General features: G+C 51.0%; 4 protein-coding genes, 1 long non-coding RNA gene and 1 pseudogene across 9 annotated transcripts; 2 read left to right on the top strand and 4 right to left on the bottom strand.

Moving 5' to 3' along the window:
- Nucleotides 1-17,487: 17,487 nt before the first annotated feature.
- On the bottom strand, nt 17,488-32,527 carry HEYL (hes related family bHLH transcription factor with YRPW motif like). The gene is made up of 5 exons (XM_025856750.2): nt 32,398-32,527; nt 25,909-25,975; nt 24,806-24,889; nt 23,474-23,555; nt 17,488-20,438 (listed from the first exon to the last, which is right to left on the bottom strand). The coding sequence occupies exons 1-5, from the start codon at nt 32,475-32,477 to the stop codon at nt 19,765-19,767; spliced, it is 987 nt and encodes a 328-aa protein (XP_025712535.1). The 5' UTR covers nt 32,478-32,527; the 3' UTR covers nt 17,488-19,764.
- A 10,395-nt stretch (nt 32,528-42,922) lies between these two features.
- NT5C1A (5'-nucleotidase, cytosolic IA) lies at nt 42,923-63,414 on the bottom strand. 2 transcript variants are annotated; one of them, XM_025856749.2, is made up of 6 exons: nt 63,239-63,414; nt 56,744-56,911; nt 56,185-56,314; nt 54,630-54,752; nt 52,161-52,345; nt 42,923-50,628 (listed from the first exon to the last, which is right to left on the bottom strand). In XM_025856749.2, the coding sequence occupies exons 1-6, from the start codon at nt 63,362-63,364 to the stop codon at nt 50,263-50,265; spliced, it is 1,098 nt and encodes a 365-aa protein (XP_025712534.1). In that variant the 5' UTR covers nt 63,365-63,414; the 3' UTR covers nt 42,923-50,262. The 2 variants fall into 2 exon arrangements, with proteins under 2 accessions (XP_025712534.1, XP_073758947.1); XM_073902846.1 differs by lacking the exon at nt 54,630-54,752.
- On the top strand, nt 54,602-63,055 carry LOC141374415 (uncharacterized). Of its 2 annotated transcripts, XR_012381280.1 has the most exons (3): nt 54,602-54,678; nt 56,724-56,888; nt 62,762-63,055. It is a non-coding gene; the product is annotated as an uncharacterized lncRNA (long non-coding RNA). The 2 variants fall into 2 exon arrangements; XR_012381279.1 differs by lacking the exon at nt 56,724-56,888 and having other exon boundaries at nt 54,608-54,678.
- Nucleotides 63,415-67,440: 4,026 nt separating the features above from the next.
- On the bottom strand, nt 67,441-80,016 carry HPCAL4 (hippocalcin like 4). Of its 3 annotated transcripts, XM_073902844.1 has the most exons (5): nt 79,864-80,016; nt 74,012-74,181; nt 73,613-73,828; nt 72,129-72,332; nt 67,441-67,913 (listed from the first exon to the last, which is right to left on the bottom strand). In XM_073902844.1, exons 2-4 carry the CDS (start codon nt 74,171-74,173, stop codon nt 72,135-72,137), a joined length of 576 nt encoding a protein of 191 aa, XP_073758945.1. In that variant the 5' UTR covers nt 74,174-74,181; nt 79,864-80,016; the 3' UTR covers nt 67,441-67,913; nt 72,129-72,134. The 3 variants fall into 3 exon arrangements, with proteins under 3 accessions (XP_073758945.1, XP_025712537.1, XP_073758946.1); XM_025856752.2 differs by lacking the exon at nt 67,441-67,913 and having other exon boundaries at nt 68,263-72,332; XM_073902845.1 differs by lacking the exons at nt 67,441-67,913; nt 79,864-80,016 and adding an exon at nt 74,719-74,834 and having other exon boundaries at nt 68,263-72,332.
- A 23,890-nt stretch (nt 80,017-103,906) lies between these two features.
- PPIE (peptidylprolyl isomerase E) lies at nt 103,907-121,640 on the top strand. The gene is made up of 10 exons (XM_025856585.1): nt 103,907-103,964; nt 104,923-105,021; nt 107,412-107,455; nt 107,926-107,952; nt 109,115-109,196; nt 109,711-109,811; nt 111,920-112,043; nt 119,752-119,937; nt 120,920-121,062; nt 121,232-121,640. The coding sequence occupies exons 1-10, from the start codon at nt 103,934-103,936 to the stop codon at nt 121,298-121,300; spliced, it is 906 nt and encodes a 301-aa protein (XP_025712370.1). The 5' UTR covers nt 103,907-103,933; the 3' UTR covers nt 121,301-121,640.
- Nucleotides 119,418-119,626, bottom strand: LOC112812029 (reactive oxygen species modulator 1-like; annotated as a pseudogene).
- Nucleotides 121,641-127,510: the final 5,870 nt, after the last annotated feature.

Raw genomic sequence — 127,510 nt, 5'->3', positions numbered from 1 at the left:
GTGTGTGTGTGTGTGTGTGTGTGTGTGTGTGTGTGTGTGTGTGTGTGTTTGTGTGTGTGTGTTGGGGGGAGGGGGTCTTGTTCACCTGGTATCCCAGGTAGTTTAGCCCAGGGCGGCCCCTGGGGCAGCCCTCCTCCCCAGGTCCCTCATCTACAAGCTGATAGAACTGGAGGAGCGGAGGGCAGTTTTGCAGGAGTCTGAAAAGCAGAGAGGTTTTGTTGTTTTGCAGATGGAGGAGTAATGGTTTGGAAGCAGCTATGGAGAAGGCCACGTCTGGGGGGAGGGGTGTGTAGGGTGGGAGAAAGGGCAGACAGGTCCTCAGGGAAGCAATGCCCTGGGGAGTCAAGTTTTCCAGAAGGTACAAGGTTTGGGAGCGAGGCAGGCCTTGCAGGCTGGGTCCAGTGGTTAAGGGTGCACACCTTGGGTCCTATAGGTTTGCAAGCCATCAACATGCGGGTGGTAGAAACCATGTAACCCACTTAGATCCTGAACCGTGGGCAGAGTGGTGAGTCGTGGGAGCGTTGCTGTTGGATTGGAGACCGCAGGGCCTGATGGGATGTGACGCAGAAGTCCCAACTGTGGTCAGCCTGAACCGGCCCGTGAAGCTGGTCTCTCATGGGCGCTCTGGACGCACTGTCCAAATTCCCCGCAGTGCGGGCGCCGATATCGAGGTGGGAGGCTCACAGAAGAATCCACTTATCTAGGAAGGCCTTGAATCAGCACAGGGACACAAAAGAAAGGAGCTTTGGGTTCGGGTGGAGGGTGGGGCTTGTGTGGGCGCTGGTGGGAAGACCAAGCCGCCCCTCCGCACAGGTCCCCGGATGCCTGCAACACCTCCGCCTCCCTCCATCCCTCCTGTGCCCCGACATCTACTCCGCACGCAGCAGCCAGAATCATTTTTCAAAAATGTAAATGAGACCGTGCCACTGGCCTCACACAGCGGAAATCCTGTTCCAGGCTTCCCATGGCTCCTGAGACAGGAACTGGTGATAGAATTTTCCAAACTGCAGTGGTAAGGGACATGATTTTAGGTGGGACATGGAGGAATTTAAACATTTTTTAAACTTTCAGCAGTGTATGAGACAAAATGTAAGTGGTATGCCAGTCCTTTGATTTCATGAATATTCTTGCTCAGGGTAAGGATACAAAGGGAGCCAATTTAAAGACAATTTTAAAGGAAATAATAGTACAAATGGCATCCCATAAACAAGGTACTCGAATGAGAGAGGCCCCTCCTCTATCTGGGGTCTCATCTGGGCCTCCCTGGCTCTTGCTGTTTGGCCTGCAAGTCCTTGAAGATGTCACCCTCCAATCCGCCAGGAATGTTCTGGATGTTCTCCCCAAGCCCCCCAACCCCCACCCCATCACTGGTGCTTGGGATCTCCACTTGCAGCATCACTCTCTGGTGGGGGGCCTATCTCACAGGCCCTGCCATTTGCCCTTCCCAGCACTTCCTGCCGTTTGTGATGATCTATTTTGCATCTGGGATTAAATCCACAGCCCCCACTAGAATGCAAGCTTCCTGAGGCTGGGCTGTGTCTTGATCACCATTGTATGCCCAGCACCTAGCATAGTGCCAGCCACATAGGAAGCATTCATTTGAATGAATGAATGAGCAAATGAGTGAGCCCAGGAGCTTGATCTAGAGGCTCCTGATTGTTGACACCACCAAATTTGTGGCTGCCTTCATGGAATTAGGAATCGCACCAGTACCAGCCTTTGAACAAGGGGCCCCACGTTTTCATTTTGCACCAGGCCTCACAAATTACGTAGTTGGTCCTGAGCAGAGGGTTCAGGAAATTAGGAAGTGAGGGTGATGGGGGTGGCAGGGTGGGGAGGGTGGTTGACTTCTTCCAGAAGCATGGCTGAGAAAGGATAGATAGGGTGGTAGCCTCTCTCTCTTTCTTGACCTAGTGCTGGCTCGGTCACCAGGGATCGGGTAGACCAGACCTCTTCCTGAGCAGCCCCAGCAGTGACGTGCAGGCATGGTCGGGGGCTTCTGCCTCAAGTTTCCAAGTGCCTCCAGCCACTCCTCCCTGGCCTTGGACTTGGCCTTTTGCTCCTGGCCTCTCCCCACCCCTCATTGTTTGCTCTTCTCAGACACCTCAGATCTCTGAGGCCAGACCTTCGCTACAGGAAGGTTTAGCACCTGTGCGTGTGTGTGTATTTTTTTATTTTTAAATTCTCAAATATTTATATTTTATTTAATTTCATTTTTAAAAGATTTTATCTATTTATTTTGAGAGAGAGAGGGCAAGCGTGAGAGCACAAGCAGAGGGAGCGGGAGAGGGAGAAGCAGACTCCCCACTGAGCAGGGAGCCCGATGTGAGGCTCGATCCCAGGACCCTGAGATCATGACCTGAGCCGAAGGCAGCTGTTTAACTGACTGAGCCATCCAGGCGCCCCTTCAATATTTTTTTAAAGCCTGGAGAATAATGTAACAAACACTCAGTATTCATCACCCAGAATAATCAACTGTTAGCATTTTTGCTCCAGATATGTTTTTTACGTAAAATAAAGAGAACACCACAGATAAAGCTGAAGGCCCCTTTGTACCTCTCCCGGGTTCAATTCCTCCCCCTCCCTTGATTCCCAGGAACTGCTGTTATTATTAATCCAATGTGTATCCTTCTAATCTATTTCTATGAACAAAACAGAGTGTGTGTTCCTAGGAGCACTGTTTGTAATAGCCAAAATGTGGAAACAACCCAAAGGCCCATCAACTGATGAATAGATCAACAAAATGTGGTATATCCACATAATGGAATATTATTAAGCAATAAAAAGAAATGCACAGGGCCCCTACATGCTAACTTGGATCAGCCTTAAAAACATTATAAAGGAAGAAACCAGACACAAAAGACCACAGATTGTAGGATTCTGTATTACAGAGCAGGCAAACCCACAGAGACAGAACAGAGGTCTGTAGTTGCCAGAGTGGTTGCTAGGTGGGGAGAAAGGAGGAGTAACAGCCCAGTAGGCACGAGGCTCCTTTTTTGGGTGATAAGAATGTTCTGGAATTAGATGGTGGTGATGGTTGCACAACTCTGTAACTATTAAAAAAAAAAAAACCACTGAAATGGGGGTGCTTGGCTGGCTCAGTCAGAAGAGCATGCACCTCTTGATCTCAGGGTCATGAGTTCAAGCCCCACAGTAGGTGTAGAGATTACTTTAAAATAAATAAAACTTAAGAGAAACGTGAAATGTACATTTCAAAATGGTTAGATGGTGAATTTTGTCATGTGAATTTTATCTCAGTAATAAATAACCAGAACGTGATTTTTAAATGTTTTCCTAAGTTCTTCCATACTGTGGATTGTTTCTGCACCTTGTTGACTCACTCAACATTATACTGATACATGGAGGTCTGTCTGGTTCATTTATTTTGCTGCTCAGATGTTTTTTGTTGGAGCACATGTTATCCTTTTTTTTTTTTTTTTCCTACTGGTGGACATTATAGTTGCAGTTTTTCTCCACTAGCCGTGCTGCCGTGAACAGACTTGACAATGTCTCCCGGGGCACACTTGGGAGAATTTCTCTAGGGGTATATAATTGCTGGACTGCAGGGAATACAAATTTTCAAAATATTGTCACATTGCTCCCTAAATGGTGGTGTCTATTACACTTCCACTGGCAGCCTGAGAGTTTCCATGAGTCCTTACCTGAAGCCTGTTATTATCAGACTTTGATTTTACCTATCTGATGGATCTGCAGTCTTAATTTACAGCAGTATTCCCTTTATTTCTAGTTTTCTTCTTTTTTTGTTTCTTTTTCTTTTTTCCTTCCACCCTTTTCCCCCTTCCTTCCTTCATTCTTTTCCTTTCGTGTATTTTCCAGGCTCTTTGGACCTTTACACTTCCATATGGATTTGGAATGAGTTTGTCCAGACTATGAAAAACCCTGTTACGTTTTTATTTATTTATTTTTTGGAATAGTTTTGAAATCACTGATTTATTTGGAAGTTACCGTGCATTGTTACTATATTGAGTATTCCCATCCATGAACAAATGATATATTTCCATTTCTTTAGGTCTTCCTTTACTTCTTAAAATAGACTTTATTTTCTAGAGCAGTTTTAGGTTCACAGCAAAAGTGAGCAGAAAGTACAGAATTCCCATATGTTCCTTGCTTCCCACACCCAGAGCTCCTCCACCATCAACGTCCCCCACATCTGCACATCCCACACCAGAGTAGTACATCTGTTACAACTGATGAACCCAGCTTGACCCATCATTGTCATCCAGAGTCCATAATTTACATCAGGGTTCACTCTTGGTGTTGTAGCTATTACGTGTGTGACAAATGTACAAGGGCATATATCCACTATCATAGTATTGTCTGGAATAGTTTCACTGCCTTAAAAATCATCTGTGCTCTGCCTGTCCCCATCCCCTCCTCTTCCACAAGCCCTGAAGCCACTGATCTGTATTCATGGTTTTGCCTTTTCCAGAATGTCCGATAGTTGGGAATCATACAGCATGTAGCCTTTTCACATTGGCTTCTTTCACTTCCTGATACGCATTGAAGTTTCCTCCATGTCATTTCGTGGCTTGAGAGCTGACTTTTTTTTTTTTTTTTTTTAGAGCTGAATACTATATTCCATTGTCTGGATGTGCCACAATTTTCCGTTCATCTCCTGAAGGAGATCTTGGTTTGTTTCTGAGTTTTGGCAATTATATATAAAGCTACTACAAGTATCTGTGTGCAGGTTTTGGCATGGACAGAAAATTTCAGCTTGTTTGGGTAAATATCAAGAAGCATAATTGCTGATTTGTATGGTAAGAACTTGTTTAGGTTTGTATTCCTTTACATAAAAAAGTTGTATAATTTTCTGAGAAAACACCTAGCAATTTTTTGTTATATATATATTCCTAGGTCTCTTGTAATTTTTCTTGCTATTGGAAAGGGCATCCTTTTGATTATGCTTTCTTGTTTCCTGTTGCTAATCCAATAAGCTTTCAACAAGAATGCTACTGATTTATGTAGGATCATCTAGTATTCAGCAATCCTACTAAATATTCTTATTAGTTTAATACTTTGCATGTAGATTCACTTATTTTCTAGATATAAAGTAAATCATATGCATGTTAGGATGATGTTAACTCTTCCTTTCTATTTCTTAAACTTCAATTCTTTCTATTATTTTATTATGTTAGCTAGAAATGCCAGGAAAGTTGTGAATAGAGAGCATTCTAATCTTGCTGTTTTTTTTTAATTTTTTATGGGAATGCTAGCGTTTCACCCTTAAGTATGATGCCTGGATATTTGGTACATACCCTTATCAAGTTGATGTATTACCCTCCTCATCTTAATTTTCTAAGATTAAGAAAAAATGTGTTTAATTTCATCAAATGATTTTTGCACATTCATTAAACTGATCATACACTTTTATTCTCTTAATGTACTAAGGCTCAGAATATAGGAATTGTTTTCCTGGTGTTAAACACCCCTTGTATTTTTGGCTAAACTCTATTCTATTCTTCTATAAAATATGGATTCTATTTTATGTTTTATTTTTAGGATATTTGCATCTATAATCATAACTCAGCTTGTTCTATAATGTTCTCACCTTGGATTGCCTTTGCCTGGGCTTGATGTCAAGGTTATACTAGTATTGGAAAAATGAGTTAGATGGCTTTCTTTTTTTCCCACTCTCTAAAACAATGTGTATAAAATAAGGTGTATGATTCAGGGTTCTGCAGAGAAACAGAACCAATTGAATGTATGTGTATATTTAAACACACACACACACAGAAAGAGAGAGGGAGAAACTTATAAGGAATTGGCTCACACTTATGGAGGCTGAGAAGTCTTGAGATCTGTGTCCGCAAGCTCAAGACCCAGGAGAGCTGATGTGTAGTTCTACTCTGAGTCTGAAGGTCTGAATGCCTGGGAACGAGAACTGATGGTGTAAGTATCAGTCCCAAAGCCAGCAGGCTGGAGACCCAGAAAGATGTGATGCTTCCGTTTGAGTCAGAAAGCCAGAAGAGACCAATGTGCCAGCCCACAGAGCAGCAGGCCAAGTTCCCTCTTCCTCAGTCTTTTTTTTCTATTCAGGTCTTCAACTGATTGGATGAGGCCCACCCACAATATAAAGGACAATTTGCTTATTTGGTCAACCAATTCCAACGTTTATATCATCCAAAAATACTCTCAGAGATATACCCAGAATAATGCCTGAGCAAATATCTGGGCACCCCTTGGCCCAGTCAGGTTGACACATGAAATTAACAATCATAGAGGGAGAATGTGTTCTTTGAAGGTGTGGAAAACACAACTGTAAAACCTCCTGAGCCTGTTAACCTTTTTATGTGCGTTTGTTTGGGTAGGGAGGTTGGGTAACTTATTTTTCAGGAGGATCATTTCCTTGGAACCATTCTGCCCTATAGGGACAAACACGGGCTAGTCTTTCCTGTTTCCCTTTGAGGAATCCTGATCTTCACTTAGTCCCTGAAGACTAATAGAATCCAGGGGACAAAAGAAACCAAGAACCACAGGCTATTTTATTTTGTAGAAGCTACCGGCTTTGGGGCTACACCTATCAGGACAGTTTGTAGTTAGCATAGCAGTTAAAGGTATTATTTTTTTTTAAGATTTTATTTATTTATTTGAGAGAGAGAGAGAATGAGAGAGAGCGAGCACGAGAGGGAAGAGGGTTAGAGAGAGAAGCAGACTCCCTGCTGAGCAGGGAGCCCGACGTGGGACTCGATTCTGGGACTCCAGGATCATGACCTGAGCCGAAGAGCCGTCGCTTAACCAACTGAGCCACTCAGGCGCCCCAAAGGTTTTATTTTTAACTGACCACAAGAGGGCAGTGATGGATCAAGAACAGGTACAATATACTAAAACTGCGACCTTTTGGTAGATTAAAAAGATCCATTTTTCCTTTTCTGTTCATGAAGACCCTGAGACTTCGGGACACTCAGAAAGTTGTGTGAATCATATAATCCAATATAGAGAGAAAATCTGGAATTTTAACTTAGCTTTGACTCCAAAATTCATTGTTTCTGGTACGGGTACAGTAAATAATGACTCTTAAGTCATTCATATTTTGAGAGCAAGATAGCAGAGTGGCTAAGAATTCAGTCTTTGGAGTCAGCTGATCTGGGTTAAAATTCTGGCTCCATCACATACTCACTAGCACCGTGAGGGCCCTGAGCCTCAGCTTCCTCGTCCATCTGTGGGGATGTTAGGACTGACCTCATAAAACCTGCAAAAATGAAATGAGATGAGACATGAACAAGTGTTTGAAACAGCGCCTGGCACTTAGTAAATGCTTAATGATTTTGAGCTACTGGTATTATTAACTCAACCAATATTTATTAAATGACTACCGTGTTCTAACCCACTGCTGTAGGTCCTGGGGATGGAGCAACCTGCAGCTTACACTCTAGGGAGGGAAATCCATAATAAAGAAAATTTTAAAATTTTACATTTTTTTCAGTATGAGTATGGAAGGTGGCCAAAAACAGAGCATGGAAGGGGGGGCTAGTGCCAGGGCTAGAGGGGGACTTGAAATTGAAAATGGGCTGTCATGAAGTGACATCCAGCAAAACCCACAGGAAGCGAGCGCGGGGAACTTCGGATACCCAGGCGTCACGTGGAGCAGAGCATTCGGGCAGAGAGGAGTGAGGGTGAGGGCCTGAGACAGGACGACGTCTGCCTTCAAGGAACAGCGAAAGAGACCGCGGGATGTTCATTTTATGTGTCTACGTGGCCAGGCCTTGGCGCCCAGTGCTTTGGTCAAACTAGCTGTTGCTATGAAGGCACTTTTTGGATGGAATGGATGTTTCCATCAGGGGACTTTGAGCGAGGCGAGTTACCCTCTTGTCATGTGGGTGGGCCTCACGCACCCAGCTGAAGGCCTTAAGAGCAAAGACTGACATCCTCCCGAGGAAGAAGGGAATGCGGCCCCCACGCAGCAGCACGGAACTCCTGCTGGAGTTTTCAGCGTCAGACCCAAGACGCCGTCCACTCTTGCCTGAATTTCCAGCCTGCTGGCCTGCCCTGTGGAGCTCAGACTTGCCTGCCCCCACAGGATGCAAATACGTCTCTCTCGGCGGAGACGGTGTGCACCGTCTTGGTCCCGTTTCTCTGAAATAGTCTGCCCAACGCAGGCCAGGGTCGCAGAAGAGAGTGGGCGCCGTGGGCCGAGCGGAGGCGTGGGGCAGGGGCAGGGAGCCGATGGCACGGGGCCTTGCGGCCAGGGGACGGCTGTGGCCTTTCCGTGGGCTGGGGCGTCAGCAGAGGGTGCTGAGCGAAAGGGTGGCTTCCTCTGACTTGCGTGCTCAAGGCCGCTCTGGCCGCCGGCAGGAGACGGGACAGCAGCAGGGCGAGGGCGGAGCCGCCCCCCAGCCCCAGGCCGTCCCTGCAGGGGTGCGGGGGACCGACGGACACACGCTGCTGGCCCAGACCGGAGGACAGAGGCGCCGCGCTGAGAAGTGGGTGAAGGCAGGGCTGCGCTGACAGGATTTGCTCACGCACCGGGTGCGGGCTGTGAGGCAAAGAGGGGTCAAGGGCAACCTCAGGGCTTTGAGACGGAGCAGCTAGAAGGACAGAGCTGTCATTTCCTGAGACCAGGAGGAGCTAGGGAGGAGGGCGTCAGGGAGGGGCTGGGAATCAGGAGTTTGGTTTTAGACATGCTAGTTCGGGATGCCTCCTAGAGATTTGGCCGCGGGGTGTCCACATCTGGACTTCGGGGGGGCTTGGCTGGCGATGTGCATTTGGCAGCTTGGAGCCCCCTGGCCCGAGACCACACAGGGAGGTGGGCGGCTCTTCCCCTGGGAATCGGGCCTGTGTGCTCCCCTGGGCACCTCCCCATGGGCTGCGCGCTGGAGCCCCCTGCGGCCTCTGCGGGCCCCCTGTGCCGCCCCCCTGCGCCCCCCGCCCCCGCCCCGCGCCGCCCCTCCTGCGCCGCCCCCCGCCGGTCTCCCAACAGAATCCCCGAGCTCCCGGCCAAGGCCGGGGCGGGTGACACCCACACCTCCTCCCCGCTGTTCTCTGCACGGGGTCATCACACTGCGGGTCATGGTTCTCACAGAAAACAGGAACAAACCCCAAATCCGGTTACTCATTAACCCAGCCCTGAGTGAGGGCCACGTGGACAGGCCTCCTTTTCTCAGCAGAGCTGGTTACAGTTGGTCCAGGGAAGGCACATGGGTTCTAGGACACGTGCCAACCTCCGTTAATTAGGTGTTGCTCTGGGTGGTACTGTCTTAACAAGAGGGAGGGGATGCAGCAATTGATGAGCCATGTCTGCTATGGGGACAGGATCTGAAAGTGGCCGTTCTCGCGCCAGATATTTGTCATGCCTCCTCTACCTGCAGATACTCATGGGTCTTTACCTAAAAGGGCCCGTTGCAGCCCGCTGCAGTGTGGGTCCCTCAGCCCGCTTCCTGAGATTTTCAGGGATGAGCAAGGTGCTTTCAGTCCTGCCTGAATCAAACAGAAGAGACCCCAAAGCCAACACCTGTCACAGCTTCACACACCCCACCAGTTAGATAATGAGGGCCTCCCAGCAGCCCTTTGGATCAGAGATTCAACTACACAAACAGAATTTGAGGCCCTGGTGAGGATATGACTGGCAACCACAGTCCACTGCTGCCTTTCTTTGTGGGCAGGTGACCTCCATGAACTGGGAGGTCTGCGTTTTGTTTTGTTTTGTTTTGTTTTGTTTTGTTTTGTTTTAGCTGGAACACATCTTTCAACCAACCTCAGGAAGGCAAGGAATTAATGAACCTCTGCTATCTGAATGAAACTTTCTTCCTTAGAGGGCACCTGATGTGGGTATACAAGTTAACCCTATGCAGATTTAGAATTAAGTATATAGCATACCAACCCAAGAATTAAAACTTTAGCATTACTATTTCTGTTTTTTTTTTTTAAGATTTATTTATTTATTTGAAAGAGAAAGAGAGCACAAGCGGGAGGGGCAGAAAGGGAGGGAGAGAGAATCAGACCCCGCGCTGAGCGTGGAGCCCCTTATGGGGCTTGATCTCACAACCCTAAGATCACGACCTGAGCTGAAACCAAGAGTTAGATGCTTCACTGACTGTGCCACCCAGGCGCCCCAGTATTCCTGTTTAAAGAAATCTATGTACATTAGGTTTTTTATATAAATAGACTTTTAAAAGAACTTAAGTTTTACGATATTTATAGGTTGGATTTATTAGATTTATACAAATGATCTAAATCCTCAGGAAAGTTTTTTTTTGGATCAGGTAAGTGAGATACTGAAAAGGAAATAAAATCTACTCATCTACAGATGCACCTTACAATATTTGAAGATACAAGTTTGTTAAAGGCCCATTTGAAGCATTTGCTAAAATCTGCTAGATCTTCAAACAAGATGTCTAAGTGGAGTTTTAAAGGTTAAGAAAGAACTAGTATTTTGATTTAGTAATTTTAATGATAGAAACGAATTGTGGACTTCAAAAATAAACTTCTAAATAGTCTTTCTGTGTTCCAAAACCACCCTCAGGAGGGGCACCTGAGTGGCTCAGTCGGTTAAGCTTCTGACTCAATTTCAGCTCAAGTCATGATCTCAGGGTCTTAAGATCAAGCCCGGTATCAGACTCCGCTCTCAGCGGGGAGTCTGATTAAGATTCTCTCTCTCCCTCTCCCTCTGCCCCTCCAACTCTCTCTCTCTCTCATAAATAAATAAATCTTTTAAAAAACCACCCTCAGGAAACCACCCAAGTGACCACTAACTAACAGATGAATGGATCAACAAACTGTGGTTCGGCCCTGCAGTGGAATACTACTCAACAGTAAAAAAGGGAGGGAACTTATTCACAGAACTTGATGGATCTCTAAACCATTATGCAAAGTGAAAGAAGCCAGACTCCAACAGAAAGCAGATCAATGTTTGCCAGGGGCTCGGGTAGCGCAAGGGGACTTCCAAGGGAACTTATTAGGTAACAGAAATGTTCTATATCACAATTATGATGACCTGAATGTGTACTTTGTCAACACTCATCACATTGTACATTTTAAAATTGGTAAGCTTTACTGTATGTAAATTATGCCTCGATATTGTTGCTTTCTAGAAAATAATACTATTCTCAAGGTCACCCAAGCCTCCATATTCCACATGAGGAATAAAGCAGGATCACCTTCTGAGAATGGACTGGTAAGGGAATGGGTTGTGAGGAGAGAGGCCAAGTAATAATGGGCTTGTTGTAGAAAGGTGCAGAGCCAGCTGGTGGTGAGGTAGAGTGGGCTCCCATGTGAAATATTGTGAATAAATCGACCAATGACTTTTCTAGTCAGCTGAATGACTCTCGTCCAGCAGGTGTAGAACAGGCAGGAACTTGGTTGTAACCCAGATTCAGGTTTTGCCTGGTATATTATCCATTGCTGTGTAACAGTTATCACGAACTGAGTGTGTCAAACAACACACATTCATTACCTCACAGTTTCTGTGGTCAGGAGGCCTGGCACGGCTTACATGGGTCCCCTGCTCAGGGTCTTACGAGGCCGTGATCAAGGCGCTGGCCAGGCTCATCTGGAGGCTTGACTGTGGGAATATCCACTCTCAGACTCATTCAGGTGGTTGGCAGAATTCACTCCCTTATGCTATGTGATGGGACCCTGGCTTTATGCTGGCTGCCAGTTGAATCCTGCCCCTGAGGCCCCAGAGGCCACTCATAGCATCTTGCTCCATGGACTTCTCCAACATGGCCACTGACTTCATCAGACCTTCAGGGAGAGTCCCTTTCTCCAGATGGCTAAGACAGAGTCTTACGTAAGGTAAGAAAATCGTGGGGGAACATCCCATCACCTTTGCCATATGATGTAGCTTCACCATGAGGGTGACATCCCTCACCTTTGCCATATTCTAAATGATTCGAACCAAGTCACGGGTTCTACCTGCACATAGTGGATGGGATTGATTGTACAGGGTGTGGACATCAGGAGGCGGGGGGTCATGGGGTCATGGGGGCCATTATAAAGTCTGTCCCCACACCTGGTGATTGCAATGGAGGGAGGGCTGGGACAAAGACTAAGGTTATTTGAAGGGGTGCCCTCTTAGCAAGGTAAGGAAAGAAGTGAAACCAGGAGGAGACCAATGGCTGGGAGGGGGTGGTGGGGTCAACGATTTGAAGAACTCTGTGAGGTTGGAGAATCTCTGCCGTGGGAAGGCTGAGCAGAGGGAGCTTGAAGGAGAGCACACGGTGGCTGGAGGATGGGATGTTTGAAATCAGGATTCTCCAGAGGAGACGTTTTTGGTGATGGTGGGTTCTGTGCGAGTGGGCAGTTGAGGTAGTGTGAAGGTGGTCGCTGGAATTGGGGAGGTCTACAGGGCCTCCCTGCTCCCACCCTCGTCCCTCTCAGTCTCGGTCTGTTCTTCACACCATGACTCCTAATATGTACGCCAGAGCAAGAGTCTTCTGGACACTAGTTCTTCCACGCCTTCCTGCCTCACTCAGAGCAAAATCTAACATGACCTGTCCCCCACCCCTCTCCGACTTTAGCTCCTGCCACTCTCCCCCTGCTGTCTACACCCCAGCTACACTGGCCTCTGGGACTAGACCTTGACCCTCCCTGCCTAGAACATCCTCCCCTCTGCTGGTTGCATGGCTCCCTCCCCCTTCTTCCCCTCCCTCCCTCTCTCCCCCTCCCCCCTTCCTCCCTCTAGCGTCAGTTCAGACTGCCATGCTAGGTAAAATAGCACTTTCCCCCACCACTCTCTGTTCCCTTATCCACCCCACCCTTCTCCCCCATCCGGCATTTCATGTATTTATGTATTTGTCTAGGTGTTTATCATCTGCCTTCCTCCATGAATCTGGGGCTTTGTTTTCGTTACTGCTGTATCCCAGCCCCTAGATGAGCGCCTGGCACATAGCACTCCCTATGTGTTGCTAAGAAGGCAGACAGAGCTGGTTTCTATGTCCCGAGGGGTGGCTGTGTTGATACTGATGGGTGTGAGGCCAAAGCCTTGAGGTGTAAGCCAGGAGTCGTTGTGGAGGCCTGGGTACCTCTCCCACCCCAGTATGTGTAAGGGGTGAACACAGAAGATGGAGCACTTAGTAGGCACTTAAGAGCTTTGCCACCTATCAGCTGTGTTACATTGGATGCGTCACTTAATCTCTCTGAGCTTCTGTTTCTTCATCTGTAAAATGGAGATAATAATAGAAACAAAACCTAAACGGTGGAGCTGTGCAGATAAACTCAGACCCCACATGTAAAGCACTTGGTACCAGGCTTGCATATGACAAGTGCTCAGTAATGGTTGGACAATGTTACAGGACTTCTGTGTGCCTCCTTATGATCCATGACTCTCTGCTGCTGTCCAAACAAGCTCTGCCATTTGCTGTTTTTCTGATCTGGGGGCAAATTATTTTGCCTGAAATATGACTGGGTTTTTTGTCTGCGTTACAGAGATAACAATTCCTGCCCTGGCTCCCTTGGCCAAATTGTCAAGGGGCGTGAGTGAGGTAACCCCCTTGAAGGCACTTGAAATGTAACGTGCTGTGCCTTATGAAGCATTCCTACTATTCCTTCTCGTTGAGCGATTCCTTTTAGGGTTGCTGGAGTTGTTCATTATTTTACTGGGGCTCCAACAGAGCATCTGGGTGCCTGGGCTGGAGTGTTACACACTGGACTTCCTTGAGCAAAGCAGGGCAGTCCAGATCTTGCCCAAAGGCCCGAGCCAACGCTGACTTTAAAATGGCCCTTGGGCTCAGGGTTAGCCCCTGAGGTTGGCCAGCCAGCTTTCTGAGATTCATGGGCTGAACGACACTCTTGCTTCTTTCTACTCTGACATGGAGTTTAAAAAAAAAATAAGTCCTGGGAGCTGGGGTCTTTGGAGACCCAACGCCTGGCTCCTCTTCACCCACCACTGTCAAGTAGTTAATGAGGGCCCTCTCAGCAGCCCTATTCATGAGAGACTTAACTTTCACAAACAGCGCCCACAGATCTGTGAGGCCCCACATTTTATCAGAGCTCCAGGCAGGCTGTGTCAGTTGGAAGAGAAGCAAGCAGGACAGCCAGTCTGGGTCAGGGAAGGTATGAACATCAGTCACGTCCTCCTCCCCAGTGGGGAGCCGGGATGCTGGAAGGAGGCCCTCAGGGCCCCATGTGGCACACAGTCCCCCCAGGGGAGGCTGATCACTTGTGGGCGAGGCCCACTGGTAACAAGCCCTCCTACTCTTACACTGTGTTTTCTGGGGGAGTTCTCTAGAGCACTGGGCCCAGTACAGACACAATTCCATTTGAGGGAATTCAACCTACCCTTGTGGAATCAGAGAATGGTAGATGGAATATCTATACTTGGTTCCTTAAACTCAAAGTAAATTGACCTCCAGATCATGGGTTTGCATGCGCACGCGCGCGCGCGTGCGTGCACACACACACACACACACACACACACACACACACGGCAGTCATAGCTTCCAATGGCCCTCCCAGGCTGGGTGGTAAGGGCCAGGTGATAGAGACTATCTGTCAACATCCATTCACACCTATTGCAGAAAACAGGGCTAAAATGCATTTCCCAGCCTCCTTTGCAGTTTGATGTGGCCAACCATCAAAGTTCTCACCAAGAGAAAGTGGATGGACATAGACATGCCCCTCCTGGGTCTAAGTTTAAAAAGACTGGTCATGCTTATAACCAGGCTCTTGTTCCCTTCTTGCTGGTTTGAACCAATGGAGACCTTGCTTCAACCAGGTAGACCCAATGCCCTAAGGGATGGTGAGGAATCAAGATGGAAGGAATCTGGGTTCTAGAATGTCTGCATTGAGCAGAGCTTCTGGCTGACTTGGAATATTCACCAGGCAGTTACACAAGAAATAAATAAGCTTCTGTCTTCTTTCATCCACTGAGTTATTGCTGGGCCTCTTTGTTACAGCAGCCAAGCTTTCCTCTCCCTAGCACCGGGGAGAAAAGCACAGTGGGATGAAGGCTTCCCAGGCTAACATAATAGTCCTGCCCAAGTCCTTAAGGCCGACCACTGAATGTCGTTGGCTTTGTAACAGGAGGCAGCTTGGGAAGGAAGCAGTGTACTGTACTGGTTAAGACTGAATCAGATAGACCTTCGTTTTCATTTTGACTGGAACACTGATTAGTATTGTAAATTTTGGGTGCTTTCACTAACAAACTGAGTCTCATTTTCCTCTTCTGTAAAATGCGGGATAATAATGTTCTTGCTCTCCGGGCTATAGGGAAGATTATATGAGATAATGTAAGTCAAGGGCTCAAAATGTTTACTGTCACTAATGGAATCAGCTGATATCCAGGCCTGATTTTTCCTACTCTCTCTCCCCAGGAAAAAGGGAAGGAAGCTAATATCTTGAGTTTTTCACAAAGTCAAAAAAATACTCAATGACTCTTGATTGAATTACAAATCCCCAAAGCTTTCAGCACAAGATGTTTCTTAGGCATCTACCATGGGCCAGGGTCTAGGAGGGGCTTGGAGGACAGAGATGCCCTTGTGGAAACTAATTTCTGCTTTGCTTCTCAGAAAGTATGAGTTCTTTTTAGGCTTACAAACTGGAGTCCAATTCACCTACTGAATGGAAATTGATGTTGACTAGGAAAGAAATCCCAACTCTTCTTCACACCTCCTTATGGGATGTCTGGGCTCTGTTGCACACAGGTTAAATCATCATCTCTGGGGCCTGGGCACCGATGTTTTTTAAAAAGCATCTAAGTGTTTCCAATGAATAGGTAGACTTGAGTCTGGAAACTCCTTCTCCCAGTCACTACCCCAAGCAAGACTTTCTTAAACGGGTCCAATCTTGGCATTTACCTTGGCATTCACCTGGCAAAACCTTCCATGGCTTCCATTGCCTATAAGCTAAAGCCCAAATTCTGCATGGCACCCACGGTTTCCCCCAGTTTGGATCTGGTCTCTTTCCATTAATGACACTAATGGGCTAAGACTGACTGAGTGCTTCATATGACCCAAACTCTGGGGTGAAGGCTTTCTGTGTGCTACCCTATTCGATCTCCCCTAACTTTAGGAGATGGTGTCTTGGCTTAGTTTTCTCATCTGTAAAATGGGAACATTCCATGAAAAGCAGTAACAACAGTGCCCAGTACATAGTTACCACTCAGTTAATAGCCATTACTGCATTATCCCTATTTTATCGATGAGGAAGTTGAGGATTAGGGATGTTAAGTAACTTGTCCAAGACCACAACCCTGATAAGTGACAGAGGTGGAGGCTGAACCCAGGAAGGCTGGCTTCAGTGCCCAGGGTAGCCCGCCTTCCCTTTGTTGCTGAAGGCCCGTGCTCAACTTAGAACCAACTCGCAGGGCGTCCCACAACGTCTTCAGGTCTTTGCACCGGGGTTCCGTGTTCTGGTAGAATGGCTTTTCTGGTGCTCCTTTAGGAAGTCTTCCTCCCAGCTGTCCCCTCCCCTGTGGCCACCCCAGGCAGAGGCAGACATCTCCCCTGGGTCCCCTCAGCCTTCTCATCACCCCTGGCTCCACCACGCCCGGCCTGGCGCAGAGCAGACCTCTGCAAATGTGTGTAGGATTGATCGCAAGCTAGATCCATCAGGGCAAGAGTGGAGAACAATACCTGCTGGAGGGACGCCTCCCTGGTCTCAGCTGCCATTGTGCGCTCCAGCGTGAGCACACTTGCACTTTTCTCTGGCCAGAGCCTCCCCACCATCTGCCAGAACTTCCAGTCCCTTGGCCCTGCCTCTTGCTTTGCTCTCCAGCCTCCCCCCAAAGTAGGCCAGTAGCAGGGGGGTTCACCGCTCAAGGACCTGTATCATCCAGCAGCTTGAGTCTGGAAAGTTCCTCACCTCCCCAGTTCATTGACGAATTTGATGAATATTTATTGAACACCAACTTAGAGCCAGGTATGGTGCTTGGCACTGGATCCAGGGTGGAGAGCAAGCCACAAATGGTCTCTGGGCCCACGGAGCTTACGTGCTGGTGGGGCAGATGATCAACCAAGAAGTAAACACACATGGACGTGCAATGGCAAGTGCCTTAAGGAGGGAAAGAATACGGGGCTTGGAGATTGATGAACTAACTATTCAAGCACAGAAGTCAAGGAAGCCTTCTCTGAGGAGGTGAGGTTAAGCCAAGAGTATAAAGAGCTCGGCCATGCAGAAGGTAGGGGAAGGGCATTCTGGGCACAGGAAGAGCATATGCCAAGTCCTGGAGGTGGGAACAGGCTGGAATGTTGAGGAAATGAAGGAAAGCCAGGTGGCAGAAGCACAGTGAGCAAGATTGGAATTGGCTGGAAGTGAGGCTGGGACGAGAAGAGGAAGAGCTTGCATTTTATCTTGGGAATAATAGGGTAATAAAGTGAGGGTTTTATGCCAGAGTTGGTATGATATGATTTGCATGTTTAAAGCTCTCTGGTTGCCTTGAGAACTGAGTGACAAAGCAAGACGGAAGCAAAACGACCTTGTGGAGGGCAGTGATCTGGGGGCAGGTGAAATGGCCAGACCAGGGTGATAGCCGGGGACTTGGAGAGAAGTGAATGGACTTCAGAGATCTCAAGAAGTAGAATCCTCCAGAGGTTTTTAGAAGAGCTAAAACAACTTTATTGGATGCCTGCTACAGCCCCAGCAAGGGGGTAGGAGTCGGGGACACCAGAAAGGCTTGGGAATAGAAACAAAAGATACAAATCCTCAACCATGAAAACAAATACATAGTCACCTTTCTCATTCACCATCTCTTGGGGAGAATGAACTCAAGATCAACTCAGACGCTGAAAGTTCTGGGCCATTTCCACCTCATTCGATGGTGTCAACAGATTCTTCTGGAATTGGGTCCTGGAAACGTGGAAATGGGTTTTCCATATTCTCAGGCTATGAAGTTGCCAAACTGCGGGACTGCAGCACCGACCTGGTATACCCTGGGAGCAGGGGGCCGCCAGCAGGGATAGCCCGGGAGAGGAGCGGGGGAAGCGGGAGGAAGATTAGGAGGAGGAGCGGTTCTTTCTGCCCTCCGTGACAAAGGTGAAGCTGGGCTCTTTCCTTTGCCACCTCCCTGTGCCCACCTCTCCCAACTCCTGGGAGCCTGCTGACTTGCCCTGCCCTCCCTGTCTGTCTCCGTCAGGAGCACCTCTGGCCAGTGACCCACTCCCTGGAATGCTGCCCTCGCTCCCCACGGCTGCACATCTCAGACGCATCCAGGAGGACAGAAATCTGATCGAACAAACACTGAGGACTGAAAGAATACATTAGCTCTTCAGGCCTCCTGGAGGAATTTGCCTTTTCAAAAGAGATTTCTGGGTCGTTTAAATGATCTCTGCCCTCTGCCCCATTTCTGCAAAACGGCCCTTTCCCCCAGGGTTTTAGCAAACTCTATGTCTGAGCCCAAGGATCTCCTCAATTTAGTCTCTGGGAAGGGTAGTTCCATCAAAGGGTGGGCGTGAAATTATCTTCCTAGGGGTGACGTTCGAAAGAAGTATTTACCAACCAGCGTGGGGGCCTGGGGGAAAGCCACATGGGGCAGCGGGGCATTTAGAGGCCCTCAAGGGAAGCAGATACCTGCCAACAAGCACAGAAGTGGCTCTACATTTTAACGGCGGGTCTGGCAACACGGGTCCAGCTGAAAGTCAGTCCCGGGGCTGCCCCAGTCCTGTCTGGCCTCTGCTCTTCTGCTGGGAATGGTGGCCACAGGCCATTTGATCCCTCGTTACAGGACGAGCAGCCAGGGCTGGAGCGGGTCCTGAAATGGCCTCTGAGCAGAGCCGGCTGCGCGGCATCCTGGGTGAACAGGATCTCAGGCCCTTGACCTGCCGTGTGACCATGAAGGGCCCAGCCGCCTCTGACTGTCCTTCCTCTCGCCCCTCCTTGCAGTTATTTTTGTCCAGCTGACAGCCCTTGGCTGTCCCACAGTCTGGGCTCTGCGAGCCGGATGCAAACCAGGCAGCACAAACGTCTGGTGCTGAATCCCAAGAGGGCCCCTCCGGGGGCACCATCACATGGGAATGTGACCCTCCACGCTGTGCACCCAACAGGCACCAGGCATCTGGAGGATGGTGATGGTGCGAGAGGCAGGGAGCTGGGTTCTCGGCTCAATCCCAGCTCTTGTCTGGGAGCACTGTCCCAGGCCTGGTGGTAAGGATCCCCTGTTTGGCCTTATTGCCTTATTGCTGCCCAGAAACCTCCCATCTCTATGCAGGGAACTGGGGGGTCAGCCGGAGTGTAGGTGTCTGCAGCGGGGAAGACCACCGAGCAGGCCCTACTGGGCCCCTAACCCCCGGGCCTTGGCTGCGGTGGACAGGGGGGCCTGTCCTGTGGTTCACTGCAACGGGGTGGGTAGGGGCAGAGGGGGGTTCCCCAGAGACCGCTTTGTGGCCCCTGCTCTGTTATTGTCTCCGGAAGTGAGGCAGACACTAAGTTCTGGCCCTGGGGGCCTGGGAAGGCTGCACCAGTCAATCACTGCTCAGGCTGGGTTCTGAACTCTCTAGGCAAGCAGCCGGCCTGAGGCCATTGTGCCTTTTAGGGTCAAGCTTAGTTCCCAGACCTCAGATTCATGCCTGCTGCCCCCTGTGTGCCAGGGCAGGAAAGGGGCTGGGCAAAGCTTGTAGGGGCCCTCCCAGGGCTTATCTGTCCCCGGTAAGAAAGGAGACCAGGCCTCTGAGATCAGAACAGCTCCAGGAGAGCTGGGTCCGCAGGCTTGGATGGGCAGTGAGGGGAGATGGGCCAGAGGAGGAAGGGGCCTCCGACGGGTGAGGAAGATGCCTTCGCAAACAGATGAGCCAGGCCGGGAAGCAGGGCAGAAGACAGCACTGTTTTTAGAGCTCCTGGAAAAAGAACCCTCCTCGCTACTGGGGAGAAGCCAGCTCAGAAAGCCCCGATTTCAGTGATTTCGGAGACCCAGGAGTGGCAGAGCACGGCTCCCGCTGGCCTCCCAGCTGCCCCTGGGGAAGAGGGCCTGGGGGCAGGAAGAGCCACATAAGCAGGGGACCCCACGATACCGGGGGGCACGGGGGAAGAAGATCGTAGGAGGGGTGCCATGTGGCTGCTCCTGGCAGCCCTGATGCTGGGGGCCACGGGCAGGGGGGCGGCTGGCCTCTCCAGGGGGCGGGCCCTCCGCGTGGAAGATGCCCCTCGACTGGGCAGCAAATTCCTGCGGGCTGGCAGGACGGTACCAGCAGCTCTGCGCACAGGAGTGGTTCGGAGGGCCGGGATGGGGTAAGCGAGAGAGGAGGCGCTGGGGAGGATGGGACCGGGCACTCTTCCCAGGATGGTGAGCTGGTTGCTCGGGGCTGACAGCCCTGGACAGCTATGGAAGAAGGACCAGGGCCAGGCAGGGAAGGCCAGGGGGCCAGTGGGCGTGGGAGAAGGCTCCATCTCGGCTGCATAGCTGTTGAGGTGCGAGAGAAGACGAATCCGGACGGGGTCTGCACGGCTGCTCGGCCCTTCCAGGACCCCCAGGTACCTGATGACCTCGGTGAGGCACTCCCGAAAACCGATGCTCCGGAAGTCCACCGCCAAGGCTCGGGCATCAAAGAATCCTGCAAAGCGAGGCGTGATGAGGGTGTGTGCCAGGCGAGGGCCAAGTGCTGATCTGGGGTCAGACCTGTGTGACCTTGGGCGTGCCACCTCACCTCTCTGAGCCCCAGTCTCCACATCTGTAAAGTGGGAACAATCACCCCTACGTGGGGTAAAGGGGGGGCACTGTGATGATCAAATGAGTTCACTGAACTACGAAGCATGATAAAATGTAGAGTACCGTTTTCACTGAAATTCACGATGAACGCAGAGAAGAAACTTGGTGACCAAGATAATGTCATTTAAGTGGACACTTGCCAGGTGTGAAGGACCTGTGCCCATGGGGAGGTGGAGACCGCAGCCGTCAGGGCCGGGCCCCCCCCCCCCCACACAGAGAAGGCAGCGTAGTGTCACACTGAAGCCTGAGGTCTCTGGAAGCCAGGAGAGCTGAGTTCAAATCCCAGCTCTGCCACTTAACTAGTGGCCTGACCACGGACACGTCTCTTAATCTCTCTAAGCCTCAATTTCCTTGGCTGTAAAATGGGCACAGAGTAATACTTACTGCACAGGGCTGTGAGGGTGAAACTAAATGCAATGGTGCACAGAAATAGTCCATGAATTCAAAGTTAGCCATCATTTACACTTGACCCTTGAACACCATGGGGGCTAGGGGCACCGATCCTCCCCCAGTGCAGTTGAACACCTGAGTAAACTTTTGACTCCCCGCCAAACTACTAGTAGTGGGAACTACCAGAGATCACTTTTTACTGTGATAGCAATTTACTGGAGAGAAGGACTGCTCCGGCAGCGATGATTAGTGCCACATGGGGTCTTGAGCTGATACTCGCAAGACTTGAGCTCACCACAAGGGCAACAGGAGGGGCGAGGAAATTATTCCTGGAGTACGGTATACGGTATGTATATGCCACAGTTAACTTCATGCAGTTATGATTCTACTACATCTTTACATTTACATTTCTCCCCACTGTGAATGGCACCATGTGTGGTCTGAGTTTGTATGAGGAAGTTTTGCTAAATTTTAACTTCAGTAATAGATGTGTGTATATTTTATGGTAGTGAGTGATAAACCAGACTTGTATCTACGTCTATTTTATGCATTCCATGACATACCTAACTTTTTCTTCAATTTTTCAATATTTCTAGGCTCTGTGGTGTGTCTACAATTTTTTTTCAAAGGGTTGCAAATCTCCAAAACTGTTTCCACTTAGTGCAAAAACTCTGCATGTAAGTGAGCCTGCGCTATTCAAACCTGTGTTGTTCAAGGGTCAACTGCGTATTACTGGCTTGGCCCCTGAAGGCATGTGAGTTTGTCCCCTAGCCTGAAGGGCAGTCAGGAAAGCAGGACCCCAGTCTGTTCCTCAGCTGCCGCCATCAGTCTGGGATCCTCAGTTTGGCTGGCTTCAGTGAAGTCTGACCAGGTGGCCTGGCCACAGAGGTGCTCGGTTCTCACTGCCTTTCCACCTGCCCCCCTCAATCATCCTCTGTGCACAGACAGACCAGCCTCAATGGGCCCTGACCCCGTGACTCTGGCTGCAAATATCTGGTCCCTGGTTCATGGCCGAGGCTCCCATAGAGGGACAACTCTGCAGGGGATGGTGTTTGGAGTCAGGCCTCCTCGGGGACAAGACCTTACTCTGCTGTATACTTAGTTTCTGTGTTTGCTCTTCTTTGTCAGCTAACATTTTCTGAGTTCTTATTAAGTACTCAATTTACATTATTTGATTTAATTCTCAGAAAAATCCTATCATTATTCCCATTCCAGAGATGAGAATATTGAGGTGTAGAGAAACTAAATCACTTGTCAAAGGTCATAAAGCTAGCAAGTAATAGAGCCAAATTCAGAATTCATGGGATTTGAATCAATTCAATTCAGGATTCTAACCCAAAGCCATGCTCTAAGCCAGTCCTGTCCTCCCATTAGCCCTTGGCCAGAGTAGGGTGATGCCAACAACCCCCAGCCTCGAGATTCTTGTGAGAATCAAATGAGATAACCTTGGTGAAAGCATTTTGAAACTATAGAATTCTGGCCAAAATATTAGTCACTATTTTTCTTTGAATTGGATACCCATAAATGTAGTTGGAGAGCTCTCCCCCACTGGTTGATTAGAATCAGTTTTCACTGTTGGCCATGCATTCCTTTGGCAGAAGTTCTCCAAGTGACCACCTGCATCAGGGTCATCGGGCGTGCTTGCTAAACTTGCAAATTCCTAACCTTCAGGCCAGGCTTCCTGGCTCAGAATCTCTGGGGTGTGCCCCGTGACTGTCTGCCCCCAGATGATACTGTGGCTCACTGAAGCCTGAGAAGCACCAGGCTGGGTCACTTGAAATGTGACTGCCCCCTCCAAAGGTGGCCAAGTTAAGGTTTTAGGACTTAGGTCTTTGTGGCGCAGGTCTGTGTAGATTTCAACATTTCTCAATTGTGAAATCGCCAAAATACACAGTGAGGCTTTATGCAGACAGAATTTCCATTTGTTCAGAAGTCTTTTTAAGGCCACAGTTCCATGACTTCACTGCAATGGACCAGCCCAAAATAACGGCACGAGTTACATTTGGGTTCTACTACAATCCCACGACGGGTCTTCAACTGTGAGCATGACCTCAGCCCTAGCCCAGAAGGCACACCAGTGAACATCTGTGGCTAAACATCTCAGGCAGGCCCCTCCCAGGGTTTCCACCGGGATCCCAGTGAGAATGAGTTCATTCGGGCTAAGGCTGAAGGAGGGTGGGGGTTAAGGTGGGGAACCCGTAGGGACAGGTCATCTATGCAGACCCCCTCCAAGGGCTAACTAAGGCTGGAAGGAGTGGAGTAGAGGACAAGGTGGGGACCACTGGGGACACTGACAGTGGAGAGGGTAATGCTGAAAGGAGAGAGCCAGGCTTTGGGACAGCTGCACCTGGACCTGCTTCAGCCCCACCATAGACCACGAGTTCCTTGAGGCCAGGGACCATGTCTACTTTGCTCACCAGTGGATCCGCAGGGCCTAGCCCCCAGATATGTGTTTCATGAATGACTCCCGGGAGAGAAGAGCATCGGTACCTGTCCCACCAGTGGCGTGGAGCATTTTCAAGTGATCCACTGTCATCTGCAGGACCTCGGCCTTCTCCAGCTTGGAGGAGCCCTGCGTGCACAGAAGACAGAAGAGTGAAGGCCTCCAGCTGACCTCTCGCTCCCCTCCCTATGGTGTCATCAGCCCTCACAGGCTCCCTGTCCCCATCTTCTTCCCACTCCACCATGGCCTGCAGGGGGGCTTCTACTTCGGCCAAGCTTTCCCAAATGAACAGATTCTCTTCAGTTCCCATGTTAGCCCGTGCACGCCCGCTGCACTGCCGAGCATCCTTCCTGAAACCCCTCCTTCCCTTGACTTCGTGACACCACTTTTTCTAGCTTTTTCTTCCACCTTACTCTGCCTGTTCCCTTAAAATGGGGCTGTTTCCCAGTGGGCACTGGCTCCCTTTTCTCACTTGGCACATTGTACCCGGCAGGTCTCATCGACCTCCATGGCTTAGTGCACCATCCCCAGAATGCCTCTCCTGCGTACCCACCTGCCTCCTAGACTAGCTTCCCTGGGAATCCAACTTCACGCTCACCATGCCCCAGATCTAGCTCATCCCCTTAGCCCCACAGCACTTGTTCTTCTTCTATTCTCTCTCGAGCAATGCTTGCTACGCCTATAGCATCCCCGTGAGCTCCTGAGGGCAGGTACCAGGTCTAGGTCACGGCTGGGCCTGTGGAAGTTTCAGTGAACGTCTGTGGAATGACCGACTTGTTCTCACCAGCATAAAGGAAGGCACATGACCCATGACCGTGCGTTGGAGCACAGGGTGGAGAATCTTTGAGACTGTCCGATTGACTTCACTGTCCGACTCCCTTCCCACTGTCGCCTGCCCCCCGCCACACACACATGCAGCGGCAGGGTGCTCACACCCCAGCAGCCTGTTCCGCTTTCAAACGGCTCTGGAACCGTCCGCAGTGCAGAGGGCGAGGGGGCTCTAGACTCATACAGTTCTGTGGTCCGGTTCTGTTCTGCAACTTCCTAGCTGTGTGATCCGAGTGCAAGGTACTTCACCTGTCTGTGCCCCAGTTTCCTCACCTGTGCAATGGGCATAATCATCCCTAGCCTTCAGGATCATTTTAAGGATTTCTGTCAAGGGGATGAGGGACAGAAAGCCACAACACTGGAGACACCAGAGTAAATATAAATTTCCATGCCCTTTCTCCCTGGCAGATATCAGCAGGTGACAGATATCAGCAAACGAGGTGCCAGCATTTCAAGCAGCTGCTACCAATCAATATGACATACCACGAAGAATGGGCCACATCTGCCACCCGCATGGGGTTTCCTCTGGTACCATCAGGAATATCACATACCTGTTTCTCAAAGGCGGTGGGGACCAAGCGTCGCAACTCAGAAAGGCTGCTGTTGATGCGGTCTCGGCGCCGCTTCTCTATGATCTAAAACACAATGACAGGAATTTACTCATGGGCACTTCGCCAGTTTCCAGCGTGCTTTGAGGGACACGGATTCATGTCTTCCCTCACAATATTTTTGTGAGGGAGAGAAATCTGTTCTTACTTAATGGAGGAGGAAATCGAGGCTCAGAGAAGGGCAATGACTTGATTAAGGTCACACAGGAAAGAAGTGCAAAGCTGGGAGCGGAACTCCAGTCTCTTGTCTTGGTCTGCAGGGATGATGCTCAAAATGCACAACTGCAGGTACAACAGGAGACCGGCCCATCAGAACAGGGACACCAGCCACAGCCCTGCAGCAGGCCCCGGAGGCTCCCGCAGGCCAAGGTTACCCCCTCCGTTGCTGGGTGCGGAAGAGGCATTGCTTCCAGCTGGGGAGGCCTCTCATTCTCACCTCACCCTACTGGTAGCCGAATACGGAGAGCAGGGCAGACATTACGACCCCCGTTTTACAGCAAAAGATGAGGGCTGGGAGGAATGGTTTGCCTAAGTGAGGGTCAGGGCTGGTCTCTGCCACATTCCCGGTCTTTGGACCCCCAGGGCAGGAGCGCAGCTACATGCTGGGGGCAAATGACAGGAGGCTGGGATGAGGCAGCAGAGAGCCAGCCAGGGAGCCTCCTTCTTCTGTTCCCTTCCCCCACCCCTCAGCACCCTGAGAGGAAATGAAAGTGCTGGGCTTGGAGAGAAGAGGGGGAAGGCTGGAATAAACGGTAAGGGCTAACGTGAGTCAGGTGTTGTCCTGAGTGTATTACATTAATTCATGTAACCTTCAAAATCGCCCCGTGAGGTAGCACCCTCATTGGTTCGGTTACACAGTGAAGAAATGAGGCACAGAGGGGTTAAGTGGCTTGCCCAAATTCTCTCCGCTAGCTACTGGCAGAGCCAGGATTGGCCCTCAGGCAGTCTAGATGGGGCTGATGTTTCTGACCAGGGTTCTCCGGGCCAGGCCCCTGGGGACTCAGGGCAAAGATTCGACGGGCAACTCTGCCGAGACAGACACTCACCCCTCTGCGTTTCTTCCTGGCTTGCATCTGCGAAGGGCTGGGGGTGGACAGCGGCCTGGCCATCTGGCTGCAGGAGAAGAGAAAGTCTGATTTTTCAGAGCTGGGGGACCATCTCCCTGGCCTGGGCTGACCTTGGAGGAGGCGGGGATGTGGGCGGGCACTGCCCCCTCCCAGCCGGGCCGTGGTCTCCCCGGCCGCAGAGGACTCCCAGGCCGGGAAGCGGCGCAGGGCAGGCGTCGGTGGGGGCCCATCGCTCCCCCACCACCCCACCCCCCCCCGCCAAGTCGCCCCTGCGCTCGGTTTCCTGCCCCAGGGCCACGCGGCTGCTGGGGCAGGGGGTGGGGGCTGGGTTCCCGGCCCGACCCGCTCGGCCTCGCCCCCTGCCCCTCGCCCCTGGCCGCGGGCGTCGGGGAACCGCAGCGGGCCGCTGCGCTCCTGCAACCCGATCCCGGGCGGGGCGGGCTAGGGCCCGGGCGGCGGCGGCGGCGGCGGCGGCGGCGGCGGCGGCGGGGCCGGGCCGGCGGCTTGGGTTTCAGAGGGAGCCGCTGGGAAGAGCGTGGAAAGAGCAGATGCCGCCGCTTCCCACGGGCCGGGCGCGCCCGCCGCCCGCCCTCCGCCCCGCCGGCAGCTGCCGCCTCCTCCCACGCAGCGCGGCCCGGGCGAGAGGGAGGCGGCATCTGGGTCACAGGCCCCCTCGGACTCTCGGGACGCTGCCCTGGCCTCCCCCGAAGGCTGCAGCCCCGCATCGCGTCGGGCGGCCCCTCCGCCCGTCTGCCGGCCTGGCACAAGACGGATATTTGCTCGCACTCCGGGAGTCCCCCTCGCCGGGAAGAGACTCAGCCTCGGGGGATGAGGGGGTGGAATGGGGGGGGTCTCTCTTGCCCCGACTGACCGAAATCTTCTCCAGCCCAACCGCTCGCCCCGCTAACGGTTTCCTGCTTCAGAGGCTCTCCCGGAACAGAGGGGATTCGCGGGGTTGCACGGAGAGCCATTCATTTGGCCAACACCCCGGAGGCCCCATTCAGGTCCAGGGCTGGACTGGATGCGGTCCGCCAGGCCCCAGCCGTCCAGACGCTCAGCTCCCAGGGAGAGATGCCCTATCCACGAATAGCTTTGGACAGGGTGACTCCCCTACCATTTCCAAATGCAAAATGCCACACATCTGAACTTGTACCCGTGAGCTTACCTCCACCTCCACCACCACCCCCTGGACCCCCATCTCAGCAAAGGCATCCCATCTCCCAGTTCTGTGAGGCCCCCTGGCCACCACTACTTTTGATTCCTCTTCTGTCCTCACCCACCTCATCCAAAAGTGCCCATTCCATGTCTGAGATATGTCTCCCCTCCGTCCTGCTTATTTCCACTGCTGCTCAGAGGACCAAACCTCTATCATCTCTCATCTGGTCGGCTGCAGGATTCTATTGCTGGGACCCTTTGCACCCCTTTGACCCCCTACAAACAGGCCCAGTGATCATTTAAATACACGTCTGATTTTGTCACTCTCTTAAAACTCCTCAGGGCCTTCCCAATGCTTTTAGGATCGAGGCCGTCATCTTTCAGGTGGCCCAGCCGGCTCTTGTCACCTCCTAGACTCAACTCTCCTTTGCTCTGTATGCCTCAGCCTGTGATGCTCCACTCCTTCCTGTGGTTGCACATACTGTTCCCCTGGCCTAGAGTGCTCTGGTGCACCCTGTCTCCCCACCCCCAAGCCCCAGCCTCTTTTGCCTAGTACTTTCTTTTTTTTTTTTTTTTAAAGATTTTATTTATTTATTAGAGAGAGAGAATGAGAGATAGAGAGCACAAGAGGGAAGAGGGTCAGAGGGAGAAGCAGACTCCCCGCCGAGCAGGGAGCCCGATGTGGGACTCGATCCCGGGACTCCAGGATCATGACCTGAGCCGAAGGCAGTCGCTTAACCAACTGAGCCACCCAGGCGCCCTGCCTAGTACTTTCTACCACCGTTCCGATCTCAATTCAAATGCCACCTTCCTGGGGGAGCCTCTTTTGACACCCCCCTCCCACTACACGGTCCCTGCTCTACCCTCTCCTAGCATCCTGCATTCATAGCATGTATGCCCATTTGTTGTTTTTTATGTATATGATTATTTGATTAATGTCTATCTCTCCACCAAGTGCATAGGCTCCCTGAGGTCACGAACCACGCCTGTCTCATTCACCATGGTAGCCCCAGTACCCAGCAAGTGCTTGGAGCATAGCAGAGCCCATGGTTGAGCTCCCTCCTCCTGCTCCCATCTTTGGCATCACTGGGGAGCAGAGAAGTGACACCATAAAAGCTACCTCCTAGGCCTTTGTGGAATGGGGGTCTATGTGGCTCACCAGGAGGGTCCCAGTCCATGTGACTACCCTCTTGGCATGAGAGGCTAGATCATTTTCATCAACTGCTCAAAGAGAGAAGGTTGCAGGAGAGTCCACATCAACCATGATCAAATCCCACTGCTATGTCCCTGGCTTTGTCCAGCTACAACTGGAAAAGGATATCTCCTTCCAAACATCTGGATGAGAAGGGCTGGTCAGAGGCCTATGAAGCTCCTGGGAGGGATGACCCAGCAAGCTAGGTCCAGGGCTCGGATGGCCCGATCCTGAGATCTGTAGGGCAGTTTGTTTACAAAGCTACACTCAGGACAAGCCCCAAGAGCCAAAGGATACTAAAACATGGCCTTTGTCCCCCCTAGGCTGGATAAGGAGTCTCTAGGGGTATTGGGTTAGCAACTGCACACGTCACTGCCCCTCAGCCTGATCCCTCCTCAGGGACCATCTTCTGGAGGTTGACGCACCCCTTGCAGGGCACAACGGCCCTGCCATCCCTTTATCCACTCTCCTGGTCACTTGTTCTTTGCAGTATTATCCATCTTCCCCGACTCCCATATCTCACAGGCAAACCTCACTTCACAGTTTTCTTGGCATCGCTACATATATTTCCCTCCTTTGAGCCTAACAAAAGCCCCATTTTACAGATGAGGATGCTGAGGCTTGGAGACCGGAGGCAGCTTGCCCAGCCTATGCAGCTGCTAAGGAGCAAAGCCAGCATGGGAATCCATGTCTTCTGGCTCCAAATTCAGCATTGTTTTCCCTCTTAATTCCTATTTCCTGTCTGTCTGAATAGCCCTCCAGTCCCCTTATCCTTAAAGCTCCCAAGAGCTCAACCAGAGCTTACTTCCAGGCTGTGATCTGGCCCTGACACTGGGGGGAGGTGTGAGAGCTTCTTGTCTGACAGTTTGAAAATAAGGCAGATTTTCACGGACCAAGAGAAGATATGCTGACCACCAAGATCTGTTCCATGGGCCTCGAGTGGTCCCTAGCCAGATTTCTTGGGAGGTCTCTTGGGGTGTGGGGAAAAGCAGCTTTCTAGGTGGTCTGGCTGCCAGTCCTGATGCCCTCAGCACTCACCCTCAGGCCCCCTGGGGCACTCCGCGCCCCCCCGCCCCCCCCAAGCCCTTTGCATTAACCAAAGGCAAAATCATGATATCCCCAATGAAAGGTTTTCAGGAGTGCTGGGCCCACTTGTAAAATAAGGCAAATCTGAGAGGGGAAGGGTCTGTTCCAGGCCACACAGCAAATTGGAGGAAATTCCAGAACTGGAGCCAAGTCTCCTGGCTTTTAATCCAGTGCTCTTCACAGTGCACTCCGTATCGTCACCCCCTCCCCCACCATGTGTGTTACATAGCCAGTACTCCTTGTTCTAGACAGTACTTCCACATTTACTTGTCTCATTTATTGCACAATAGCCCTGTGAATTAAGTCTTACTGGGGCTATTTCACATTAGGAAAAATAATCATTTGATAGATGGAGTGACAGAGACACAAAGAGTTAAGAATCATGCCCAGCAAATCAAGTCTTCAGGCCTCTAATCTTTTCATTAGACCAAGCTGCCTTGTGAACATGGCATCCTCCAACTGAATGATGACCCCTTCCAGAGCAGCATTTGTTGGAAGTTACCTTGGACTAAATCAGGGAGCTGTGCGCTTTAGGTACATTACCTCATCAAAGGCTCACCCTGTGAGGTAGGTATTAGCATCCCTGTGTTGTAAAGGAGAAAACTGAAGTTCAGAAATGCCCATGTTAATGGTGGTGAGAATCAAACTCAGGTCTATCTGACTTCAAAGGCCACCATGTGCCTTAAATCATGTAGGAAAGACCCACAGGCCCCGACCCAGTGCCTGACATATGACAGGTGTTCACTGAATGTTCACAGAGGGGGAGGGGAGAGAGAGGTTATACTCTCCGTTGGGACCCAGCTTGTGTTGGCAGAGGGCGGCAGGGGGGGCGGTGCTGGGTTCAGATAGGAGATCTGTGGGTGATTATCTCATACGGGGCAAGACGCCGCCATCAGGCAGATGCCCACAGTGACAATGGAATACACCCTGCTCCTTATTCTCACATCTCTGAGTGTGGGGGATTTACGCCCTGCCTCTGACCCCAGGGAGGCTGGCTGCCCCAGTCCCATGGCCCTTGCCACTGTTTATCTGGCTTTCTTTGTACACGAAGCTCTTCTTCTCTGAGAGTTCCCTGAGGGCAGAGGCTTAGCAGGATACATCTGGGCCCCCCACGCCCAGCCCAGGGTCTGGGCCACAGCAGGCATCGTTCAGCACGCCCTGAATTGAAGCATTGATGTCTGCTGGGGGGAGGGCCCTTTGGTGAGTGCTACAAAGAGGGGTCTATAAGTCAGCCTCTGCCAGATGTCCAACTGCTTTCTCTGCTCTGAGAGGGTCTGCTCCTCTAAGAATCTAGATAGTCTCTAAAAATGGGCTCTGGCCAAAAGGACAAAATGCCGTGTAGGAAAAATCTTCCCACTGATCCTTTATGCCATTGCCCAAATGCCACCACCTTCAAGAAACCCTCCACGATGCCTCTGCTTGTAAGTGACCTCTCCCTGCTTGGGTGCCCTCACAGCCCACAGTCTGTCTCTCCTTCCATCTTCCATCCTGTCCATGGTCTTTATGTGACCTGGCAGGTCACTGGCCAAACTGCAAATTCTTGGAAGACAGAGCCAGCTCTCTGGCATCAATTTCATGCCTCTGATTCATGGAGACCTAATGACATTGAATTTGAGAGCCCCCTCCACCACCAGCACATGGTGCTGGGCCCTTCCCCAGCTCCTAGCAGGCCCAGACTCAGAGAACTGCTTCTCTAAATAGCAGTTTCTGCTAAACAATTTAAGAATGCTAATAAGTTGCATAAGAAATTGTATTATATGCCCCAAAACCTAATTAGTGTACAGGATGCAAGGGGGATATCTATTGCCTTACCTCCTGTTATAAGCTATAAATACTTGGAAACTGGTGGCATTTTTACTAGGCTTTGTGATTAAGGTAGGATCTCCTGGTCTCAGAAAACTGGAGTCACTGAAATGATGAAGTTCCTCAAAAACATCCCTAAGGACGAACTGAATCCCCCTTTCAAATCTGTTCTAGAGAGTCAGGTTTGGATGAGCCAGGAGAGATCAGATAGCCCCCTCTCTTTCCCACTCCATGTCCTCCTTTTATTTTATTGATGGGGAAACAGGCTCAGAAAGAGAAAGCAATGGCCCAAGGTCACAGGGTGAGTTGGTGGCAGATTTGGGGCTGGGACTCAGGCCTGCAGACTCCCACTCAGTCCCTGCCACTCTTTCAGGGCTCTGGGCATCACATGTTGGGTGCCTGACACGAATTAAACATTTGCTATATGCTAAGCCCTGTGCTAAGCTCATGACATGCATCATCTTATTTGATTTTCCCAGTAAACCTGGGATCAGTTCTATTATTTATACTGATTTCACCGATGAGGAAACTGAAGCTTAGACTGTTCACAGAACTGGGGGAAATAGCAGAACGGTACCAGTGGAGTTTGTTCCACAGTTTTGAAGCAAGTCAGAATATTTACCAAAAGCTGAAAGACATTGGCAGCAGGGTGTGCATTAGAAAGAGTGTTGGAATTGGAGTGTAGGCCCTTGCCCTGACAAGTCAGCTATTATTTTCTTTGGTACCAAAACCTTGATTCCAAAGTCCAATTTGCTCGGGGGAGGGGAGATTTTCTTCCCCCTGGAAGCCTTTTGTGTACTACATGGAAAGTGCACCCAAGCTAAGGTAGAATAGAGAAAGTATGGCTATTCTGCCCACTCAGCGGATTCCGGCAGGGAGTGTGGAACCAATACTCCATGAGGGTTTTCTAAGATCTTCAGGGAAAACTCCGCGCCAATCGCCTCAACCTGGCACTTCCACAGAAAGACGATCACCAACTGAACCTGAGACCCCAGAGCTGAACTCCACTTCCATCCTGGCACCCTGAGCCCGAAATGGCCCAGAGCGCAGAGGATCCAGACACTCGTGCGTGTCACGGCCCACGCTGCACACGTGCCCCACTTGCACCCCCACCCCAAACACACCTGCGGGCCGTCGCCCACACCTGCATCTCCTGAGGCCGTACGAAGGACTAGTCCTAAGGCCCGCTGAACCCGTCCAGGCACTCCCAGTATCCCCATCCCGGCCCTTACCTCAGCTCGCCCTCGCGGCCCACGTCGATGGGTCCGTCGGACTCGCTGTCAGAGCCGCTCGGCTCCCTGGGCCGCTTCATGGCGAGCGCAGGCTCTGGGTCTCCGCGCTACCGTGCCGGCTCCCGGCCGGGAAGTCGGGCCCCGCCCCCGGCCCCGCCCCGCCCCGGCCCCGCCCCGGCCCCGCCGCCCTTTCCCAGGGCCCTCTCCTGCGCCACAGCCCCCGGCGCCCCGGCGGCCCCTCGCCCCCGCGGTGACGCGCAGGCCGAGCCGTGGGAAGGCCCCGGGCGGTCACCACCCCCTCCGACGGCTGGGAGGTCCGGCTCCGCTCCGCCGCCCTGGCCGCTGCGCGCTGGGTGGCCTTGGGCAGGTGCCCTTGGAGGCTCACCTCCGGCGAAGCCAGGGGTCCTCGTCTGTCCCTGGTTCGCCCCGGGAGCTGCGGGTCTCTGGGGGCGCCGTTGTGCGATGCCCCTTGCAGAACGTTGTGCGTTCTGCAAGGGTCGAGCCCGCCGGCTCCTGCCTCCTGGGATTCTGGAGGAGGCAGACACATCGGGTTTGGTGAGGTTGTTGGGGGTGGCTGTGGCCTGATCCTTGACAAGAATCCTCCAGCAGCTTTTCCCATAGGGGTCCAAGGCATGTGGAATGTGTGTGTGTTGGGCGGGGGGTGGGGGGGAGTGGGGAGGCTCCAACATGAGATAAGCGGCTGTCATTCCCCCCCAAGGGACAGCTGAAGTTGCGGCGGTACCGCGGCTCTGGCCAAGAGAACTGGACTGGGTGGTGGGGGTGGTGGGTGTCCCTGGGAATCCATTCCCAGTTACCAGAGGCAGAGCTGGCCTGGGAGGCCAAGAGAGCCAGGAGAGGGCTCCATTCCCAAAGCTGTGGCCGGGCCTCAAAAAAGGGGGTGGGGAAGTACGCTTCAGCCTCCCTTCCTGTGTCGCCCCACACAACCAGACCAAACTGTTCACTCAGTGGGGACTCCAACTGAGAAGGGAGACTCAAGGAAGATTCTCAGGGATTCACCAGCCATCCTCATGGCCCAGTACCTCAGGGAAGCCCCCAAGGCTCAGAAGAAAGCAGAATGGGAACAGCCTGCAAGGTGGACTGCAAGGGCAGGGAGGAGACGGGAAGGTCTTGATGTGGTGGGTTAGACACCAGAGAAGTCTCTCCCTTTCACCTGCCCACCAGTACACAGACGAAGCCACCCTTTTGCTTGGGAGAATAGGGCTGGTCATCTGAGAATAACTGCACTTTCCAGACCTGCTTGGGAACACTTGATTACAGTAGTGTGGAATAACATTCCTGTGCCCCCTTCCACACATGTCTGCAGACACAGCCACATGGCCAAGTACACAAACACATACATACACACTCTGAGACATGGGTAGCAGGAGGAATCAGCACCTGCTTGCAGCCTCTGCTTTCTCGGGAGGCCCTGGTGGTCACCCCAGCCGCACCTATGGACTTTATTCCAGATGCCCTCAGTGCTCACACACCTTCTGTGGGCACATACCAGTGGAGTGGAATCACAACCAACATAGCAGTTGCACGATCCATGCACTATGCATTCCCTGGAAAGGCAGAGATCAAAGATGCCACCAGGTACCTGCCCTGTGTTAATGACTCCAATTGCAAGGCCTGGCAGTGTCTCAGATTTGCAGGCGAAGGTGAAGGGCTCTGTTGTGGGCATGTTCATGTGAGATGCCCCAGGTCATCAAAATGGGATGCACGGTTAAACAGGGGGTCCAGAGCTCAAAAAAGAGGTCTGAGCTGGATATTTAAATCTGGAAGTCACTAGGTAATAGGTGGCACTTAAAACTATAGGGGTAGACAGATTACCCAGAGAGAAAGTGTGGATGGAGACAGAGGAAGGGTCTAGCTAAACAGTTACTTATTACACCTGAAACTGTTTTGTAAATATTAACCCATTTAATTCGGGACAGCTCTATAAAGTGGTAATATTGTGTCATCCCCACTTTACAAATAGGAAACAAAGACCCTGAAAGGTGGAGTAACTCTATACCTACAATGGACAAGGAGTAGGGGCGCCTGGGTGGCTCATTTGTTTGAACATCCGACTCTTGATTTTGGCCCAGGTTATGATCTCAGGGTCTTGGGATAGAGCCCCTGCATCAGGCTCTACGCTCGGCGGGGAGTCTGTTTGAGATTCTTTCTCTCTCCCTCTGCACCTCCCCCTGCTGTGTTCTCTATCTCTCAAATAAATAAATAAATAAATAAATAAATAAATAAATAAATCTTTTTTAAAAAAACATGGACAGGGATTAAATGGAAGGGCTGGAATTCAACAAGACAATTGGGTTCCAGAACCAAACTATTAGGCTTTATTACCTTGTATAGCTCTTAAACATTAGGCTCTCTTATCTAGTACTGAGTCCAGAGTTATGCCATCAATACCTTAGCCACGAGATCCATGCCGCTACTATGCACTTGAAACGTGGCCAGTCTAGGGGCGCCTGGGTGGCTCAGATGGTTAAGCGTCTGCCTTCGGCTCAGGTCATGATCCCAGGGTCCTGGGATCGAGCCCCACGTCTGGCTCTTGGCTCGGCTGGGAGCCTGCTTTTCCCTCTTCCTCTGCTCTCCCCTGCTCATGCTCTCTCTCTCTCTCTCTGTATCTCTCTGTCTCAAATGAATAAATTAAAAAAAAAATCTTAAAAAAAAAAAGAAACGTGGCTGGTCTAAATTGCTGTGTATAGTAAGTGTGAAGTGCATACCAGCATTGCAAGAAAGAGAGAGAAAAGAAGGGAAGGTATAAAGGAAAAAGGAAAGAAATCTCACTGATATGTTTAATATTGATTAACATGTTAAGATGACAATATTTTATACACATTGGATTAAATAAAATATATTATCAAATTTAACTTCACTTTGTGCGTGTGCACGAAAGAGAGAGAAAGAGAGAGAGCACGCACGAGTGGGGCGTGGGATGGGGGTGGGAAGGGCAGAAGGAGAAGCAGACTCCCCGCTGAGTAGGAAGCCCAGTATGGGACTCTGGATCCCAGGACTCTGGGATCATGACCTGAGCAGAAAGCAGATGCTTAACCAACTGAGCCCCCAGGCACCCTGGGGCTGGAAAATTCTTTATTGGGTGGGGCTGTTCTGTGCATTGTAGGATGGTTAGCAGCATCCCTGGCCTCCACTCACTATATGCCAGTAGTACCTGCCCCACTTAAAAATGTTCCTAGATTGTAAGAGAGAACCACCACTGGCTGAGAAAGAGCTGCCAGAGGAGACTGAGAAGGGATAGCCAGGGAGGTGGAGGAGAGCCAAGGGGGTGTTACAGCAGCCAGAAGAGTGCTTCTAGTCCTTGGTCAAGATCCTTTAAAATGTCGGTCAAATCATGTCACTTCCTGCTCGAAACCAGCCATAGGTTTGCCATCACATTCGGAATTAAATGCCAACTGCCGACTGCGGTCTCTACATAAGGTAACTATATAACTTATCATCTAAAGCTGGGGCACCCTTGAAAGGGAAACGAGGCAATAGTAATAACTATGCGGGGACAGCCCAAGGCATCCAGATGTGTAGGGTCATCCTAGGCGCTGGCCCCTGCCCCTGCCTTGCTCACTCAGCCACGAGAGCCTTCCTGCCGTCCCACCAATATTCATGTTTGCTGCTACAACACGGTTTTACATTTGCTGTTCCTTCTATCTGGACCCCTCGTCCTCCAGATCTTCTTCGATCACCTCACTCCATCCTAGGCTTTGCTCAGATATGCCGTCCTCAGAGAGGACCCTTCCAACCTCCCATCTAAAATAGCCACCAAATCCCCAGTCACTCTGTGCCCCCTCCCTCACTTCATCTTACTTTACCGCATCTATTAATATTGCTGACATTATATTATGTATGTTGCTATATTTGTTTACCGTGCATGTCCCGACCAGAAGATAAACTCATCGAGGGTAGAGATCTGTCCCTTTTGTTCACTGCTGACTCTCCAGTGCCCAGCACAGCACCTGGCACGTAGTAGGTGTACAACAAATAAATACTGGCTGGCAGAAGAGTAAGCTAGGGCAGTAGCTGGAGGGAGATGTGGAATCCAACGTTTGTTTGCTTTTGCTTTTGTTTTGTTTAAAGATGGGAAAGAGTGTGGTCTGGATCCAGTAGCAAGGACTTTTACTATGAAAAGGCTTCCACCTTGACTGTGAAGTTCCTGGGGATAGGAATCATTTTTGTGGTTCACGACCATGTCCCTTCATACCTAGGAAAGTGCCTGGCACATAGTGGGCATTCTAAAATATTTATAAAATAAGTAAATGAAATAATAATGATGACGGTGGTAACAAAATTGTATTGCACTCACCATATTAAAGTATTTTGACATCTATTAACTCATTTAAAGCTCACCACAATCCTATAATGACTATCTATTATAGTCCCATTTTATTGAGACATAGGGAGGTTAAGTAACTTCCCCAAGGTCACACAGCTAGTAGGTGGTCGAGCTGGGATTCTACCCAGGCAGGCTGGCACCAGAATCCACGCTCGTAACCACTGCGTCCTGCATTAGCGTGGGGTAGACCAAGCAATGGGGACTGGGTTTGAGGGGAAAAAGAGGGAACAAACCCAAGTGATGCTGGATTCCTGTCTGGGTGACTTGAGTGGGTGAAGGTGACGGGCACCAATGGGAACACGGGAGAAGGGGAGAAGTTCAGTGTGGCCACGCTGTTTGTGAGATGGGTGAATACTCAGGAGTAGAACCCGGAGAGAGGTCTGGACTGCAGGAGAGACTGGGGACTGGTAGCTGAGGCCATGGGGCACAGGAGCTAGTGCAAAGCAAGAGGAAAGAGACCCAGGATAGAACCCCAGGAGACAACAGCCAGAGAAACTCTGGGAAGAAGGAGGAAAATCAGGCAAGAACGGAGTGCCAGGGGCCGCAGCCAGAGAGGGCCAAGAACAAGCACTTGGTCACCAGTCCCGGGACTCAGAGAGGAAGATGTGCAATCACAAGGTCACAGAGGCCTTGGCGTGAGTGGAGGAGACAAGGCAGGGGCCAGGATGGGGAAGCGTCTGAGGGATGCAGAAGGAGTTTTAACGAAGAGGCAGGTCAGTGAAAGAGCCCCGCAGGGCCTCAGGAGGAATTTCCTTGTTGATGGGGGCGGGGGTCAGGAGTAGGCAGAAGGGTGAGCCCAGGGGAGCCCAGGAGTAGCCTCAAAGGGAGGGAGGCGGAGATGGGACCTCTACTCTCCCTACTTTCCCTGTCCCCCTGCCCCAGAGCTGAGCAAGCAGGGAGATTTTCAGAGGCAAGTTTCAGCTCCAGCTCAATGTCTGGTCCCCACCCTAGGTCACCCCCATCTCCTCTTGGGGGCTGGTATTCAGATTCCTGAATGGACATGGCCCAGGCTCCAAATAGTTGGGTTGCACGATACCTCTGCGGGGCCAGGCACTGAGCCTCTGACTATGGAGTGGTGACGGTATCTGAGGGGTCCCAAAGGAGAGGATGTTTGGCACAGAGACGCTCACAGCAGTGGTTGGGAGTTACGAGTTGCGCAGGAACTTCTGTCAGTCTCTGGGACATGAAGGCAGGACCCAGGACAGGTTTGCTCATCGTCTTCTCCCCTAGCACCTACAAAGCGCCTAGCAGTGTCTGGCACTTAGTAAGGGTTTGGGAAATATTGGCTGAGTGCCTAGCGATGGAGAGGCGAGCTGGGGGGCTCCTGAAGTCCTCTACCTTCTCTGGGGAGGAGGTGGTACTGGCCCCTTGACAAACAGCAGAGTCCCAGTGAGCGCTCTCTTGAGCCAGGGCCTGTGGGGAGGGCTGGAGCACCCGGGTGCCTCTCAATCTCCCTCTGCAGGGCCCTGCCCCTCCCTTTGTGTCTGGCCTTTCTGTACCTTGGTTTTCTTATCTGTAAAATAGGATGATAACAAAGCTATTCACTCCATAGGCTCGTTGTGAGGGTTAAATGAGGTAAGGTGCATAGAGCAGTGCCTGGTATTCAGGGTGAAAGCTTGGAAATACTAGCATTTGGGCTAAGCCTCTCTCTCTGTGCATTTTATCCCTAGAAGATTCATCTACTTCTGCAGTTTTACCTCCTATAAGCCAATGGTTCCCAAATTTACATCTCTAATGTAGACCTTTTCCCCCCCCCCCCCCGAGCTTTGGACCCATATATCCACCTGCCCAGAGTCTTTCTTCTTATATTCCTCTTGGTCCACTGATGTCCCAAGACCCACTGGGGTGCGCTGGGCCTGCCCGGGACCTCCCCCAGGCTCTCTGTGCCAAGGCCCACATCCACAGGGCTCCCAGCCCAGATGTCAAGCGTCCTCACCACCACTTTCCTGCTTGCTGTTCCATCCTGAGAACAATCTGAGCCTCCTTTGCCTCACCCCCTCCCTGACCCCTGCTCGTCCCAGGCCCTTCCTGTCCTCCCCTTGCCCTCCTCCCCTGCTCCCCTGGGACCTATCTGCGCTCACTCCCCACCTCACAGCTGCCGCCACAGCTGGTCCCTGACGGAATGTGCAGCTGCTGAGAGCCACATGTGCCGAACAGGCAGTGCCAGGCGGGGGTGGGGGGTGGGAGCATCTGTCTGTGTCTGTTCGTCCATCTACTACACACACACATACACAAACACACAGTTCTGACCTCCTTCTCTAGTGGTGGTGGACGGTATTGATTTGGTCCCTTTCTCTGTCCCTGGGCTGCAGAGTTCATGCTCCATCGATGGGGGTCCAGTAGTCCCAGCTTGGGGTCCCTGACGGCAGACTGGCTGGGCTGGTCCAGCTGTCTTGGAGCCCTTATACTCCCTGTCCCTGTGTGCGCGCAGCACAAATCCCCCCAGGAGGCTGCCGAGGACCAAGATGGCGACCTGGGGGATCAGAGCCTCCCTTTCTCTCCTAGACCCTCGGGGGGGGGGGGCCGGCAATGGAGGAAGCCAGAGGCCTCAGATGCATTCCAGAGCCCCCTGGGCAGCGCCTGAGGCTCCAGAGGCGTCGCAGCCCTGGGGCAGCGCCAGCAGCATCTGTCCTGGTTCCCACACTCTGGCCTCTGGGATCTCTGCGAATTTCTCCTCCGTGTGTGCGTGATGTGAGCAGGACAAGGACACTGGGCACTGGGCGGGGGGAGGGCTGAGGACACTCTGCTCCCGTAAGTCAGATGGCTGCGGGGGGTGGGGATGGGGGAGAGCCCGCCCAGTAAGGAGAGGATGGCTTGGCCTCTTGCTCCCAAGCCTGACTGGGTCTGGACACTGCCCGGTGCATTCCTGTCAGAGCCCCTGGCCATCTCTGGGGCCTCAGTTTCCTCATCTGTAAAATGGAAGTAAGACCAGCAGCTACCTTCTAAGTGTAATATGGAGGCTATAAAATCTTGACCCTTGTTGGAGATCCTTCATGTGTAGGCACAGCTCACTCGCCACTTCCCTGACCTCTACCCCAGTCCTGCCATTTCTCAAACGTTTTAGAACACATAACGTAGGTTCATGCTTCTGAGTCTGTATTCCGTCCGTCTTGAAAGCCTTTCCCTTTCTCTATCTGGAAAACTCCTACTCAGCCTTCAGAACCCAGCAGAGGAGTCCCTCTCCAAGAAGCCTGTCCAGCCTCCCTTGGGCGCTGGTACTGCCTCTTTGTACTCCTATGGGTCCTCTATAGCAGCCTCATCTTCCCGTACTGTACTGCCTATTTACCTTCCCTGACTATGGCTCTCAGGGAGCTGTCCTTCCTGGGGCTGATGGCCACTCTCAGGAGCCCAGGCACTGCACCCACGACTTGTGGGTGTCATAATATAACCAGGACATGGCTCTAGGCTCACCCTGATGCTACCAGTTTAAGGGTCCCCCTGCCCCCATCCCTATTGATCTGGTCTTAACAGGAAAAGGAAGTAGCTTTGTCCTTACCAGCTGCCAAGGCATTTCTTAAACCCAGCTAACAGCCACTGTTTGCCTTCTCCCACCCACGGCAGCCAAGCCAAAGTCCCACTTTACAGATGGGGAAAACTGAAGCCCAGAGAAGAGAAATTAGCAGTAACGACTGGATTAGAACTCAGGGCTCCTATCCCAGCCTAAGGCCCCAAGTCCCTTTTTCCTACCCCTAACTCGCTCTTGGAGGTTGGAGCTGGGAAGTGATACAGGGGTCAAGGCAGGTCCCCACTGGGTTGAGCAGGAGACTTGGGACTTGGGAAGCAGCTGTCCCTCACCTCTGGCTGTGACTGGAATTGGGTTCCACCACACTCCCTGGTACTGACAAGGAAACCTCCCTCTCTTGCACCATTAGTAATGTTGGAGAATTTTAAGACCACCTGGGGGCGACGGGCATGGGCCCTGTGGCCCACAGAAGGTGTGTCAGCTCAGGTCTTCCAGGAGACAGATGCTAAGGCAAATTAGAGGTACAGATTTATTGGGGACACTGCTTGTAAGGATAAAGGGAGGGAGCGGGAGTAAGAAGAAAGAGGCTTTTGAGCACGGTGGAGGTCTGACACCCGTGAAGGAGAAGACACGGGAGGGAAGATTGCAGAAGAAGAGCCTCAGACTGCAGTGCAGCTCTGACAAGGTCTTGGCAAGACCCGGAGTAGAGATTATCCATTAGGGGAGTCCCACGGTGAGCAGAAATAGCCCAGCTCTGGTCTCTCCATGGTGCCCGGTCACCAACTGGGAGCCGTCCGGGAGACCCTACCGTCTGCTCCCCGAAAGTCACAGCGGATCCAAGTTATAGCAGCTGGGGCTGTTGGCTAATGATGCTCCTCGCAGCAGCTTCTCTTGAGGACACCTATGAGTGATGGGCCCCCCGGCAGCTGCCGAGGGTCCGTGCTTGGCAAAGCCACCCAGCCAGAGAGCAGGTGACAAGTTCACTACCTCTGAGGTTCAGGGGGACCTAGTTCAAACTAATAACGAAAGCTCAAATTTTATGTGTGTTTTATCTTAAAATTATATACGAGAGAGTCCGTAGAGTGTAGCACTGATGATGCAGACAACTTGAGTTTGAATCAAACTTCGCTATGGACCGTGGGTGAGTTACTTTACCTCTCTGAGTCTGTTTTCTCCTCTGTAAAATGGAATAATAATAATAGTACCTACTTCATAGGGTTATTGGGAGGATCAAATAAATCAATTTACAGAAAGTGTGTAGAACAATCTATTCTGTTTACTGTTACGATGTGAATTTGTCATTTATTCCTCAAGTTATCTGTTGATAAAAAATTTTTTTAATGGCTACTGGCAAAGAAAACCGACCACTAATAAGGAAAAGGAAAGAAAGGGGAAGGAGGAGAACACGTAGGCCTCACATCTCGGCCCTCAGGTCTTTCAGCTTTGCAGGTTGAAAAGTGAGGACCCAATAGAGGAAAAAGAATTACGTCCATGATTTCTCCCTCCCATTTTTCCAAGGTACAGTCACACCTCTTTTGCGTTGTGGGGTTTGGGCTCCCAAATCCGGTCCAAGATCTTGTCAGAAAGTGGAGGATTCAGTTATGGCACCAGAGGGTTGAGTCCGTTCGCTCGAGGCCCGGGCAGGTGAAGGTGTGGGGTGGCCACCTCCCGCACCACCCCTCTGCACCCCTGCCTTTTCCCTCACCTTAGACCTGGCCCACCAGCTACAGCCAGCATAAGCAGCTCTGGTACCACTGGCCTTTACAGACATTATAAAAACTTCACAGTGAGACCGAGACATCTCAGAACACAAAGTTTCCATGATGTTCCCGAGGTAGGTAACCTCAGGGCCCCTGAAGGAATCTGCTGGATGGGAGGTGTGAGGAAGGATGTGAAGGAGGAGTCCCATTTCTCCTTACCCCTGATGACTGGCTGGGAAGGTAGGGAGAATCAAGGAGGCAGCCTGAATGCAATCGTTCAATTATAGGCACTTTTTTTTTTAATTTAAAAATATTTAATTAATTAGATTTAATTTGAGAGAGCAAGAGAGAGCAAGGGGAGGGGCAGAGAGGGAAGCCCAAGCTGACTCAGTGCTGAGCGCAGAGCCAGACGTGGGGCTTGATCTCACGACCCTGAGATCATGACCTGAGCCGAAACCAAGAGTTGGAGGCTTAACTATCTGAGCCATCCGGGTGCCCCAATTATAGGCACATTTACTGACACCCACTTGGGGCTAGGGGGACACCAAAATAAAGCAGGAGATTCTCCTTTGGGTTATGGGAGAAAGAGCCACAGACCTAAATATTGTGCACAGGAGAGAGTGATCTGTCCCTCACGCTGTGCCAGGTTCTGAGGGAGCCTAGCTGAGGAAGTTGATTTGAGGTAAGTCTTGACAGGGCCTCAGCAGATGGAGGGGAAGGCGGGCGGCAGGAAAAATGAAGGTGGTGGACAGAATGGTGTAGAGGTATTGGCCCCAGGTCGGGTGGGCTGTGGAGGGAGCTGAGGTGCAAGAGGAAGGATCATGGGAGGGCTGAGGCTAGAGTCTGAGTCACCCCCTTCCTCCTCCATCTCACACCCTCTCTCCCTCCCACTCCATCCCACCCTTCCTTGCCAGTTCCAGATGGGAACACTGAGTCCCCGCCAAGAGCACCGCTGGGAGAAGCTTGCCTTCTGATGGACTCGGGCTGCAGAATCCCCCTCCCCCCAGGATGGTCTTCATGTGGGGGAGGGTCGGCAGGGAGACACTGGTGCCCCAGGATGGAACCGATCTCAGGCCTGCTCACTACACCCTTTGCCATTGGCATTTCTCTGGGGGGCCGCCGGTCAGTCAGTGGATACAGTTGTGAGGAAGGCAAACAGGACAATATGAGTTTATTTTAAAAGTCTTCTATTTATTTGAATGGCTTTTAAGAGGCAGAAGCCCACGTTGTGAACTTCAGTTACAGGACAAGCAGGAGGAACGAGAAGCATCCACGCTGACGAGCCCGCAGCACCCTCTATCATGTGACCGGGTAAGTGCGGGGAAGCCAGACCGAGCGGGGCGTGGGGAGAGCTGACTGCAGACCAAGAAGGGGCAGAACTGAGGAGGTATGAGCTGTCTAACCCCCTCTTCAGACAAGGGAACTCACATAGATGAAGAAGCACATGCTCCAACCGTTTAAGGAGGCACTTAGGAGATTTACCATAAAAAGCAACCCCAAGGAGGTTAGGTTGTAAGGAAGACCAGGGCAGCCCGTGTTTGCTAAAGATATAAATAGACCTATAAAGATATAAATAGGGCTTCTGACAGGTTGATACAAGCACACTACGTGTAAGGCTTCACTTTCGATCTTGTACTTCACTGAAGGTGGCTGGGGGGTGCGGGGGACTGAGATGCTTTTAAGTAGAAACCAGAAGCTAAAGATGCATGTGTTAATAAAGAACTTTATATGTACACAGTTTAAAACACACAGGGATTAACTAGGATATCTCTGAGGTCTTTTAGAGACCCCAAACTCTGTGAGCCTGAGGGTAATATCCTCACATGCTCAGTTAGTCGGTTCTGAAGAACTCAGTTCACTGGGCCTGGGCCAGAGGGTGCAGACAGGAGACTCCAGGGCTGGCTGTAGCCTGCGAGATGTGTTTTGTTTGGCCTGCACAAGGCCTTCCAAATTCAAAATAGTTGCCAACATTTGAAAGTCCAGATTTTTAGCTTCTCTTGAAAACTGGAGTGGACTATCTGGCAAGAGCACCACACATTCCCACACGGCAGCAACAGTGTCAGGCAACAGCGTGTGTATGCTCCATTACCCTAAAGACCCAGCCTCATCTCCCTGCTCACTTACGTCTCCCACCTGGCCCCGGGAGGCATCGGGGTTTGCGACCAGGCCTAGGCATCCAGTCTGTGGTGACCTCACGATTTTCTACTCTGTGGCAGCTCCAAGCTTAGCCTTGAAGCCTTCCCCTAATTCTGTGGCAGACCCGTCTTACCAGCGGGCTCATGAAGGCATCTTCACCCTCAGGCCAGGAGTGTGGAAGGCAGTAACCCTAGTCTCTAGAACTTCAGTTTGTCTTACAAGGACCACTAACTCTGCAAAGCTGAGTAACTGAAAAGTTGCCAGCCATACTTCACTTTCCTAAATTCAATCCCAAAGGTATCAGGAGATATTTCCTGATCAAGGTCAAGGGTTAGTCACTTCTGGGCCAGACTAGAACACCCAAGCAGAGGAAGGAATTCCAGCCTAGGCTGGGCTGGGCCAGGGAGGCAGGGAAGAAGGCAACTTTTCTAGCCAGGACCATGAGATGACCAGAGCAGCCATGGGAGGTTGGCAGGTTTTGCAGGTGTTTAGAAAGCTCCACTCAAGTCATAGTGTGAATGACTCCATCTGGATTTGTGCAGTATACAATCTGCCCAACTGCACACGTTGGCCCTGGGACTATCAGCAGGAGGAAAGAAACAAATGGAGATGGTGAGGCAGGTGCAGCCAAAAGGGGTGTCCTAGCACAGATTCTGCCACTTCCTTTCCAAGGCTGCAGGGGGTAGGGCTGGGAGGCAGAGAGTTAGGAGCCAAGACCTTGTTGGCCAGAGTCTGGAAGCTGGAAAGAAAGATAAGGAACTTGGCCTCAGTGGCCTTCATGCTGCATATGTGCAAATGGCCATGAGATGATGGGAATGGCCAGAAGCAGTCCCAGGAAACAGGAAACAGGGCTGGCCGTAAGTATGTGGGACCCAGGATCCTTAGTTAACAGAGATAACCAACCTGTCCACTGTACACACACACACACACACACACACACAGAGTTGTCAGTAGAGATATCTGACCCATTACACACCCATGTAAACATGGACACACGCAGCTTTTATCCTGTTGCACACACTGATGAATGTGTCCATACACACACAGTGGTTGCTGGTAAGAGCAATTAGCCTGTCACACAGGAGATTTTCAGAGCACCTATAGTGCTTTTAGGCTAAGCTACCTGAGGGAGTCTAGCACAGCACCAAGTACCACGGGAGAGAAAATTAACCAGTGAAGAAAACCACAAGCTTTGGCCAGCGGCAGAGTGCTGGCCTCTAGCGCCACCTACTGATGGGAGGGGTTTTCGTGCTTTGCCTTGAGAGTGAAACCCAGAGAACACCCATGGTTTCCTGTCTTAGGCACCCAGTGCTGGAAAGCCGCCAACCCCAGGATGCCATCCTCCCTCTTCTTTGTGTCCTGCCTGAGTTGGGTGAGACCTCCGCATCCTGAGTGGTACTGTGCCATCAGAGAGTGAACATTCAGGGCCTTGCATGCCCTCTGGAAAGCAGTACCCAACACCCATAGGGATGTCAAAATAGGGTTTCATCTTCCGTGCCAACTCCGACTTGCTGGTAGGGGCTGCCCGTAATGCTGGGTTGAGAAGGATTCTGAAGCCAAGTCCGGGCTTAGGGGACAAGAGTATCATGATGGAACAGTGGTGTCTATAGGTGGGACCACTTCCACGCTTGCCTTTCTTGCAGTGGATCCTGGAACCTGGGTAAACTCCTGTATCTGCAGGGTCCTAGATTTCTCCTGATCCACAGTTCCACCATGAGGGTATGTGTGTTGCTCACACCCACACAGCACAAGAAGATTGCCATTTTGACTTTCACTGGAGTTTTATCTTTTGCTTAATCGGTAACTTCTGGGCCAGCTAAAGACCTCGCTGGAACTGTCTTCATGAAGAACTTGTTCTTGCTTCCACAGAGAGCATATGGATGACTTGTTAGATTGGAGTGAAGTCAACATCGGGCACTCCATTTTAACCAAAATCAATATTTAGCTAAAGCCCCTCCATCTACCAGCACTTGTCACTTCCCAAGAGGCCCATGAGGGCGGTGAGGAGCTGAGAACAAAGCCACGCTGAGCAGGTGCAGGACAGCCAGCTGGGCTCAGCCCTAGCCAGGGGTCCTGCTCCCTGCCCCTCATCCAGCAGCTGAGGAGGGCACACTCGAGTCAACTTTGAGTCAACAACATTTCAAATGACAACTGGCTATGGGGCACTTGGAAAGAGTCAAAACTTGACATCTGAAATCCTCCGATGCCAAGGATCTGTTGTGTTCAACATCACGGTACTCAGCTAGTGCCTGCAATTTTCTGTAGCCCTAACGATGCCCGCACATGGGCACGGAGCCCGCACATGCTGCCCCCTTGGCGGTGAAACCAGCCTCTGCTTCCAGTGCTCAGGTGGGTATGAGCTGGTCTCTCCCACTAAGGGGCAGGCTGCGGATGTTGGCCTTAGCCCAGGCTCAGATAAATATTTTCGGCTCCTTGGTCTCTGTTGAAACAACTCGACTCTGCTGCTGTGTGCAAAACCAATGGGCATGGCTGTGTTCCAACAAAAGTTTCTTTACAAAGACAGGTGGTGAGCTAGATTTGGCCCATAATTTGCCAAACCCGGCATGGGCCCCATATGAGGGCTTTCAAACGGGGTTCCAGAGAAGTTGGGTGGTGCTTCAGCAGTTCTGCAAATGTCTGGCTCTAATTTAAATTCTTCCTAGCTATTTAGGACACTACAACAGCAATGTACCTACCGCATGTTTTATAGCAGTTTTACAGGAAGGAGGTCAACATGCTAACTGTTGGGCAAGCTCCTTTGTCACGAAGCTTCTCTTGCCTCCTCTATGCTGTCTGGGCTGAACGGCAGAATGACTGAGAGTCTGGCTCCCAAGAGACAGACATGGGCTCACTGCCAGTGCTGCCACTCGCTGAGTGACTTTGGGCAGGTTACTCTCTCTCTAGACGAGCAAATAGAGCGGACGACAGTCACTGTGCCAGTGCGGCCTCCAGGATGCCCTTTTTGCTGAATTGTGGGAAGATGGTGTCGTCACAGTGAGAGCGCCGAATCCTAACCACTAGACCACCAGGGAAGTTTGTGTCGTCACAGTGGAGAGAGCGCAGCAGAGGCCATGGAGGGGCACTCAGGGGCTCAGGCCAGCGCTATTTAGCAACTGTTATAGAGGTATTTCAATGTTTTAATCACCAGTTTGGTGTTCGGGTGCCCACCAGTCACTCCATCTCGGATTTGAGCTTCTCGCGGGTTTTGATTTCTCCTGGTGCTTCCTGCTACATCACCACCATTCTGGTTGGGCACTCAGGGAAAGGAGGGAGCAGCTCTGCAATGATCTTCGAAGTCTCAATGCCTAGGAACAGCACTTGGTTTCCTGCTCAGTGGCAGTTTCCCTTGGGTCTGGGGCTTTGTGGGCAAGCATTTCCTGGGGAGCGCTCTGAGGGACTTGTCGGGGAGCGGTGCTTTGGGCTCCTGGGGTCCAGCATTTCAGGAGCTGTGGCCCCCCGCCCTAGTGCGGCAGTCCAGCACGGGCTGTGATGCTCACCTGGCGTTTTAACTTGCCCGGGGATCCAATAAATAATGCTCCTTGCCTGGGGCTCCTCCTCACCACTGGAAAGAATCAGAACGTGTGTCTGGCCACGGCCTCCCCTGCCCCCAGGACTCTGGCCTTTTACTCCATCCACTGAAATCTTTTTTCCAGGCCCGAGATGTTCATTTACGGTTTCAGTAATAGAACCAGACCCTAGTGTCTCTCACTGCCCAGGGCTGTCTATGTCTATTACTGGTGGCTCAAGTGAAATCCACAGCTTTTACTGCATCTTATCTTTCTGCTTCCAGCATCATATCTTTCTGCTTCCTGAGAGACCTGGAAGAATCAGGGCTGTTTATCACCAGGTCCTGGAGGCAGGACCTCTTGGTTCTCAGAATCCCTAGAGTTTATCTTAATTAGGCACCATCTGGTGCCTAATGTACATATCCATTCTGGTCACGCAGACTAATATCATTCTATGAACCTCAACTGTGCCAGCTGAGCAGGCTGCTTATGGCTTTGGCTGGCTCTGTGAGCCCTAGAGGCTCATCCAAGGGGGTGATTCTGACTGGGGGAAGGACAGAGGGCCTTTCATGGCTCAGCCAAGATCAAAGATGACTTTCTCTTTCACTTTCTTTCCTAGAGGCTGTTCTTACCTCTCTCAGGATTTCTGGCCAGGCTTGGAGCAGAGGGAAGAACTCAAAACCAGGCCCCCTGCCCTGAGGCCAGAAGGATCCTGGCTGTGGATGGAAAGACCTGTACAAAGACATCATCATCATATGCCCCTCCCGTGATAAGGCGATCAGTGGTGGGATCTGACCCAGAAACTCTGCATGGCCTTGACCTTCCTCCCAGGCCCAGCTTCCCACACAGAGAGGGAAAACCCAGCCCGACACTCCTCTTCTGGCCCTAACTGTTGCTCATTTTGTGAACCACCTCCGTCTCCTCACTTTTTCCTCCTTTCTGCAACTACTATCCTGCCCTACACTGCCCAGAACTTGGCCCCATTCAGATCCTGTGCTGAGTCCTCAAAATGACAAAGGTCAGGCCCCAGGGAGCCCTTCACCTCTTTTTCCCACCCTCAGCAGCAGTCCAGCTCTCGTGCACACACCTCCAGGCTCCTGCTCCCTAGGATGGTACCTTTGGCTTTCTTCACAAAGTGCTTCCTTCAGCTGGGATGCCCCAGGAGCTGGGCAATCAGTCGCCCTCACGGACGGCTGCTCACCCTTTCTGGGTCTTCCTGAGGGACCAGCCATCAGTGTTCCCACCCTCCGTTCATAGAGAGAGCCAGGCTTGTTAGCAAAAGAGGAAGCTGACTCATCAAAGAGTAAGAGCTCTCCCCTAGAAGTGGTGACAAAGGGGCTGCAGAGGCTCCTGCAAGGTGGAGGATTCACTGGTGCGCTGCAAGGGAAGGTCTCCTCCTTCTGGAGTCCCTTGCACAGCATCCTGGGGACAGAGAGCTCAGTCCTTCCACTCAAAGTTCCACAGCTGGAGAATCTTGCCAGTGCACCTTTCAGCTCCTTCCTGTCTAATGGGTCACTGCCTCAGACCAGACTCTCCCACGTCACCTTGGGCAGACCTTCCCTCGGGTGCAAGCAGGACTCCCTCCCACTTGAGCCACTGAGCTTTCTTCCCCTGCATTTGGGCCCACAACAGTGAACCCCAACACTCTCCCTCTTCCCCGCTGGTAAAGCCGCTTGGCAGCACAGCAGAATGCAGTAACTGAAGGACTGAGGGCTGCCGTGAGGGGGCTGGAAGGCAGGACGACTGAACTTTGACTAAAAGCAAAAGCAAAGGAAGCCCTGAGCAGGCGGTCCCGAAAGCTCCTCCCCGGGAAGAGCCTGTAGTGCCCCCTGCTGGTGCAAGGAGAGTTTGCGTGCAGGTTAAATTGACGCCTCTCTCCTTCCGCAAACCGTGGCCTCCGGCAGCTGACCCCTGATGGGTGACTCACAGTAGAGGCTCACGGGAAGCGGACAGGTCCTCTGTCCAGTGGTTTCCAAACCGTGCAGAAGTAGAGGTAGGGTTGCTGCAGACGATGGTGCATTTTGCCCATTCGACAAAGGCCTCCGAGCTGAGGCGCCCGAAGGGGCTAAGATACAGGCTATGTGCTGCTGAGCAAGCCGCGGACCCCAGCGTGGGTCTGGGTCAGCCCAGAGCAAGGGCCATCTTTTTGAAATTCATTCTTGAGACAGTGCTCTCCTCTAACTGCACAAAGATACCATATGGTCTAGCAGCAGCCCTGGGCAGGGCAATCTTATTAAACCATGCTTCTGCAGCTCCAGGAGAGTTTGGAAACCACCTACAAGACGCCGGAACCGAGGCCCCTGGAAGGGAGGGACTTACCCAAAGTCATCAGTTCATGCCGGGACAGAGCTTAGAAGCCGGATGCCTTCTCTAGCAGAGCCATGTTCTCTGCACCACACTGAGCTAGTCTTCATCCCAGGACCCCTTGGAGGCAGCCTGGCTCCTCTGACACTGTCAGCCTTGTTCCCATCAGCCCCCGCCCCCAAAACCCAGCTACTCTGCAGTCTTACTCTCCTAGCCGGGGTCGTGGCATAGTGTTTGCCGAAAAGGAGGGCTGGTGGGGATGCTGGCTTGGTCTGCATCACTCCCTGCAAGTACCTCACTCGTGGGGATGAGGGCAGACGTGCAGAAGGACAGAGCAGTGAGGAACTAGAAGGCTCCACTGGACAACGTGGTGGAGTACGGACAGGCAGCCGTGCCTGTCTCAGGCCTCAGCTACTGCGCAGCTGGGGCCTGCTTCATAGGCGCAGTCTGCTGGGGCGTCTGTGCCACACCATAAGGCACATGGGCAGCCACTGTGCCCATCTCCTGCGCCCCAGCCACATGGAACATCTGGTCATCGAAGAAGATGTGTGGGCGGATCTTCTCAAGGAGGGGGCCCTTGGGCGCTCCTGCAAGGAACAAGGCCTCATCCGTCTCCAGGCCCCAGCTGCGCAGGGTCTTGAGAGCCCGGGCCCCCGAACTGGCTGCGCTGCGTGCTGTCACCAAGTAGGTGCGGATTGGACACTCCAGCCGCAGGCCCTTGGAGTAGAACTTCTTCTGCAGCCTACCCAGCGCCTCCAGAAAGCCCTTCAAGGGGCCCTAGGAGAAGGCAAGGGAGCACAGTGAACACCTCTGTCTCCCAAACCTTTGCCCCCTCTCCAGCGGGGCTCCTCCCAAAAGCACCACTGTCTTGCTATTTGGGCTGGGGAAGCTTTTCGAGACCCCTCGATCTCCCAGCTCTGCTACACCTGCTGGGGCCGCCGTGTGCATCAGTGGGGCTGAGGTACGTCTGTCGGTCTGGGCGTCCGTACTGCTGTGACTGGGGGTGTCTGGCTCAGAATAACCATCCCAGGGCAACTGTTGCTATGTATGTCCGTCCACGTGCCCTCCAGGTACGTGGGTGTCTGCGGTGTAGCTGTGTACACGTGGCCCTCTGTGCAATGTCAGCAGGGAGGATATTTCAGTAACCCTGGCACGGGCCCCCTCCAATCAGAATGGACTCCAGCTGCAAACAACTGGGCCAGACCGACCAATAGGTACCTGCCAAATATCAGCCCTGCCCACTGGGCACAGGTGGCTCAGGGTGTTATGCACCAGCTGTCTAGGGTCAGGGGAAAGATTTACTCTCTACCATGCCTAGAACGACAAGGCTGAATGAGGCTGTGCGAATAAAGAACCAGATGCTGATGAAGAAGAAAGCTGCATCGGTGGCTGGACATGAGGGCAGGTGGGCTTCTAATCTTACAGACCCCTCCCTGACTGGGTGACCTGGAGCAAGGAGTGGTCTCCTGGGCCTCTGTGTGCCAGTTAGTGGTAAAACTGGTCCTGCCCTGGGTTTCCAGAGATTTCAGGGGGACTCCACAAGAACGAAGTCAGATGAATATCTGGGAGCTACAACTCAAGCCTGCTGAGCTCTTGGGGAAAGAAGTTCAGGATTACTGCACACCCAGGTTTTGGTTAAAAGCACAAATAGGAGCTCCAGAAGTCTGTGGATCCCAACACCTCCAGCCCCAGGGAATTTTCTCCAAGCTCCCGGGCATAGTCTACTCTCGGGGAGACTCCAAGCAGTGGGAGGATCGCTGAGCCTCCCGGCCAAGGGACAGACGGCAGGAGGTGCGAGGGCTGGTGTGGCCCAAAGCAGGCGGGTTGCTCCAGACCCCACCCCCACCTGGGTCTCCCTGCCCTCTGAGGAGCTGCCCAGCTTTTCCTCTCCTCCAGTGAGGGAAGCAGGGGCTTCTTGAGGACCTGGGAGACTACTCAGAGGGGTGGGCGAATCTCCGAGAGGGGATGGGGGTTCCAGAGAGAAGGTGGTGGCTTTGGACACAGACTGAGGCCTTCAGAAAGGGGAAGGAAGCTTCAGAGGGCAGGGGAGCTTAGAGAGAGAATGGGGGCTTCAAGGGTGGGGGATAGGACTGCAGTGAGGGGGATGAGGTTCAACAAAGGCGTAGAAGCTCACTGAGGGGGCCCCAGGGGTCAGGTGAGAGGGATGAGGGCTGGAGGCCTGGTGAGGGGACCTGGCTGGATTCTGGGCTACGTTGGGGTTTTGGTTCTGGGCTTGAAGTTCCAGCCCAGGGCAAGTTCTGGGGACCCGCCTCACTCCTCTCAGGGGTTCTGGGGAGTGTGTGCAGCACCTGGGCCAGAGGTTTGTTCTCGTGGGCCTTCTCATGCTCGAAGAACCTGTCCAGCCCGTGGGCCTTGACGATGCGCTCCGACTCATCCGAGAAGAGCACAGCATCCCCATCGAAGGCCACGCGCAGCTGGCTCTGGGATACAGCCACGTCCCTGCTGGGGCTGAAGATGGTGGCGGCTGCGATCCCTGGGCAGAGAGAGGCAAGTGTTGTCTGCCTTCATCTAGGTAACAGGGGCCCCTGACACCTGCCTCAGCTGCCTGGAGCCAAGAGAAGGCCATCGTGGGCTAACCTTGCCCTACCAGCCTCACCCAGGACTTGGGGCAAGGCTAATCAGGGCTCATATTCAGAATATTTAAAAACTGGTCAATAAGAATGGACAGCGGCTTTTGCTCTGAGTAGGGCTCTGAGGGCCCTGGCCCATATCAGCGTTTCCCTTTAGTTGCTGTCTTGTGGGAAGGTCTGGGGGAGCCCCAGGAAAGAGGGGTCACTCAGAGGACTCAGGAAAGCAGCTGTTTAGCAATCAGTATGGAGAAATTTCAATTCCTTAGCATCCAGTAAGGTCGTGCTAGTATGGACCAGCTGAATGTCAATCCTGACTGGAAGGAAGGGTCCCCCAGGCCACTGCTCTCCTTCTAGGAGATCTTCACAGGCACCTGATGTAGATCTATGGTGGGTCTAGGAAGGAGCCCCAACCCTGCTTAGCCTCAGTTACTCTCTACTGTTGATTCTAGCAAGTAATCAACACCTTCTCTGGACTAAAGTAAAATTAAGGGTGTTTGACTTCTGTCTGGAGCTGAGATCCCAGTCTGAAGTCTATGGGCACCCCCATTTACTGTCTCAATGGCACCAGGTATGCCCCACTCAGGGCTCCTTGAGGCAACGTGGGTGACCATCAAGGGCAGTACCAATGCCATCTGACTGTGTACAGAGACTCTCTGCAACCCTGGGCTTCTCCAGGAGTCAAGGATGCCTGCGGGAGCCCAGGCCCCAGACGGGAGCTGCACTGGACAGCAGAGAGCCAGCGCTAGGAGGCTGGAGGCCTGGGGGTCTGTTCTCTACTGGTCATCTCCCCAAAGGCTGCTTCAGCCCTGCTCTTGGGACTCCAGGCTCACAAGGGCTGAGCTAGGGCAGAACTCTGGGAGGAGAGAGCAGTGCCAAGCTCCCAGCAACTTCGGCAGCCTGATGATGCTCTAAGTAGGACCAGGCCCTGGGCACCAAGCCGGGTACCTTCTCAGCACCTGCAACACCGGAGCCAAGATGAACTAGGACCACCCAACTCTGGGCAGGGCCTCCCTCCTGACCATCCCCTGCTCGCTAGCCTCAAATTACAGACATATAGAGGCACACATTCAGGTCAGTGCCAAGGCCCCAACCAGAGGGTGTGACATCTGCCTAGGGAAATTGCTTCTGGTTTCTGGTTAAAGAAAGCCTCTTGAAGCCCAAAGCAACTCAGAGTGAGGCATTGCAAGGCAAGAGGCCAGGCTTCTAGGCAGCAGACAGCATGAAAGAGGAAGAGAAAAGCGGATATTAAAAAAACAAAAAAAAAAAAAAAGAAGGAGGGCACCTGGGTGGTTCAGTCGGTTAAGCGTCTGTCTTCGGCTCAGGTCATGATCCCAGGGTCCTGGGATCGAGCCCCGCATCAGGCTCCCTGCTGGGGGTGGGGGGGGTGTCTGCTTCTCCCTCTGCCCTCCCCCAACTTGTGCTCTCTCTCTCTCTTTCTCTCTCTTGCACGTGCAAAAATAAATTTTAAAAAATCTTAAAAAAAAAAAGCAGATATATTGCTGGTTGATAGAAACTTGCTAGGAGTGTTCAGCCTGAGAAGCCCTCTCGGGCAGTGGGGCAGTCCTTCCTCCCCTGTGGGCCTGTTTTGAGCAATAGGGATACACACCTTGTCAGGAAGACCAAGACTGTGATTACCACCCTAAACTGCCCCTTGACAGGGACCCATAGAGGGAGATTCTCTTCGTCAGGACTTGCGGCTGGGTCTCCTAACCTCACCTCAGCGCTGGCCAGGCCAGCTACTGCAATGCTAGCCATTCCCAGACCTCAGTGCTCAGGATGAACTAGATATTGACCTTCCTCCCCACTGACCCAGACGGGGGCAGAGGCTGCTTATGGTCACACAGGCATCAGAACTATGGACCTGTAGGATTCTTAGAAGGGAGTAGCCTTCTGGGCTGTAAGGAGGGTTTCCATGGGAAGAGAAGGCTGAGGGATACTGATGAGTAAAAGCATCCTTACCATGGCAGGGCGGGAGGTGGAAGAGTGGACTAGAAGGGCAATCAGTGGAATCGGTGGGCCTTATTCTCAGTTTACAGGACAGGTCATAGGGATGAAGGAAAGTACGCCCTTCCCAATTACCACGGTAACCCCTAGCACCTGCTCAGAGCTTTAGGGCCAGCCCCGCCCCCCAACCTCTGGAACTCCTTTGTCAGACTCCCCGTATTCTCTCTCCCCAGCATGACGCACCTTCATCAATGGCTTCCCGCACTTTTTCCGCATCAGCTGACAAGTAGAGGTTGGTGTGATAGGCCTTGAGGTAGCAGATGGGGCTGTTCCCACCTGTCATGCAGAACCGCTCAATGAACAGGTCTGGGAAGGAGGTAGAGAGTACCCAGGTGATGCCCAAGTCAACCCTCAGAGCCTCAGACTGGTCCCTCCGCGTCTGGTGGGTGCCATCTTGGTTCTGAATGGTGATGGGGCAGCAGAGGGATTCTCTGAGTGATTTTAGGCCACTCTTCCCCTCTCTGAGCCCCTCCATCTTTCATCCATGAAATATGGATGATCGACCAGGAGTGCCCGCCTGGCCTACGGGAAAAGCCTCTCGTCAGGTAATCCCAGTACTACGAAAGGTGGGTCGCCAGGCAAAGCCTGGCCCTCCTGGCCATAGCTGATTGGATAGGGGCAGACACCTGACCCAAGCGGGGCCAATCAGATCCTCTCCAAGCCTGGGCTGCTAGTCACCTAGTACACTTGCGTGCACAGGCTGGGAAAGATGTGCTGGTTGGTAAGGTGGTGCTGCCCTGAGCCCACTGAGTTACGCCATCACTGCCTCAGCCCCTCATGCGAGACAATCTCTGGAGAGCCCTGCTCCAGTACTGTGGATGGTGTCTCCTGATTACTCCATGCCTGTGTCCTAAGTTAGTTAAATATTTTGAATATCATCCTGCTCCCAGCAATTTGAAATTAGGATTACAAAAAGGCCCCTGAACTCTGTTGGTTGCTTAAAACAAGAATTTGTAAACTTACACATTTTGGCCATATTCGGGAAAAGCAGAGAAACCTAGTTTGGAGAGAGAGATGGGGGCAGGGGGCAGGGGATGGAAACAGACTTGCTGAGTGAGAGAAGCAGAAATAAGGGCTTACATGGCCGGGAGAGAAAAAGCCCAGGAGAGATTTCCAGTACTTGGATTCAGGCTGCTGTGGGTTCAATTTTACTTCCTGCCCTGTGGTTCTAAGAGACACCCCTTTAACCTAATAAGAAATTACCGTTTTCTCTTCAGCTTAAGCTAGCTCTGGAGGGTCTATTACTTTCAATCAAGAGTTTGGACTAAGACACAAAGTCCCTTCACTCTGACAACTGCACCTGCTTCTCCTAGCAGCCTTGTGAGGCCTGTGAGCCCCATTGCCGATAGAGAAACTGAGGCACGGAGGCAGCAGGTGCCCTGCCCAATACATAGGCAGCAGGGCCTATGCAGTGGTTTGCTGGAACTGGCTTGTACCAGCTTGCAAGAGCTGAACGTTAAACGTTCAGGGATTTTTTTTGAGCCAGTTAGATTGTCCAACTGTTGATAACTTGAAATCAGCCATGGAGGGATAGTGACACCCTAAGATGACAAGGCTACAATCAGGATTTTTGTTTTTTTCCTTCTGGTTTGTTTTGTTTTCTTAAGGAACCAGCTTACCAGTGTACCTCTGGGCTTCAGGTTCTAGTTGGTATTACCTACCCCCTGCAGAGATGTGACCCCCCCCCAGCCCCAAGCGTCTAGTAGGCGTGTCCCATGGCCAAGCCCCTGATGCTCACCGTAGTGGTTGATACTGTTGATCAGACGGACACCCACTTGAGCGTGGTTGTTGGTCACAAGGACGATGTCAAAGATGTCCTCACTATCGGGGTACAGCTCCCGCAGCCGCCTGTTCACAGCCTCCAGAGCCTGGATGGGAGAGGGGACCCTCCTGCTCAGACTCCCAGGGACTGACATCTGCAGTTGGTAGCCAGTGTTGGGGAGGAGGAGTGAGCTGGGATCTAATGGGGGCGGAGAGGGATGGTCAAGGACTGGCCGTGGACGTGGACTGTCTCATCCCAACCTCACCCGTCGTGCTGGTTGATTGCTGTACAGGGGCGCCTCACTACAGAGTGAGTGGGGGCCAAAATGCGGGCCAGCTCCACGCACCAAGCTAGTGACCCGGAGTTGGGCTGCATTAGCGCAGAGGACAGGGAGGCTTCTTCCCACTGTGGCTCTGTCCCCTTGCCAAGCTGTGTTCCTGTGGGCTGGCATCTGCCTAGAGGGGGACCCCTTTCCTTATTCAAACACCCAGGAGTGCCTTTTCTAATTCCCACAGAGGCACTATATGGCACCCACCTTCACGAAGGGGAAGGCTGGCCCGGGACTGAAGGGCTCATTCTCATGTTCCAGCTGGTAGCGCACATACTCCTCCACGCCCTGCTCCGTGTAGATGCGCTGCTCCTCGTCCATGCGGAACAAGGCTCGGGAGGACACAGCAATGGTAACAGCATTCTGAGGCTTGGGCTGCAGAGGTGCAGGAGGAAGGCTGTTACTCACACTCCCTGAAGCAGGTCTCACGTGCCAGCCCCTCTGGGTGCCTTGGGGCAGGGGCAGACGTGGGTCAGGACCCCCTCCATGCAGGACTCAGCCAGGAACTGAGGAAGATGGTGGCTCCCTACCAAGGAGCACGATCTGGTGGGAGGACATCCCCTCAGGGAGTTTGCAATCTAGTTGGTCATCTGGACACAATGGAAAAATGAATACAGTGTATGTAGCCAGAGTATGACTGATGCTCAAGATGGTCTCCAGATGGTTTCCATTATAAAATGAGAGCTACATACTCCTTAGGAAGAAATGGTGCTCAGAAACATGGCAGTTATATAAGAAAATTTATCTCCAGCCCAGATCTTTCTCCTGAGATCCAGACTGATATATCTAATTGCCCCAGTTGACTAACAGGCATTCAAACTCAACATGCCCAAGGCTGAATTCCCACCACTCCCTGTACCTCCAAACCTGGTCTCCCACCCACCTCCTCATCTCAGTGCTCAGCACCACCATGGACTCAACACTGAGGCCAGAGCCCAGAAGTCAACCTCAACTCTTCCCCTGTCTCAACTCCCCTCCCTACACCAATCAATCAATCACCAAAACCTGTCAACTCTATAGAATCTACTTCTTTGTGCCTTCCCTGCCAAAGTCCAGTCCATCACCATCTCCCACCTCAGGTCATCCAATTTGTTGTTAGGGGATGTTTCTCAAGTTCACATCTGATGATGCTCCTCTCCCTTTCAGTGGTACCCACTCCTCTCAAACTCTGTTCCCCAGCCTTGAGTGTGGAGTAAGAAGCTCTTGGAGACAGACGCCTCCCTCTCCACACTGTCACCTTTCTGCTATCCCACTTTGCTCGGTCTGACCTTTCTCGTGTCTGAGCATACTTTCCTGTCTGTCCCTGAGCCTTTGCACATGATGTGCCCTCTGCCTGATCTGCTCTTTCCTTGGCTCTTCATCCAGCTAACTTCTCCCCAACCTGCAGGTCTCAAAATACATGTCACCTGCAGGAAGCCTTCCCTCACTCCTAGTTATGGGCTCTCCCATAGATTTCCTTTTTTAGTTAAATTTAGCACGGCCCTACTTGCTTATTTAACTATTTCTATTTCTAGACAGAGTTCTGGAGAGGAAGCAGGGACCAGGCTTAAGTTCTGAGGGAGCATGAGCCAGGACTATCTTGTTCATTTAGAGTATCTGTAGTGCTTAAAACTGTGCCTAGCACATAGTAGGTGCTCAGTAAATTTGTAATGCTTCTGAACTCTCACATAATCTACTTCAGTGAGAAACAGTATTTGCTATGACGGATTTAACATGAACTGGAAACTCCAGGGCAGTACCCTAATCTGTTCAGATTGCTTGACACACAGTAGGTGCTCTGAGAATATTTTTTTGGTTGATGCAAATTTTACACACATCTACTGGTTCTTTGTGCCAGGTCCCTGGGCTCTGCCTGGGAGTGGTCCTGGTAGGGACTTGGCTCCTGCCCTCAGAGTCACACGCTGATAGGGAAGAAAGGCAGGTAAACAGAGACACGAAAGGGGCTGGCATGAGTAATAGGACACAGGTGAAAGCAGAGTCTTGATGACAGGGGCTCACAGTAGGTTGTCATAGGAGAGGAGGCATTTGCGTGCAGCCTGGAAGGAGGAGTCAGGTGAAGGAAGGCAGAAGGAGGTGAGCAAGCACGCAGTGCATTTGCAAAGGTGAGCAGAGCCCAGGGCAGGAGGCTTGGGTGTCAATGAGCCCAGAAGAGTGGGCAGGTGCTAGGAGGCCTTCCCCAGGGCACAGGAGGGCCTCAGAATCCTTCAACACCTGCAGTGGAATAGGGAGAGGGCGTGCCACCACAGACAGCAGCTGGACCCTTTAGGATCCCTGGGGAGGATCAGAATGTGGGGGCGATTCCCACTTTGCAGATGAGGAAACAGAGGCTCAGGATGGGGGCAAGACTCATAAATGGATCTCAAATTCTGGCCGGCTCCTGAGAGCACTGCGGGCCACGTACTCAACCCCACACTGCATCTCTCTGGAATCAAGCCTGGGACCCAATCAGTGGACAACATTGAGTGATCACCATGTGACAGGCACTGTGCTGGGGACGTGGCAGGAAACAATACAGACACAATCCCCACCCCCGTGGAGCTTATGATCTATTCCTAAGACAGAGATGTGTGCCATCCTTTAGAAGAGCATTATCCAGTAGAACTTTCTGTGATAACAAACACATTCAGTCACTTGAAATGTAACTAGTGAGACTGAGGAACTGGATTTTTAATTGTATTTAATTCCAATCAATTTAAATTTAAGTAGCTATGAATGGCTAGTGGCTAATGAAGCTTTACACCTCAAAGTAGTAAATGGAAGACCAAAGAGTTCCCCAAGCACCTGCCGTAAGCCTCAGTTTGCATTTGACTTTTACCCCAACAAAGATGGTATATCTGGCCAGCAGGGTCAGGGAAAGGCAATGGCAAGCAGGACAGGTGCCTCTTCTCTGGGGCTCACCCCAAGTACTGCCCCCGTTGCCAGCCATCCCTGTTCGTGTGATCACGGGTTGGATACCTCCCAACCCCCTCGGCAACTGTGAGCTTTCAAGGAAAGAATGTAAAGTAAAAGCGAAGGGGTGATAGAGGGCTGGCCAGGGATGGTAAGGGTGGGTGGGGTTGGGGGAGTGGGGAGACCACTCTCATAAACACAGGAAGCCTGCTGGGTTTACTGCCCCAGGGACAGGCCCATCCCCGCTTCAAGGACAGAGAGCCAGCTGCCCTCCTGGCCCCTTCAGGCAGGTTCCCAAGCCAGCGGCTCCAGCCCAGGCAGCAGGCCAAGGTCTCACTCTTCACTTGCTGTCCCACAGTCCCTGCCAGACTTCTGCATTCTGGGTCCCCTCTGGCTGAGCTACTCAGACCCTATCCCATCCCACCTCTGGCCATCACAAGAAATATATCCCAGTTGTCTTGGCCCCAGGAGTCTCCACTTCCTTCTTTTCCAAATGGGCAAGTAGGCTCAGAGAGGGACAGAGTATTACTCTAGGTCACACAGCAAAGTCAAGGAAGATCCAGGTAGGTAAAATCCCAAGTCTCTGGCCTCTGTCCACACAGAAGCACCCCCCCCCATATGCCTTTCCTTGATAGCTTCCAGATGACCCCCAACCCCTTCTATCTCAGCCACTTCCTTGGGACACTTGCCCCATGCAGCCCTCGCCTTCTGGATTTGGGAGAAATGGGGAGGGAAACCATGCCCCCAGACTGAGGTTTCTAAGGGCAGGGCTCTCTTTCTCCTCAGAATGGAGGTCCCCAGGGCAGGACCCTCTGCCGGCTCTTCTTGCTCTGACTCTGCACCGGGAGGGGAGAGTCTTAGGGCCCAGAGGGCATGAACTGCTGTGAGAGATACAGAAAGAGTGGCCTTTCCAGGCTCATTCAGAGCTGAAGGGACAGGTAAAGGGCTGGCCAGAGCTGGGGAGAGGCCAAGCACTTGGAGATGCCCCTGGACCTAGTTGCAGAGACAGACCACCCTTCATGTGTTGTTAGGCATACCCAAGGACAAACAGTTCCTCCAGAACACAGAAAGAAGCCCCGATTCCAGACTGGGAATCGGGTCAGGGGGCCCTTGTCCTAGCCCGGGGACTCAGCCGGGGAACAGTGAGCTCCAGGGAGCCAGGGTCCTGCCAGTTCTCTGCCTTCCACTGCTGCTGGGGGGCAGGTGGGGGGAGAATGGAGGAGAGCCAGCCCCGCCTAGCCTGGCTGAGGAGCTCTCATTTAGACGGACATGATTCTGCCTGTTGGGCCCAAGAGAGGAACACAGCCAAAAGTTGTTATTTGTAAACGATCTTACTGGGGGAAGAACTGCTGGGAAGTGGGACAAGATAGGTCTGGACTGAGGAGTCCTCTGACCCCATGAGGTGAGGGGCTCCTAGGGCTCTTCGGGGCTTAAATATTTCACTCAGGCTCCTGGGAATGAGACTAAGGTCTGATGGGGCCCAAGAGGCCTAAAGCCCCCAAAATAGCCTGTGGGAGGAGGGGCTACTACAGGAAGGAGAAGGGGCCAGGAGGCCGCCAGGCCCCTTGTGTCCCAGAGGCGTCAGGGGTCATGACTGACCCCTAGGACTGAGCTCCCTGGCTCCATGGTGCTTGGGGGGGAGATGTATTGGTGAGCTCCACGCACCACTCCAGCCCCAGTGTCCATCTCCTGGGCCATGGCCATGACATTGGTGAAGCTTCCTCCTCAGGCAGGGACCAGGGACCTCCTCACTGGTCTGCCTGCTGCCAGAATCACTGTCTCCCATCCATCCCCCATGCAGCCCCAGAGTGATGGTGCTCAGATGAAATGGGACCAAGTTAATCCCCTGCTGAAAAATCCTGCTAAAAAATGGTTTTCATACTTTTAAAAAAGTAGGTTGACATTTTATTTCCATGAACTCCTGGGCAGTACCCCAGTATGTAAATCAGATATTCCTATAGTTTATTAGTATAAATTTATTTTACTAGTTTACTTTTTGATTCAAATGTATTACATGTACATGATATATTTATTATAATGTCAACCAATGGAAACAGCACAGTTGGGTAGGTGATAAATTTGCAACTAGGGGTTAGGCCACCAGTGCAGACTTAAACTTCATCATCTAGTTAATTTGTTCCTGCGTTTGTTGGTTTGTGCCCAGTAATGAGAAAGTCCTGAGTACCATCAATAAGTGGTTGCAAATGGCAAAAAATTTTTGTTTTGTGTTAAACTATAAGCCTCAAGATACTCAGCAACAATAATTGCCAGCAATCTCAAGATAAACTTCTAGTAAACAGTTCACAGGGAAAGCTTTATCCTAAGGTTTGCTTAAAAAACAAAACAAAACAAAACAAAACAAAAAAACAACTAATCAGCCTGCAGCATAAATTAATCTATTGATGGTATTGAAGGTGCTAAGATGGCCACATAACACATTTGAGTGAATTGAGGTTTTTATTACACATTTTTAATTGTTTAAGAGGTGGTTGGAAGAAAAAAGAAAATAAATTGGATCCACGTGTGTGCAGATCTCCAGAAACGTGGGACCCCAGGGGAATCTGGTTTTAAAACCCCTAACTCCACTGAATACCCGGGTTCCTGAGTATGGCATTCAAGGCCCTGGATGTGTCTCTGGCACCCTTCCCATGTATCTCCCAAAGATTCTGCATTCTCCCATTCGGTTTCAAAGACATCCCCAAGCCTTTTGCCCATCCTGTTTCCCCATCTCCCTGGGAAATGCTGCCTACTCAGGCTTTAAGGGGTGAGCTCAAACGCCACGTGAGCAAAGCCTTCCTTAGTGGGCAGTCACTCACTCCTGTATACCCTCTCGAGACCATGTAGGGTCTTTCATCGGAGCACTCACCATGGCCAGGGTCTCCCTCAGTGCACCGTGAGCTCCTGAGGCAGGGACTCAGCCAAATTCATCTCTCAATCCGCACTGCTGAGCAGGGCCTAGAGATACTGCAGGGAATGACTGTTGACAGGGCGGGCCTCCTGGGGAAGGGCCCTTGGCGGGAAGCAGCAGGATGCTTTAAGGTCAGGGTGGGACTGCTTGGAGGATGCCTCTGGGCCAACCTCCGTTCAGGGCCCTTCCCAAGCTCTGAGATCTGGGAAGCAGGAATGAGCAAGGCCCCGGCACAACCCGGACACCAGGAATCTGTCCGATGGGAAGAGGAGCTCTCTCCTCTGTGTGAGTGTCCCAAAGCTGAGACCACCACGGGGGTCACGGGGGTGTTGATGCCCGCTGCGACGGGAGCAGAGCCCGCAGCTGTGGCGGAGCGTTGGGAGCCCTGAACGCAGGGCGAAGATTCCAGTGCAGCTCCCTTCCCTTAGGACGCGGGCAGAGCAGTACCCGGAGCCCACAGCGTAGGACCTTGAGCCAGAGCCCGAACGCAGACGCTCGGGTCCGGAGCCCGATGCCCAGATGGCAGGGAGCTGAGCGAACAACGAGGAGCCGGGTTTCCAGAGTCAGGTTACCCGAGCCCGGGGCGCTTGGGCAGGCACCGCTGACCCGCTATGCCAACAAGTGCTGCCCGCGCCCCTGGCTGCCGGCTCGCGGAGGAGCTGGGCCCTGAGGACAGCATGGGGGAGGGGGATTCCTGGCGTGGAACCCGAGCCCCGGGGGGGGGGGAACGCCGGCTCAGAGCTCCCAAAATAAACGCGAGCCGGTGCCAACGGGCCGACACATTCTGGTGCTGAGGAGCTGCGTCCCCTCCCGGAGGGCTGCCACGGATCTCTCTCCAGGGAGCTTACGACCCTCCCTCGGTGACCCTTCCCCTGTCCTTCTCCGTACCCAGGCCCTGCCGTTACCGATTTGGGTTTCTTCTTGGGCGCGAGGTTTTCGTAGAAAGTCTTGGTCTCCTCCCAGCACGGGGCCGCCGCGGTCTGTGCCCCACGCCCGGGCTTGCGGGGCTCCCGGAGCTCCGCGGGTTCCATGATCCCGCTGCCACCCTGCCCGCCGGAGCAGGCGGCGGCGGGGACGCGGCGCTGGCGGGGCTGCGCTGCCGCGGGGAGGCGCGGCCCGGGCGTGAGAAGGGGGCGGGCCGCGGCGGGGAGTGTGCGCGCGCGAGCCGCCGGGGGGGTGGCGGGGGCGGGGGTTTGTTTAAAACTCCCTCTCGGCTGCGGGCGGGCTGCTGATATTGGATGTGTCCTGGGGGGCAGCTGGGTCCCCAAGTGACTGCGGGGCTGGGGGGTGGTTACTAGGGAGGGTTTGGCCTCTCGGGCTCCCAGGAGCAGGGGCCCTGAGGCTGGGCTTGCGGGCTGCCGCGGATTCGGGATTTCAGGGATCGTGTTCTTCGCTGGTGCTCAAGGGCACCGAGAGAGGAGAGGCCTGACAACTTTTCTCCCAGGATGGTAATCCTCAAAGGAGAAAATGAAAAGCTAGCCTCCTTTCCGCCAAAAGCTAAGCCGCCTTTTTGCCCTCTGGTGCCAGGACCCTGGGAATCCGATTGGCAGACCCTAAGTCCGTTCTGCAGAGGGAGAGGTGGTGGTGGATGGACAGCTCCGTCCTCGAGCAGGACTCTGCTCCTAGTCGGGCGCACAACAGAGGGCCCAGCTGGGCAGCTATTCCCCACCAAGGCGGAAGGACCCTCAAAGTCAGTGGCGAGACCAGGTCCCCTCAGCCTGGCCGGGGATCCATACCGGCGCGACACCCAGGGACTCTGAACCCAGGTTCTTGCTGGCCCCTTGACTGCCAGTAGGGGGCTCGAGCTCACAGGTTCCACCTGCAGAACTAGGGGTGGTAATGAAGTGGCGAAGAGAGGGAGGGTAGAAACGGAGCTTGGGAACCAAAGACTACTGGACCACCATCCTGGAGTTCCAGCGCACTGTCCCCTCTTGGTGCAGAGCCCGGGGTGCAGCCACTAATGTCACCTGTCCCAAGGTACAGGTCAGGAAGCAGACAAGGGGCATCTCTGTGTGAGCCTACACGTCTGCACAGATGGGTGGGAGCAGCATGAGAACACACTGGTGTAGCCTGGAGGGCATCTGGCTGGAAGGGGGTACAGAATGGAGGGATATGCCCAGCCTCCACCATGTCCTGGGGGGAACCAACCAAATCTTGTGTGGGAGGAAGGGGCAAATCATAAAAAACTTTTAGGATTGGGGTAAGTATGTTTAGACTTGCCTTCTCCAGACTTGATAGATTGTTTCCATAGATGGCCCCAAACTCCCTCCAGTATGCCTACCCTTTGGCAATGCGACTTCGACACAGAGACCTGGAAGAGCCTCAGCAGGCTGAAGCTATGTGCGACATAAGGCTAAGAGGGGGTAGAAAGTCTATAAGCAGAATGAGCTGATCAGCAGAGAAAAATGGGAAAAGATGTGCAGAGGGCAGCAGAGACCCCCTGAAAGAGAGACCATGCTGCCTTGACAGGGAGCTGCCTCTGGTCCAGACAGCTTCCCAAGTCCCAGTAGAGGCCAGGCAATACTGTCCATCTCTAAAGCCCGATGAGATTCTCTACATCACTTTAACCAACGCCCCCCAAAAGTTGGTGGCTATTGGTTTTGTTTGACTAGCAACATTTCCCACCCTCTTCTTCTACAGCTGACCCTTGGAAAAGATGGGTTTGAAGTGCGAGAGTCCACTTAAATGCAGACTTCTTCAATAAATATATGGAAATTGCAATATTTCAATTTCAATAAATATACTGAAATATTTCAATAAATATATTGAAATAAATTATTCAATAAATATATGTATAGTACCATAAATGTATTTTCTCTTCTTTATGGTTTTCTTAAAACATTTTTTTTAGCCTACTTTACTGTAAGAATACAGTATATAATACAGATAACATATAAAATCTGTGTTCATCGACTATGTTGTCAGTAAGGCTTCCCGTCAACAGTAGGCTGTTAGTAATTAAGTTTCGGGGGAGTCCAAAGGTATATGTGTGTTTTTGAATGCCCAGTGATCGAGGGGTGGTCAGTGCCTCTAAACCCCACATTGTTCAAGGGTCAGTTGTAGTAACGGGCCCTACCTCCCTGCCTCCCTGGTCACAGGAGTAGGCATGTGAACTAGACCTGACCAATCAGAGAACCTTATTTCCCTGGACACAGCAATTGAACAAGGAATGAGCCTGTGACCCCTGCTGAGCCACTCTCCTGCACTCTTACTTAGGGTTGCTGGGAGATTTGGCTCTTTCTTCTCTGGGGTAATTAATTTGGGGCAATGTGAGCTGGGAACCCATCTTTCCCTGTGGCAGGTGAAAGAATGTGGGAGGAGCCCATCTGGAGCAGGCAGTGAGGTCGCAGAGTTAGAGAAGCAGAAGCAGAGAGGGAGAGAGGGTGTCACATTGAGCCTCTGGATCCAGCAGTGCCCAAATTCCCAATCACAGGAGCCAATAAGCCTCTCTTTTTGCTTGAGCTTGTTTGAATTGGGTTTTGTTTCCTTGAAACCAAAAATCTCGACCAATGTAGTCCTCCTACTCACACTGACATAAGTAGGCCTCTAAGGATCCTGTCTGACTCTGGGTTCAGTTCCTTTAAGAACTTTCCCTAGCTCCCTCTTTGGAAGGATTAGAACTCCATCCTCGACTGTTCTTTCCACCCTCTTAGGCTTCTGGCCATTGCCTCCGTCTTTTCCACCACCCCCTGACCACTGGCTTGGTGCAGGGATTCCCTGGCTCTCCGCATTGCTGAACTTGGGCCAGTGCTTCCCCTCAGGGTTCAGCTCTTCTGCAGGTGGATAAGCTGGGAACACACCCCTCTGCACATGACTCCAGGATCCCGGCACCTGAACTGCTCGTCTGGGCAGCCCTGCCCCAGCATGCCTGGTCCTGTTGGCCGGTCTTTAGCAAGACCTGGGGCAGAAGCTACCTACTCCATGAAGCCTACCTTCACCCTTCTCCTGCCTCCCCCCGCCCCCCAGAAAGCACAATAAGCAGTAGCCTTGATGTTAGAAGACCCGAGTTCAAGTGGCAGTCTTGCCATTCCCCGAGCCTTCATTTCCTTGACTTTTTTTTTTTTTCAACTGGAGATTAAAAGTGTGCTTTGGCTCAACTGACAGGGAATCACATGGGAAGCTGTTTGGTAGCTATGACGGACTGTGTCCACATGAGGGGTCAATTGTTTGAGGTTTGGGAGGGTTTCGCACAGAAGGACATCATTGAGACGGAATGGGTGGCCCATGGAGAGGCAATGGTTTGTGTACCAGCACAGAAGCATGAGAGATGCCTTAGGGAAATGGAGGGCAGTATGGGGTGGCTCAAATGCAGGGTGAAGGACGGGGAGGTGGGGAAGGAACAGGCTTTGGAGGTCAGCACGTGGCAGGCAGATCCTGCAAGGCCTTGAGGGACTCTTAAGGAGCTTATCACACTGAAGGAAGAGGGGAGATTTCAGAGAGTTGACACGGTCAGACTTGCACTTTAGGAAGATCACTCTGGTTCCTTGGGGACCACTGGGTGGCAGAGAGGGCAAGCCTGAAAGCAGGAGGCAGACCAACCTGGGTTAGAGGTAATGCAGACCAGGAGGGTAGTTTTCAGGAGATGGTAACCCAGGACCTGGACCTGTGCACCCCAAGTAAGCAGGGAAAAAGACTCCCCTCCCCACCCCCAGTAAGGCTTCAGCTGGGAATAGCAGCCCCAAGTTCTCAGGCTCCTGAGTCACCTCCTGAGGTTTATAGCTGCCCTGAGGCCAGGTCAGCCTCCTTCCTCTGTCCTAATTGCTTCCTGCCAAGGAAGCTGGCCCCCTCCAAGCGTCCTTGGGAAAATCCTCGTTAATGCAATTGAGTGTTTCAGGAGGAAGCAGTCACCTCCAGCTGCCACTGCCCCCAACTCCCTGCAACAAACAGTGCCTCTCTGGCCATTGCAGGGGGAGGGGGAGTTGGTATTCTAAGAAAAACACATCAACACTAACTCCATTCCAGGAGGTCTCAGGGCCTGGGCTGGTCTCCTTGTGGACGGCGGAAGAGGTTACGCACTACACAACACCCGTGACCAGCAGGGCAGGTGGGACTGAAATCCAAGATCTGCTCCACTTGCCAAGCTGCGCACCATGGCATGACAAGGCTGTGTTTATTCAGAAGAAGGGGTATACTTTTCTCATTAGGCCAAAGGTGCCATCCACTGGCCCAGCTGCATACTTAGGAGGCTGTTTACACCCAGAAGGGGTGTCTTTTCCTAATTTGCACAAGGGGCACCAAATGGCCTAATTGTAATCCTGGCTCTTGGCCTTTCTCCCCACTCCCCACTATCCACTCGTTTGGGCTCTATGACGCCTTCTACTGGACAGAGGGAGAAACTAAGTCCAATGTTACCTGCCATTAGCTCCCTTCTGGGGAAACTGCTCTGCCCACAGGCCCACACATCAGCACCTGGTCTGGCCATTGATGAATGGACCAAGGGCTCCCACCATAAGCCAAGCTCAACCAATCAGATTCTTTTGCTTGAGAACTGGAACTGACGCAGAGGGGAGTTGTCAGCTGCCCGGAAGTCCTGATACAGAGTTGGGGATGGAGCCACTTTTGCAGGGAAACCAAGGAAGTCTGAAGAGAAACCGAGGAAAAGAACACAGATGCAAAAACACATATTGCCAAGGGGAGGAGAGACCCCGAGAGGAGACGGGAGAGGCCCTGTTGCCAGTTCCAGTCCTTCTGAGGCCCAGCCATTCTTGATTTTCCCTCTTCAGGGTCCCTTGTAATCTGCTCACCCCTTTCTTTGAACTAGCTTGAGTGGGTCTCTGTTCCACATAAGCAGAGCCCTTGCTAGAACACGGCCCTCAGCCCCAAGGAGGTTGCTGAGGTAACCCCCCTGTTGAGCTCTCCCCAGGCCTCCTCTCCCCCTGTCCTGTACCCCAGCCCTACCTCAGCTTAGGGAAGAGCAAGAGCCCTCAACGAAGGTCACACCTTTATTCACGGTCAGTGAAAAACACACTATACAGCACAGGGTTGAACAGTGAGGACAGTCACCGCGGCCACAGCCGGGAGCAGCACATGGTGGGGGGGGAGAAGAGGGGGCCACACAAGAGAATGAGCTGGGCTGTCGCCCTCTGCCACCCAGCTCCCCCTTTCCCCCAGGCCTCCACACCCCCACAGCCTCCACCGAGCAGGAAGGGCCAAACACCCTGGGAGGCCCAGTCCTGCCCCACCTTCTGGCAAAGGTAAAAGAAAACCTTGAAAATTTCAGAAAGAAAATTCCATATTTTTCTGAGACTTTGAAATTGTAGGATTTGTAGGGTTTGTTTTTTTTTTCTCAAAAATGATAAAATATGTAAGAAATGTATTCTTTCTTCCACAGTGATCTCTGAAGTCAGAACAAAACCTCACCCAGGGTGGATCTTCAGGAAAATTTGTTGCTTTAGTAAATTTTTGTGTAAAAATATTTACAGTGTCAGCTTACTACTACCCTGTGTGGAAACCCCAGCTTGTTCTCTCATTCTCTCTCTTTCCTTTCTCTTCCCTTGCCTCCTTCTCTCTCTGCAGCAGGATGAACTTCTACCTCTAGATACTGTCAGTAAACGATTCAGTGCCCTTGCTTATGGGCTTCCTTTTTCTTAATTTTTGATTTAAAGGTAAGTTATATAACCCTGACTATAGTTCAAAGGACTGGAGCAGCCATCTGAAGTAGACCTTGCTGATGATTTTTAAAGATAAGAAATAAGGGGCTCATCAGTTAGCCCAAAAGGATGAAGGAGGACAGAATGCAGTTAGGAGGTAGATTCTGGAACCTTTCAATTCAGACTTGCTGCAAGAAGATACAAAATTTCAAAAGGAGAGTTTGAATATATCACTGTTGTCACTGTCTGTATATTTTTGTGTTTCTGCGAGTCATATTTCAATGTCTCCTCACCTCGTGCTCTATGGCAAGTCCCTCATAGCTGGCACAGGTATCGGAGGCCTGCCTCTCTTCTGAAGGCAGGGCCGGTGCTCTACCACAGGAACCCCTGAGCACACAGTCCCTGGGACATCCAGGAGCATGTGGGAGCAAGGCCTGGCCTGCATATGGCTCTTCCCATCAACAAGACGGTGGTCTCAGTTCCCAGCCTGTCTTTATGTGTTCACACCACTGGGCTGTCTGAGAATCTTTGGCCTAACTGGCAAATATCGCCCACGGGATATGTCCGAAAGCTTGGAATGATCAAACATGCGCTCGCAGGTAGGACTTGCCCACCAGCTGGAGAAAAACAAAAACAGTTCTCTTAGAAAGGAATATGGTGGTAAAGATAGTGCAAGATGCTTCCAAGGTGCTGAGTCAGAGGCTTCCCAGGACAGCACTGACCTGTTAGCAGAGCTGCCCAGAAGCAGAAAACAAGATGCTTGAAAATGTTGGAAGTTCAACCAAGCTCCTATTTCTTTTTGGAAGACCACCACCTCAGAAACTTCTCAGCAGGAAGCTTGTCAAAGACCAAAACTAACTTAGCTTGCCCCACAGTCAACTTTGTACGACTCAGACTCAGAGAGATGAGGAGGGAGAAACTCTGAAGGAAGACACCCTCTTAGAGCCTTGGGTTCGTGTCTTGGCCTATTTCACCCCCTGACCACGTGCCCTTGCACGAGGGAATGCCCCCTTTCTGTACCTCACTTCCTAAGACTGGAGAAAGGGAATGAAAAATCTCTATTTCCCCGGGCTAGAGGATAGAATGAGATGGAGTAGATGGCAAGCCTTTGAAAGCCATGAAATTCTGTGTGACTGTGAGTGAGGTTAGATTCAACGTTTGGGGGATGGGAACCCCACTTTGTAAAAAGCCTCTCCTAGAAGTCTCACTGAGCCAGGCTGGTATCTATGTATCTGTGGTGCTGACTAGTAGCACAAGATAACACCTAATGACCAGCGCCTCAGAGCAACGGAACATTCCTTGAGGCATTACCGGGTAAAAACCTGCTCTTTACTGCCTGAGGACGTGAATTCCCAGCCTCACCACATGACTAGTCATAGGCAGAAGACAAAAAGAGAGTGGCAACTAAGTGGCCTTGCTACCTCCAAGGGCAGCAAGAAGGAAGGTCCAATAGAGTTCGGGGCCAAAGGTCAGCATCCCCAAGGGTTTCCACATGCAGAGAGAGAAGACAGGTGAGCACTCAGAAGAGGCATGCCTTTCCTCTTTCCCAAAGATGTAGTCCCCCACCGCGGACTCAGCAATCATTCCCTGTTCCTACCCTGGGCTGACAGCACCTGTGTACTAGACTGTTTTCACCAGCAGCTCAAGAGGAAATCTGTCACTGCACATCAAAGCTAATTTCCGATCACAAGGACGGGCGAAAATAAAGTGAAAGGCTTGCAGAAGCAAGACTGTCTGGCAGTCAAAGCATGCAGCTGTATAGCTCATTGGCCCGAAAGCAGAAAGCAGAAAGCAAATCAAGTACACCTGGGCGAAGATGAATTTACCTGGCCGACTGAGGGTTTGGGGTTAGAAAGAGCCTTTCAAATGGAGCGTGTCCCCAGCGCATTTTTAGGCACTTGGTCCATAAATGCAGTCGGGTAACCTAAACAGTGGCTGGGTGGTCCTCTTCTTCTAGCTCCTTCTGTCTCTGTAGCAGAAAGAACAAGCCCATCCTTGAAACAAGACCCAACCCAGAAAGGAACTACCAAGATGTGGAAGATACACTTGTCTTACTCTCAGCAAGCCTTGTTTCTTTCTGTTTCCGAAGTCAGCATCCAACCAGAGCCGGTGCATGATAAGAGAGCTGCCCACTGAACTGAAAAAGTCATTAAAAAGGAAGCAGCAGAAGCTGCTGAGGGTGACACCTCAGGACTTAGTCTGATAAGAAAAAGTGTTATTTGGTAAGTTTGCTGGCATTTTTCCTCTTTTTTTTCTCAGCTCTCCCTCCCCCCACCCACAAAATTAGCATTTTCTATATTCATTTAATCATTTTACAAGAAACCAAGTAATAGAAAGTATGTTTTAATATCCTAAACTAATAAAATGACTTTAGCTCTTTTAAAGGGTACTAAAAAAATAAGTATTACATAAATATCAATGTTTCTTAAACCTTCCACTCACAATGGTTCCTAGACTTCCAAATACTTTTCATTTAATCCTTCTGCAGCTCTGGCTGGAGGTGAGCTGAAAGATTTAATGGTTCCTTTCAAACTAACTGGCCCTAGCACACCCTCTGCTCAGTTGTGTGCCACGTTCCCATCTGAGACTCTGACCACTGGAAGAGTGCCTCACTTCCCGTATGAGCTTCCAGAGGGCACAGGATGTGTCTTGTAAACTGCCATGACCTTAGCACCCAGCGGTGCCTGGCATTGAACCGGTGCTCAATAAACGTTAGGTGAAGAAAGGACTGAATGAACACTCCACAGGCTGGGGCCAGAGGGGCCAGGTAGAGTCAAGGGGGCAAGGCAGAGACCACCTTTAAGGAATTTAGGTCCTCAGCAAAGGACAGACCCACTTTGACCCTTTAACTGGGATCTGTGAGACCATATCCTGTAAAGTGTAATCCCAGGAAGAACAGAATTTCAGAGCAGACCCGCAGCCCCCCTTCCTCAATCCTGCCTCTTCCGGCAAAAGCCAACTCTCTATGCCCAGTGGATGTTGGTTCTGGGCCAAGACTGGGGGTGGGGCTAGACCACAGAATACCTGAGGCTCTGTCTCTTTTCCAGGGTGAGGTGGTCCCTCAAGGATCTCGACTGAGGGGGAGCAAGGGCTTGGGCAGAGGGGTGGGTGGGCCAGAAAGTGAGGCTAGAGTACCCCTCCCCCTGAGAGGTCATCAGGTTGGGAGGTGGCCACGCCCCTCCTGGCCAGGGGCCCTGGCCCTCACCAGCCTCTACTTCTGCATGTCACACTGCAGCAGCAGCACAATGGATGGGTCACTCTTGGCCGCCTCCTTGAACTCCTCCAGCGTAATCTGGTCGTCCTTATCCTGGTCCATCTTCTTGAAGATCTTGTCCACACGCTGCTGGGGCGTGAGCCCATCCTGGTTCATGCGCATCATGATCACAGTGCCCACCATCTTGTAGATAGCCTGGTGGCGGTGGGGGGCAAGGGAGGAACTGTGAACACTCACAGCGGGCAGGGACGGTCAGGGGTGAATGAAGGGGGTTGGGGATGGGCAGGGAGAACATGGGAGAAGGCGAGGATCCTGGAAGGTGATGTATGCTCATTAAGACTGAATGGGTATCTCATACCACACATGTCCACAACCCAGCTCTTCACCTCCAACCTGCTCTTCCCTCAGCATTCCCTGTCTCAGTAAATAGCAAATTCATCCTTCTAGTTGTTCAGACCAAAAGTCTTGATGCCATGCTAGACTCTCCCTCATGTCCAATCCTTCAGCAAATCTTGTCAGCCCAAATATTGCAACAGGTCTCATATCCAACCACTTCCACTGCTCCCGCAGAGTTGCTGTTTTCCATCAGCTCCTGACTGGCCTGCAGTGGAAGCATCCTAACTGGTCTCCCTGTTTCTGCCTTCCTGTGCCCTTAGTCTGTTCTCCACACAGAGAATAGAGAGCTGTAAATGGCTTCCCATCTTGCTCAGAATAAAGTCAAATCTCTACCCCAGACTGTGAGATGCTAAGTTATTTCCCCTCACCCACTTCTCTCGTACCACTCTGGCCTCCTGGCTACTCCTTGAACACTGCAAGCACAATCCCACCTGTGTCTTTGCATTTACTGCTCCCTCTGCATAGAACACTCTTCCCCCAGACGTTTACATGATTAGCTCCCTCACTTTATTCAGGTTGCTGCTCACATTTCACCCCATAGACTTCTCTTCCATCACTCTCACTCCCCTTACTTTGCTTTGCTTATCTTCTTCATAATACTTACTGCTTGACATAGCACAGGTTGTTTTCTTGTTTTAAAATCTTCTCACTACAGAAGGAGTGTCCTAATAAGGCAGAACTTTGAACAGTGCCTGGCACATGGTAGGCACTCCATACATATTTGTTTAAATATAATGAGTTAGAAACTTAGGCTCTGGAGTCAGAGTCCTTGGATTTGAGTCATGAACCACCACTTGCTATGTTTCCTCCTCTGTAAAATGGGGTTTCTGTCAGTACCTACCCCATAGGGTTTCTGGGTAAATCACTTAGCACGAGGCCTCTCCTACACTGCGCACCCAACCAATGCTAGTTAGCCCCTGGGTCCTGGGAGGCAGGGTGCGGGGACAGGTGGAGTGCAGCCAGGACGCTCCCAAGGCCCGACAGTAGGGTGCCTGGAGAGGGCTGGAGAGGACCCTCCACGAAGACAGGAGGGGCATCACCCCAGCACAACCTGGCCTCCCGCATCCACCCCCGCGTACCTCGATGATCTCCAGCATCTCCAGGCGCGTGATGCGCCCATCGCCGTCCAGGTCGTACATCTCAAAGGCCCAGTTGAGTTTCTGCTCGAAGCTGCCGCGGGAGGTGACCGAAAGGGCACAGATGAACTCCCGAAAGTCGATGGTGCCGTCGCCATTCTTGTCGAAGGTGCGGAAAGCGTGCTGCGCAAACTTGGAGGCATCGCCGTAGGGAAAGAACTGAGGCGTGGACGGGGCGTTGGGGCAAAGCCACAGCCTTGCGGTCTCTGCCCGCCTCCTCAATTGCCTGGCCCCCAACCTGGCCGTCCAGCCCTCCCCCTAGATTGCCTGGCCCCGCCTCCAGACGTCCGGCCCGCCCCCTGGAGTTCCCTGGCCCCGCCCCCGGCCGCCCGGCCCGCCCACCTTGATGTAGAGCTGCTGGAATTCCTCCAGGTTGAGGATGCCGCTGGGGCAGTCCTTCAGGAAACCCTTGTACCACTGCTTCAGCTCCTGCTCGCTGAACTCGGTGTTCTGCACCAGGTCCTCCAGCACCTCCGGGGCCAGCTTGCTGTTGGTCTTCCCCATGGCAGGGCCTGGGGGATATGGGCTCCCTCAGTTTGGTCCATGGCAAGGCCCTCACCTCAGCAGCGGTCCCCCAAGTCCCCATAGGACAGGGTTCCCTTTCTCCACAACAACCCCTCCCATAACAAACCCCACATTCCCACAGCCAGGATCCCCTCCTTCCACAGCAGGGTGGGTCCCCACCTGTCACCACCATCCTCAACAAGCCCACCTTCCTACAGCTAGGCCCTATTCTTCACACCCCTTCCCAAAGGAGGTCCTGTCTCCCTCCCCACACACGGGAGGGGGTCCCTTCCCCCATCACACTCCCCCATGGCAGGGCCTCTTCTCTCCACAGCAGCCCCTCCCCTCTCCTCATAGCAGGTTTCCCTTCCTGGCACCTAGGATCTCCACCCCCAGGTCTCAGCTCCCCACCTTCTCACTGACCAGGGCTAATGTCAGTCTTCATCCTCCCCTCTCCTGTGTACACCTGGCAGAGCTTCTCACACCCCTAGGATAGAGTCTTAATCCTCTCCTTGCTATTTAGAGCTTTCCTCCCAAGGCCCTACCCGCCTTTGCAGGCTCTTCAATGCCCAGGGACCTGAGGAAGGCTCCTCGTGTGTCCCCCTGGCACCATCTCCCAAGTTCTTCCTCAAGGCATTCCAGGCCATCCCAACAGGAAGCTTCTCTCTCTCCTTCCTCTGTACAAATAGAAGTCCTAGCTGATAGCATTGATGACCCTGACTCATCCTGCTTTTCATTAGTCATTCATTCCCTGAGCATTTACTGAGGCTGACTGTGTGTGCCAGGCCCCGTGCCAGTGACGGGGATAAAGTTGATACAGGCCAAACTTCAATAACTCATAACTGGGTCAAAGAGGTATCTGGCTGATTGTCAAGGGCCTTCAATCCATGCCAAGGAGCTTGGCCTATACCCATGGGGATTTTAAAGCACGGGCTAGGAAGATAGCATTCAGTCCACAAACAGAGAATGCTTACAGTGGCAGGTCCTGAACTAGATGCTGGGATGAGAGAGAAGGAATGTGTTTTAGAATTTTTCCTTTGGCTACAGTGCGCAAGATGGCTTGGGTGGGGGAAAGAAGAGAGCAGAGAGGGGTGTGCAGCATAGTTCAGATGAGAGATGGTGACGCTAGGGCAGAGGCTGTGGAATGACATGGATGGATTGAGACATGTTAGGAGGGGCACTAGCAGGGCTTGGTGACTGAATGTGGGGGTGAGAGGGACAAAGAAGTGCAGACAGATGCTTAGATTTGGGGCTGAATGGATGGAGGTGGTGGTGTGGAAAAGCAGGTTTGGGAAGGATGAAGAGTCGGTCCCCCACTGGAATAGAAGCCCCTCATGTAGCCTGTGACAGAGGCAGTTTTTGCACAGGGAGGTATAGGACCTCCCCAGGATGCATCAGGAGTGAGGTCTTGCCAGGCCCTGAAGGTGGACACTCTTTATCTAACCTCCATGGAAGGAATATCCCTCCAGGGCCTGAGTTTCCTAGGACATGGCCCAGGAGGTAACTTTGACCTGTCTGGAGTCTTTTTGGAAGGGCACCAGACCCCGACCCCAGGGTAGCCTGTCATGAAGATACTCTGGAAAAGGAAGTCAGTCTAGCAGAAGGAATTTCACATCCATAGCCCACTGCATGTCAGTGTGGCTTCTAATCCTTACTCCTAGTAGCATCCAGAAAAACCAGGTCTGATATTGGTCTCTTCCAAGCCCTTTCCCTTGCTACATGGCTTCAAGTTAGTTACAGGATATCTCTGGGCCTCCTCCACTGGGCCATGAGGAAGATCAAGCATCAGCTGGGAGAGCAACATCCTCCCCCACCTACCACCCCTGCAGCATGAGGAATCCTCCATGCTCCCAGGAGAAGCCGGGGTGGGGAGAGGCAGACCATCTTCAGGAACCTGGAATGTGGGGTCCAAAATAGCTACCCTGGGCACAAGGATGACTCTGGGACACCTATGGGCAGAAGAGGCAGGCTACATCCCCTGCTGATCCCTCCCCAAGTCCAAAGCACACTGAAGGCTCGGGGTATAGTCAAGGAGGCTAGAGAACCCAGAGAGAGAGGTGTCCAGTAGGGGAGGTGAAGCCTCTCCAGCATTCTCCTGGGGGATGTGCCTGAGTGTCTGCGTAAGGGGCTGGGTGTGGGTGGGAGCACGTCAATTTATGAGACTGCAGATCTGTCAGAGCACACACGTGCACGCGCGCGCGCGCGCGTGTGTGTGTGTGTGTGTGTGTGTGTATCATGGTTCTGTGTGGCTCTTGCCTTCACCCTTTTCCTCCTCCCTGTCCTCTGCTCCCTTCCCACAATTCTCTATCTCCTGGGGCCATACCTGTTCCCAGCCCAAATTTGGTCCCAGCTTCACTGAACACTATGCCTCCTTCTTCATTTCCCTTCATTTCCTCTATTGTTCTTAGATGGCCAGTCAAAGCCGGCAGGCCCTTTAAGATATCCCCTTATTTTAGTGGAAACTGGAATCCCGAGGATGGAGAAAACTGGCTCAGAGTTACACAGCAGGTCAGTGGAAGAGTCCAGATGGCACCCAGGCTGAATCCATGCCACATGCCTGGACCACCCTCTCCAAATCATGGCGACTCTTGTCCAGTACAGACCTTCCCCACTCCTGCCTGCCTTCTGGGAAAACCCTAGTTCTGATCTCCCTCTTGCCCTCAGTGGGACCATCTCACTGAGCTCCAGGCCACCATATCTGACATCTAGGAAATATCCATCCCTTGAGATGACCCAGCTCTTCTGACTCTGCTCATCTACGACCAGACACCCTCAACCTGTGGCCCTCTTCCCTCTCCATCAGCCCTTCCTTCCTTCCCTCCCGCGTCCCAGGGGCAAAATGCAATCTTAGTTACTTTTAGTCTCTCCTCTTCCTTTTCCCTAGGTCCAACTGGCACCAAGTCCTGTTGTTCTCCTGGAACTTTAACCGTGTCCTCCCTCTCCCCATAGTCAGGGCCAGGGGCACAGCTGAGGGGCTGAGATCCTGTGCTGCATGCTAAGCCATGCCCATGGGCTCAGCTGCCTCAGAGGGAGTGCCTTTCTTCTGACTTCTCTGTTCTGAGGCAATGCCATTCCTGGTTTTGCCCAGAAGTACGACATAGGCTAGAAGGGGACATGCCCATGAGGCCCCTCACACTCTAGAATCCTCTAGAATCTGGCATCAAGGTGCCCACCTGTCTAGCCCTACCTCCCACTGCTCCCTTCACAACTACATGCTCTCCAGTTAGTCTGCACAGAGCCAGGACCTACGTCCCTATTGCATAGTTGCTTTCCCTTAATATCCTTTCTTCCCATCTGGGCAGATGCAGCTCTCCTCAGCCTTCAGGCCTGACTGAAGCCCACTTCTTATGATCAGCCTCTCCTGGCCTGGACACTGGACAGTCAACAGCATGGATTCAGCATTTGAGGGCCGTGGAACTGAGCCCCGCAAGTGTGTGGACTCGAACTCTCTGACCCTCACCCGGTGCTCTAGAATTTCAGAATGGAACCTGATTTGGAAGAGATCTTTGTATTTAACCGTGGCCCAAGCCCAAAAATGTCCTTCAAGCCTTTTCCTCAATGGCAAAGAGCTTATCCCCTCTCCATATAGCCAAGTCCGCCTTGGGGCAGCTCAGAGAGTGAGAAAAGCACTTTTCCCATTGTTCTGAGGTTTGCCCTCTTGGAGCTGCCCCACAGTGGTCCTGCTCCCCCCTCTGTGGCTGCACAGAACCACCTGCAGCGACCCAAAGGCCATGTCTGGAACACAGAGATGTTCAATGAACATCCCTTGGTGAATGCCATGAGAGGGGCAGAACCCCCTTCTTCCTCCTTGGAATGGCGTCAGGCTTTTTTGTTTACCTGTGTTCTCTTGCCATTGCACCCATTTCAGAGACCATGGAACCCAGACCCGGGAAAGGAAGGGTGTGCCCAAGGCCAACCACAGCCCATCAGTAGCAAGGCAAAGGCCTTGGGGGCATGGCATGTTCTGTTGGAGCTGAGGCCCTGCTCAACCCGGGCAGGCTTCTCTGCCCAGCTCTTGAGGGCTGCCCTCCAGCTGTGAAGGAGATGGCACTGCCCCTCTGTGCTCAGAGGCTTCTTCCAGAGGGCAAAGCTCGGGGTCCTGGGCTTCACATGAGGAAGTGGCAGTGAGGGTGGGAGGGATTGAGGGAGGCAATAATCCCACACCCTCACCCAGCTTCAGAGGAGCTGGTGCTGAGACGGTTGCCATGGTGACAACAGCTCCCTGGTCAGGAGATTTCCTCTTCCCTCCGCTCCCTTTGCTCTCCTCTGAGCAGCAACCATAGCGGCAGCAGCCAGGTCTTCTCCCTCTCCTTAACCAGGGGCAGGGCATGATAAATAAAAGGCGGGCCCTAGCGACCTCCTCCACCTTGGAACTGTCCATGCCACATGGGCCGGTGGTCTGGGAGGGACTCCTAACAGGCTGAGAAGGGGCCTGGGCCTGGGCCTGGAGAGTGTGTGGGAAGGGGAGGCCTGAGTAACAAGCCATGTCCCCTTGGTGAGGACTAATGCCCCTCAGGCCTCTTCTCTGAAATGTCCTAATGGTTCAGGGCAAGCGTGAAGGGTCCCATTTGCTCATAATCAGCCACAGAACCAGAGCGTGTCAGGGTTGGAAGGCTGTTCAAGACCATCTCATCTAGTCCCCCCCTTTGTCCTGCCCCTTCCTCATTTCATGAAGGATCAGAGAGGGAAGTGACTTGGCCAAAGGCAAACAGCAGCTGAGGCAAAGGCCAGATTTAACCCATCTCTTCTGCCTTCCAGATTCAGGCTACCCTGGGGGAAGGAGTGACACAGTCCACATGGAGCTTTGGCAGGTCCTTGTGGAACAGCAGGAAGATAGGAGAGGGGGAGCAACTGGGCACAAGAAGGCCAGAGAGGATCCAAATTAGAGATGTTTGAGAGGTAGAATGAGAGGACTTGGTGCCTGTGAGGGGTGAGGGGAACGGGGAAGGCTGGGACCTTGGCTGCAGTGACGGACAGGTCTGCTGGGCGGTGGTGCCCCTGGTTCATCCTCCAGCCAGGATGAAAGAGGCCAAAGGTGGGGCCTCTGCCTAGCCCTGGGACCATGGGGGGTGGTATTGCTGTTGAGAGAGTGTAGGGAGGAGAACTGGGGGGAGGGGAGCGCTTCTTTCCTCTTCCAGATATGCTGTGAGCTCTGACAGCTTGAGGGGTGGGAGGTGGGGACAGTCTGAGGGGAAAACGTGAAGTGGGAGTAGGCTCTCTGTGGAGGTGGAAGCTGTTTCTGGGGGCAGGGGCCTTGATGTGAAGTGCACGGCGAGCTGCTGGGGGGGCGGTTGGTGGGGGCTATCTGTGGAAGGGGGAGGTTGCCATGGATGCTGGGCAAACTACCCATCTCCAAAGGGGAAGGGTGATTGGAGCCTCCTCAAGCACCAGCAACACCACACCCCCGTGTGTGTGTGTGTGTGTGTGTGTGTGTGTGTGTGTGTGTGTGTGTGTGGTGGGGGGCTAGAGTAGTGGGTGTTCTTACCTGAGCTGGGGGTAAGGAGACAGCTGTGCGCCCTTTCCTGGAACCCATGGGGCCTGGACTAGGGTGGGAGTCCCCTGCCCAGGGGCGGCCCTCCAGATGCTGCCGCCTATCGGGGGAGCCAGGGGTCAAGGATGAATGAGGGGGGCAGGAGAGGAGAATGGAGGGGGAGAGGACAAGGGCCTCTGCCCGGTCCCGCCCGCGTTACCTGAGGCCGCTCGCCGGGTCGCTGGATGGCTCTGAGCCTCGGCGGGCCGCGGGGACCGAGACTGGCTCGCGGGCTGGCGGCCAGGCTCTCCGAGGTCCGCACCGGAGCCGCCTCCCAGCTCTTGTATCACTCTGTCTCTCGGAGGGGACACGATTTGCATAAGCCCCGCCTCATCCCGAGCAGGTCGGGCGTTGATTGGCTCCGCTGGGGCGGAGTGGCAGGCGGGGTTTCAGGTGGGGACGGGATGGCCAGTGAGGTCCGGCTGCCGGAGCGCGCCCCGCCCGCCCGCGCTGACCTTCTCGGAGTCGCGAGGAAAGGGGAGGGCTGTGCCCCCAGCGGTACCCCACCCTAGGGTTCAGACCCCGGGCCGCAGTCTGGGGCAAAAAGTGATGACTGAAGTGGATTCGCAAAAACAACCGCACGGTTGCTGTGGAAACGGGAGAGCCACAGCCGAGTCTCTAAGCCTTCCCTTCCAGGGCCCCAGCGGGGGGTGGGGATGGAAGAGGGGATGAGTCACAAGATGTGACCCCCTCCATGTCCCACCCGAAATTGGAGGAGGGCGACGAGGAGCTGCGGAGTAGCTGAGTGCGGGAGGGAAGGGCTGGCGTGGTCGGCCGCCCACGCCTTCGCGTTGTCCCCGCAACACACCCACTGCGCTGCCGCCGTGGGCCTGAGAGGGGGCCGGGTGGGCGTCGAGAGCGCAGCACGGATGGCGAAGCGCCCCACCTCTACCTGGCCCCACGCTCGTCGTGCGCGCCCTGCAGCCCCTAATTCTGATCCTCTCCAGACAGGCCTTGCTTAGTGCTCACGGACCCCCAAGAGGCCTCTCGGGATCTCCTCCAGAAGGTCCCTCTGCCTACCCCATGGACCCTCCTTTCCCCGCCCCCCCCCATCTTCCCGTCCCGCAGACAGAGCCGGTCCCCAGTCGCCGCCAGTCTCCGGCCGAGGATGTTGACACAAACCCGTGGCGGTTTACACTGAGTGGGTCTGGAAGGTTTCAGGGCCCAGGGAACACCTCTTCCCTGCACTTGGGGGGTCTCCCCAAAGCCCGGCCCGGCTGCCCTGGCCGCTCTGGCAGCTGAGAGCTCCCGACCCAAGGCGGCGGGAAGGAACTCTTTTATTCCAAACTGGGGGGGGGGGGGGGGGGGGGGGGGGGGGGCGACCGGAGCAGGTATCTCTCCGACTGGGCCACGTGCGGGGGAGGGACTTCTAGGCATCTGTCAAAAGTGGGGCGGGGCGTCTGGAGATTGGTCGAATGGGAGCTGGGATGCTGATGGCGGGGGGCCGGGGAAGGGGGAAGAGGCCGGGCTTCTGCCGAAAGAGCAAAAGTTGAGGTGAGCCCGGGGATGGGGAATGAGGACAGGCCAGCCACGAGTGGAGGCGAGGCTTCTCGGGCTTGCCCTCAAAATTCCCGGGCCAGGCTCCGTGGGGAGGAACCAGGGGACATCTTTTTTTTTTTTTTTTTTTTTTTTAAGGAACCGTCTCATTCCCTCTGGAACCCGTTTTGCTGTCGCATTCTCCGGTCTTCAGGCTGTCTTTTCTCTGGGGCCCTAACGGGATGACAGCACTACCTGGGCCTCCAGTTAGCTGGCACATCCCTGGCCCCTTGGTTGGTGACTCACAGGGACAGGGGTTTGAAAGCCCTGACACTGTCACTTCCTGAGCACCTTCTCTGCTATGGGCCCTGGGGACCTAGAGATAGGCAAGAACTCCCCCCTGTTCACGGTGAAGCGGGTGCTATTATGACTCCCATTTAACAGATGAAGAAACTGAGGCTTAGAGCACTTAAGTGACTAGCCCAAGCTCACAAAGCTAGTAAAGCTGCAGGGCTGGGATTTGAACCCAAGCAGTCTGGCTCCAGAACCCACACTCCTAGCCAGAAAACAATACCGCCTCTCTTTAAGATCTTTCAAGTCCTTAAGAGCAGAGACCCTGGATTAGAATATTCTTTTCTGATCTTCCAGGCCATGAGAAAGGCAAAGCTCAGCCTCTTGGGAGCAGCTTCTCTGACTCTGAGGTGGTCAAGACATGGGATTTCAACAGTGGCTGTAATAGTAGAGCTGGTGATCATGGAAACAAAAAGAAGCTCCTGTGAACTGCAAGAGGGCCAGAGTGTGGCTGCTCCTGACTTCCCCATTCCCCACCCAGTAATCAGCATGGGATCCAGCAAGGAAGGCAAGGGGCAGTTGGTGAGGCAGGACATATTGGTCCTGCTCTGGCTCTTTAAACCAGGCAGGACCACCCATACAGCCTCACCCATGAGTCATCTTGGGCCCTGTGACTGTTCCCGAGCTGCCAGTCATAACCCATCCTCACCTGCTCATAAGACTTGAGACCCTGATCTTGATCCTGCTTCTGCCTTTAGGTTTAATGTTTAAAGCAACAACAGCTGACATTGACTGAATTGCTTCACTATGCACTAAACTCTCTGCCAAGTCCTTTATTTGCATCATCTCACTTAATCCCACAGATGACCACGGCCATTAAAAATATCTAACAATCCATTCAGACATGAACATTACCAATCAAAATGGATGCTGGCCTTAGTGCTAGACCAAAGACTTAGTAGGTCTCTGTTCTGTCAAGAGTTAACACTTCAGCTACTGGATCAAAGGGACTAGGCAGGAGAGAAGCTAGGGATGGGGTGGGAGGGCCCAAGTCCTATGGTTCTCTATTTACAATCAATCTGGAAGTATTTTGATGTTTTCACAACCAGTTCAGCTGTACCAGGTCTGGGGACTGAATTTCAGCCCTGGTAGCATTACTTTATTTCATGGCAGTGGATGGAGGCTCAGAGAGATTAGACAACTTGCCCACTGTCATATAGCTCATTAGCAACAGAGTTGGGATTCCCACCCAGATCTGATTCCAGAACCCACACTGACCACCCACCGACTGACCTGTGTTCCTAGGAAGAGGTAGTTGGGGTTTTCGCTTTCTGCAGCTAAAGGCTGATCCAGAAGAATGAGATTTAAATTCTGGGACTTTTGCTGTGGTCTTGCTATTCTCAGGCTTGGAGCCTTGACAACACCTGTCCCATGTTGTTGAAGGAGTGGGCCCTGCCCCTGCAGAGTGAGGAGGGCAGAGCAGGCTGCCTGGAACAGTGTGCCTGTGTGGGAGGACCCAAGAGGGGGCACAGAGGGAAACCCCACTAGGATTTTGATGAGGGCAGAGGTCTGCTGGCAATGGCCCCTTCAATTTGCTTCACCAAAGTGCTAGCATTCACTGTTGGGTAGGGACAAGGCCTTTATGATGGATAACACCTCCCTAACTCCCTGGGTTTCCTCAGTCTTGGCTAGTGCAGCCTGGTGACAGCTAGAATTCCCCTGGGTCCTAGATATTTCACAGTCTTTGTGGTTGGGAGAGAGTGAGATCACCAGCTTTGGATTCCTTCCCTCTCCCTTATTGGCTAAGCAGGAGGTGTTTTTTTTTTTTTTTTTTTTAATTTCCAAAATAGAAATCTGTTATCTTTTTTCTCTTCCTGTTAATATATGGTGGCTAAAAAAAATGATACTGAGAGAGTGGAAGTTCCCCGGTAATTCCTCCCTTGAGCATTACCTGCAGGGGACCTTGTGTTTTTGTCTGCCCTTCATTCACTTTCTTCTGGAGAAGCCCTATAGTGTAGTGGGTTACACGTACAGACTCTGGAGCCAGGCCACCCAGGTTTCCATCCCCACTCTGTCACTTACCAACTGTGTGACCACGGGAAAGTTAGTGAACCTCTCTGTGTGTCAATTTCTCATCTGTAAAATAAGGATAATAATAAGAGTACCCACCTCAAAGGGCTACTCTGAGGATTAAAATGAGTTAGTATGCACCAAGTGCTTAGAACAAGGGCTTAGATTATGCTTTGGGGCATTACACAGCCCCAGCTGTATACAGTCGTGGTGGAATTATCAGTCCAGCGTCCTGCTTTCCTTTGGACAAGGATTGGGCATTAGTCTCAAGTAGGGCTAAATGGACTCCCTACCCCCTGCCCAAGCTCATCTGAACCTGGAGTAAAGTGACCCAAGCATTCTAGATGGTTGCCACTGGTTTATTCCAAGGTGGTGCTCTGGTGACTGTCCACTCATTCCTCCTATCTGAATCCCCAGAGGGGACTGTGGTACACATCCTTTCCAAGACCCAATTTTTCTGCTTTTCCTTTGGTTCTGTGAGCCGCTCTATGCCCCTCCCCAAAATTTCTTTTCTTTTCATTCTTTCTTTCTTCCTTCCTCCCTTCCTTCCTTCCTTTCTTTCTTTTTAAACTTAAGTTATCTAGAGGTGATTTCTGCTTGCTTACAGAAAACATATGAGTTTGGCATATTTCTCTGTCAGTTATGACTCTCGGTTGCACGTGACAGAGAAGTCAGCCCACAATGGGTTAAGCAAAAAGAGAATGCAGGAAGAGAAAACCCAGGAGTAGATTGGACTTTGGGGATGGCTTCATGATTCAGGGGCTTAAACAGTGTGATTAATATCGGACCTCTTTCCAGGGCTTGGCTTTGCTCTTCTGTGTTGACTTCATCCTGAGATCCTCATAAAGGCAAGGTATCGGCCAGCATCTCTAGGCCCACACACTCTCAGCCTGGAGTGCCAGAGAAAAGAAGAGAGCTTCTCTTCCCCAGTGCAGGCAGCCAGTATCCTAGGCTGGTTCTCACTGGCCCGGTTTGGGATCCATGCGGAGCTCAGAACCAGTCACTGAAAGCAGGGGATACAGTGCTCAGATTGGCCAGGGCTGAGTCACTTACCTATCCCTAAATAAGGTCAACGCCTTCCAAAGCTTGTGTCCCCGGAGTAGGGAGGGTAGGTGTTCTTACCAAGAACAGCAGAAGTTCCTAAATTATAAAAACACATACAAACTATACTATCAGGGTGTCAGCAGGAAACAGATGGCGCTCAGAGAGGTGACTGAAGATAGGTCAGTGAGGGAACTATTTGCACAGTTATGGGCAGGGGTTGAGAGAAATCCACAAGATATTATGAAGCCCTGGGGCCATGGCCAGTGGAGAGCCATTACCACATCCAGGCCTCAAGGGGCAAGGGGAGGGAGCAGAGCTGTTGTTCTAGGAGAGAGTCTTCTAGAGGGAGTTGTGGCCTTCGGTAAGGGAACACAGCCCTGCCAACACACGGCCTGGTATGGAGAGATTGAGGGTGGGTGGATTAAATACCTTGACCTCCTTCTACTGCCATGTCCCATCGGTCTCCTACTTATGTCTCCCATTGGCCAAACCCAACTGGAAGCCAGAGGGCAAAGAAACCCCAACTGATGCAGGCCCCACGGCAACATCGTACAGCAGCACACAGAGGGGAGAGAGTGGAGATGAGCAGAAAACAAACCTAATGGGAAGAGAGAATGTGTGTATATACAGGTTATGTATTTGTATGTAAAATATCTATCTATATATGTATCCAAGTGCACAGGCTTCCAAGTAGGACAGCCCTTGGACAAGGTTCTTAACCTCTCAGCAATTCAGTTTCCTAGTCTGCAAGTGGGAATAACAAAAAGAAGTACTTGTTGTGTGAGGATCCCATGAGGATAGAGCGCTTAGCGAAGTGCCTGACGTTCACATAAATGTGTCGACTCTGGCTGTGAACATGCCATATTTAGTTGAGGCAAGGGGAAGTGGCTATAACAGATAAACCCCAACCTACAGTAACTCAAATGCAATAGAAGTTTATTTCTTGTTTATATACAGTTTAGGGTCAAAGTCAGGTGGAAGGGTGGCTTTCTCTCTTACAGGGATTTGGGACCAAGCTTCCATCTCCTGTGTGGTTCCACCATTCCCTGGGGTCTCCAGCCAGGGGAACGGGAACGAGAGAGTGGAGGAGACAGACAGTTAGGTGGCCCAGAGATTTTGAATTGGCGGAAGCCACTACCACCCTTAGGCTGGAGGGGCAAAGGGGAAAATGATACCAGCCAGAGCCCCTGCTCACTGCATGGCTAAGTCGAGTGGAGGGCCTGCTGCTACCACCACCAGAACCACCACCGCTGCTGCCCGCTGGAAGCCAGGAGCTCACACTCTTGCTGATGCTAGTCTGGAAGTCTGAAGTCACTTGATGCTGTTTTGGATGCTGAAAGTACTGGCGACCGATGTGTGGTTCCTCCTGCAGGGGAGGAGCACTTATGACCCACAGGAAGAGGCCTGCCCCAACTCACTCTGGGCAGTCACATGAGAACCTGCTTTTTCCTTTCTCCCTCCACCCTAAAACCCACACCAGAGAAGCAATCACAAGGAAGGGAGTGAGTGTCTTAAGAGCTGCACCCTCCTACACTCCCCCACCCCCCCACCTCCAGCTGCTGGAGCCTTAAGTCTGCCCTTCATAAGGCGGAGCTGAGGAAGAGCTTTGAGTCACATGTAAAACGGAAACTTTAACTGAAATTCAAGAATCAAAAGTGATTGAGATGATGGGCTCAGGGTTGGGGTAGGGATGAGTGGTCCAGTGAAAGGAATCAACGCCCTTGATCCAGGTGACCTCCTTCTCCATCACCAAACCCTGGCACAGCTCCTCCCTTACCCTGGCCCTGGGAGGCTCAGCCACTGAGCCCAAGGGATGCCTGCCTGGTCACCTACATGCACACACATCCCAGCATGCCTGTCCAGATCTTAAGACTTCCGAGGGCCTTTGGGGATACAGGAGCAGACCAAGGCACTCAGGGGCCAGCCTGGCCGTTTGAGGAGGAAGAACCACCGTGGAGGCCCCATAACCTCAGTCTGCACTCGTGGAAAACGCCTGGCTCAATTTGGGCCAGTCAGAGGTTGTTTCCTGGCAATTTGGAATTTTGGACGGAGAGGCACAGAAACCTCAGCGTCTTTAGAGCAGAAGCACATTGATGCTCTAGGGAGAAATTCCTATGGTCTCCTATGGTGGGGGTGGTTCTAGGCCTGCCCTTCTGTGAATTGTCTTGGTTGTTCAACTCTGTATTGGAATCCATGAGCTACTCCATGCCTCTTCTAATGTTCATCCTCTGCTCTCCTCACTCACCCCCCACGCCTTTTTCCCCTTAAGTTAGCCAGAGCTGGTTTCTATGACTTTCAGTCAAATGATAGAACTAATAAAAGCCATTTAAGGTCAGAGACAGGAGGTGCAGTGAGAGGCAGAGGCCAGCAGAGGGCACTGTGGCCTCATTCTGAAGGGGCTTTTGAGGGGCCGCTTTTGAGTGGCGCCAAATGTTCTAGAGGCCTTCTAAGGGAAGATGGGTGGAGGAGCCAGGCAGTGGGGAGAAGGCTTTTCCTTGCAGTATTTTATCCTGGCAAGCATAGGGAGGGCACACAAGGAGATAGTGAGATGGAAAGTCGGGACTTTGCTGCAATTGTATCTATATCATTTCACTCACTGTGTGACCTTTGGCAAGTCATGTCACTTCTTTGGTTTCCTCATTTGTAAAACTGGGATAAGACTAGAACCTACTTTAGGAGGCTGTTGTGAGGATTAAATACGACAATGCCTCTTAAGTGTTTAGAACGTTGTCTGATCAGGGGCACCTGGGTGGCTCAGCCAGTTAAGCATCAGACTCTTGGTTTCAGCTCAGGTCATGATCTCAGGGTTATGAGATCGAGCCCTGTGTTGGGTTCCACTCTGAGCATAGAGCCTGCTTAAGATTTTCTCTCTCCCTCTCCCTCTGCCCCTCCCCCTGCCCCCGCTTGTGCGCGCTCTCTCTCTCTCTCTCTCAAACAAAACAAAACAAAACAAAACGTTGTCTGGCAAATACACTATTAATGCATTTTGTTATTATTACTCTCATTTCACTGAAAACATAATCGAAGGGCCAGATAGAGCCAGGAAATGACAAGGGACCAAAAAAAAAAAAAAAAAGTCCATTGAACAGTGGTCACAGACTTCAGATGTTTCCAAAGATCAGGAATCTGATCAGGAGGCCCTTGGTGCCGAGGAGGAAGAGGAGAAGGAATGGAAGGAAGATTTTGAGGGCAAAGGTTGGTGGAATGATCTGGAAAAGGGAAATGGGGGCACTTTCTCCTTTGGGGTGAAAGGAAAGGAAATCAGGCAAACATTGGAAAGAATAGGGACAGATGTGGTAGCAAGAGGTTTCCTCCTCTTACACAGACTTCTAGTCTTTGTGAAGCACGCCCTGGTGCTTAGGAGGGGTGGTGGGGGTGGCTGGGGAGGCTCAGCTCTCTCCACCTTCACCACCCTAGACCTTCTTTATCATGTGAGTCCTATGTCTGTCTTTTAGTTTTCACCATTCATCCGCTGAATACACATTTATTGGATGCCTATTAAGTATTAAGCTCTGGGGATATAAATATAAGAGTCTATATTGGTCTGGGTTCTCAAGAGAAACAGAACCAAAAGGAGATGATAGATGGATAGATAGAGAGATAGATAGAGAGAGAGAGAGATAATAAGGAATGGCTTATGCACTTGTGAAGGCTAAGAAATCCCAAGATCTGCTGTCAGCCAACTGGGGACTCAGGAGAGCTGATGCTGTAAGTTCTAGTGTTCACCCACTGGAATGCAGGAGACCAGTGTCCTAACTCAGAGATGGTCAAGCAGAGAGAGAAAATTCTCCCTCACCTTTTGTTCTATTAGGGCCTGAATGAGTTGGATGCTGCCCACCCACACTGGGGAGGGCAGTCTGCTTTATTGAGTCCACTGATCCAAATGCTAATCTCATCCAGAAACACCTTCATGGGCAAACCCCAGAGTAATGCCTGGGCACCCCATGGCCCAGTCAAGTTGACGTGTGAAATTAACCATTACAAAGACCAACATGGCAACTCCTCTCCTGCAGTTTATGGTCCAACAAGAACAACAGACACATATTGAGGAGGGCACGTTTTGCATGGTGCACTGGGTGTTATGAACAAACAATGAATCATGGAACACTGCATCAAAAACTAATGATGTAATATATGGTGATTAACATAACAATAAAAAAAAAAAGAACAACAGACACAAAAAGTAAAACAACAACTATGTAATCCCACATTGTCACAATATACTGTGAGAGAAATGAACAGGGTCTGTGATCGAATGAGGGGGCGCCGAACTGAATGCATTGGAGGTTTAGGGGAGCATCTCCAAGAGGATGACATAAGGATTAGCAGTGGCCAGCCAGGGGAAAGAAGAGGAAGAATGTTCTGGTGAGGAAAGGTGGCTCGTCGCATGAGCTCAGAGAAGACCTCTGTAGCTGAAAGAGAAGGGAGTTCGCCGAGAGTGCAGACTATAGCCAGGAGTTGGTATTTTATCCCAAGTGCCATCAGACTGTTTTGTAGCTGGTGGTGGGTTATGTGAGCCACCGGCATCACATTGTTCGGGGTTACTCAGGCTTCTAGGGAGAGACTGGGTTGGAGGGGGCTATAAGTGGAGGTGGCCGAGCCGGAGTGGTTGAAGCCTGGGTCCTGGGCTAGAGCACCAGCAGACAGATGGAGAGGGGTGACAGATAAAACTGGGGACAAGGGTCTCTACACCTGTTCCCATGGCCCCCCACACCAATACCATGGAAGATGACTGGGAGCCTAACTCCCTGTTCTGGATATTGGGGGCATCTGGGTGCTCGGTGGGTAGGTTCCTATCCTTTGGGGTGCTGGGGACGGGGAACCCCAACAGTAGCCAACCCACGGAGAAGGAAGCACTAAACGTATTCCCTCTTCCCAGTAGACAGTGGCTGTCTAGACTGAATTCAGGGGTCAGTTCCAGATCCTGGTTCTAGCTCCTGCTCTGGGATGAGCATGTAGGAAGGGGAAGAGCAGGGCTCAGGACAAGTCTGATTCCATCCCAGCTCTGCCCTGTACTCCCTGCTGGGACTTCCCCTTCGCTGATTACTTGGTGTAAGCAGGATTAATAATGGTCCTGGGCTCACAGGATTTGTGATCAGCATTAACTGAGGCAATGCATGAAAAGATACACATAGCACAGTGTCAGGCACAGAGCAGGGAGTTCACAAATGGAAGCTGCTTCCCCATGCCTAGAGAAAGCTCTAGTCTGGTTTCTGGCTGAGACTAGAGGGCCATCTGGGGCCAGGTCATATGATCTGGGCTGGCTCTGCAGCCTCACTTACCCCCTATTTGCAGACGGAGCCTGGTTACATGGCACTGGAGAACCTGTCTCCGGATCTGGAAGGTGGAGAGGTAGCCAGAGGCAAGAAAGGGCAGAGCTTGAAGTGACCCGGAGAATAGCATACCGTCTCAGAATTGGAAACTCTGGGGTGACTCCTGGGAATCTATATTCTCTGTACACTGATGTTTGAGAACTACTGACTTGTCCATCTTATTTATTTTGGGTTCAGGAAGACTCGAAGCCAAAGGAGGAGAAGTAAAAGCAGAGTAGTGGGGGTGCTTGGGTGAAGAGCGCTGGATGGGAAAGAAAAGCCCCTGGAATAAATTAGATGTGCAAAGGGTGAGCACACAGGGTTTGACTGCTTCAGGGAAATGTTCTTCCTGTTTAGAAAGAACAAACAAAACACTTCTGTGATGTGAATTCTGAAAGGAGAATTTGCAAGTGGGGAGAGATTTCTAAGTAAATAACCCAGTTCTGCCCCACCTACACCCCGCATGGTGGCAGGCACGGTGCTAAGCAGGGCCGCTAAGCAGGTGCACACCGTTACAACTGAGACGGTTGAGGAAATATTGCCAAGTAACATACTAGTTGGCAAAAGGTACACAGGAACCTCACTAAGTAGTAAAGTTAATTATATATAAATATGTCATAGATTCATTAGTTCATTGGATACCCTCATGAACATTGATAAATGTCCTCCTAAAATAACCACCTCTGAGAAACACCCAGGGCTCTCTCTGTTACTCCTCCCATGTCTCTGCCTACAGTACATGCCGTCTTGCTCATTCTTTATAAAGTGCTCTGCGCTCTAGGGGAATCATAGTTTATCTTTATCCTTGAATTACTCACGTGTTAGGAGCTCTAAATAGTTCACCATTTCCATCGGCTTTACTGGTGGTGCATTGTACTTGTAAAAGTAGTAGGTGGGCAGGGTTTTAATGTTTCCTTGGAAGATCCAGAACTTACAGAAACAAGTTAAAGGTGAACATCCAGGAGAAAGACAGTGGTGTTTGGGTAAAGGTTTCTTTTAAATATCACAAAGAAAAATCTTCTGGATCTGAGGGAGAAATATTCAAAAAGATATTAATAATTGCTAATAATAGAAATGTTGGATCAAAATGTACCCCAATTTCATTAAAAGGTAAAGATGCTCAAGCTCTGTAGCACTTGTACCATTCGGAATGGCAAGTCTGCTTGGCCGAAGTTCATGGTTTGCATGAGTCAGGGTTAGAACAGATAAGCAGAAACAGTATGAACAACATAGAAATAGGAATTTATTAAGGGATTAGAGTTTATGCAATTGTAGGGTTTCCTTAAGGGCATAGTGGGTGGGGGTGGCTTCTCCCTGTTTCTCAACGTCTGGGGCTTCAACTGGGAAAATTGGAGACTGAGGGCTAATGCCATCTGGAGCCGACTTCACACACACATCAGGTGCTTGATGCTGATGTCAGTGAGGCCCTCAGCCAGGGCCGTTGTGTAGACATGGGGCAAAGCTCTGGCCAATGGAATATGAGTGGAAATGGTACTATCTCTTCCAGGCCTGGCCCATACAAACTTCTTGTATGATCTTTTCTCTTTTCCATCTATCAGCTGAATGAACAGGACTTCAGAGACCTAGAAGAAGGGAAAGCCCAAAGGTGGAAGAAGTCTGGGTTTCTGAGGGACCACGTAGAGCAAAGCCCTCACTGCCCTGCCCTGGACTGTGACATGAATGAGAAATAACTTGCTACAAAGCCATCTACAGTTAGGAGCTGTGTGTTACAGCTGTTAATGCTCGTTACCTTGACTAATAACCACCTCTGCTCACTGCTCATTTACTGAAGTTACAGGTGACCAGAGGATTTCATCTGGTGAGATCTGGTGAGCTGCAAACATCCCTGGTGGTTGTGCTCAGCATCCCACTGTGACAAGAGCCCTTTGTATAGTCACTGTGTCAAAGGTTGGTCTTGCAGCTCCTATCAGCTGACGTGTGTTTGATGGAATTTTGATGATCTCATATACCTCTTTCTGACTAATGGTCACAACTCATGAGTTTTGTTGGCATTTTGTTAAGGTAGAGGGCAAACTCCATTGTCTTTCTATCACTAAGTTTATGAAAGAGCTCATATCTGGATCTACCTCTTCTGTCCCCATGAACTTGGAGGAGTGTTCATCTCCTACCCAAAGGCAGTCCAGGGTACAAATGTCTTCCCCCTTACTGAATCCAATAGCAATTCTATGTTATTGCCCCTCTTAATCCCCTCAACAATGCAGTTGAACAAACTCCTCCTTGAGACACTTTCTTCATTTGACTCCTGTAACACAAATTTCCTATAACTTGCTGGCTTCACCATGGCCATTTCTGCAGGCTCTTCAGTTGGATACCTAATAGACATCTCAAATCAAACAAATTCAGATTAGAAACTCTTGATCAACCCCTCCAGACCGAAGCCACCTGCACACATCCACACATCAACCCAAGGCACCACTCTTCACCTAGTGGCTCAGGCCAGTTATCCAAAAATCATGCTTTTTGCCTCCTTCTCACACTGCCAAACTCTAATTGATCAACAAATCCTACCAAATCGAGCTTCAAATGATATATGCCAAGATCAATCCACTTCTTGCCATCTCTGCTTTTACTGTTCTAGTTCCAACCACCATCATCTTGTGCCTGGAGGATGGAAGAGCCTTGGAATTGGTCTATCGCCCTCCACACTTATTCCTACATTGTTTATTCTCCACAAAGAAGCCAGAGTGATCTTTTAAAAGTAAAAACTGGGGGTGCCTGGGTGGCTCAGTCAGTTAAGCATCTGCCTTCGGCTCAGTTCATGATCCCAGGGTCCTGGGATCGAGCCCCGCATCAGGCTTTGCAGGGAGCCTACTTCTCCCTCTCCCTCTGCCTGCCACTCCCCCTGTTTGTGCTCTCTCTCTCTCTGTCAACTAAATAAATAAAATCTTAAAAAAAAATAAAAGTAAAAACTGTCCTTTCAGTTCCCCAAACATACCAAACTCTTCCCTACCTCAGGGCCTTTGCACTTGTGGGTCTCTTTTCCTGGAACATCCTTCTCATTGAATGGCTATTTCTTATGCTTCAGATCCAAACCCACAAGTCATATCCTCAGAGAGCACTTATCATCCCACTGAAATGTTGATCTTCATGAGATGATAATCTCCACAAGGGTGTGCGCTATGGACAGAATTGTGTCCCCACCCCACCCCCCACACCAAAATTCATAAGTTGCTCTAACCCCCAGTGTATTTGGAGATATGGTCTTTAGGCGGTAATTAAGATTAAATGAAATCACGGGGCGCCTGGGTGGCTCAATCGGTTAAGTGTCCAACTCTTGGTTTCAGTTCAGGTCATGATCTCAGGGTCGTGAGATCGACCCCTGTGTCGGCTCCCAGCTCTGTGCTGGGTGTGGAGCCTGCTTCGGATTCTCTAGTTCCCTCTCCCTCTGCCCCTCCCCACACCACATGTTCAAGTGCACACACTCTCTTTCTCTAAAAAAAAAAAAAAAAAGATTAAATGAAGTCATAAGGATGGGGTGCAAATCGAATAAGACTGATGGCCTTAGAAGAGGAAGAGCTCTCCTTCCCTCCCTCCCTCTCTTAATCTTTCTCCCCCTTCCTCCACCCCAAGTACACACACGGGGGAAAGGCCATGGAAGAACATAGTGAGAAGGTGGCTGTCTACAAGCCAGGAAGAGTGCCCTCACTGCCCAACTGGACTGGCTGGCACCTTAATCTTACATTTCCCAGCCTCTAGAACTGTGAGAAAATACGTTTCTGTTTAAGCGCGCCAGTCTGCGGTATTTTGTTACGGCCGCCCAAGCTAAGACAGCAGCTCTGCAGAGTCGGCTTGTCTCCACTTTTCTATCCTTTGCACTTAGCACGGTGATCGGCACATAGTAGGCATGCAAAAATTATTTGCTGAATAAATGAATGGGCTCCACACAAGCTACTTGTACTACCGCTTCAGCTGTATGTGCCACCCCCATGCCAGTCCTCAACTTCCCTAAACGTGAGGCCCGTGTCACAGGAATTTAAAGAGCAGCTTTTCCTTTCTCCTGCCCCTTTCCTGAGTACTGGAAACATTACCATAGATGACTGCACCCCTTCCCACTTGTTAAGACACTTTATCCAGAACTTAATTAAGATTTGCACATGAGATGAAACCTGTTTGCTTTCCCTGGACTGAGTGTAACCAGCTCTGGTGAGAAAATGAGGCCTGACAGGGCGCCTGGGTGGCTCAGTCCACTAAGCTTCAGACTCTTGGTTTTGGCTCAGGTCATGATCTCAGGGTCATGAGATGGGGAGCCCTGCATCAGGCTCCACCGAGCAGTGCAGAGTCTACCTGAGATTCTTTCCTCTTCCTCTCCCTCCTCCTCTGCTCCTCAGCCCGCCCCCACTTGCGCTCCTGCTCTTGCGCACTTTCTCTCTCTCTCAAATAATAAATAAATACAATCTTAAAACACACACACACACACACACACACAAAAACGAGGCACTTGGCCCACTCAGGGCTGGGTTAATGAGTAACCGGATTTGGGGTTTGTTCCTGTTTTCTGTGAGAACCATGACCCGCAGTGTGATGACCCCGTGCAGAGAACAGCGGGGAGGAGGTGTGGGTGTCACCCGCCCGGCCTTGGCCGGGAGCTCGGGGATTCTGTTGGGAGACCGGCGGGGGGCGGCGCAGGAGGGGCGGCGCGGGGCGGGGGCGGGGGGCGCAGGGGGGCGGCACAGGGGGCCGCAGAGGCCGCAGGGGGCTCCAGCGCGCAGCCCATGGGGAGGTGCCCAGGGGAGCACACAGGCCCGATTCCCAGGGGAAGAGCCGCCCACCTCCCTGTGTGGTCTCGGGCCAGGGGGCTCCAAGCTGCCAAATGCACATCGCCAGCCAAGCCCCCCGAAGTCCAGATGTGGACACCCCGCGGCCAAATCTCTAGGAGGCATCCCGAACTAGCATGTCTAAAACCAAACTCCTGATTCCCAGCCCCTCCCTGACGCCCTCCTCCCTAGCTCCTCCTGGTCTCAGGAAATGACAGCTCTGTCCTTCTAGCTGCTCCGTCTCAAAGCCCTGAGGTTGCCCTTGACCCCTCTTTGCCTCACAGCCCGCACCCGGTGCGTGAGCAAATCCTGTCAGCGCAGCCCTGCCTTCACCCACTTCTCAGCGCGGCGCCTCTGTCCTCCGGTCTGGGCCAGCAGCGTGTGTCCGTCGGTCCCCCGCACCCCTGCAGGGACGGCCTGGGGGTGGGGGGCGGCTCCGCCCTCGCCCTGCTGCTGTCCCGTCTCCTGCCGGTGGCCAGAGCGGCCTTGAGCACGCAAGTCAGAGGAAGCCACCCTTTCGCTCAGCACCCTCTGCTGACGCCCCAGCCCACGGAAAGGCCACAGCCGTCCCCTGGCCGCAAGGCCCCGTGCCATCGGCTCCCTGCCCCACGCCTCCGCTCGGCCCACGGCGCCCACTCTCTTCTGCGACCCTGGCCTGCGTTGGGCAGACTATTTCAGAGAAACGGGACCAAGACGGTGCACACCGTCTCCGCCGAGAGAGACGTATTTGCATCCTGTGGGGGCAGGCAAGTCTGAGCTCCACAGGGCAGGCCAGCAGGCTGGAAATTCAGGCAAGAGTGGACGGCGTCTTGGGTCTGAAGGCTGAAAACTCCAGCAGGAGTTCCGTGCTGCTGCGTGGGGGCCGCATTCCCTTCTTCCTCGGGAGGATGTCAGTCTTTGCTCTTAAGGCCTTCAGCTGGGTGCTGAGGCCCACCCACATGACAAGAGGGTAACTCGCCTCGCTCAAAGTCCCCTGATGGAAACATCCATTCCATCCAAAAAGTGCCTTCATAGCAACAGCTAGTTTGACCAAAGCACTGGGCGCCAAGGCCTGGCCACGTAGACACATAAAATTAACATCCCGCGGTCTCTTTCGCTGTTCCTTGAAGGCAGACGTCGTCCTGTCTCAGGCCCTCACCCTCACTCCTCTCTGCCCGAATGCTCTGCTCCACGTGACGCCTGGGTATCCGAAGTTCCCCGCGCTCGCTTCCTGTGGGTTTTGCTGGATGTCACTTTGTGATGTCTTCTTCGTGACGTCCCCCTCGGCTGGGCTTCCCTGTGAGGTGGGTCTCAGGTGAGGCATGTCTCAAAGGCACAGTTTTCTGATAGTGCAGTCTCATTGTGAACAGTTGTGCTGGGGACTAGAAACTCCTTAATCTAAGGACTTTGTCTAACTTGGCCAGTGGCCAGTGCTTTGGCTGTAATCTCTCAGTTGCAAACCCCACCCCCCCTTCTATACGGGCTTTGTGAAGCTGGACCTGGGACTCTGAAGCCCACGTTCTCCTTTGCTTGCTGAACCCCTGTCGGGCTCTGCCACAGGGGCGGCCACAGAATGCCCTAAGGGAACCTGGGGGGTTTGTTTAATCAGATATGGTGGGACATGCACACGCAGAAATGACTGTCACGAAGGAGGATGCTTACTCACAGTCCCTAGAAACAGGAAGGCAGAGCTCACCGTGCAGGGCTGTGTGGGGAAGCACCAGGGTGGGTCAGGAGGGAGAGGGAGTAGGGGGAAAATGTGGGAAGAGTATTGACTGATTGCAGCTTCCACTGGAAGGAACAGGCAAGGCGGGGTAAGCAGGTCCAGATTTGGCTAGTTTGGATCATTTCGGTGGGCTCTGGGGTATAAGGGCTATCCTTAGTTGTCTGGTACCTGGCCCTGGGGTGAGTGGAGCAAGTGAATAGTGACCCTGAGTGTGAGAGCCCCCTAGAGGAGGTGGTTGGTTTGCATATGGAAGGCATGCTCTAGCGCAAATTGTGTGCTACCTCTATTTTTTTTTAAGGTTTTATTTATTTATTTGAGAGAGAGAGAGCAGGGGAAGGGGTGGCGGGAGAAGCAGAGAATCTCAAGCAGACTCCCCCTGAATACAGAGCCTGATATGGGACTCAATCTTATGACCCTGAGATCATGACCTGAGCCAAAATCAAGAGTCTGGACACTCAACCAACTGAGCCAGCCAGGAGCCCCCATCTCTAAAGGCGATGATGTAAGCAGCCCCTCCAGAGTCAGTAAGGTGGCACCCCAAGGTGCCAAAGCATCAAATAAAAGGACACAAAAAGGCATGATTAATATAGGCATACCTTGTTTTATTGCACTTCACTTTATTGTGCTTCACAGATATTGTGTTATTGTTTTTTTTACAGATGTGGCAACTCTGCATCAACCCCAAATCTATTGACACCATTTTTCCAACAGCATTTGCTCACTTTGTGTTTCTGTGTCACATTTTTCTAACTCTCCCAATATTTCAAACTTTTTCATTATGACTATATTTATGGTGATCTGTGATCAGTGATTACGACTCGCTGAAAGCTAAATGATGGTTAGCATTTTTTTTTTTAGCAATGAAGCATTTTTTAATGAAGGTATGTACATTTTTTTATGTACATTTACACAGTACAGTGTAAACTAACTTTTAGATGCACTGGGAAACCAAAAACTTCATCAGACTTGCTTTATTACGATATTTGCTTTATTGCAGTGCTCTGGAAGGGCATCTGCGGTATCTGAGGTGTGCCTGGAGAGGCAGGGAGCACACAAGGACGGGAATGGAAGAAGGAACTCCCTTGCGCTGTGCCCTGTGAACTTCCCGTGGGCTCTCGAGATGCCTGACACTTTCTGTGTCACTCCAGCAATTCTCTCCCTAGTAACAGCAGCGCCTTTCTGCAATAGCAGCTGAGTCCAGGGTCCAATTTCCTACCCCTTGCAAAGCCAGCCCCATTGTGCCCATTTCAGAGATACCAGCACCAGCCAGCCAGTGCCCTGTCCCCAAAAGTTCTGGGTCTCAGCCCCATGGAAGCTTCTTCCAGATTCAGAGACACCAGCATCCTCCAAGCAGCGCCCATCCTTGGAGGCTTGTGTTCAGCTCTGCTGTGTCCTCCCCCAAACGCACACGTGTTTGGATCCCTCCCTCATCTCTGAGCTCCTTCAGCCCTGGGGATGGTAGCTGCTTCCCGCAATTGCTACCTCTATGGTACTTGGTTTTTTAATCGCCCTTTTTTGTGACCCCATTAACACTTTTATACCTAGTTAACAATTCCTTATACTCAGTTCTCTCTGTTCAAATCATTGGTGGGCTTCTGTCTCCTGATTGGACTCTGGCTGACTGAGACAGTGTGCCAGGAAGGGATTTTTTTGGCATTGCTTTGGTTGTGTCCTTGGAGTTGAACTCAGTGCTGACCTCCTTGCCTGTGGACAGTGGGATGATAGCAATGGTGGCAGGCAAAGACTTCACAATTAATCAAACTATCACCCGTGGTCGACCGTGATGAAATGCCTATTGGAAGTGCCAGGGGACAAAGTGGCTGTTTCCCCTGGTCATTATGGTGGTGATGATGACTAAAGCACCATGGTGTGGCATGAATTCTTGTGAGTTCCCCAGAGTGCTTATGGAGAGAAGATGATGAGCTCACATGAATATTCAGTTGGGATTATGACCGAATTTTAGGAGTAATTAACATATCTTAGAAGGGGATGTGTGAATGTCTCAAAAATGGATACAAGCATTACTGCAACTTTGCATCTTCTCATTTGGGGGAGAAGATGAGATATCTCCATTCGTATGAAGGACAGTTTTATTTTGTTACATAGAAAGAGTTGTTTTTGTTGTCTTGTGGAAGTTCAAATACGTGAAGACGTGTGCGTAGGGATGCTGAATAGCCAAAGGGAGGGAGGGTGCCATTCATTAAGCTGTTGTCTGTTAGCTCCAACCCACCCTTCCATACTTTGCCTTGTGATGCTGGGGCAGCGTGCCTGCCAATCACATCTCTGCTCCCTATAGGCTCTGTCAACACGTGGTACAAGGGACCCGCAAGATTGTGGGAAGTAGGAACTGGCTTCTTCCCTTGGACTTCCCAAACTAGTATCATCCAGCAACACTTCTTCACCACGGTCACAGCAGATCCTTCCGGTGGGGCTTGCTGAATCCAGTTTTGGGTTTTCCTGACATTGGGACACCAGCCTTATTGTGCTTCGCTCAGAAACTCCAACCACAGCTGAACAATACCCCTCCTCAGAGGTCTCAGTTTCAGCTCTGCACGGCCTCTCCACTAAGCTTGAGTTTTAAAAATTTATTTATTTTTTTTTTTTAAAGATTTTATTTATTTATTTGAGAGAGAGAATGAGAGATAGAGAGCACGAGAGGGAAGAGGGTCAGAGGGAGAAGCAGACTCCCCGCTGAGCAGGGAGCCCGATGCGGGACTCGATCCCGGGACTCCAGGATCAGGACCTGAGCTGAAGGCAGTCGCTTAACCAACTGAGCCACCCAGGCGCCCTTGAGTTTTAAAAATTTAAATACCTTCCCTTTGTTCTCCCAGCCCAGATGGTGGTATTGCTTCCAGTAACTGCCGCCTCCAAGGTATCTTACTATTCTGTTCTTGACTTGTTGGCTAACCAGTCAATAACTTTATACCTAGGTGACAATCGTTGAGATTAAATTCTCTCTGCTCAAATAAATAGTGTGGTTTCTATCTCCTGATCAGACCCTTCCTGATACATATATAGTGTGTGACATCGTAGCACTGAAAAAAGTATTTGTTGAACCAATGGCAATAACACTGAGTCTTACCACCTCAGGCTTTGTTCTAAGTGCCCTACAGGCCTTTCCTCATTTCATCCTCAAAGTAATCTGATCAGATAGGAACTGTTATCCCTAATAAAAGGAAAAATAAATACTGATATGTAGTGAGTATTGAATTGAATGCATTGCCAGGTAAAGCAGGGAAACTTGATCCAGTAGAGAAGTTAGGCCATGTGAGATTGCATCTTCAGATTAAGTGTTAGCAAACAACTCGGGATGCAGGAAAGGTTTCCTTTGGGGTAGGTAATGTACAAGGGCTGAACAGGCCCTGTGAAAACTGACTCCATCCAATGGCAAGGGTGAGCTTCTAAGGGCAATAGCCCCGGTTTCAGCAGGAGGGGGAATTTCTTAGTTTAAACAAGTCTTTAGCTTGTCAGCACAGGATTGTTTGGTTTGTAATGGATCTGAGCCCCAATTCCATTTGTGACTTTTTGGAACTTTATCGACCCCAAAAGTCATTAGGTTGAGTCCAAATAGTACAGTTGAGGCACAGATCACAAGTATGACAAGTTCATCACCAGGCTCTTTTTGCTGATTCTGATTCGTTCTCCAAGAAGCAGTTGCTTTGAGCCCCAACCAATGCTTTCTTGCATTTTATCAGCAATATAGGCTCAGAGTCAGGCAGTAGGAAAGCTTATCTGTAGATACTCAAGATTCAGCATACATTTCCTTATCATCTCATTTTTACCATGAGGAACCTGAGCCACAGAGCAGTTAAGTAGCCCCCCCTTGGTCCCACAGTGGGTCAGTGATAGAGCCAGACATTGGCAGGTACGGTAGGTGGCTTACTTTTCAAGGGAATCGGTTTCCTGAGGCCATGTTTCCCTACAGGTACTCATATGGGCCAAGCCTTCCTGGTCAGGCAGGTTGACTCAGAGTTGGTATATTTAACCACTTTGTTACACTGTTTCTAAGGGAAAGGGGGGAGAGAGAGAGAGAGACCAAGAATTTAGTATTGTTAAGAGCATGGACTCTAGTGCTCAGTAGATCTAGGCTAAAATCCCAGATTTACCTTATGCCACCTACAACTTCCATGAACTAATTAAGTTACTTAGCTATCCTAAGGCTCGGTTTCCTCATCTGTAAAGTGGGAAAAACAATATATACATACCGAAAAGGGCCCTGTTTAATCTATTTTATATCATTTTTTTAAAGCATGCCATTTTGTGGTCCATGACTGTCCCCTAGAGGTAAGATTAAAATTTGCACTCTATAATTATGCAAAATACAATTCTAAAGAACCCCTTTCTTCCCAAACTGTTCAGCAAAAAAGCCAGTAGTTTCTGCAAATCAAATGGCCCAATAACCACTGGCCTGTAGTGTCTCTGATATCTTTGAATTGCAAGTTCAGGCTTTTTCAAACGGAATCAGCAAGGCCCGGCTCAGCTGGGTACTGCAGGGCACCATGGCACCAGAGAAGGGATTCGCATGAAAAGTAAGTTACCTGCTATCAACAATAACAACAGCACATGAAACCCAGAGAGCTTTACAAATGAGGGTCCCCCACATCAAAGAAAGAAATTGTCCCCTCTCTTATACAAACAACTTCAAATAACAACAGAAAGAAAGAGAGAGAGAGAGAGAGAGAGAGAAGAAAGTTGGCCAATTCACTTTATAAGGCTAAACTAAGTCTGCAATCTTTTAACCTAAATTCTTTGGGGTTTGGGAGTTCACGAAGATAATGCGGTATATAAGTTGTGTATAACACCTCCAGCAAAGTCTGGACCAGTTCCGACAATCAAATATGTTAATATCTTTGCAGCATAGCATACTAAGTGGGATAAATAAAAACTATAAATAGGCTCACCTCAAATCAGATTTCACTGTCAAATGAGCTCGCTGAAAAAGTACTCTCCTTAAAAAAAAAACACAAAAACACCTGTTGTTAGTTCTCAGGGCTTTTTGAACTTTAGAATTGCAGATAAAGATTGTGAGCCTATTAATGGATGCCAAACAAATCTGGGATGCTAGTATGAGAAAAGAAAATTTAGCCCAAACTTGTTAAAATATTTGCAAGACTCCTAAAGTAAAACGCAGCAGTGTATAAAACAAACATAGCATGACTCCTCTCTCTCCCATTCTTTGCTCTCTACTTTCAAAATATATCCAGAATCCCGCCCACCACTTTTCACCACCTCCACTGCTATTCCCCCCCCCGGCCACATCACCGTATCTCAACTGAATTTTTGTAATAGCTTGCTAACTGACCTCATTCTCTCCCCACAGAAGCCAGAATGGTCCCACTAAAGCACATCAGGTGTTGCCACTCCTCTGGGCAAACCAGAGGAATTCAACCAAATCGAATTCAGAATAAAAGTCAAAGTTCTTACAATCACCTGCAAAGCCTTACGTGATCGGATCTCCCAGTGGTCTTTCTGGCCTCACCTGTCACTGCTCTCCCAACAGCTCACTCCACTTGAGCCGCAATGGCCTTAAGGCTCCTTGAACTGGAGGGGAAGAAGGAAGACACGAGAGCAACTCCAGGCAAAACACCGCAGAGTCTCACTGTTCTTACCTGAAGTTCACCCGGTTCTCAGGAATAAACACTTCTCAGTTTGTCATGTAGCTGAGGCGCAGGGGCTCAGGAGCAACTGTGCCAGGTACTAGAGGCAAAATCAAATATATATATTTTTCACTATGCCACACCCACTTAAAGGATACCTGGTCAGATTCTCCTTGAGAGTGACCTTGTCGGTCTGGAATCGTGCCAGGGACCCAAGGAGATACCATAATCAGATCTCAGAGCCTTATTTCTATGAGCATCTCCTTAGTTTGGCCTGAGGTTGGTGAGGTCAGCTACTGCTTGGCTCTGGGAACACAATAGGCACAGGCCTTGGTGTCAAAGTGGGACAGACAGATACACCTGACTAGAGTTACAGGGTGTGTTTTCCTGTTGGCTTCTGGGTTTGGGGGTTGTGGCCTCTGTCTGCAGAGGTGGGGGTGAGTGAAGCTTAACTAGGACCTCTGACAAGGACTGGTGGGTAACTCCTGATGGAGGAAGGAGAGAACCAGATGAACAAAGGCAGAGGTGAGAGAAAAGGGCATGTGGTAAGGGCCAGAGTTAATATGGAGGTTGGGGTTGACTTGACACAGCCATGGTCCCTTGTCAAGGGCTCTAGGAGCCTTGTTATCAGCATTCATCAGTGTTTAAGCAGGAAGCTCTGGGGAATTTAGGTTTATTTTGAAGAAAGATCACCCTAGGAAAAAGCTGGAGGGTGGATTGAAGGGAAAAAGCCACCAACTCTTTCCTAGTCAACTGCATTAACCTGGTCTCCAGGATTCCATCCAAATCTTTCAGGCTATAGTGGTCAAAGCACTATCTTAGAATATAAAATGTGACCATGAACTCCCTGATATAACCTTCAGTAGCTTCTCCAAACTGCCAAATTGCTCACATGGCTTATGGGGCCCTGCTTGGTGTGGCCTCTGCCCACCTTTCCTGCCTGATCTCATGGTTCTCCCTTGTACGATCTGACCCTTTCATTCCTTGAGTGTGCACAAGTGTCTCTCCCTCAAATCTTCTTCCTGCTTCCTCCTCTCCCTGCTTCTTCTTCCTTTAGGCTCAGCTTAGAGAAGACTTACTTTATTTTATTTTATTTTATTTTTATTTTTATTTTGAGAGAGTGTGTGAGTGTACGCACTGGGGGGGGGGGGGGGGGGGGGGGAGGGCAGAGGGAGAGAGAGAATCTTAAGCAGGATGCGACCAGCTAAGAGCAGGAGGTGGAGAGCAGAGCTTGATCTGCCCACACTGATCATGACCTGAGCCTAAATCAAGAGTCCCCCACTTAACCGACTGAGCCACCCGGGTGCCCCCAGGCTTCAGCTTAAATGTGACCTCAAAGAGGTCTTAACCCACAGCTCTATGAAAAATAGGTGGCCCCCATTATCTTCTACCACAAATGGCCATCTGTGATTTATGTATTGGTTTATTCCAAGAGTCGCAAACTTTTTTCCTAAAGAGTCAGGTGGTAGATATTTCAGGTAAGTCTCCTGATCATGTAGTGTGAAAGCAGCCACAGACAATACCGAAAGAGATGAGCATGACTGTGTTCCAATAAAAGTTTATAAACACTGAAAACTGGATTTCATAAATTTTCACTGTGACAAGATATTCTTGTTAAAAAAAATTCTCCCCATCTATTTAAAAATGTAAAAACCATCTGTAGCTGCCAGGTTGTCCAAGGGCACGCGGGTGGGGGCGGGGCGGCCCGTAGTTTACAGACGGTTTATTACTCGCGGAGCCGGCGGATTCGCCCCAGGCCGGTTTCTACTGCAGCGGGCACAGACCAGGTCCCCGCTCCGCAGCTCACTCACCGCGCCGCACCTCCCACCGCCGCCGACGCTGACTGACAGCCGGGGGGCGGGGTCTGCGAGCGCCTAGACGCAGGGGCGGGGCCGGGGGCGGGGCCGAGGGAAGGGGGCGGGCTGAACGCCGCCTTCCGGCGGGTGAGCGCGGGAGCAAGATGGCCACTACCAAGCGTGTGCTGTACGTGGGTAAGGAAGCGCGGAACTAGGCGGAATCGGGTTGACCGACCCGGAGTGGGTCTTGGCGTGGGGCAGGAACGCGTCTACGGTCGCGGAGGGTGGCGAGCCTTTGTCTAGGCCGGATCGATGGCGGTGTTGCTTTGCTTCTGGGAGCTAGCTGCAGACGTAGCGGTCTTTCCGGCTCCCTTCCAAGCCGGCTGAGCTTTAACAGGAACCCCTTCACCTGCTGGGCAGGGAGGATTGGTAGAGGAATATTATGAAGCTCCAGATCTTCGCACTCTTTGATTTTACAGACCTTCACTGCAGCGATGGCTCTGCCCTGGCCCCTGCCCCTTTAAAGGAGGGAGTTCCCAGACTAACCCGGTAGAAGTGAGAATAACCCCCATAGCGAAGTTTGATGAGCGCGTTGTAGGCAAAGTGGGGGCAGTTGTGTTTACTGAAAGGGAGTAGCAAGAGCAAAAACCCGAAGGTGTGAAACAGCCTTACACATGGAGCGAAGGGGTCATCGTGCGGGAAACCCAGAGAATTGAGGAAGCAAAGGAAAGAGGGTGAAATGATTGGCAGGGCCCAGGTTATAAAGAGCCTTGTGTACGCTGCCAAGGAGTTTGTACTTTCTCCTGAGGACAGTGGGAAGTCTTTGAAGGAGTTTAAGCAAGTTTAAACTCCTTTAAACTGATGGGTTAAAATCTGCATGTTCCCAGGATCGCTCTAGTTGGCTGTGTGGAGGAGAGGGAGGCCAGTTTAAGAAGCTATTGCAGTAATCCTGGCTCTAAGATGAGCGTCTGCAAGAAGGGTGAAGAGGTGTGTTTCATAATTATGGGGGAGGGAGCAAATGAGAACGTGCTTATGTACCCAAGGGACTGGATGGAACAGCCCCTCTCCTTGGCTATCACATGCTAACTGGGCTGCAGGGACTTCTCAAGAGAATGGAGGACAGTGGCTCAGAAGGCGCTTGGCATCTTTGCAGGTGGGTTGGCAGAGGAGGTGGACGACAAAGTTCTTCATGCCGCCTTTATCCCTTTTGGAGACATCACAGATATTCAGATTCCTCTGGATTATGAAACAGGTGAGTCTTTTTCATGTCATGTTCAGAATCCTAAGAGGAAAAGAATTTGAAAAAAATTCTAAATATACATTGTAAATATGGTTGATATGTAGGAAAGTTCAAGAGGGTGCCTCATTAGGGCAGCAGGACAGTGATCTTGATGCAGAAGGAATGTTCTGAGGCTTGTGGTTATGTGCAACATAACTTTGCAGAGGATCCCATCTGTTGAGTGTGAGATACCAAATTTTCAATAGCCCAATAGGAAGATAGGTTTTGAGCTACATGGAGATCTGACTGTTGTTTCAAACTACCTGCTGGGTACCCCACCACCCCTGCTCCTTTCTTGGCAGCTGTAATGTTAATCAGGGCAGCAGGGAAGCTCAGCCCCAACCAAGGGGCTTTGGCCTCTGCTCTCCTGGGGGAGATTTCCTTCAATTGGTATCGCAGGTACAGTGCAGTTTTTCTATTTTGCCTTTGTTGTCATTTTTTTTTAAAGATTTATTTATTTATTTTAGAGAGAGGGCCGAGCACAGGAGTGGGGGGAGGGTCAGAGGGAGAGAATCTCAAGCAGACCCCCTGCTGAGCGAGGACCCCCCCCCCCAACTCAGGGCCGGATCTCACTACCCATGAGATCATGACCTGAGCCAAAATCACAAGTTGGGCGATTAACTGACTAAGCCATCCAGGTGCCCCAGTTAGTTGTCATTTTTAAGACTGGAGTTTTAGGCCTAAATCTGTCATTGACCCTGCCTGATTATTAGCAAGGTCTTTAAACTCTCTGGGCCTGGGATCTTTATCTGTAAAAAAACAATATGGGCATACTTTGGAGATATTACAGGTTTGGCTCCAGACCACCACAACCAAAACAATATCGCAATAAAACAAGTCAAATGAAATTTTTGGTTTCCTAGTGCAAATAGAAGTTAGGTAACTATATTGCAATCTATTAGGTGTGTAATAGCATTATGTCTAAAAAAAATAATGTACCACCTAAATTTAAAAATACTTTAGGGGCGGGGCACCTGGGTGGCTCAGTCGTTAAGCACCTGCCTTCAGCTCAGGTCATGATCCCAGAGTCCTGGGATCGAGCCCCACATTGGGCTCCCTGCTCGGCGGGAAGCCTGCTTCTCCCTCTCCCACTCCCCCTGCTTGTGTTCCCTCTCTCGCTGTGTCTCTCTCTCTGTCAAATAAATAAATAAAATCTTAAAACAAATAAATAAAAAATAAAATACTTTAGGGGCGCCTGGGTGGCTCAGTTGGTTACGTGTCTGTCCCTTCAGCTCAGGTCATGATCCCAGGGTCCTGGGATTGAGCCCCACATTGGGCTCCCTGCTCAGCGGGGAGTCTGCTTCTCCCTCTCCCTCTGCTGCTCCCCTGCTTGTGCTTTCTTGCTCTGTCAAATAAATAAATAAAATCTTAAAAAAAAATACTATATTGCTGGGGCACCTGGGTGGCTCAGTTGGTTAAGCATCTGCCTTTGGTCCAGGTCATGATCTCAGGGTCCTGGAATTGAGCCCCGAGTTGGGCTTCTGGCTCAGTGGGGAATCTGCTTCTCCCTCTCCCTCTGCCCCATCCCCGCTTGTACATACACTCTCTCAAATAAAATCTTTTAAAAAATGCTTTATTACTAAAAAATACTAACCATTCTATGAGCTTTCAGCGAGTTGTAAACACTGATCACGGATCACCATAACAAATAAAATAGTAATGAAAAAGTTTGAAATACTGTGAGAATTACCAAAATGTGACACAAAACATAAAGTGAGCAAATGCTGTTGGAAAACTGGTGCCATTAGAGTTGCTTGATGCAGGGGTCCCTTCGGTTTGTAAAAAACCATGAGATCTATGAGGTGCAGGAAAGCAAAGTGCAGTAAAATGAGGTATGCCTGTAAAGTTATGTTCGCTCTCTAAAGTTAGTTAGTTTCATTAAATGAACACTGTTGTGCTTGGCCTTTCAAGTTAGATCAGCATTTTTCTGAGGATAAAGAGTGAGCATCCTAATTCATGTTTTAGGATTCGTGCTTTATGCATAGTTGATGCTCAAAATGTGGGATCAGTAATTGAGAAGTTAAATAACTTCATGTTTTTACTTGCCTTGTATGCAGAGGTTAAGGTTTTAATTTGGCTTTGATAGAAGAACTGACTGCCTGAAATTTCAAAAGTATAGTTCATTATTTAGCTATGTTTTCTAAAAGACAAAGTTCAATATTGCTTGAAATGTTGTTTAAAAACTGGAAGAATTGAAGAAGGAGATTGCTTCTTACAAAATAGTGATTGGGTAGAATTTCTAGTGTCAGGATATGGCATGTGATTGACTTCACTTTCCTTGTGACCATGTTTCTTCCCATTGCCCCCCATGGTAATTACTTGTTTTTGTTTTCCCTTTTTTTTTTTTTTTTTTTTTTTTTCAGAAAAGCACCGAGGTTTTGCTTTTGTTGAATTTGAGTTGGCAGAGGTGAGAAAATTCTGTGTGACCTGTGTTTAGTCTTTGGCTTATTTGAGTGTTGTTAGTGGTTACAAAGGCAGCTGGATTCCGTTTGGTTAGGTTTCTAGGCCTCTTGCTGATGCTTCCATAGAGACAGGATGTGCTGCTTGATGGAAAGCTTCCCTCAGTCAAATTCTAGACTGTTAACAGCATAGACGTGCCCCTCTTGCTCTGCCGAGCTCCTGTAGCTCTGCTCACTGAGGCTTCTTGCCTGGCAGCGCTGGTGAATATTTCTTAAGCCTTTCTGGACATGGCAGTTGCTGCACCACCAGCTCTGAACTCAGCCAGGAAGTGCTCTTTGTTAGAGACACATACAATCTCAGCAAGAGGTATAGATGTGACTTCTTCCTCTTTTGTTTGGTTTTACTTTGTTTTTCTGTTGCTGAGTATATGTTTAGACACCACAAGAAGCTAAACTTGACCTTGTCTTTTCTCGGCAGGATGCTGCAGCAGCTATTGACAACATGGTATGGCTGAGAATCTTCATTCTTACCGAAGTTGCTTTTGGGTGGTACGGAGGGTCCTTGTGCATCTGTTGGTTTGCCGAACTGCCAAGTTACAAGGTTGCATGGGGAAGCAAAAGCTGTCATCGTGTGAAAAGATTCACTGTGAATCGATCACTTTTAAGACTCGTCCTTACTCGAACGTCCTTCCCCGTTTAACAGTGATATAAATACAAATCCTTGTTATAGGCCAGTCTCTCACTGGCTGCCCCATGTCTAGGATAATAAATTGCAAACACTATGTAAATTGATTGCACAGTGAAATAGCATATTTTGCAGAAGAGGCAGGATTTCCTAAAGCCTCAGAGCAATTAACAAGTGAGGAGAAATTTCCAGTAAGGATAATGGCAGGGTATGCTACTGATGCCAGTGATTTAAATATCCTGGAGAGGTCTTCGGGAGTAATGATGAAACGCTGGAGTATTTGTGTCCTCTTTAAGGTCTTTGTGATTTTTACATCAGATCAGAAGTGCAATGATGTCATATCATACTGTTGATAGAATTTTGTTGGAAAAAACACTGCACATTAACCAGCACCTGTTACATCTTTGCTCTACAAAATAGTACATAAAACTGAAATTTATAATAAATTTATTTCCCTTATTTTCAGTTTCATCACAATAAAGTCCCATTCCTTTTTTTTTTCCTTCACTTTTTACTGTGACATTTTCTTCACTGCTCTAAATGGATTTATGTGAAGTGACCGTTCCTGGTACCAATTATCTTTGGAGGATAAAGTTCTTTATTCCTGTTCTGTTACCTGAACATCTTCCTCAGCCCCCAGAGATCATTTCTCACCATTTCAAAGCAGATCTTGACTTTTGAAGGTGAACTCAAGTACTTGGAAACTGCTTGTATCCTTGTAATCCTAGGGCACTCTGGACCTGGAGTCACTTTCAGGAGCACAGGTTTTTGCTAGTATGAGAGAAAGGAGGTGTGTGGTGGAGGGAAATTGCCTGCAAGCTGTGGGCCGCTGTGCGGCGGGCACAGAGCTTGCTGTTAGGGGCTCACGGATTAAGGGAGAACAAATCATGAGCATGTCTCGGATGTATCAAAACCAAATGCAAAGCTGTCTGACTCTCTTAACCTGACAGAGTTGAAGCAGCTGGGTGTTCAATCTTTACAGAATGAATCTGAGCTCTTTGGACGGACAATTCGTGTCAATTTGGCAAAACCAATGAGGATTAAGGAGGGCTCGTCCAGGCCAGGTGAGTGGGGGCAACCACAGGTTCCCTGCCACGTCTTCCAGTGTGGCCTTAGTTGCATTTTTATCCCCATTTACTTGGAAATAGGTGCTGATTGCCACTCTGGATGCAGAGGAGTAGAGAATGATTCATGTTGGCAGAGGGCATGAGCTACCTTTGTAGGGAATGAAAAAGAGTTTGAGCTCCTCAGAGAAATTGTTTGCATTGAGAGAAACCCTGCCTGCTCGCTTCTCTTGCCCAGTTTCCTCAGCGTTGGTTCCTGAGATGCTCCCGTCCAGGGCTGGAACTGGCAAGGCTACACCTTCCGTCTTGGCATAGTTTTTTTACTTAGCCTTGTAAGAGCTGGACTTCAGGGCTGACATTCCCAGTGGAAACGTTATACTTGGGAGTTCCCTCAGTGAAGCCTCCAGCTGAGAGGGCCACTGAGTGTGTTCCACTTTGCTGACCAAAGCAGCTAGCGAGCAATTGGCCGAGAAGCTTGCATTTCTTAGCATTTGTTCGATTCTTTTCCTTTCAGTGTGGTCAGATGATGACTGGCTGAAGAAGTTTTCTGGGAAGACTCTCGAAGAGAATAAAGAGGAAGAAGGGTCAGAGCCACCCAAAGTAGAAACCCAGGAGGTGAGATTGAAGGCATGTGCTTCCCCGCGAGGGGCTGGCACTTTCCACAGGAGCCTTTTTTTTTTCTTTAAAGTTTTTGTGGAAATTTGCAAGTACATATACAGAAGCAGAGAGAATGAAAAACGAAGTCTTAGTATTGTGGTAAAGGTGGTATTGAGTGAGTGAAAGAGAAGCTCTGGGTCTCTCACCTTTGTGCTCTGTGTAATGAGCTGTTCCACTCTGCCCAGCCCTGCCCAGACCTGGGTTGGGATTGCCTGAGGTGAGGAAGGCGAGTGGGTGCTCCTCTTCACCCCTCCTGCCCAGTCCCTCCTTCACTGAAGCACTTTGCACAGGCTCACGGTCTCCCTGTCCCTGCCCCGATGCAGGGGGCAGGGCCGGGGTGGTGGCACCTTCCCTCAGTCTGCACGCAGGTTCGAGGCTCTCCCTCACCAGGAGCAGCCTGCTGGCAACTCTCTTCTGACTCTGGGCATCCCTCTCCGGCTGGCCCCTTGGGCTTTCCCACCCCTCCCTGTGAGTGTTGTTCTCCGGATTTCTTTCTTGGCTCAGGGCATCCCTCTCCCTCTCCGCTTCTCCTCTTGGCTGAAACACTAGCAGTCACGGATCTTTTGCAGCCTCTCCTGGCCTCTGTTCCTAGGGTCAAGCTGCACACATTTCGGCCGCAAGTGTCACAGGCAGTTTCGAGTTGCCCAGAATGGGTGCCCTCCTCTCTCTAATCTTGTTCTTCGTCTTTTTGATTTGCCACCATCCATCCACACACACACTGACCCAAGCCAAAAATTTGGTTGCAAAGCAGAGCACACACATGGCCTTCACAGTCAGAGATGCCTTCTGTCAAACAGCCAGCACATCATCACATGCTGCTGAGTTTTCCTGTCAAACCTTCCTGAGTCCACCTCCCCTGTTTGTCCCACTGCCCCCAGCAGCCTCTTCTCCTGCACGTACTTGCCGAAGCTTCCTAACTAGTCTCTGGTGTGCTGCTCTCTAGTCCTTCATCAGGACAGCTAGAATGATCTGCTGAAGGCACAGACTGATGCCCTGACTCCTGCTGAGAACTTTTCAGTGGCTCGCATCACCCATCCCAAGGGATAAAGTTGGGGGGGTTGCTCCCCAGCTCCTGTGCCCCCACCTGGCCGTCTCACTTCCACCCTCTGGAAACCCAGTCTGTTTCCCTGTACATCCTTGCTTTTGTGCAGGCTGCTCAAGTGTTTATTGCCTGTCCCTTTCTAGGCAGGGATTCTATGAGGTTAGGGGCCTTGTATTCAACATCGTATAACTAAAAAGTGAGGTGGAGGAATGTGGTTAAGAGCATGGGCTTGGGGGTGGGGTGGGATGATTTAGGTTTGAATTCCAGCTTCACCCCTTACCACCCTCTGGGTTTGGACAAGTGACTGCACTTCACTGTACCTCCATTGCCCCACCTATAAAATGCAGATAAATAGTGGTACGGCTTGTTGCTCAGGATGGTTGTAAAGAGTTGATGAGCTAACGTATGTGAACGGGGAGAACAGCCCCCTGCCCGTGGCAAGTGCTCTGTGCGTGGTTGCTGTTGGTGGCGGCAGATGACAGCAACCGTGTCCTCCAGCACTGGACCTCAGCACACGACGGCTAAACTGAACCCCAAACCAGTTGTGAACATTTGACTTTTCTCTTTGGAAGACATGTGATGCCCGCAAACGTCTCCTCGGGGTAGAAAACAGGGCCCCTCCTTCCCCCACTGCCCTCTGAGCATGCCAGGGGGCTGCCCTCCTGGCTTCCCTTGTAGCCAGCCTGCGGGTCTGCGGGGCCGAGCGTAGAGGAGGATGTTGTGAGGAGGCTTTGTGGGTGCGGAGAGGCATGCATTGCGGGCCAGGGAGCTGGGGTTCTGGGACCGCAGGCCAGGGTGCAGTGAGCTGGCGTCTGAGGGTGAGTGGGACGTGGTCCCGAGCCTGCGGGGGGGCGGGGGGACTGAGTTAGCTGGTGCTCAGGAGTCCCGGCCCTGGGGGTCTGGCTGGCGGCACCTTGCTGCAGCCCGCTCGCTGCACTTGGGTTCTTGGTGTGTATGCAGAATACCCGCTCTCCAACTTGCGGAGTCGGAGTGCTCCCCAACCTGACATTTCTTCTGTGCCCAGGGAGAGCCCACGGCAAAAAAGGCCCGGTCGAATCCCCAGGTGTACATGGACATCAAGATCGGGAACAAGCCAGCCGGCCGCATCCGGATGTTGCTGCGTTCCGATATTGTTCCCATGACAGCAGGTGAGCCGGCTGCGGGCCGGATGCCGGTGGCTGCAGGCAGGGTGCCGGGGGGCTGCGGGGGCTGCGGGCGGGGTGCCGGGGGCTGAGTGGGGGGCCTTCCCCAGGTTCTCACTGCCTCCGCTCCTGTGCTCTTGACAACAGCTGACCTGAGTGGATTTGAGGCATCTCAGATCCTGGGATCTAGTAACAGATTGAGTCTGACCAGGCACTTTTGAAGCTTTAAAGGTGCTGCTTTGCTATTTTTTAATAATAAGAGGGTTTTTTTTTTTTAATGTAAGTAAACATGTATTCGTGGTTAAAAAAGCAAACAAAACCCCCAAAAAACTGTACATATTCGAACGATACTGAAGGCAGTAAAGTAGAAAACATCCATGTTCCCCCCTTCCACGTCCAGTTTTACTCTCCAGAAGTAACTGCTGTTAACTAACAGTTTCTTGAGTCTCTCTAGTGTAAATACTGACTTCTACTCATTCTTTTCTTTTTTTTAATCTAAATTTTATTATGTAGACATACAGTTTACAAAGTCAATTTCACAAAGCTTGTTTTGAAAAACAGCAGTCCCCTGGCCCCCGGTACTGGCCCCTGGCCTTGGCGCCCCGACGCCATCTGCGGCTCCTCGGAGGCAGCCAGTTTCAACTCTCAGCTGGTTCTTTCGGTTTTTATCTCCGTTTTGGTAGATAAGAGATTTATGTTGCTATTTCCTGGTTTTTTTGTTTTAGACATCTGTTGGCTTCTCACTTCAGGAGATAAGGAATCAGCTGTTTAAATCCCTTTAGCTGCCCCTTCATCTTCCTCATAGAGTTACCATAAGTTTGCTTAGTCCAGAGGTTATTCTGACTACGTAAGCATCATACTAGGGTAACCTCCTTTCACGCACAGCATTTTGCCTTCCTGGGATTCGTAATTGTCTTGTTTTCACACAAGCTTAGTCTTCGGTGCATTTATTCCTGATGCTCCCCCTAATTCTGCTGCCTGTGTAAATATCTCATCATGTTCACACACCCCAGATATTCTATCAGTTTCCCTCTCCTGTAGAAGTTCCTCTTTGGAGCCTCTGACTCTTCTGCCTGGACCACGGCTTTCCAGGCCCACTGCACAGCGAGTGTCGTAGGGTCTCTTGTGTTCACCTCTTAGGTTGGACTCTGTTATCTTCTTTTTTGGTGCATTCCCTCATTTTAGTAGAAGACATCCTTCTGTAGCTTCTGCAGCAAAGAACTTGGGAAGTAAGTTTTTTGAGAGTGAAGACTAAATATATGTACCTTCCCACTTGATGGATAGTTGGGGTATAGAATTCTAGAGAAGTCGAATGTCATTCTGATTCTTGATCCTTTATATAAAATTTTTCTGTCTAGTCCTGAGCTGTCTAGTATAGTAGCCACTCACCATATGTGACTATTGAAATTTAAATTAAATAAAATTAAAATTCATTTACTCAGTTACACTAGCCAGGTGCTTAGGAGCTATTCCCAGCCCTGCCTAGATAGAGGCTTGCAGGGTATCTGTCCTGTGTCCTGAAACTGTATGCCTTTGGATAGACCTTACATGGATCTGGATATTCAGTGGGCCTCACTGTATTCGTTTTCTCTTGCTGTTGTCACAGATTACCACAAACTTAGTGGCTTATGACAACACAAATTTATTATCTCCCAATCTGCAGGCCAGAAGTCCTGTAGGCTACAATGAAGATGGTGGCCGGGTCACCGCCTTCCCTACTGGAAGCTCTAAGGGAGGATGTTTCCGGGGATATTCATGTTGTTGGCAGAATTCAGTTCCCTGTATCTGTAGGACTGAGGTACCCCATTTCCCTGCTGCTGTCAGCTGAGGGCTATTCCCAGCTTCTGGAGGCTCGCAGCCCCCCTTTTCCTCCACCTTCAGAGCCAACAGTGGTGGATCCAGTCTCTCCCACATTTTGAATCTTTCTAACCCTAGCTGGGAAAAATTCTGTCACAGGCTCATGATTATATTAGGCCCATCTGGATAATTGGGGCTGCTTTCCCCATCTCGAGGTCCATCCATACCCCTAATCACGTCTGCAACAGCAAGGACGTCTTTAGGGGGCCATTACTCTGTGTACCACACTCACAGGACAGTGTTTTATCCTCTGGTTGGGAAAATTTCTTTCAATTATTTCTTCACTTTTGTCCCCTCTGATTTCTCTCTTCTTTCTGGAACCTTCCTAAGTGTTCTTTTTCTATAACACTCTGTGCTTATTTCCCAGAGGTAATATCATTTTATCTTTCCAGGGACATTAGTAAAGTTTTTTCTTCCTATAGTTTATGTCTCAAATCACTTTTTCCTGAGTTAGTTATGTTTTGCTTTGTGTTTGGTCTATTTGTTTTGGTCTTTGCTTTTCACATTAGATGCTTTCCTCACCTAAGCAATGGTAAGGCTTGCTGGCTGTGGCTTCCGCGGTGGGGTGATTCGTTGGGGTCTTTCTCTGTCAGACCCCAGATGTCCGTTTCCCTGACTTCCCTTCTCTTGGACAGCTTGGAGTCCTCCGAGAAGAGTCTAGCCTCCTGCTGGAGGCTCTGCATCCAGTTATTAGCCATCGTGGCAGCGGTGGGAGTTGGGGGCAGTATATAAACTTTCACTTAATCTCTGTTTGTCATTACGGTACCTCAGCCCCCGGCTATGTCTAGTATATCCCAGTCCAGAGACCTCTGCTTTAACCTACCAGAGAGCAGACCTCCAGCCGGCTGCCCGCGGGGGTCAGGGGAGGATCTGGGGGTTGGCTATTTTCTTAAATAGGCTTTCAACCAACTTTACTGTTTTTAGAACTACTTTCACCTTTGTACCTGAGCTTTTGGCATTTCTGCAACATAAAGTGAGTTGCTTCTCAGCTCTACCAGCTTAAGATTTAGCTTTCTTTTCTTTTGTCTTAAATGTTTCAAGTTTTTATTTAAATTCTAGTTAGTTAACATACAGTATAATAGTGGTTTCGGGAGTAGAATTTAGTGATTCATCACTTACGGTTTGCTTCCCTCTCTTTTTTTTTTCTTTCCCCTTTGCTCATCTGTTTTGTTTTTTAAATTCCACATATGAGTGAAATCATGTGGTATTTGTCTTTCTCTGACTGACTTATTCCGCTTAGCGTAATACCCTCTAGTTCCATCCACGTCATTGCAGATGCAAGATTTCATTCCTTTCTATGAATGAGTGATATTCCATTGTATATATACACCACATCTTCTTTATCCATGCATCAGTCGGTGGACATCTGGGCTCCTTCCACAATTTGGCTATTGTTGATAATGCTGCTGTAAGCATCGGGGTGTAGCTGCTGAGATTCAGCTTTCTCAAGTCTGCTACATCGCGTATGATTCATCTGTTTGTTTTCTAGCTTTCCAAACTTGTGTTGCTGTTGTATCCCCTCTCTCTTGCTCTTTTTTTCTGGCCTTTTTAACCTTTTTTTTTTTTTTTTTTAAGATTTTATTTATTTGAGTCAATTCCTGTCTCCCATCCTCCTGCCCGCCAGCACAGTTCAAATAGAGCAGTTCCTTGAGTCCTACTCAGCCTGTGGCAGAACAGAATTGCGGAGTTTTTAATCATTCAGAGGGAATCCTCCAGCTGGCCCTGCTTCTCCCTGAAGAGGGGACCCAGGACCAACAGTTAAGTGGGAAGACCCACTCCCTGGCGCCGCTCGTGGGGGGCCCAAGTCCTTCTGATCGAGGCCCAAAGGAAAAAAAAAAGAAGAAGAAGAAAAGCTTGGTGTGAAGCAGGAGAGAGTGAGGATTAACTGGACATATACCAGGGTCTCACTGCCTACAATCTTGATGACATTAGATGAACAACAGAGGAAGCTAGTGTGCTTTCCTGCTGAATTTTACATATATCTGGCCCAGGAAGTGGAGAATAAAATGAAGGAAATCCAGTGTATGGAGACTCAACAGCATTAGTAGCTCTACTGAGAAGCCTGCAAATTGAGAGAATGAAACCTCTGGTCATAAACCACGTTAAGGAACTTGGAAGCAGATCCATCAATCCTTAAATGCAAAGACTGTTGTCTGGACTGACAGCTTGATGGAAACTTCATAAAAGACCCTGGAACAGAATCATCCAACTAAGCATCCACTCCCAGAATCTTGACCTTAGAACTTGAGTAAATAAACGTTTGTTTTTTTAATCTGAAAAGGTATGGGATAGATTTTAATGCAGCACTAGTTGACTAGTATCAATGTTAGTATCTGGAAGTAGAGTGCTGTCACAACTACAACCTAAAATGAGGGAATGGTCTTGGAATGGACCGTGGGCTTTGAGGAGAGTTTAGTGAAAACTTAGAGTACCTTTAACTTACCACCTGTAGAGGTTTGGACTTGGAGCGTGCTGTAGATAACTCTCCAGAAGGTGAAGAATATTTTATTGGAAACTGGAGAAAAGGATATCTTTGTTATGTAGTGGCAGAAAGTTTAGCAATTCTGTTGCCTACAGAATTGGAAAGTAGAAAATATATATGCTATATGGAAAGTAGAAAATTAATAAACTGGGTGATCTGGGTAAGAAGATTTACAACCAAAGAAGTGCCACCTATTGTAGTCTTTTTTTTTTTCTTGCTCTTTAGAGTGAAATGCAAGAGGACAGTGACAAACTGTTAAGAATGAACAAAGGAAAACTTAAACAGAAAGGGGTCAAAACATCACGATTTTGAAGTTTCTCAGCCTCTTCAGCAGGCAAATGATACTAAAATTAAGAAATTATTATGGAGCAAAGATTAAATCTAGGTTTAGCAAGACAAATAAGGTCTAAAGATGAAGCTGAGAGTATGATTACAAAATTTTTTATTAAGCCCTCAAAAAATTAAAGGTAATATCTTAGGGTACCTTTACATAAAACAAAAGCCCTTGTAAGGAAATTAAGTATACACCGCATAGATCCTCTCAATCAAATAATAGTGTTCCTAAGTAGCTTAAGGGTGTTCTATCATAACAGTCTCAGCAGTAGCCCAAGGAACAGAAGGGCTTAATCTTGAAGAGATATATGGTTTTACCCTTTGTCAAAGGAACTAACACCTAAAATGATCTAGAGGACACCCAAAATGTTTTTAGAGTTATATTGGAAGTACTGTCATTTTGGATTGAAATGGACAAGGAATACAAAGTGAAGGGTTTATTCCAATGCTAAAACTTTGTCAGCGGGAAGCAAATAGAAAACTACTCAGATGTCAACATGTGATTGTTACCCTTCACGAAAAAGGCGGTGCAGAGGGCAGAGCCATGAGAACAGAGCACAGAACGAATGGTGAAATATTTCTATAAAGGAAACTTCCCCTGATCTACTATTTTATTACTCAGTATAGCTTATATAGGAAATACAGGATGAATGCATCACTCTTTCCCTCTACTTTCTAATTTTTTTAAAGAATGAGTTTATTCCCAATATGCAACAATTTCTGCATATTCTTCCTGAGCAGCATCATACGCTTCTTAAGTTCTTTCAATTTTTTTTCAGCGAGGTCATTGAAATGAGGAGTAAAGATCTCTGTTTTAGGAGTGTTTATTGGGCCTTGATCTACCCTTTGAATGTTTTAATATCAAATAGCAAGTCAGAATGTTCAAATCTACTTCTTGTTGTACTTTCCTCTACCCCCTCTCTGCCTCACATCCTGATTTTCAGCTGCCTTGTTGGAAAGAGAAGAGCCCTTCCTGCTGGTTGACAGTTCTGATAAATCATATAACTCTGCTGATAATGGTAAAAGTTTTAAGTTTAAGACTATGAGATCTGGTTTTCCACATGAAAATGGGAATTTGGAAATTTGCAAAACCCTTTTTTCCCAATAAAGCTTGGATTTTGAAATTAAAAAAAAAGATTTTATTTATTTGACAGCACAAGCAGGCAGAGCGGCAGGCAGAGGGAGAGGGAGAAGCAGGGAGCCCGATGTGGGGCTCGATCCCAGGACTCTGGGACCGTGACCTGAGCCGAAGGCAGATGCTTAACGACTGAGCCACCCAGGCGCCCCACTTTTTAACCAGTTTTAAGTGTATAGTCCAGCGGTGTTGATTGCATTCACAACACTGTACAACCATCACTGCTGTCTTCAGAATGTGCCCACCCCATACCGAGCTGTGGAGCCCATTAACCCTCTCCTCATTGTCTCCCTCCCGCCCTGGTGGCCTCTAATCTACTCCCCACCTCTGGATTTGCCTGTTCTAGACATGTCCTAGAAATAGAATCATACAATATGTGGCCTTTCCTTTGTAACTGGCTTTTTTTACTTAGTGTGTTTCAAGGTTCATCCGTGTTATAGTGTGTGTTGGGGTTCCATCCCTTTTTTATGCCTGAATAATATCCCATCGTCTGGATATGTGACATGTTGTTCGTTCATTTGTTGATGGATACGAGCATTGTTTCCACTTTCTGGCTATCATGAATAATGCTGCTGTGGACATTCGTGTACAAGTATGTGTTTGAATGCCTTTTGTCAGCTCTTTTGCGTACATACCTAGGGGTGGAAATGTACTCACCTGGCAGTTCTGTGTTTACCTTTTTGAGAAATTGCCGAACTCTTTTCTAACGTGGCTGCACATTACATTCCCACCTCCAATGTATGAGGGTCTCAGTTTCTTCATATTCCTGCCAACACTCATTATTGTCTGTTGGTGATGGCCATCCTAATGGGTATGAAGCGGCATCTAATTAGGGAAATTGCATTTCCCTAATGACCAGTGGTGTTGAACATTGTTTCGTGTGCTTATGGGTCATTTGTAGCTCTTTGGAGAAATGTCTGTTCAAGTCTTTACCTATTTATCAACTGGGTTGTTCGTCTTTCTCTTACCGAGTTATAGGAGTTCATTGTTTATTCTGGATATTGAACTCTCACCAGATAAGATTTGCAAATACTTTCTCCTGTTCTGTGGGTTGCCTGTCTGTTGAGTGTCCTCTGATGCCCAAAGGTTTTTAGTTTTGATGAGGTCATTTATTTTTTCTCTTTTGTTATCTGTGCTTTGGGTGTCATATTTAAGAAACTGTTACCAAATCCAGAATCGTGAAGATTTGCCCCTGTGTTCTTCTAAGGGATCTTCTAAGATCCTGTTTGGTTTTTCTTTAAAAAAAAAAATCAGTTGCCCTCCATTTAGAGTGGAGCAGAGCTGGAATGCAGGTATTCAGTTTTCCTTCTTAATCAGAGTCCCTCTGGTCCTTCACAGTGTAAGGATCACAAAGGTTTGGAATACCCAGCATACTTTTCATTGAAGATACAAACACTAAACAAATACAGTTTATCAGAATCTAGCTACAGAGGTTTTGGGTTTTTTTGTTTTTTGGGGGGGGAGGGGTTGTTTTTGTTTTGTTGTTTGCTCAAAGACTTTTGTGTTATTAGAGTACATGGGCTAGGAGTGACGGGAGCGGGTAGCTCGTGGGCAGCCACTGTCCTGACCAGTATCAGATGCCCATCCCGATGGCCACCAATGTGCCAGAGGGGCCGCCACACTGCACGGCCTCACGGTTTTCCCGCTGCAGCCCACCAGCTCCCAGCCCTGCATCCCCATCCCGGCCCACATGCCCAGTGTGCGGCCCATCCCAGAGCCCGTCTTCACGTGGTCGAAACAGCTCGGTCGGGACTGTCCGTGGGGATCCACGGCCCCTGGCATCTCGCTTATGGCTTCAGTGGCTCCCTTCCATGTCTCCCGTGGCACACGAGGCAGAGCGTACCCACGGCCCGAGGAACGGCTGTTTTGTTTTCTGACCTCCGCACCTTCTCCTTTCTCCATGCCAGAGAATTTCCGATGCCTGTGCACCCACGAGAAGGGCTTCGGCTTTAAGGGAAGTAGCTTCCACCGCATCATCCCTCAGTTCATGTGCCAGGGCGGTGATTTCACGAACCACAACGGCACGGGGGGCAAGTCCATCTACGGGAAGAAGTTCGACGATGAGAACTTTATCCTCAAACACACGGGACCAGGTGGGAGCCGATGGGGTGCGGTGGCGGGGGGAGGGCGGGGAGACGGTGGCTCGGGTCTGCAGGCGAGCCAGCCGGTGAGCCAGCGGCAGCGTGCGGCGTGGCCGGAGTCGGGGAAGCAGCTTCCATCTGTCCACTCCTCACCCCCTGCACACCCCCTGGGGTCTAGCTCCAGTTCTGGGGCCTGCCATGGTGAGCTGGGTCCCTCAGCCCTGCTGCCTCGTCCTGTCAGACATACCCCTCTGTGAGTGGTCGGTCCCCCCACGACTAGAGAAAGCTCTGTGCTGAGTGGTCATCTTGAAGTTTAGGATGCATTTCTTCTGGGGCCTGGCAGTGTTACTAGAGCCCCTCAGTTAATCATGCTCCGTCCCCGTCAGCCGACGGTTGCTCGCTCCCTCCCTCCCGAAGCCTCCACGTCGCCCTCCAAGCTGATGCGTGGCCCCCTGCGTCCCCCGCCACGCGCCCGCTCTGCCTTCCCTCCGAACACAGGGCATGAGCTGTCTCCCTGCGGCCGGCCCTTCTGCTCGTGACCTGGACCCCATCCCGTCTCTCCCACCTAGGAGTGTGGCTTCTGTAGCTGTCCCCCTGCTGCCTTGTGGCCGCATCCTCTGCTAGATCAGCCCAGTGGAGTAAAAGTGTGCGGTATCGATCTTTAAAAAAAAAAATCATCCTTTGACTGTGTGAGCTATCATCCATGCCTCTAACCCCTGGTAAGGAAAAGTTGTGTAGACTCCCCTGCCTTCTGTTCGGTCTGTCCCCCTTCAGCCAGACTTCGAGCCCCAGCCTGGCACTGAAGCCAGTCCTATCATTCATGGCAAGATGGATGCTGATGTGCCAATAGCATCTATCTTGCCAGTGGCCAGTTCTCAGCCCGCATCCTGGGCTGGCTTCTGGCAGCATCTCCCTGGCTCCATCTCCGGCACAGATGTCCCCCTGGGGGCCGGGAGCCGGCAGGAGGGGCTGACGTGCTCCTTCTCTCCCCCAGGCCTGCTCTCCATGGCCAACTCCGGCCCAAATACCAACGGCTCTCAGTTCTTCCTGACGTGTGACAAGACGGATTGGCTGGATGGCAAGCACGTGGTGTTTGGGGAGGTCACGGAAGGCCTGGATGTCCTGCAGCAGATTGAGGTGGGTGGCTGCCCAGGCCCTGGGTGCGCAGCCCTGCGGGAGAGCTGGAGGGGGCCCGCAGCTGCTCCTGGGCAGGGCTGCTTCTGCTCAGGTGGGGGCGGGCACCTGGGGAGGGTGTCCCTGAGCTGCTCCTTCCTTCCCACCCTCTTCCTCTTCTGTCCCCGCAAAGGCCCAGGGCAGCAAGGACGGGAAGCCAAAGCAGAAGGTGATCATCGCCGACTGCGGGGAGTACGTGTGAGTCTGCACACGCCGTCTCTGCACTGCCCCTGCCTATCCAGGAGCTGTCAGCCTGGGAACCAGCACGTGAGGGTGTCTGTCCCCTTTGTGGCAAGCAGCGGTGTGTGTCGTGGCCCTTCTTGGGGGTCAGCTTGGAGCAGCTCTTCTGCAGACACGGCCCGGGCTCCCTCTGGCTCTCTCCCAGGTGTGGCTGTGGGCCCAGGAGCTCGCAGAGGTCCCCACTGTGGACGGGCTGTGCGTGACCTTTTCCAGGCCTTTGCTGCCACGGCTTCTCCTGGGCCCACCAGCAGGGCTCCTGGACATTGCTTCTGGCAAAATAAATCCTAGTTCTTGTACTGTGAGTCCAGCTAGTTCCTAGGAGTTGTGCGAGATTGCATCTCTGCTGAATTAGGCTGGCAGAGGGATAGGGCATAGCTTTTCTTTCCTCCCTTGGGTGGATTCCCTGAGATGCCAGGTGGTATATCTTCAAGCCAGGTACGCTTGTCAGACCATGGTCAGGACAATGGAAATCAAAAATATCAAAGAAGTCTGTCTCCTGCTGCCTTCTACTCCTGAACTCCTGCTGGTCAGTCTTCGAGGCAGCAAGTGTACTTTATCACTCACAACGATTCATTTGTTTCTTCATATTCGTTCTACCGAATTTTTTTTAAGTAAGCTCTGTACCCACTGTGGGGCTTGAACTCCTGACCCTGAGATCAAGAGTCGCGTGCTCTACTGAGCCAGCCAGGCGCCCCCATTCTACAGAATTTGTAAATGTTGTTTTATAACTCAGAGTGCCTTCTCTGTGCCAGGTACTGTGCTTATTTGTCCGGAGGCAGGACGTCACCCAGCTCTGTGGGCCTAATCCAACCTGCTGCTTTTTTTGTGAGTAAAAAGTTATTGGAATACAGCCACATCCATCCGTTTACATATCATCTATGGCTGCTTCCGTACCGCAGGGACAGATACTGTATGGTCCCTATGTTAGAGCTGTCCAGAGAAACAGAACCAGTAGGATGGGTGTAGATATGTATGTAGAGGGAGATTTATTTTAAGGAGTCGGCTCCGTGATTGTGGGGGCTAGCAAGTTGGAATTCTGTAGGGCCAGCAGGCTGGAGACCCAGGGAAGAGTTGGTATTGCAGCTCGGATCCGAAGGCTGTGTGGAGGCAGAATTCCTCCTCCCTCGTGCAGTCTGTCTTCTCTCTCTTAACAGCCTTCCACTGATTGGGTGAGGCCCACCCACATTGTGGAGGGTAATCTGCGCTACTTCCAGTCTGCTGCTTTACACATTAATCACATCTGAAAAGTACCTGCTCAGCAACATCTAGACTGGTGTTCGACCAAAAACCGGCTATCATGGCCTAGCTAAGTTGACACATAAAATGAACCAATACAGCCTCAAAGCCTAAAATACTACTTGAACCTTTGCAGGATGAGTTTGCTGATGGCTGAAACACATGGTCCCACCCTGTGCTGAGCTTGGTCCTTCTAATGCAGCCACTGCTCAAGTCAGGCTGGCTCCTCTTCTCCATTCCCTCTCCACATACTGCTCAGCCAAATGGTTTTCAGGAATCCCTCACCTGTTGAAGGCCCTGAGCAGGGGCTGAGCCCCATGGTCACTAGACACCTCTCTGTGGTTGGGTTACCAGGACCATTCAGAATCCATCGGGATGGGCTTTTTCATCTTGAGATCTGGACAAGCCAGACGTAGGAGAGGCCTGATGCCTCCTGGCCCTGGTGACCCCAGGAGCACTCCTGTGAGGGATGATAGCATTCTGCCCCTACCTCTGGCTTCTGTACCCAATGGACTCCTAGCCCTTGGCTGAGCTCCTGCTCAGGGTTCCTGTCTCCTTGTGGCTAGGATGTACCACATGGTTACCCTTGACCCTGTGGAGCTCCCAAAAGAGACCTTCCCTCAAAGCACAGGCCCCCACTCTGAGGGCAGACTCTGGCCATCACGGGTCAGTCACCAGGAAAGGAGGTGTAGAAAGGGTGTAGCATGGCCACCTCCCAAGAGGGGCCTGACTTCTGTGACAATGACCTTGTTACTTTCTGTTCTTCCCTGGTAGCACCCACTGGGCACCACTGCCCCTCCCGGTGCTCACAGGTGTTATCACTGTATCCACAGCAGAACCCTATACAGAGGGAAACCATGGCCCGGGTGACATGCCACAAAGTCACCCAGAATATGGCAGAGCTGGGACAGGAAGCTCGGCCTGCCTGCCCCTAGTTTAATGGGGTCCTGGGAGGTTTACTGGGCTCTAGCCTCAGTCTATGGCAGGGGGCCCAAGGCCCTGGGGGAAGACACGGTCATGGTCCCTATAATTAGCCTGGACCCTTTGGGGAGACCCAAGGAAGCCAGGCTCTTCTCTGCCAGGCAGGAGGGGCCCAGAGCCCGGGGAGCAGTGGCCTGGCTGCCTGGTTCAGCTGTCACAGCACCAAACCTCTGTTGCATACGAAGACTGCACCGTTGGAAGTGGACCGGAGGGTGCCATGCGGCCTTTGCTGTGGCCCAAGGACAGAGTGCCTGCCTCAGTTGCCTGGCTCCCATCCAAGGTGGCCTCCTGGTCTGTGTGCGTGTTGCTCCGTTGCAGCAAACAGGGCTGGGTTTTGCCGGTGCGCAGACTCCTTTAGGCTGTGGCCCTGAGGTCAGTCCTGCGGCTGCTGGAGCTCCCTGTCGGATTCAGGCACTGCGAGCTCTAGGCCCCTGTCAAAACAGCCTGCAGCAACCCTCCCAGGAAGGCATTAGGGGCCTACTTTTTAGTTGTGAACGCTGAGTCTCATAGGCTTCGGGGGTTAAAAACCTAGAAGGCCATGTTTTCAAAAAATATTTATTAACAGGAAAATTTTTACTGCATAATAAAGTGGGAAAAGCATATTTCAAAGCAATTTATATGACAGTATGATCCTAATTTTGTAAAAATATCTGATATGTAAACATCTGTATGTGTATATCCTAAGATAAAGGCCTAGAAATAAATTCACCAAAATATTGTGTTTATGAGTCATACAACTATGGTGATTTCAGTTGTATTTTTCCAGTTTTTCCTCCAAAACTGCATTCTTTTTGTAATAAATGAAAAACCCATTTTTTAAAAGGGTGGGTGAAGCTTTGTACCTTCAGCAGGCTGGTGGGATCCCCTCGCCTCTGGGAACACAGGGAAAGCTTCATAGCCCTGGCCATAACCAGGCACTTTCCTTAGGCCTTGAAAGCAGGTGAGAATACAACGTTCTCCCTCCACGGATTGCAGGGTGTAGGTTTTTCAGGAAAAACCTCAGCTCTGAAATAAACACTCCCATCACCTACAGAACACTTCCTAGGAGGAGGTTTAGTGGACAAGCGTGGAAAGGACTAAGCAGATCAGCAAATTCTTTTGTAATAATGCCAACAGGTACCTGCTGCAAAGTGTTTATATGGCAGACGTTGTCCTACATGTGAATGTCCCTACTGATCTTTGTAATAGCTTGGAAGGAAAGAAGCAATATCCTGCTCCAGAGAAGAAAAACCAAGATTCAAACCCATTTGACTTCAAAATTCCTCTTGCTATGCTGCTTTCCTATTTCTTAGGGATTTTTCCAGAAGGGGTCACTTTACCACCTTAGAAAACCGTGAACACTAACGTGCTGCTTGGCCTCGAGGCCAGCCTTGCACTGCCCAAACCAAGGCTGACTGTCATGCGTCTGCCCTCAGCCCTTTCCCACATGCCCTCCCTTCCTGGCAAGTCACTGACTCCTCGTTGCTCTCGGGTCTGACCAACTGCCCGTATTTATCCTTCCAGTCCCGTGCAACCAGATAAACAAGCCATGCCCTGAGCGAGAGAAAGGGAAACGGTGCCATCTGGGCTGCTCCCTGCAGCTGCCGTGCTTGGCTCAGCAAACTGATAACTGGGAATACAACACATGAAGCAAGTGCGTGCAATATCATGCATAAATGGGATAAAATGCATGGGCCTCATATCCATTCACAATTGTTTCACTGCTCAGGGCTTTTTCTATGCGATCTCATTCAGTGACTGCGTGGATGGCAAAGGTTGCTGGAAGTCTGACCCAGGTAGGAAGGCAAAGGCTTATTTTTCAGCTGTTGGGCATGCAAAAGGAAGGTTATGACCTCCCGGCATCCGTGCCGTGCTCAGCCTGACAGGTGAGGTGCGCTCCCAGTCTATAAACCTTGGGAGTGATTTGACAGACATTCCTGGTGCACCCCTAATTGTGCCAGGCTGTTGGCTGGGTACCAAAGGTACCAGGTGAATTTAAAAATTGTTCAAATAACTGGCTAATGTTAAATTTATACTTGCCCAAAAGACAGTCCTCGATGTTAGGAAGACAGTAGTGTCAAAGGATTAGAATGGCAAAGAGGTTCCCTATTACATACCAACTCTTACCTGTGACTGCCACCTGAACCGAGTTCGGGGTGCCGAGGCTGGATCTGGCTGGGCACAGTGTGAAAAAGTGCTGACAGACAGATTCCTGGCAGGAGGCCCTCTGGAGACCCGAAAAGCTCATTGCCTTCAGGTTCGGAAGGAAAATTAGGCCCAGACGGGGAAGCCCCCTACGAATCCGGTCTCCTAACATCTACGCCAGAGTTCAGATCCCTGCACTGATGGGGAACTCTCCACCTTGCAGACAGTCTGGGCCCACCCTCTGTGTACCCAGGGAGGGTCTCTCCCTCTGCGCTCGCTCCAGAGTCCCTTCCCGGTCCCTGCGGAGGGGCCGCTGTCCTGCACCAGGGCCCCAGCATCCACACTCGCTGTCCCACCTGCTATCCCAGGGCCCCTCCTCGGGGTGCCGAGTGACTGCTGAGAGGCGCATCCTGGGGCACATGGGGGGGGCGGCCCCCCAAGGTGCTTTGAATGACACAGTATTTCAGGGTTCAGGCAGCAGGACTCTGCCCCAGCAGGTAACTTACAGGCTTAGTGAGTCAGAAATCAAATGCTCCAGCGGCCTGTGGCGGTTTCCAGGACCCTCCTCACCCGGGGCCAGCCTGATTACTGCCTGTCACTCCCCAGGGACAGGTGACCTTGTCTCGGGCTCACAGGTCTCGCTCCCGGGCACACAGGGCGATGCAGATTATGACAGCCTGTTTCTGACAACTTCTGGACATGAGCGGGTGCTGGGAGGCCCTAGCCCCGGCCACAGGCTGCCCAGGGTCACAGAGGCACTGCTGTGGGTGAAGTGGGTTGCTCCTTAGCACAGCAGAAGATGGCAAACAGTTTTCACTTCACGTATCAACTCTGATCTCTTGGCTGTGGCGGCGTGGAGTTCTAATACGGATTATTTTGAAATTCTATACAGATTTGGAAGGAAAAAATATCAAGATGGATGATTAATTTTTGCCATGCCAAAGGGAAAGGGAAATGATGTCATCTCTGCTGAGCACTGTCATCCTGGGCCACCCAATGTATCCACCATGCTAGGCTCAAGAAAAAGATAACTTTTCCATGGAGCTGAGCTCCTCATGGTTCAATGTGGTGACAGATAGATAGGCAAGTGAAACCTTCCAAATTTTTTGTTTCTACAAAGGCCAAATGTCCATGCCCTGCACCTCTCCTCCAGACAGCAGAGGCAGATCAAGGCAGGAAGATGGGGGGAAGATGGAAGGAGACGGATGCATTGCCCTTGGCCCTACATCATGTTGTTCATTCAGCTCGTTCTTGAGTTGACCCACATGCCTACCAGCACGTTGATAATTCAGATCCACAACGACACAACGAGTGCGAGTTCACATTCTAACAAAAGTGCCCAGAAAATGCCTGGGAGGGGCAGGCAACCGAAAGTGGACCAGACCCTGTGTACACATATCCACGCCCTGGAATGCACAGCAAAGAGCCCGAGGGAGCCATTTTGGGCCCTAGGTGCCTCTCAGTTCACCCCATATTACCCCAGGCCTGGGCCAGCAATGGTCATGGATAGATCCTCAGACAGGACTTTTGTTCCAAACCCAAAATGTTGGTCAGCACATGCTTCTGGAGGAGGAGGCTGGGAGAGAACCTGCTTGATGACTCAGACACGAGGCCTGGAGGAAAGACTGTCACAAACCTCAGGCAGGGAAGGGGGCGGAGGGGCCTGGAGAAGACCCAGCCCTGGCAGGAAGGAGAGAGGAGCATAGATACATTGATCTCTGAGAGCCAACCCGGCTGAGGTCAGGCTGGGTTGGAGGGTTTCCTGCCTCTGGCAGTGGCGGGGGCAGGGCCTCAGTGGCAGCCGCAGGCCCTGACCACCATGTTGCGGTGC

Source organism: Callorhinus ursinus, unplaced genomic scaffold (assembly GCF_003265705.2).
Source record: "Callorhinus ursinus isolate GAN/ISIS: 27379988/994484 unplaced genomic scaffold, GSC_fseal_2.0 scaffold18, whole genome shotgun sequence".
Classification (NCBI taxonomy): domain Eukaryota; kingdom Metazoa; phylum Chordata; class Mammalia; order Carnivora; family Otariidae; genus Callorhinus; species Callorhinus ursinus.
The sequence above is the reverse complement of the archived record's forward strand: the minus strand, read 5'-3'. Positions and strand labels throughout refer to the sequence as shown.

Bases quoted from the DNA above. Each gene is read 5' to 3' on its own strand.
- HEYL (XM_025856750.2), bottom strand. From the start codon at position 32,477: ATGAAGCGGCCCAGGGAGCCGAGCGGCTCTGACAGCGAGTCCGACGGA. The intron at 24,890-25,908 runs GTGAGTGTCTGT...ATTGTGTTTTAG, and splicing joins CCAGGAAGAAACGCAGAGGG to ATCATAGAGAAGCGGCGCCG. The intron at 23,556-24,805 runs GTATGTGATATT...CTGTGCACGCAG, and splicing joins CCACCGCCTTTGAGAAACAG to GGCTCCTCCAAGCTGGAGAA.
- NT5C1A (XM_025856749.2), bottom strand. From the start codon at position 63,364: ATGGAACCCGCGGAGCTCCGGGAGCCCCGCAAGCCCGGGCGTGGGGCA. The intron at 54,753-56,184 runs GTGAGCATCAGG...CCTCCTTCCCAG, and splicing joins CAACAGTATCAACCACTACG to ACCTGTTCATTGAGCGGTTC. The intron at 50,629-52,160 runs GTGCTGCACACA...GCCTTCTCCTAG, and splicing joins AGAACAAACCTCTGGCCCAG to GGCCCCTTGAAGGGCTTTCT.
- HPCAL4 (XM_073902844.1), bottom strand. From the start codon at position 74,173: ATGGGGAAGACCAACAGCAAGCTGGCCCCGGAGGTGCTGGAGGACCTG. The intron at 73,829-74,011 runs GTGGGCGGGCCG...TCCACGCCTCAG, and splicing joins TCCAGCAGCTCTACATCAAG to TTCTTTCCCTACGGCGATGC. The intron at 72,333-73,612 runs GTACGCGGGGGT...CACCGCCACCAG, and splicing joins AGATGCTGGAGATCATCGAG to GCTATCTACAAGATGGTGGG.
- PPIE (XM_025856585.1), top strand. From the start codon at position 103,934: ATGGCCACTACCAAGCGTGTGCTGTACGTGG. The intron at 109,197-109,710 runs GTGAGTGGGGGC...TTTTCCTTTCAG, and splicing joins GGAGGGCTCGTCCAGGCCAG to TGTGGTCAGATGATGACTGG. The intron at 109,812-111,919 runs GTGAGATTGAAG...TTCTGTGCCCAG, and splicing joins CCAAAGTAGAAACCCAGGAG to GGAGAGCCCACGGCAAAAAA.